We start from the raw sequence: 132,235 nt of genomic DNA, 5'->3' as shown, positions 1-132,235 counted from the left end.
TCTTGACCCAAAAAGTTAGGTGTCTATTTCTCTCCACAGACGCTGCCTGAAATGACCCGCTGAATTGCTCCAGCATCACATGTGTTGGCCCTCATTCCAGCGGAAGCAGTCTCGTGTCTCTACGATGACAAACTTGCTGGCAGCAGCATCACAAGCACATTGATTCAGACAACAACACGAAATAAAATTATACATAAATCATACAAGTGAAGAACGACTGTGTCACAATGTCAAGCAAAGAGCGAGCTCACAGAGAACTCAAATGCAGCACACTGGTACAAGACTGGAGTCAGGATGCTTTCTCAGAACCAAATGCAGGCAGCAACCAGAAGGAATCTTGCCTCAGGGCTCTGAGGTGGGGGTCCAACACAAAAACTGGATATCCTAAGAGGAACAGTGAAACCAGGACTGCTCTAGAGTTGACAACTCTAAGAAGCCAGGAGAAAAAGTATACCCAAAAGTTGACCAATACTCTGGCAACCAGTGCTAGTGAAACCAGGGTTCTTATGCTAGTCCCCTGATGGGGCTCAGGTGTGTGTTGTTATGCGATTAGTAGTGCATGGACTCCATGTACTGCACTACAAGGCACTATCAATGGAGTCGAATCGAGGGCCAGCACTTGGAACCATGACAGACTGTGCAAAACAAGACTTTGGTGCAAAAGAAAGCACAATCAGAGACAAGTCCATGATAGTGCAAGAGGTGGTCTGTAGTGTTCCTGGCACTTTTCTCACCAAAACAAGGTCATCGGACTCTAACTACCTCTGTAGTAGACTTCTATAGTAGTCTATAGTCTGATGAAATTAGGTCCCCTCCTCAGGGCTGCAGTGTGAAGAACATTACAAAGGTGAAGCTTGTTAACCTGAAGCTTAGAGTGACAGGTGCCGCCACACGGAGTCCAGCTCCAGCTCTTCTTGTCAAAGCTATGTTGAAGCAGCCTGTGGTGCTCGTTGTTCTGGCTCCCTGCCACTCATCATCTGTCTGGTGTACGTCCAGCTGGCTACAGACAATGTGCAGGCAGGTGTACGTACATTCCATAAATAACATTCCTTGTTCTTTGGTTATCTTGCCCTATAAAGAACACAAGAAACAAGGTCAATCAATAAGATCTTTTGGCTGATTCAATCTTGGCCTCAACAGCACATTCCTGCTCTCTCTGCATACTCCCTGAACTCATCAAAGTTCAAACGTATGTCACTATTCATCTCAAATATGTTCAATGACTCTGCCACCTCCACAACTCTCTGAAGTGGAGAATTCCAAAGAGTCAAAACCTCTGATAGAAGAAATTCTTTCTCAGACCTGTGTTTAAATGGACAACCCTTTATTCTGAAATTAGACCCCCCAGTTTGAGACAACCACACTTGGGGAAACATCCTTTCAGCATCCAGCCTGTCTACTCCCCTCAGACCCTTACATGTTTCAATAAGATTACCTCTCTTGTTCTTCTAAATTCCCAAGAGTTGAAGTCCAACCTGCTCAATCCCTTTCATACATCAGCTTCTTCATCCCAGGAATCTATCCAGTGAACATTGTCTGTATTACACATTCGTAAGTACATCTTCTTAAACATGGAAACCTAAACTGTAGTAGCACAATGATTTGCTTTTTCTCTCCTCATTTCAAGATGGATAACTCCACATTTCCCAAATTATACTCCACCTGCCAACTTCTTGTCCACTCAATTAACCTATCTATATCTCCTCACAACATACTATGCCCCCGAGAAGTAGATTTCAACATCTTCATCCTCCATCTTCAGACCTCTCCATTGACTTGCCCATCCTATCTGCAATCTTCTCAAGTTCAACATCCCTGAATGTATGCACCAATCTTCCCTTTCCCTACCTCCTCATCTACCCTCCATGAAAAATCCTTCAGTTACGAAACCTATGTATCTTGGGATTCTCCTCCCGGCTGCATTAGCTCAGTCCTCATTGTCAACCCATAATTCAACAACTTTTCTCGGTCAACATTCTTGGCTTCCTTCCTACTACCTGCCTGGTATTCAAAGTGTTTTAGGATTTTTTTTTAATGTGAAAGACCTAATCTAAGTGGAAGCTTTGTTTGTTTGCTTTGTTAATACTTCTATTATCATTTATAGCTTATTGAGGCAGAAGTATGAATCAGAATTTTAAAAAAATGAAATATTATGTTTTATGCATAATTAAATGTTACATTATAGCACAAGCCTTTGTTATACCATTCAAAAATGCCACGGTATGTTTTCCTTCTGTTCTGGCTGGGATATTTCTGACTTCCATTGAGTCTGGCTTGTCAATGTAGGGCACTCATTGAATAACTGAATCCCAATGCATTTTCCATTTTCAAGAACATGAAATGAGCACAACAAAGCTCCAACTTAAGATGAATATTAAGCCATCAATGATTTCCATTATAGCTACTTCTAATAGCCATTAACTCTCCAATGTGAAATGCTTTTAAGTTGTAACTCATAATGTAAAATTAAACCATCAGCACGTCTGCAATTTCAGACAAGATTTATAGCTCGTTCGGTTTACAAAACTTCCGAGGCACTTTACAGAGTGGTAAACGACTAAGAGAATGACTAATTTATGAAATGATAAGATTAAAAAACTGCACATGTTGGAAATCTGAAATAAAGCTGAAAATGCTGGAAATACTCAGCAGGTCAAGCAGCGCCTGTGGAAGAGAAAGAGTTAATGTTTTAAGTGGATAATCTGATGAAAGGTCATCATCCAAAAATGTTAACTCTTCCTCTCTCCACAGACGTTGCCTGACCTACTTTTTCTTTAAAACTAATCTATAAAGATGAATTCCTTGCAATAATTAGTTCACAGGATAGCCTGGCTGATTAAAAGTGATAAATATGTCACAAAAGGGAGATGCAGTTTCTTATAGGTCTTTTAAACATTCCTGTCTTCTTGCCAAACGTGTATTCTTTTTCTGTCTGAATGTTCATGTGTAGCATTGGATGCCCAAGTACTTTTAATGTTCATTTGAGATGTTTTCCCTGTTTTCCCCTGTCCTCCATTTGCTGCTCTTGGAAAGATTCAAAGTGTTCGGCATTCTAGGATGATTCTGAAGTAGGTATTAAGTTCCAAATCAGTATGAAGTTAGAGATTAGAAAAATCCCTGTTAAAGAGGATAATGTGGTCCTAAAATTTCTCAGGAACTGCTTCTTTGCCTTAATCCTAAATCAGACACTTTGCTCCAAATTCCATTTCCATGTCTGCAACAAATCCTCTGATCTGCTAGATGGCGGATCCCAAGACTGATGAAAAGGTACTGGTCTCCAACTCATGGGTATCCCTGGCCTGTGACCATACAAAATATAGAAGGAGCATCAATGCAGGGACTGACCACCTCATTTCACTCCAACAACAGCACACGGAGGCCAAGGGAAAACAGTGGAAGAAGTACACAACATCCAAAACAACCTTTTCACCCACCCTATCAAGTACCACCTGCCTCACTCGTGGCATGATCTGTGGATCCCGTACAAGCCATCCTTACACCAGGGGCTGTCTAAAAAGAGAAGATATTTGAAGGAAACCATGTAGTTTTTATTTAAAGAAGTATTTCATCTTACCTGAGATAGATTACCCGGTCAGCTTTAGCTCAATGTGGCACTTGCTGCTGAGTCAGAGGTTGGGAGGTCAAAGCCTGCTCCAGAGATCTTGACATTTAATCCAGACTCAAACTTCAGCAAAGTACTAAGGGAATGCTCTGTTGTTGGAGGGACTACCTTTTTGCCCTGAGGCAGTTGTAAATGATTCATGGCACTATTTGGAAAAATATTAGGAGACTTCTTCATGGTTTATAGGCAAACATTTATCTCTCAATCAACATCGTAAGAAAGCATAAACAAGAACAGAAAATAGTACCATTAAGTGGGTCAGGCGGCATGTACATAAGGTTACATTTATTCAGCTTAGAAACACGTTCATTGGCTCAACCTGTCCATGATTGACTTGAGCCACCTCTTCTCTTTCTTCAGCTAATTTATCAATTTAGTCATCTATTCCCTTCTCCCTCATTTACCTGATCTCCTGAGCACTAACGGTTGGGATGACCTTTCATCTGAACTCAGATTATTAAATTAGACATTGGAAGGCACTGTCTGGCTATTAGATCACTGCATCTGGGGAAAGCTGTAGTGCATTTGGCTGTCAAGCTCCTATGTTATGGCAGTGGCTGACTTCAGAAATATTTTATTGATTCTAAAGAACTTTGAGTGATCCTGAGGCTATAAATGGTGGTCTATAAATGCATTTCTTTCTTTCTTTTATTTTTCTCAGGTCTTTCTGGCTCATTGCCTGTGGCTTCAGTCACATTCAGGCTAGCTGGTGTGTGGTCTGTTGTTGTTAAGTGAAAGCACACACAGCAGACTTCAGAGGGAACCCTGGACACCTCTTTGGATTTCTAGCCTTCTGTTTTGATTCAAGAAAGATGCAGCCACAGTCCTATGTGGTGTCAAATGTGGGACATGAAACCCAATTGCTGAATGTGATTGAGTCCTTCTTATCTGGGTGGCATTGTCTGCAAAATTTATTCTGGATTCAACAAGTGCATGACACTCATTTGCACAGAGGTCACCAGATGTACAGTGGTGTTAAACGGCATGCAAAACATGCTTTGATATTTCTTGCACAAAATTAATTTCTGTATCTGAGGGAATGCAGGACACTTGTTCAGAAGCAGCTTTCTAGCAAGGGAGAAAAGGTCTGCTTCTCTGTTACTTTTTGGGGATCAATCTTACATGATCAATGGCCATTGAGACCAAAGTGAACTTCTTTTAGGTAAGAAGTTCTCTTATTGTTAACTCCCACTGCAACTCCAAACCCACTTGTTGCTAATGTTGATCAAATTGTAGCCAGATCACATGCAGGTATTGCAAATACACCCACCCTACCAGCGGACCACTGCCAGGTGTCTCTTGCAGCTGTCCAACCCCACCCATGACCCTGGTCCAATTGCTTTATGAGCCTACAATAGCCACCCAATCACACCTCTGACTCTGATGCCACAACTTTTGAAGTTCCCAGCCTTCAAATTCCTGACTTGATGTTTGAAGTTCTAATCAAAGAACTGATGACCTGACCTTCCCCCTTCCCACCCCCAACTCGAGGTACAATCTTCTCTTCAATCTATTCACTCGCTGGGGTTCTTTCAAAAGCACACTCCCACCAACTAAACTACCTGTTCGTCTCTATAGCTCCTTAAAACTAAAGCTGGTAGAAGAAAGGCCTTTGTGTATCTTTGTCTATGGAAGGGGCTCATTGGGCAATGGAGTATTTATCCTGGGAAGGCTGCACAAAACTGGTGCAGGTCCCACATGTGTTGTCAATTTCACATGCCCTTTGAAGTACTAAAGAATTTCTGGGCTATTAAGTCTAACACTAGACAACGGGAAGGTATTAGAAATTGAGCAAAGAATCCACTTGGTGTCCTGACTTGGAATGTGCAGCTAGTCCTCCAGCGAACATCATTGCTATAGGATGTACATTATTTATACTTTACCATCAATTGGGTCTTAACGCACATCTTAGTATTAAGAGAAACCATTTTATATGATCAGGTAAATGATATTAATCAAACTGGATGTTAGGTTGATTCATGGCCTATGAACCAAAGCCTTATCAAACAAAATCTACTAATCTCACTTTGAAAAGGTAATTTGACCCAGTATCAGCAGCCTTCTGTGGAAGAGTGTTCCAGAGTTCTTTTACCTTTCATATGTTGCCATAAGGATGCTAGCATTGATCAAAATAAGACAATATCTAACAATAGATACTTCAATTATGTTTCTGTATTTTGTTAAGCTATGTAATTACAATTGGATATGTATGAAAGTCTGGAGGAAGTAATACTACTTAAATTGGCAGGGAGGAGAGTAGTTCTTATTTAGAAGCATTTATGCACCCTGAGAGGTTTGACAGCTGATAAAGCTGTAGCTAGGATATTGCAGAAATTTTCAAAGATGAGGCTTCTCCATTCAAGGTTCTGCTGCCACTGAGAACCTCACTGCTGGATTCTGGGATGCCTTGAGTCAACAAAATAAGCTTACTGCATCCAGGTTAGGGAAATTCAGGCAATGAATAAATGCAGGCTTGCTTCCTTATTTATGTAGTAAGCAAAAGGATTTGGGGGATTTGCACAGGTGTTGAGGTGTGATAAATTACTAGCCCTAAAAAGACAAATGAAACAAGAGATCCGATTAAACAATGCCACAGAAATGTTTGTTCACAGTGGCCTCCATTCTCTCAAAGCCTAGTGTCAAAGTTTTTTTGTGACTGGAAGAGAAAACATTCTTTAATTAGAAGTATCTGTTGCAGAAGCATAACAGACAAACTGTAAAGTTACAATTTGTAATCTTACCCTGTTGTTGGTGAGAGTGGTAATCTGTAGCTTTAGAATTGTAGAATCTGCTGAAAACATAATTAACACTTTGGCTTGCTTTATGAAGTCAGCTTCTCATTGAAATGATTCTTGGAAAGACTAAGAGGTATTTTGGCATCTTAAATGGTATTTAGCTTGTGTCTGTACCAAAAAACTATATGTGTTGATATGTTTGATCCATGGAGATAATTTATTTCTCATACATCAGGGGATTGATGATAAAAGAATAAGAATTAGAAAAGTGAATAAACCACTTAGCTCCTTGTGATGCTCCACCATTCAATAAACGTTATGGCTGATCCTTTCTCTAAGCGTTACTTTCCTGTACTAACCACATCTACTCCAATTCTCTAAATACATAAAAATCTCTGTTTTGAATATACTCTGCAACTGAGCCTCTTTTGGATGGTGAATTCAAAGATTCCCCTCTCTGAATGACCAACACTGGTCATTCCTGAATATGAATTTGCATCTTTCCTGAATGACCAACACTGTATTTTGAGACTATGGCTCGTGTCTCAAGCTGCTCCAACCAGGGGAAACATTAACTCCTGTCACCTTATCAAACTGCATAATAGTTATGTATGTTTCAATGGAAGCACCTCTCATTAAATAGTCATAGATCTATACAGCATGGAAACAGACCCTTCAGCCCAACTCGTCTATGCCAACCAAGTTGTCTACTTCAGCTAGTTCCATTTCCCTGCATTTGGCCCCTATTCCTCTAAACCTGTCCTATCCATATACCTATCTAAATGTCTTTTAAATGTTATAATTTTACCCTGCTCTGCCATGAGAGTTTTATCCACTTTATCACTCTTCATGCAACCAAACCACCATTACTTCTGATAGTGCAATTCTTAACTTTAAGTAAAGTTTCTCAGTATAATAATACTTCCTTTAACTTACGTAAAATAAAGAGGGTTATGGAAGAATAAAGGGGGTTAATACCAGTTGTGGGTTTTGTGATCCAGGGCATAAACTAACGATCTGCAGGCACAAATTCAAATCTCACCCTGATAGCTCAAAAATGTAAATTTAATTAAATAAATCTGGAATAAAAAATAGTCCTGGATTGTTGTAAAACCCCATCTCATTCACTGCTATCCTTTAAAGAAGGGAATCAGTTATCTTTATCTGATCTGGTCCGATAGTGACTCCTAATGTAGTTGTTAAGGACAATAAATATCGGCAAGACCTAATTCTGTGAGTGAAGAGAAACATCCTGCCAAAATAACAGACAAATAAATGTTACTGACATTAGTGCAGGAAATGAAACTCCCTGATATTTTCTATTAAATAAACATGAGTGTTTAATGATACTAATAAATTGAATCATTGTTTACAGCTAAGAATGCACTACCAGACTGCAGAGGGGATTTTGACTGTAGTGGGTCAGAAATTGCTGGAAAATTTCCCTGATAGACTGATTTACTAATGTTGGACAGATTTTTAATTCCAGCAAATATAGTGCAATGGCAATATAAGCATTAAATCCAATTTACACCATTCATGATCAAGCCTGTGTCTGCAGAAATCTATGCCCCTAGAACTGGTTCTACGATTTGTCCAGTCATGTAAGGAGAAGATAAAAATAAAAAAGAAACAACAAATGCTGGAAGTCTGAAACAATTACAGAAAATGCTGTAACTGCTCAGTAGGTCAGGTCAGAATGAAGAGTCTTCATCTTGAAACATCCTCCTTATTGTGAAGAAGGTGTTCCTTTGGTTGAATTTATAGTGTGGCGTCATTACACGAGTTCTGCTCTCTTGTAGGACACAGGCTCACAATCTCTAGCACCGCATGTGAGAGGTGATGTCTTGAAAGGGTGGCATCCATCATCAGGGACCTCCACCATCCAGGCCATGCCTTCTTCTCAATGCTGCCCTCAGGCAGGAGGTACAGGAGCCTGAAGACCCACACCTTAAGGTTCAACGTCAGCTTCTTCCCCACTGCCATCAGGCTCTTGAACTGACCCAAAAAACCTTAACACTACCTCGGACGATATTTTTTCTCTCTCTCAATCTTGCACTAGTGTCGTTATGTTTATTTTGTTACTTATTTTGCACACGTGTAAGTTACATAAAATTTTTTAAAATTTAAGTTTATGTTCACTTATGTTTGTCCTCGTCTTGTAATTTCCACAGCATTTATACCCTGTGTACGACTATGACAACACTAAACTTGAACTTGAACTTGAACATAGTGTCAAAGCGAGTTTGAAGCATACTCATTTAATTTTAAAATAAAATTTTAAATACATAGATAATGTGACATTTCCTCATTTCCTTCCGGATTCTCACAGGGCTTAACGGTTGAACAGTTGGAAATGTACCTCTGTCTACTAACTGACATGGGACCAATTGCAGAGCAAGAAACAAATTGCTGGTGGAACTCAGCAGGTCAGGGAGATCTGTGGAGGCAGAGGGATGGTTGATGTTTTGGGTTGAGACCCTGCATCGGATCACCGGGACCAATGCTGTAAATACCAATCTGGATGCACCCTTTAAACCCTTTCTTGTATGCAGAAAGTCTTAACGGTATTATCCTCTTAAAAGAATTCCTTTCATGTGGAAAGATCAAAAGTAGATGGATTTTAATATGAAATTAATTTAAAAGTTGCTTTAGCACAGACTTAAGAGGTCTTCTGAAACATAGGTCTAACGCACCAAGCACCATCCTCAGAATAAACTTGCTGGATTCATTGTCTATCCATTGTGTTGAGTTGACCTGAAAACACATGCCAAGAACTGAGCTCCGATGGTCAATGTAGAAATGCTTCATTTGATAATCAGATTCTTTCCTTTGCATTTTAAATGTTACTAAAATGAAAGTATTACATTAATACAGTAAATGAAATTCTCTTACAATCTCTAGTGACAGGAATCTGTTTCCTGTTTCTACTCAAATTAACTTATTAAATGGGGTCTTCAACAATGTAAATGCTCCAGGAAAAGATACAATGGCAGCATTTATATTCTCTGGAACAGTATAGTGAGTTATGTAATTATGTTCCTACAAGTTATCCAGAGACAAATTGTGGTGTCCTTTTCAAAAAACTAATGAATCAAGTCTGAGATTAACTGCAGTTACAGGCAGGACAATTGTTAGCCAATTGTTGTTTTAGTGTAATGAGATGCTTCACCAAAGAGCAGTGAAATACAGGACATAAGACAAACTGATATGTTTGATACATATACGCAGGATTAGGATTTGTTTTTATCTCACATAATTAAAGCTTTCAATTACTCCTTACTTAGAAAAAGGATTAAACTCTATTCATTTCTAGTGTGTTTTATACCTGACTCTGGTTTAGCTGCTGGAACATGAATGCACAGATATGTGTCATTTGATTTTTTTCCCCATGGATTTACAGCTAGCGAGGTGGCTTTGAGAGAAAAAGAAGTAAAGAAATAGAACAATGGAAGAACAATGTTAAAACAGGATTGGCATCTGCCACTTTGAAGAAAGTACATGCTTTTCGAGAGTTTACTTGCAATAACTAAGTATCAATGGCAAATATAATGATACACAGAATTAATAATCACAAGCTTTTCTTAAAAAAAGTTGTAGAGGAATTCTACATGGTCACATATCTATCCAGGGAAAGACAACACAGTTGAACAATTTCTCTATAATGTCTTCTGATACTTAGAAATGGTAACATGGTGAAAAACATTTGTTAACATAACAGTGGGTTCCTGTCCAATTTTGTTTGGGTGTCCTATTTTCCTAAGGCATTATTGTCTGCCTGCACTGCACTTTTTCTGTAACTGTACCACTTCATTATGCATTCTGTTATTGTTTTCCCTTGTGCTACCTCAATGCACTGTTGTGATGAAATGATCTGTATGGATGGCGTGCAAAACAGTTTTTCACTGTACCTCAGTACATGTGACAATAGGAAACCAATTTACCAATTTACTTGCACAAAGGCAAAGCTGTCACGTATAGAACTTGAGTGACAAAAGTTATACAAAGGCCATTCCTCTGCCATTTCCTACCATTGTGGTTGTAGAAGTAGTCAACTGGGAATCATTTTGAGAGTGAGGGGAGAAAGTTGCTCAGGGAAACTGGAGGAAGTGAAGGGGAAGAATTGTGGAATGGCAAAGCCGGGGAGAGGATCCTGCTGTGGATAATATTGGGGAGGGATTTTGGAGAGAAGGTTTGGTTATGGAGATAGTCGGTGGGGAAAATGGCTGAGATGGTTGGAAAAACAATGGTAGATGGAGTGGTTGGGGAGATGATATAGAGAGGGGATAAGTCAGCAAAATAATTGAGCTAGTCTGGATTGGGAAAGAATTGCCTGAGCACATAGGTAGCAAGGGGGACAGGGTGGGTGGAAAAGAGCAGTAACAAGACAAACTTAAGTAGGGTACTTACCTCAGGCATTCCAGAAGCAGCTTAGGGAAGGTTAGGTCCTTTGAATAATGCCAATCAGGACTCACCCTCTAGTTAAAACTTGCTTCAGTGCATGGTACAATTTCACAGAAGTATTTGTTCAAGTGATGCATGACATTTGATGTTTCTGCACATGTCCAGTAGACTTGTGCATCAAACATTTTGAGTACCAGTTTCTAATTTCATAAAGTGTGCCACCGACATACAACACAATAACATTCCATTGTATCACAGACAAAAGTACTGTCTTGCACAATAGAATCTCTAGGCCAATGTGTGTACTTGGACTGTTGAAGCAAAACATTGTAAATCATTAATTAGCACCAAAATTTGAACTGGTTTACCAGATACATGAACAGATTGGCCTTTCTGGGAATGAGAGCATGGAGATGAATGTTTTCTATTAGAGATGAGGAGGAAAGTCAGAGGGAGGTTTCTAAAAGGGGGCTTCTTGGCTTCCTAACTCAATAAAGTTGAACAGAAACAGAATGTTCTAAACAGTCAAATGATGACTAACAGAAGAACTGACTGGTAAAATAAGACATAGAAATATGAATGAAAGTCTGAATGCTTCCTCTGTTCTCTTTAATTTTACGAGTAAACTGAATGTAGGCAATGAATGCAGTTCTTAATTTATTTGTGTACACAGGCCATTTTATATTAATTTGACATTAAACTGTAAATCTTGTTTGGAGAGGTTGTGAGAATGGCCGTTGTTGGGAAATAGTAGTACATATGGCAGCAGCTATAAGGGGGTTAGGGTTAAGGTTGGTGGTGTTGAGTAGCATACAAACCTGTGTTTCATCCGATGTGGAATGTTTAATATGGATATAAAAGGTGGAAGTGATCCATTTTAACAGTAATTAAGGCATTCTTCAAATCGGTAAGAAATTGAATGTTACAAATGTAAGATATTTTCAAAAATGTAAGTTAGGTTAGGTCATAGATACAATATTGCGACTCTGTTGGTGTAACTTTTTAATTTGGCCTTCTTACGTATATAACACAACTGATTATGAAAAGCGAAATGAATTTCTGTTCATGTACAAGTGTTCAATTCTAAATGTGCTGTCGACCCGCTGGAAGGCTCAGTTGACAGATTAGATAATGCAGAGAAAAAGATTAGAAGTGACAGAACTGCAGTATTAAAAAATCTTGTATACATTCTCTCTGGTCTCCGAGGAACTTCAATCTTCAAATCTGTTGCTTCCCAATTTTCATATAAATGTTCTTCTTAGTTTTGACTGAAAAAGAAAACATATTATTAAGGTGATAATAGGATCCTGTAAAATGCAAAGTTAATGAATGTTAATACATACGTCTGCAAGCCCTCTATCAACAAAAGTAGTTAATGTTACCAAATAGTATCAAAATACTTTATTATAAATATCACCAATTTTCCCCCAATACTTTAATTATACCTGCTGTAACTAGGTTGCCCTATTATTTCAGTGAGGAACAATGCAAACGGTTTTTGTACCAAATTACAAAAAGATGACGAGACTACTATTATAAAATGTTATTCGTATTGCTTTATTATTGTCACTTGTACTGAGGTACAGTGAAAAGCTTTTGGGTGAATTTTGCTGGGGAAAGGAATAGGTTTCTTTTTTTGCTCCTGTCTTAGTAGCAAAGGTCCAGAATTTCCCCAACCATCCTCTTGATTGGATTGAAGTAATCACTGTGTTATTGCGTGAAGTTTGTTCCAGTATTTAGACAAAGGCGTTAAGCTGTTTAAGAGTTGGTGGATTAACATTATTAAAATAAGAGAAATTTAAAATGATCACGTTAATGTATCTTGCATATACATTCATGTATATTTTGCATATACATCGTACAATAACATTTCAACTTAAATGTAGTTCAGCATATCCTACAGGGTGAATTTCCAGTTTTGCACACATCAACCTTTCTTGTGGATATTTTGTAGATGAATATGAATGCAATCAATTAATAGTTTAATTATGGACAATTTCATGCAATGTGGGCTATATATAAAATGAACTGAAGCTAGTTAAACTTATTAGAACTCTTCTAGCTAACAGTATGAGGAAAGGTTCATCCTATCAGTCAGTGCTAAATTTGAACTCAAAATCAAGTTGTGAAAGGGCAATGTGCTAATCTAACAAAAAAAATCACAAAGCACTTCAAAGAAGTTTTAAACAAAACTAATGTGTTATATGCTTCTTAAGGAGCATGTCAACAATTTGCACTTCTTTAATGCTTTTAACATGGTAAAATGTCACAAGCTGTGTTACAGGGGCCTTACCAGATAGAACTTCACGGTGAACCATCAAATGAATATAAAAGTTTTCGGCAGTTGACCAAAACCTTGCTCAAAAAGGTAGCTTTTATGCGGTGCTTTACAGTTTAATTCATTGCCACATTCAGTCTGACAAGGCCACTGTAAAATCTCTTGTGACATTCTACAACTTAGAGGCATTATTTATTTGCAAATTGTTGACAAGTTAGTTAAGAAGTGCAAAATGCGTTTTTGTTCAAACTTCTTCCAAGTGCATAATGAAGTGCTTTACAAGACAAAAGAGACGAAGGTTTAGCAAGGGACTTCCAAAAGTTATGGCTTTGGCAGCTGAAGGCACTCCTGCCTTTGGAGGCATGCAAGAGGCCAGAACTGGAGGAATGCAACTCTCTCTTGAATATCAAAAAAATCTGCAGATTCTAGAAATCTGAAATACAAACAGAAAATGCTGGAAACACTCAGCAGGTCAGAAATGTTACCTCCATTTTGCTTCTTTGCACTGATGCTGCCTGAATAGATATCTGAAAGGAAGGATGATAATTTTTAATCTGAGGTATTGCCAAATAAGAAGCCCCTGGGCATTAGTGGCCACCAGGGTGGTCATTGGTAAATGTTCGTAGATTGGGATTAGAGGTGGAAGATGGGCAAAGTGCTCAGAGTGATGGAAAGTTAACAAGACTCCCTAGTTATTCTTCCATAATAACACCTTACTGTATCTGCAACTCATTTTGTACAATATGATATCACATTTATATTTATGAAAGAACAAAGGTTCTGAGATAATATTTTTGAATTTGTCTTCCTTAAACTTCTGCATCAGATTGGGTGGAGATTTCAGCAATCAATGGGCTGAATCATTTTAATGAGAATGATAATTTCAAAGTAAGGATTAAGTAGCATTAAAAATTTTGCTTGTATTATATTCTTTCATTTCGATAGTTTTTGCCGCCTCTCCTTTTCATAAAAATCGACTCCTTGGGGATTGAGGATGACTTACTCCTCCTCCAGATTCTGAGGTGGTTAATGAGACCAATGCAGACTCTTTCCACAGATGGGTAGCTGTTGATGGTCTGCTCCTTCCACGGATACACAGGCCCGTGTATCCGTGCTTTGGTTGCATGGACTCAAGATTCTCAATATCATTGAATTCTCCTTCTCCAAGAGTCTTCACCTGATGTCCATGTTCATTTCCAGCAGGGGGCAGTGATTGGTAACACTAACCTCCATGCTGAGTTTCCTTCACAGTCACTCATTGCAATGAGTCATTTCAACGAGCAACAAAGGCAGACTTTGTTCAGAGTAAAACAGTACTTTTCATTATTTTGTTCCCGTCATATAACAACAAAATAAGTTGATCTTTCTTTGCAATCACGATTGGTGCACCACCATATCTGAATATACCTTGATACATTCACATCCAGTGGCACCACCTATTGTAATCAACCAGTATTACATTTGCACCACATCACTTAACAAAGACTTCACAATCTACCTTGTTATGACCTTGCACCTTATTGTCGACCTGCAATGCACTTCCCTGTAGCTGTGACACATTACTCTGTATTTTGTTATTGCTTTTACCCTGTACTACCTCAATGCATCATGTAATGAATTGATCTGTACGAACAGTATGCAGACAAGTTTTTCACTGTACCTCGGTACAAGTGACAATAATAAACCAATACCAATACTAATGGTGGCAAGCAGAAACTCGGCAGTAGTCCCTAGTGGAGGTGTTATAGTTGCACACTCTTCTGTTCTTGCTGGTAGTAATGCTGCTGTTCTAATATTTATAGCTAAAGTGGATAATATCAATAGTTCAGCTAAGCAACTTCATATTGGAAGACTTAATGAATACAAATATTATTTCAGTCCCATACATCGATGAGGTTGAATGTTGGCTGATTCCTTCACTTATTTTCACCAGCACTGTTTTAGGGCTACCGGGGATGGGTCATAAATGTTAGCCTTGTCAGTAACCCCTGCACCCGCCCCCACCCCCCCATCCCGAGAATGAATGAGAAGAAAACCAAATCACAAAGGTGAAGAAATTCACCAAGTTGTGTGCTTTTGATCTGCAGAGAGAAGAAAGGCCCCAGGTTTGACCCCTTGTCTGCGCTGAGTACTCCCTCACTGTTTGATTGTGAATAGGATGGGACAAGAGATAGAGTTGATTGGGTGAGAGACCAGAAGCAGATAGAGGTGCACCTTAGACAGGAGAAGGAAAATGGCTGGCTATTAACTTAGTGTTTCAGGCATTTCACAAGCTTGCACACTCCCTTTGAGTACCCACAATCCCTGCATTAAATGCATTGTATTTTTTTTTGCCCACTGCTATGTCTTTGGGCTGCTTGGAGATGGACGTGGAAGATCAACCCATCAATGAAGTGATTACTCTCTGCTCAACCATTAGAAATTGGAGAGGTAACAATTGCTTCTTGGGTGCAGAAGCCAAGAACAGCAAACATCCCATACATTCACTGGGAGAGTTTGTGGGCCTTTCCTGGGAAAAATCTAGCTCTCAGTCTTTTCAAAGAGGTACAGGATAGATACCCCACACACAACCACACCTCTACATAGACCTCTTGATGTGGAAGGATGGACAGAAATATTCCACATACTTCCCCCCAAATGAATCTTATGGACTGGAATCTTGGTCAAACTTGGCTTTGCTCGATTTCTCAATCCCCCATCAGGGATCCGGCCCACCTACTTGCACCTTAGGTCAAAATAGGATTTGATGGCCACTAATATTTCAGCATTGCTGAAAGAGTTTATAACATTTTCCAACAATAAACAGGGACTCAAAATGAACTCCATAATAATCCATTCATGGTAAATTTCTCCTCTTCTATCAGTAGGGGGCAGATAATGAAAGATCCCAAATTTTCTTGGAATTTAAAAGTTGTTCATCTGGAATCAACTAATATTCAAATGACGCAATTATTTAAAATTAAGCACCTCTAAGTAAACTTACATTTCAGAATTCAAACAATTGAATAATTACTCCTTGTGGCGCAGAATATGGTTTTGAACAATCAGGGTCAAACTGCATTGGAAACTGTTTTTTAATCATCAGGTAAAATATTAAATACAAATTGTATGTACAACAAAGTGACTAAAAACTCAGGTTCATCAGCACAAGGCCCGGGGATAGTACCTGACAACACTCATGTCCGTCAAGTATACAACAACATTTAATACCAAAGTGAGGTAGAGCAACCATGATTAAGTGAACATACCTCAAAAGCCAACATGATGAATATTTAGCAGTGGACAGCCTGATCCTATATGCCAAACATTAATCTCTTTGCTAAACCTGCCAATGCAGTGATGTGGTCTTTCTGTGTAACTTTATTTATCTATTAATTTCTATTGGACTGTTAAGACATAAATTGGTAAATTGGTTTATCATTGTCACATGTACCATGGTACAGTGAAAAACTTTGTGTTGTATGCCATCCATACAGATCCTTTCACTACAACAGTGCATTGAGGTAGGACAAGGGAAAGCAATCACAGAATGCAGAATAAAGTGTTACAGACTATAGAGAAAGTGCAGTGCAGGCAGACAATAAGGTGCAAGGCCATAACGAGGTAGATTGTAAAGTAAATAAATCCATTTTATTGTACCAGAGGACCATCCAATAATCATAACAGTGGGATAGAAGCTGTCCTTGAGCCTGGTGGTACCTGCTTTCAGGCTTTTGCATCTTCTGCCTGATGGGAGGGGGGAGAAGAGAGAATGTCTAGGGTGGGGTCTTTGATTATGTTGGCTGCTTTAATGAGGCAGCGAGAAGAGTAGACAGAGTCAATGGAGGGGAGGATGGTTTCCGTGATGTGCTGAGCTGTGTCCACAGCTCTCTGCAGTTTCTTGCGGTTTCGGGCAGAGAAACAAGTACATTTTTTTAGGCTGGGATTCTTCACTTTGGAATGGAGGACTGACCCTCTGAGGACACCCAGAACCTTACCCAGCTACACACCCATTGTATTGTCTGCTGTATAGAGAACCTACAGCAAGAAAGACACAGCTGAAAAAGATTAAAGGGGCAGGAGATGGGAATACCTTTCCCAATGGAGGCCTCAGGGTTGGGGTGCAAGTCAGGTGGCTAACTGAGTATATGACTATATATTGGTTGCATTGTATTGTCCAGTTTTCCTCTCTTTGCTATTCCCAAAACACACCAACACAACATTCAAGAATCTAGTTGAGTGCTGTATGAATTGTGCAGCAGGTAGGATAGCAGTTAGCATAACGCTATTACAGCACCAGTGATCGGGGTTCTATTCCCGCCGCTGTCTGTAAAGAGTTTGTCTGTTCTCCCTGTGACTGTGTGGGTTTTCTCCGGGTGCTCTGGTTTCCTCCCACATTCCAAAGATGTACGGGTTAGCAGGTTAACATGGGTGTAATTGGGCGGCGTGGGCTTGTTGGGTTGGAAGGGCCTGTTACTGTGCTGTATATGTAAAGTTTAAAGCTTAATTCATATTTTCAGATGGTGACAGGTATAGCACAGGTACAGACTGTGATAATGTACAAAAAAATTTAGAATAATTACCAATGAATCCTTACCCTTCTGAAATCAACTCTGAAAGGCTGGAAGCTTTGTTTTCTGGGATTTTTGGATTGGATTGTGAGGAATGTGTGTGCACTGCTTGAGTCAGTTTACATTTTCTAAGTCTTCTTCCTCTCTTGTACGCAGCTATAAATAAACAAATGATTACATGTGGACATTTAGGGTGTGCTTCCCAATGACTCAAATGTCAATGGTCAATTAAACAACAAACAAATAACAGGGAAGAAGACAATTAAAATGCACACATGGATTCTTCAACTCAGCTGCAAATATCAACTTAACCCATCAATTTTGGCCCGTTTTATCCCACCAGCTGTCATTTAATTGCTGTTTTTATTTTACTCACCTGTCTTTTTATGTAGTGGGAATGTCCGGGGATGGAAATCAAATTATGTTCTCAGATGGACTCACATCACACATTGCCCACCTGAACAGCATTATCAAGATTGAGATTTTTCTAATTGATACTGAAATCTCTTCAATTATCTAACGTGGAGATACCTTATATTCAAGCGTTTGAAGCAGCAATAAAAGTGAGTGATATAGATCACAAATTCAACAAAAACTATATGATGAACGAGGTAATGAAACTGCATGATTAATCCAGAAAAGGAACTGTATTATGCGGTGAGATTTCAGGGAGAAAAACATATCTAACTTTATATTTCATAAATATTGTATTTAGATATAATGTATTTAGGTCTAATGTCACTTAGGTGTAATGTTATAGGTTGTGGTATATCAATATACAACTTGATATAGCACGACATGATAGAGTTTATATTTTGATACATTTATTCTATTTTAATTCTCTTGTAACAGAGTTGAGATCACCTGGGCTGGCATAGACTATTTCAGTGGGTGACTGGATGAAGTGCACAAACTTTTCTCAGTACTTTCTTAATTACTCTTAGTTTCTTTTACTTTTGTGAGTGATGTCACAATAATTCTATTGATAACCAATCTAGTATCATTCACTAATGATGTAAGGCTGATAACTTCCAAGAAATGTAAGTGACAGTGGTTAATTCTAACATTGAATTTATGAATCACCCTTTTCCCAAGGTTTTAGCTGTGACTCAGCTGGTAGTCTCTTGCCACAGGGTTAGAAATTTCTGAGTTCCACTCCCACTCTGAAGATTTCAGTAGACAAATCTAAGTTGGGTGAAATACCTGATGTGTGGTCTGAATATGGCTCTGTAAATGTGAAGCGTTGTTCCCTTGTTGTGATTTATCAACTCCTTTCATTCCAATAGCCATTTGTGTATTGCATTGCTATTTATCCAGTTAGGTACCTATTACATAGGTGGAAATAACAAGATAATAAAAGGGCAATGGTGTGCTTGGTTCTTGAAGCCACCAGACCCCACAGCATCACATATGGAAGTAAGTATAGGGGATGGTGAGAGAGGGATTTAAGAGGTGTTTGGTCTTATTATAAAGAAACTGTGTATTTCTTATCTTTCAAAGTTAATAATTATCATCCTTTCGAGATACTGATGCAATATTCTGTTTACTCACACTCTCTCATGTCTGGTACAGCTTTGTCATTAGAAATGTATGGTATGCAAGGCAAATGCTGCTGCTTATCAAAGGTATTATGAATGGATAATCAAATTTCAAAGCTAGAATAGCAGGCAACCGTTAATTTTGACAACAGTTTGCTCCCCATCCTTGGCTGCCTATGAGAATTTGGTGTGCTGTCTTCCTGATTCACTGAGGTCCTGTCTTGAGTCTGGTAGCATAGTGATAATATTACTTGATTGATAATTCAGAGACTTGGATTTATGATCTAAATGAGAATTCAAATTCTACCAAGTATTTGTAAATTTGAATTCAGTTTAGAGAAAAAAGACAAAGTAATCTGGAGTAAAGAGCTGGTATCAGGAGAAGTAAAATAAAATAGCAGGAATAGGTGAGTTGGCCTCTTCTGCCATTCAATAAGACCTTTCAGCAACTCCACTTTATCTCTTGAATACTTGAGTATCCAATGGTCCACATAGATTCAGAAACACAGCAGAGCTTCATACTCTTCCCTCCCGGAAAACGGTCTCCTGATTCAAGCCACAAACACCACACCTTCAGTTAATGATGCAAAGTAATATTGCTTAGAGTGATGCTCCATTTACAGAAGTCTCATTTTGACTTCTTCTCCCAGTGACAAAGGGAATGGGTATCTGTCTCCCTGCCAGGAGCAGGGATAATCTAGGCCTTTGCTTCAACGCGGTACTGGTTGAGTGCTGCATTGTTAAAAGTGCTGTCAAACCAAAGCCACAGCTACAAATTGAGTAGACACAAACAATGTCATGGCAGGATTTGAGGAGCACCAGCTCTCTCCCAGTGCCTTACCCCACATTTATTCCTTAACCCACATTACCAAAGCACGAATTAAATGGCAATTGATAACATCAATGCTTCTGTGTGTATACGGACTGTCATTTTTCATCATATCACTGTGACTAGACTTGCAACGTAATTCATTAGCTGTAAAACATTTTAGGGACATTAAAAGTGCTAAAGTAATATTCTGTGATAGCTTAATCTTTGTTACGTGTTATGGCATTTATTTTAATTTCAATGAATGGAAGAACAAGCTTGAGAGGTTAATTGATCTATTCCCCTCCTCTCTTCCAATTTACTGCTAATATCTTTATTTGTGTAAATTACAGAAAAACCATTTTCACAAGTGTTGGGCTAGAGATTTGCGTTCAAGTGTTAATGCCCAGATATGAAGAGCACTGCACTATACTCCAAAACCTACAGAAGACAACTGAGGCCACTACCATATAATGCACAGTACTAATGACCAAAAACAAATTTCACCCCTTATGTTTAATTATTTTTAAAAGTTTTCTTCTCTTGCCCTGACTCTGAAAGGGTGGACTAAATTGGGACCTCCTAGATCAAAGCCAGATCTACATTGCAAACCCACTAAGATATTTCCTCTAGTTCAACAGCAAAGTAGAAAGTTTACTTGCCTCCATGGTGCCATTTTGCCATTGGAAATATTTTAATCAGAGTAGATCCAATATTAAATCTGACCAGGTGTAGCGACTCACCGTCCGAGCAAGCGAACCTGCTTGGCGGTCAGGTTGCGCGTCGTCGGAGTGGCGAGGCCCAAGATGGCACTGGGCCTTCGTCTTCCCCAAGCAATGGGGAGAACCCGCATGCGGGAAAGGTTTGATGACGTAGCGCATACGTCATTTCTGTTTTCAGTGGGCGGGAACCGTTCTTCTTAAAAGGCCCACGCAAGGTGGGAGAAAAAATCAGTTTTGTTCTGCAACTCATCGACTAGTGTCTTACTTTCGCATCGCGGTAGCAGCCGCTACATTGGTGACCCCGACGGTCCAAACGGATTTTGGGGCCACACAATGGACGACAACGCAGCAGCCAACACAGTGCCACTCAAGCTGCCCACCTTTTGGACGCTTCGGCCCCGTGTCTGGTTCGACTAGGCCGAAGCACAATTCCAACTTTGGCAGATCACCTCCGACTCCACACGGTACTACCACATGGTCAGCTCCCTGGACCAGGAAACAGCCGCCCAGGTCGGCGACTTCATCCAGTCTCCTCCGGAGGAAGGCAAGTACCTCCTTTCAAAGACCTTCCTATTCGGACCTTCGGCCTCTCCCGTCGCGAGTGCGCCGCCTGCCTGCTTCATCTTGACAGCCTGGGGGACAGATCCCCATCAGCCCTGATGAACGAGATGCTGGCCTTGGCTGAGGGACACAAGCCCTGCCTGACTTTCAAACAGGCCTTCCTCGAACAACTACCCGACAACATTCACCTGCTGTTGGACGACGCCGATCTCAGCAACCCACGTGAGGTAGCTGCCCGGGCAGATGTCCTGTGGAAGGCCAAACACGAGAGCGGGTCGTCCGTCGGCCAAATCGCCAGACCGTGGGCTCAATGCCTACCTAAACCAGTCCCAGCAACTGAGCGACCACACCCCAGAAACACAGATGATGACACTGGCGACCAGCTGTGTTTCTACCATCAGAGGGGGAGCGTGGAGGCCCGTCGATGCCGCTCACCCTGAAAGTTTGAGGGAAACGCAGGGCCAGCCGCCGCTGATGGCTACGGCAGCTGGCCACCAACACAGCCTCCTATTCGTTCAGGACAAGCAGTCCGGGCATCGTTTCCTCGTCGATACTGGAGCAGAGGTCAGTGTTTTGCCCATGACTGGCCGCGACACTCGTAGCAGGCGACAGGGTCCCGCACTCAAAAAGCCGCAAAAGGCACAACGATACGAACTTTCGGTACCCGTATAATTCAATTACAATTCGGCGACAGCCGTTTTACATGGAACTTTACCCTTGCCGCCGTCGCCCAGCCACTCCTGGGAGCCGATTTCCTTTGGGCCCACAGCCCGTTAGTCGACCTGCGAGGGAAGCGGCTAGTGCACTCCAGAACATTCCAAAACTACTCCCTGGGAGAAGCCAGCCTACCAGCCCCACGCCTGGACTCCGTTTCCCTGTCTGGCAACGAGTTCACCAAGCTCCTAGCCGAGTTCCCATCGGTTTCGGCACCTCAGTTTATAAATTCGATGACCAAACATGGGGTGCGGCATCACATCATTACCACAGGGCCACCCCTTCATGCCTGAGCACGACGACCACCTCCAGACAATCTCTGCCCGACAAAGGAAGAGTTCCGCCGCATGGAGGAGCTGGGGATCGTTTGCAGGTCAGACAGCCCTTGGGCCTCCCCCTGCACATGGTCCCCAAAGCCACCGGTGGGTGGAGGCCCTGCGGCGACTACCGCAGGCTGAATGACGCCGCCACCCCAGACCTCTACCCCGTCCCTCACATCCAGGACTTTGCGGCGAACCTACACGGGGCCCACATCTTCTCCAGGGTGGATCTTGTCCGGGGATACGACCGAATCCCGGTCCACCCTGACGACATCCCCAAAACTGTGCTCATCACTCCGTTTGGCCTCTTCGAGTTCCTTCAAATGCCGTTCGGCCTTAAGAACGCAGCGCAGACCTTCCAGCAGCTGATGGATGCGGTAGGCTGCGACCTGGACTTCGTGTTCATTTATTTAGATGACATATTAATCGCCAGCTGTGACCGCCAACCTTTCCCACCTCTGCCAACTGTACTCCCTGCTCCGTGATTTCGACCTCACTATCAACCCGACCAAGTGCCAATTCAGACTCGACTCTATTGAATCACCAGCGAAGGAGCAACACCCCTACCCGCCAAGGTAGACGCTATCCGCCATTTTGCCCATCCCAACACGGTCAAAGGCCTGCAAGAATTCCTGGGGATGGTCAACTTTTACCATTGGTTCATCCCTGCAGCAGCCCGTATCATATGCCCTTTGTTCTCACTGATGTCTGGCAAGGGCAAGGACATCGCCTGGAACGACGAGGCCGCGGCTGCCTTCATTAAGGCCAAGGATGCCCTGGCAGACACTGCGATGCTGGTACACCCTAGGACAGATGTCCCAACTGCCCTCATGGTGGACGCATCCAAAACCGTGGTTGGTGGGGTACTGGAACAGCTAATCGAAGGCCGTTGGCAACCCTTGGAATTTTTCAGCAGGCACCTTAGACCACCCGAACTGAAATACAGCGCTTTTGATGGGGAACTTCTAGCGCTGTACCTGGCGGTCTGGCATTTCCGGTACTTTTTCGAAGGCAGGCCTTTCACCGCTTTCACTGACCATAAGCCTTTGTCTTTCACCTCCTCCAAGGTCTCCGATCCCTGGTCAGCTCGTCAGCAGCGACATTTGTCCTACATTTCTGAATTCACAACGGATATCCAACATGTCTCTGGAAAGGACAATGTCATTGCTGACGCACTTTCCAGACCGACCATCCACAGCCTGTCCCTGGGTGTAGACTACGCGGCCCTGGCTGATGCACAGCAAGCCGACGACGAGCTGCCTAGCTACAGAACCGCAGTCTCGGGCCTGCAGCTCCAAGATTTCTTAGTCGGACCAGGTCAGCAGACCTTCCTTTGCGACATCGCAACAGGTCAGCCCCGCCCTATAGTTCCTGCAGCCTGGCGGAAACGCGTTTTTGACTCAGTACACGGGTTGGTGCACCCGACCATCAGATCAACTGTCTGACTGGTCGCCAGCAAGTTCGTCTGGCACGGCCTGCGCAAACAGGTCAGTGAGTGAGCCCGCACTGCCAGACATCAAAAGTCCAATGACACACCAAGGTCCCACCACAGCAGTTCGATCCTACCCGTAGAAGGTTCGACTACATCCACGTTGACCTCGTTGGTCCCCTGCCAGTTTCAACAGGAGCCCGGTACCTCCTTGCCATCGCGGACCAGTTCATTAGGGTTGCCTCTGGCCACCCTCTATCCGACATCACGACTGATTCCTGCGCCTGGGCGCTGCTCACAACTTGGATCTCGCATTTTGGTGTTCCGGCCCACATCACTTCAGACAGGGTCGCCCAGTTTACCTCCAGCCTATGGTCCGCATTAGCGAACATGCTAGGGACGCAGCTGCACACCACCACGGCCTACCACCCTCAATCAAACGGGTTGGTAGAACGTTTCCACCACCGTCTGAAATCAGCTCTGATGGCCCACTTGAAAGGTCCTAACTGGGTCAACGAACTGCCTTGGGTCCTGCTCGGCATACGCACTGCCCCCAAGGAAGATCTCCACGCTTCGTCAGCTGAACTTGTGTACAGTGTGCCCTTGGTCGTCCCAGGGGAGTTCATACCCGCCCTTCGGGGGCAAGAGGAACAACCCGCGGCAGTCCTGGAAAGACTGCGTGAGAGGCTCGGCAGCTTGGCACCGATTCCCACTTCGCGGCATGGTCAAGCCCCATCCTGTGAGCCCAAGGAACTATGAAACTGTAAGTTCGTTTTCGCTTGCAGGGGCACACCCCCGGCACCGTTGCAACGACCATACGAGGGGCCGTTCCGGGTCATCAGGAATAATGGGTCCACCTTTATTTTGGACACTGGGGGCAAGGAAGAAGTCTTCACGATGGACCGCCTCAAACCAGCCCATTTAGATCTACAACAACCGGTCGAGGTCCCAACACCACGATGCAGAGGCCGACCTCCTAAGCAATGGCTAGCACAGCCCGCAAACCTTGGGGACCGTATCGCCGGTTCTGGGGGGTGTTGTGTAGCAACTCACCATCCGAGCAAGCGAACCGGCTCAGTGGTCGGGCCGCGCGTCACTAGAGCGGCGAGGCCCAAGATGGCGCTGGGCCTTCGTCTTCCCCGAGCGACGGGGAGAACCCGTGCGTGGGAAAGGTTTGATGACGTAGCGCATACGTCATTTCCGTTTTCGGTGCGCAGGAACCATTCCTCTTAAAAGGCCCGCGCAAGGCGGGAGAAAAAATCAGTTTTGTTCTACAACTCATCGACTAGTGTCTTACTTTCGCATCGCGGTAGCAGCCGCTACACAGGCTTGTTTTTGATTTAATTCTACAGAACCATCCATGTTTGAATGAACTCATCAAAAATCAAAAGAATACTTTAAGCTCTTTGCAATGTCACTCAGTCTTTGAATGCAAAAAGAAATGTTCACTTTTCAGAAACAACAAGCCCATTGCCTCATTGCAATCTCTTATCTTCATTTTGCAACACGAGCTTCACCCTGAGAAACCTCATGCGATCCTAATTAAATGTTGAGTTACAAAATGGCATGTTGTTTTGAATTGAAGGTAAATAAAGGTCTTGTTTAACAAGTGCTTTTAAAGAATTCTGTGCTGATATCACTGTCTCCAGTGGCATAATCATTTTGTAATTAATTAACAGCGAATAAAAGGTATGCGTAAACTCCATAGTTTAACGTCTGCCTCACCCTTTCTACATATATTCATCATAAATAAATGTAGACTGAAGGTTATTTCAGGGAAATATGTTCCCAAGACCCAGATAACTGGGAACTAAACAATGTAGCTATAAATACTTGCAGGTAAGCAATCCATATATACCACAAGAAATGAGCACATTTGCCAGTCTGGGGATTTTATCTTCAGTGAAAAATTTCCTTCAACTTGGCAAATAGTTAATTGCACAAAAACTGAATTTTACAAAGATACCATACCATTTCCTGATATTACATAGAAGTGTGTTAAGAGTAGTACTAATGCCCTTTGGAATGCCATCTGCCTTGCATACACACATTTATGATGGCAGTTGTGGTCGCTGTCTTATTGGTGAGGGCAGGCAGATTCTGTGGCAGTTAGTGTGAAATGCTGATCTGGTATTAGCAGTGTCATTTTAGAACCAAGTATTCCAGCTAACATCTGCTTTTACCCTCACACGCATAATAAGTGTTCATCAGCAGGAAGGGATTATCAGATGATTACAGTTGCTGATGATCTTCCTGTGATTTCAAACGTTTGTTGGATCCTGCCAGGGACTATGTGGCAGGTTCTGAAGGGTTTCTTGCTTAATCCAAGGCAAGTCACAAATTGGTTGGTCCTCACCATGAATGCATTAGTTGGTATCCTTGGAACACAACATGACTGGAAGAATGCATAAAAAGGCAAACAGAGTAGGATGAACCTACAGTTGCAGGAGGTAGGGGAGTGGAAGAAGGGATCTCAACCTGGGGCCATTGCCATCCAGGTTTTGAGGGAGCAATTCCCCAATCTGTGTGAGATTCCTGTACTTCAGTAAAGACATCCTCACTTAAATCTGCCACCTGCCTCAGGAAGCTGTAACCTTCGAACAGGAGAAGGGTTACATTGTCAATGCTGTCAGTGTGACACTGGACATTAATGAACCTGGCTCCTTCCAGGCTAGAACTGGATAGTCTTGCAACAGCTTAGAGAATTCCATCCATGGTTGTGTAAGGGAGGTCACTGTGGCTCCTTATTCAAAGGGAGACAACTACATTTCATTACCTCTTGCCAGAGGCAGCACGCAGAGTGGGAATATGTCAGTTTCCCCTGCGCAGGGGGCTATCGGCAGCTTATATATCACATTGCAGGTGCTCGGCACCAAATCTGCTGACACAGCGGCTGAAAGCTATTTTACTCCTTCACTGTCTAGCCACTGACAGACAATCAGCAGCCAGTCCTGCAGGTTAATACCCAGTACATTGAGCATAATGCTTCATATCTTCACTCTTCCTCAGTCTATCTTGCCAGCCACATTGAAACACAATGACATATTCCTAAGTGATAAAGATGGTGTACTGTCAATGTGGCTGACGGCTCTGATTTACAGCTTGTACACTCAGCATGAATTCAGTGAAGGCAACACTACCAGGCAAGATCTGATGGAGCAGGCCATGGGTAGACTGGAACAGCTCTTCAGCTGCCTGGACCTCACTGTAGTCATTCTGTGGTAGGTAACCTTGGCACAGTGAATGTTACCTTTCTGAGTACTATGCTGCATGTTGCACAACCTTGCTGTTGTGAAGGGATGACCCTTGTCCCCAGATGAGGAACTGAGAAGCAGGAGGAAGTGGGAAGGAGAAAGGGGAAGGGAAGAGAAAGTACAGAAAGTACCTCTCCACCATGAAGAATAAATTCAACTATGATACCAATAAATGGAATACCAATCTCTTCATCAACTCATCAACCAATTCATTGTCTTTGGCTTTCCACTGCCACTGATCATCACAGTGTCCCAGTCACCAAGAAAAGTTAATATCCAACGCAAACTAAATATTTAAAACCAATTTATAGCTGAAAGAATCTTATATTGTACACAAAGGTCATCCAGTGCATTCCATTTGTATCTATGTCAATGAAGTTCCATGCAAATAGCTTCCCAGAGGTTGGTGAAAGGCTGTCGAATTGCAGGTAAGAAGGCTGCTTATGACTTCGGAGGGTGACCTTGAGCAGCTCTGGGTCTGGAAAGCCAAGTGACAAACTGCACCAACTCAGCAAAATGACAGAGATTCAACCTGTCTGTCTGTCTGACTGACAACAGCAAGGAAACTAGCAGAACAGAATGGGTAAGGGTAGGAGGGCTTGAATTCTCTTCAGCATATTAATCCAAAGTCCTATGGAAAGTAAAGGACATTACAAAACTAGGCATGGTGGTCAGATAGTTGACAATTAATGTAAAATGACAGGTCTCCCAGCGAAACAACTGTCAAAGACACAACCCTCCTGTAGAATCTTTGACTGAAAGACATTTCAGAAGCAAATCGTAATTAAGCAACTCAGCAGGAAATCCAGAACATCAAAGCCCCGGTACAGTAGCCTCAAATGTTCATTTTATTCTGTTCTAAGAGAGAGTGGCTTATAACCAATTTTACCCTTGAGAGCATTGTGACCAGCAAGAAAGGATGCATAATCACTTACAGTTTTGCATTTCCTGTTCTGATACCTGTTTAACCAAATCAAGTGGAGGATCTTTACCCCATGTTTTTGGGTTAGATTTTCTGCAAACTGCACAAAAGCATCCCTAGACAAAAGCTGGGAAGCATTTCCACTTCCTGTCCCATGTTTGCCTCGGCTGTCTTGGGCCCAAGGGGATTATGTTAATATGTAAGAAAGTGTAATTTGGCAACTGACTTTCATTAGCAGCCTGATTAAGATCTAGGTTCCATATGGAAATTTCATGTTTGATTTCAGTAACAGTTAAGTATGGATTAATGCAGACTGTTAATAACTGGGCACTGGGGACACTCAAGGCTGTGCTTCTAGAAGAGATTGTTGTATACCACCATGTTGAAATCAAGGCTTTATTACTTCAATGTCTTTGGCCCCTGTCTGGATTGTTGATCTATGGAAAGGTTTTTGTGCAATTCTCCTTTTGTCAGTTGTGCCTTGGTTAGTGGCACTCCTGCCTCTGAGTCAGTAGACTCAGGATTCGTGTTCCATATCAGAGACTCAAATGTAAAAATCTAGGCTGATATTACACTGCAGTAGTGAGATAGTGCTGCATTGTCAGAGGGCAGGCAGGGTATTGTAGCGTTAGCATAACGCTATTACAGCACCAGAGACCTGGGTTCAATTCCGGCTGCTGTCTCTAAGGAGTCTGGATGTTCTCCCAATGTCTGCGTGGGTTTCCACCGGGTACTCTGGTTTCCTTCCACATTCCAAAGACATATGAGTTAGGAAGTTGTGGGCATGCTAAGTTGGCACCGGAAGCGTGGTGACACTTGCGGGCTGCCTGCAGAACACTCTACGCAAAAGGTGCATTTTACTGTGTGTTTCGATGTACATGTGACTAATAAAGATCTTCTAAATCTTATGTTGTCTTTGGATGGAAAATTAAACTGGGGCCTTTTCAACACTCAGCAGTAACAAATCACAAAGCCCTACCTTGAAGTAGACCAGGGATATTATCCTGATTAAAAAAAAACTACAGATTCTGGAAATGCGAAATACAAAACAGAAGATGCTGGAAGTACTCAATGGGTCAGACAGCATCTGTGAGAAAGAAACAGATTTAATATTTCAGTCCAATGATCTTTGATGAATAGTTATTGGCTAATTCACAGCTGTCACCTGGGCATTTCTAGCATTTTCTGTTTTTATTTCAATTGTTCCTTGTGTCCTGGATAATATATATTCCTTACTCAAAATTGTTAAGAGAATGGGGAAGATCTTCCAACTAAGTGTTGGTACTTCTGGTACTCCTGTTCTCCTTGGAATCCTGTAGTACAGTGACACATGACAGTGACATCTTCTGCTGTACCACCCATGATGTTGGCTGCCCTTACACTGCACTGGTGGCCTCCCTGTGGATTCCAACAGGGTAGCGCAAACTTCCACAGCTTCCCAGCTCTGATGGTGGGAGACTTGTCCATTGCACTACACCAGATTAAACCCAGCACAAGTATTGCTTCATTGAAATGAATGTGGAAGTTTGCTGTTCGCAAACTGGTCACCACATTTTCTACACAACTAATCTTTAAAACTACTGCTATGGCTGCACAGTAGTTTGGGATGTCTTGAACAGTAAGAAACAAAGACAGCCTTTCATTTAAAATAAATACAAATCTATCAAAAACTGGTCCATTCTTACCGGATGTCCAATAGTCCTGGGGTTTCTTCTTTTTCTTTTTTTTTGGCTGGCCTGCGCTACGTTGAGATTGTTGCTTCTCATTTTCAGGTTTACTCCCCTGGATTTCGTGTGCTTCTTGGAATTTATCAGCCTAATATGGTGAAAAATGCAAATTCAAAATGGAAAACCACAAACCTTAGAGAGCTACAGTTCTCTTTTCCCACTGAACTTTATTTTTGGACACTTTAATGGCATCTAATAATCAGCAGATTTATTTGCTCCCTGCATCTAAAGCCAGTGATTGGATGCTATTGTTAATACTACTAAGTGAGGACTTGATCATTTTTAATTTTTAAGGGGCTTTTTAAACAGACTTCTCTAGACTGTTTTGCATTGAATGAATAGATTCTATTCATTGTCATGGCTGGGGATAAGTAGGGGCATCCATAACCTGCACCCCACCCCGCCAGCCTCCAATAATCAGCCAAAAAAATAAGCAAGCTCGAATATATGAAGGCATATACCCATTCACCCCATAACACTAAGGATAGACATACATACCTCTCCAAAAATCTGTGAAAGTCTATGAAGGCTTCCCTGCGCATCATTGATAATAATGATTTATAATGAAAATGGGAGAAGAGTTTTGCAGTAAAACAGGTTTGATTGTATCTTTGCATCCCAGCTATTCATTGTTCTAGGATATATTTTGGTAGCATACATCTAACTGTATAGTCTTGCATAATGTTTAGGATTAGACATAGGGGCAGATAGTGCTTTTGCCTCATAGCGCCAGCAGCCTCGGTATAGAATTTACATGTTCTCCCTGTGATTACATAGGTTTCTCCCACGTGCTCCAGCTTCTTCCCACATCCAAAAATGTGCTGACTGGTAGGTTGCCCACTGTACATTAATCCTTGTGCAGGTGGGCTGCAGGAGCATCAGAATGGAGTTAATTGGCATATGAGGGAGAATAGATTATATAGAGAATGGAATTGAAGGGGTTACTCTGAGAGCCAGCAAAGCCTTGTTGAGCCAATTGATCTCCTATGCAGTATTAAAGTTAACTATATTAATCAGTTATCCCTTTATATATATTATTGTGCTTATCACATATCTATCATACGTCATTTCCCAGAATTAACATCTCAAAAATATTCAAACAAGTAAGATATGCAATCAAACCATTTTGGTTTTGTTAACCTGGAAGTAGAAATTTAGAAACCTTGGCAAATTTACCAGCTTTCTTCAGCAACAGGGAAAAAAAAAATCACACACTACACAATATTAGCAACACATTACACAAAGAAGTTGAACCTAATTTTAACCGCCACACTATTTCACCCTAACCGAGAAATTCCCTTTGTTCTACCTATTACCCTCTGTTCCTTCTCTGCTGTCTAGACTAACTTGCTCCTATCTTTTTCAGTTCTGAGGATGGGTCCTGGACATAAAACTTCAACTGCTTTTCTTTCCACAGATGTTACCTGAACTGCTGAGTTATAGAGTCACAGAATCATAGAGTTAAAGAGTCATAGAGAGATGTAGCACAGAAACAGGCCCGTCAGCTCACTGAGTTTGCGCTGACCATCAAGCACCCAATTTTACACTTGTCCCATCCTAGACAATTTTATTCTCCCCACTTTACCATCAACTTCCCATTAAAAATGTTTTTCCAGCTTCTTCTGTTTTATTACTAATAGTTGCTAAATGACCTTGTTATTGACAGCAATTACTTATCTGATCCAGTACTCATTGTCAGAAGCTGAACAACTGTAGATCAATGTATGAATCAAGAAAAGGTTAGCAGGCAGGTCCAACAGATAGATAAGAAGGCAAGTGATGTTCTGGTCTATGCTGCGAAGGGTTTGGAGTTTAAGAATAGGGAAGTTTTGTTACAGTTGTACAGGGTGTTGGTGACGTCATAGGTCTACAATATTCTTTCCTAAAAAAGGTTATAGTAGAATTGGAGACAGTCCAAAGGAGATTCACCAGGCTAATTCCTGGGATGAAAATGTTGTGCTATCAAGAGAGACTATGCAGAACACAAGAACACAAGAAAATACGAGTAGGAGCAGGCCACTCCACCCCTCAAGCCTTCCCCGGCATTCAATATGATAATGAATTATCTTTGCTGGCCTCAAATCCTTTGCTCTGCCAGTTCCCCATATCACTCAGTTTGGGTCTATATTCCTTGGAGTTTAGAAGAATGATGGGTGAGCTTATCTAAGCACATAAGATTCTAAGGGGGCTTGACAGGGTAAATGTTGAGATGTTCTCACTAGTGGGAAAGTCAAAATAAGGAGACATAACTACAAAATAAGGGTCAGTCATGTAAAACTGAGGTATATGGAAATTTCTTCTCTCAGAGGGCAGTCAATTTCTGGAATTTTCTGTCCCCCAAAGATGGTGGAGGCCAGATCATCAGATATATTTCATGTAGAGATAGATAAATATTTGAAAGATCGAGATGTTGAGGATTATTGGGAACTGGCACAGGAGTTGAGGACAGGACAGATAGCCATGATCATATTGAATGGCAGGGCAGGTGTGAGGGTCCTGGTGACCTACTCCTGCTCCTGTTTTCTTGTGTTCTAGTCTAATAATCTTTAAGTATATGCTTTCTGTAATCTGATTGGTATAAGTTTCTATGATTAAATTGCCTAACTACAGGAAGTTACAAAATAATTTTAATTTAAGATCAAAATCAACATTCTTAACTCTAAGGTCACATTGTTATAACACTGACATAGTATAATGGTAAAAATGAAAAAAAAACTTTGGAAGCATTGGAAATTTGAAACAACAGAAAATACAAGAAATACATATCAGGGCAGTAAACATCAAAATGGAAATAGTGCTCCAATAATGTACCTTTATTCCAAAATGAATACTAAAGTAAAGAAACATTTCTTGTTCATGTTTGTTTTCAGTACTACTGAAACACTAACCTATATTTTCTCCACAGAGGTTGATAAACCCATTGAATATTTCTTGCATTTTCTAAAATTATTATAGAACCTATTTATTTTTATTTGTCATGTAATTTTTTTCCAATAGTGGGAATAGAAGTGTTCATCACTAGGTTCCTTCTCCATGTGGTAAAGATCTTTCTGTGCATTATTTCGAAAAATATGGCTTAAACAGAAAATATGTTGCTACACCCATTTTAATAAATGCCTTCATTAAAAGCAACTTTGTTTGGATTTCTAATAATATCATAGATTTGAGTTGCTGTGGAACATGACCTAAAACCATCACAACCACATTTATCATGTACTGTTAGCTGCAGGTGATGATCAGAGGAACGTTACATAAGTATTAATGAGAGAGTAATATTCCCATTGAGGGTATAATCAATTGGCTCCTTTTCTAAAGTGTAAACTTCATCAAACAGTGAGGCAAAGCTTCTTTTCACATTAGGACGCCAAATAATCACGGAATATAGATGCTTAGGTAGCAAGTGGGAAGAGGGAGACCTATGCTATGAATGAAAACCAGCTAATTTTCAATCTATTTCAATGAAAGAAAAAAATTAGACTCTGTTAAAAGCATGAAATTTGATTTTCCTCTACACAGACCTTCTAGATTAGTTAATACAAAGTCAGTAGGAGGAACATCTGCCCCTAGTTTACTCTTTCAAAACCATAATAATTTCTCTGGTGCTATAATAGCATTCTGGCCTCACTGTGTAACATTCAAAATAGCTTCTAAATGTGAACATATTATTCCCAATTTATACTGTTAAAATTCAACCAGTGACGTAACAGGAAACACCATGAAAGCACTTAACCACGAAGTACAATTCTTTACATTCCCAGTCACAGCAGAACTTATAAGCTCTGAAGGCTTCCTCATTTGTGGATCAGACTATCTCTGTGACATAGCTACTGTACTAACCTCACATTCAGAGGGATCATGTGAATCTGGCTGGGTGTTCAAAAACCGAAGATGCACTTCCACTGAGTGAAGAAAAAGAAATGAGTGAATTGCACTGGAATTTATATGTTAGTCTGGTTGAAAGCAAATTTGAATTTTTGTCTACTTGTAGTTTTTGCTTCCAATAAAACAAATGTATAAAACTAATAAAACCTATATTCTTGGAGAATTACAGTTGTAGTTTTTAAAAACTGCTATATTAAAACAACATTTGTGGTTTCAAAATCATGCAATTTTTCTAGCAATTTTTAATGTAACATTTTTAATTATATTCATAATGAAGTCCATTCACAGGCAACTCTAGGCAAGCAATTCTATTAACAGCAATAGAAAGGTGGATTCCTGATAAAAATAAAGATAGTTTGTTGATGTTAATTTTCTTTTGGGAAGGCCAAAGGTGAAACCTCCATCAAACGTTTGTGCATTGATGGGTGCCATCAGTAATCAACTGATTAGTTACCAAGAAGACAAAACACAGAGGGGTTGCCATTTGACCATTAGCATTTAAGGTTTACACGACTGAATGTAACAACCATGAATGGGAAGGGTTTGTTTTTGCACTGTTTCTTCCTTTGTATATATTTTTAAAATTATGAATAAAGTTTATTTTTGAAAATAAAAACAAAACTCTGGTATCTTTCCCACTTACAAATCATACATGAATAAACAAAGTTCTTTTTATTCTTTGGTCTAGATAATCCACAGCGGGGGAACATTTGGTGTGAGAATTGAGTACAGCAAAATCATAACAGGTGGTGGAAATTTTCACCCCTTTTGTAAATAGAATCTGAAATTGGAGATTACAAACTTAAAATTTCCATGAACTCTTGAAGATTAATATTCTTACCACTTGGATTTCCGCCATTCCTGGTCTTGGGTCTCTTTGTGCATAGTTTCATTTTAATTCTTGGATTGTTGTCTGTCTCTCTGGATTTAGAAGTGCTGTCATATTGTGCCTGTAAGCAGAGTATCTGATCCTCCATCTCAGCTCATAAGTATAATTCATGCAATATATCAATACTTATTCCACATACTTAGAAGAGTTATTATGAAGTTACACCAAATTTCAGGATATATTATGTGGTATAATTTGGTTTTGAGGGATAATAGCAGTCAAAAGATATGTGCTTATTTTAGCTGATGTTTCTTAATTTGAATTAGAGTCATTTCTGTTATATCACATGGCCTATAGATATCTCTCTGTTCCCAGCAAAGGAACTGGGAAAAATATACATAAGGTAAAATACACCAACTCGTGGTCAACTTTATAAGTAATAGACACTTTCCCTTGAGAACTTTACAAGGACGCATACGTGTATATAATTGTTTATGGTGACATTTGGAATTATTGCAATTATGTTTACAAACTTAATATTTTCCTAACCTGGATTAATTTAGTCTTATGTGACCTGCTCAAAGGGTTGTATTTCACAGTAAAATATTGAGCTGTTGCAAGTTTTCAGGTGGTTTTTCCTAAGACTCTATTTGGCTGTTCTATTTTAAAAATTCCCTATTCAATTCAAAGCTAACAAGTTGCAATATTAATCATAGAAATGGTATCTTTCAATTTTCACTAGTGACAAACAGTGCTTTATATTTTACAATTCGTATACTTCTGCTGAAAAAAACATTCATTTAGTTTCAGATAGAAAAGAATGAATCATAAATTAAAATAAATACCAAGAGCTACACAGCTTGAACCAACATCCTCTTACAGCTTCCTGGAAATGTTAACAAAGGGGTAAGAGGTAAGGGGTAAGAAGGGGTACATAATGTAAAAGCAAAATACTGAGGATGCTATAAATCTGAAATAAAAACAGAAAATGCTGGAAGTGCTCAGCAAATCATGGAGCATTATCGAAAACTATCCATTTATTTATTTCTCTTCATGGATGTTGCCTGATCTATTGGGTATTTCTAAGACTTCTATGTTTGTAAGGTAAAGAATATACCTGTTAACCCCTCTATTGTACTTAGTTCAATATTTATACTAAATGACGGACAGAGGAAAGCTAGAGAAAATGCAAATCCTGCTAGTAAATATTGGTAGCACAGTGGTGAACTACTCACATATACCCTGTTCAAATGTGGGCAGGTTTGGAAGTCAGTGCACACACATTAGCATACAAGAGTCCCAAACATATTAACATATTTGGAACATTGAACGTATCAGTTCACTCTGCCCTTGGATACCACCAGGACCAGTCCAGGACTGGAGATGAGGCTTGTTGAAATGCCCCAGCTGTTATCCTGGGAAGTTCCCTTGCACATCCTGTACCAGGTGAGATCTGAAGCATGATCCATGGCTGGACTAGTTCAATGGTAATTGTAGGGAATCGGGGAAGAAAGGAAAAATAAAGCATGTTTTTGTTTTTAATAATTTCTGTTAAAATATTTTGATTTGGTTTTTCATTTAACATTTTTTATGATTTAGTTTTTCTTTATCACATATGTTATTTCTATTGTTTCTAAATATTTCTCCAAATCAGAAATATTGAGAAACATGTTACCCTTGATAACCGGCAAAGCTTGACCACCAGGCTTTGTTGACTGAGAAAGGCGACCAGAGGAAAGGCTTATTCTGGTCTCTTTAAGAGACTTCATGACAGCATTCGAGATTGGTTCCCTCTCAGGGATTGGCAGTAGGAGTCTGGATTATCTGGCCAAGCAAGATCAATTTTCCAGATTCAGCTAAGGTAATTTTGGGGAACAGAGAGACAGGGAGATCAGTATCAGTGTTGAACTCAAGTCTGGGCCTTTGGTCTTTAGTGCTCATCTCATAACATTGCAAAGAATAAAATCTAAAGTCATGTAAAGAATGTACAAGAGGGAATAAGCATAAAAATTAGAGAAATAAGTTAAACATATCCGAGTCTTCTCTGTGGAATTTAATAGAATGTTTTCCTAAATCTAGATCCTTGCATTAATTCATTTTGTCATTTAATATATGGAGAAAATAGAAGTGATTGGTGTTTCTCTTTCAGTATTAGCATTATATTTTTCAGAACCATGAGGTATTTTAAGTAATCATTATCTCCCACTATTGCCTCTCCACATTGCTGATGTATGTTCCATTTTGATCAAAAATTGTTAAAAATGAAGATAACAGTAATTCCATATCACTGATACTTTATTAATTACAAAACACGATAACACACCTCAATGTTCAAATTCTTGAACACTTTGTCTTCATTGTCACTCATTTTTAATCCGTCTTTAGGGCTCAACACATCCTGTGTCTTATCCTTGTCCTTACTGGGTGGTTCAACACTCACCATTGTGGCGAATGTTTCATAAGAGTGCATATTGTCCTGGGAATTTTCTCTTGCTGAACTATCACGACAGCATTTCTTCTGAAGTGGTTCTTTGAACCTTGCCTTCTTCGACTCATATTGAATGGATGATTCATTTCTATATGTGGACCAAGGTGGCTCCTTATTTTTGCTGTAATCCGACAAATCCAGCGGTTTCTCCCCCGATCCATTGCCACTTCCCTCAGTATTTGTACAGAGGCCAGTTTGACCCTTTTCTTCTTCAGCTTGTTTTTCCATTATTGTGTTAGATTTCTCTCTACTGTGCTCATTTCTCCTGCAGTCTTTAAACCAGTTCTGTGACTCCCTATGATCAAGATGAGAAAGCAAATCACATTCACGTTTGACTGACTGTTTTCCTCATAATCCTATTTATTCATGACATTAAAGAAGGCCATTTGACCCATAAGTCCCATTCCCCCATTGATTTCTCTGTAACCTACTCTCCCTCACCCTGGATTCCTTGGACACCCACCTACATCTGGGGTAATCTACGGTTAACCCCTCAACTGGCATATTGTGCAGATATTGTGTAGGCAGAAGGAATTAATTTAGTTAGGTGTTTAATCACTAGTTTAATTAGTTCAGCACATCATGATGGGCCAAAGGGCCTGTTCCTGTGCTGTACATTTCCGCTATTACAGCACTAGTGACCTGGGTTCAATTCCGCCCACTCTCTGTAAGGAGTTTGTACGTTCTCCCTGTGACTGCGTGGGTTTCCTCCGGGTGCTCCGGTTTCCTCCCACGTTCCAAAGACGTACAGGTTAGGAAGTTGTGGGCATGCTAAGTTGGCGCCGGAAGCGTGGCAACACTTGCGGGCTGCCCCCAGAACATTCTACGCAAAAGATATATTTCACTGTGTGTTTCGATGTACATGTGACTAATAAAGATATATTATCTTACGTTTTGGGATGTGGGAGAAAACCATGGAAAATCCACACAATCGTCACCTGAGGTGAGGGTCAAACCGGGATTGGTGGAGCTGTGAGGCAGCAGTACTTCCTGCTCCGCCATTTTGCCACTGCAATTATTGAGATGACATGTCTAATTACATGTTGTTACTTGAAGTGCTGCTCTTCAAAACCTTTAACTTTGAATGCTGAGCATTGTACAGCAGTAGACATTACTTTGGTCTCGCAAGACAACACAAGTTCAAGAAGTACTGCGATTGTAGTTCTGAGCATCCCTTAGAGCAACTTATGTTTCTTTAAGGGCCTTGGACTTGTACCAAAAACTGGGAGAAGCCGTTTGTCAAATTGAAACTTGTTGGGTGAGTGAGATACTCCTGCACTGTAACCAGCTGGAACTTGTTAATAAGGAACTTATTCTGGCACATTTCCCAATATGCAGGTCTGATGATCAACTGGCTATCTGCCCAAGATAAAGTGTGTGTGGAGAGGCACTCTGTAAAAAGGCCCCAGACAAGAGGGGTGGGTAACTGTGGCAAATAGCAAGAATCCCTTGCTATTTGTCATCTATATCAATGGGCCCTGGGACAGACATCAATCGCTGCTGGAAGACCATCAGCTCTGTGACCGTCTCTGAGTCTGCTAGTCCTAATGGCCACTTCAGATGGGACTATCCATGAGTGAGTGCAAATGTCCCACTGCAAGGTCTGGATGTACATGTGAGATGTCCTCAGGTGAGGTGTAACTTAATTATATGGGAAATGCTGATGTGTAATGAGCTTTCTTGTCCATAGTGAATGAGGGGATAGAGCCTATGTGGTGGGTTAGAAAAAAACAAAGATAGAACACTGGATAATCAGGAATGTATCAGTAGCAAAAATGTTGCCTGACTTTCCTTGAAATGTGTATGTACATATTTTCTAACCAGTTTTCCATACAATGACTTGTTCATTTTTGTAATTAGTTTCTTATCAAGACATTCTACGTAACTTGTTCTCTGAAGTTACCCAGCAAGTTGTTCATATGTATCAGTATTTCGGTAGCTCTTCTACGCTTCCATGAAAAATACACATTGGGCTTCTTTCACCTGCTGCAAAAAGACATGTTTACTTACTCATAATGCCTCTGCTCTTGGAGTTTCACACCAAACTCCACTGAAGCAGCATCTTTCTCCGATGCACAGCAAGATGTAGAGCCAGTCTGCACCACTGCTATTGTTCCATGTAACTGGTTAGATATTCTTTGAGGGTGCTGGAATCAGGACAAATATTGTCAGGCATAACACCACATGAATTAGAATTGCAGTTAATGCTGTTGGAATGAAAATATTTTTATAAATCACCTCTATTTTAATAAAAACATGGCTGCAGTGTGTGTGCCATTGACAAAATGCACTGCATTTACTTGCATTGATAACTCCAACAGCATCTCCCACTCTCAAGAGCTCGACCACCAAAAGTACACTGGTGGCAGGGGCATGGGGAAAGCATTACTGGCAGATGCCCCTTCAACTCACAGACCATCCTGACTTGGAAAACTGATGGCAGTGTTGAAATCCTGAAAGAGTGATCCTATGTTCACCAGAATGACTACAGCCGTTCAAAAAGATGACCTTTTGGAAATTACATCTTCTCAAGGATAATTAGGGATGTGTAATAAATGCTGGCCTTGCTCGTGATGCTCACATACTAAAAAAAAATTTTTAAAAACCCAAGGCATATTATCAAACAAAAAAAACTGAATTTGAGACTGAGAAAAGGAAGTGAGATGAAGAAAGACATCTTAGTCAAAGAGTTAGATTTTAGGAAGCACTGTAAACAAGAAGAGCAAGAGATAGAGAGTTTAGGTAGGGAATTCCAGAGCAGAGGGCTAAGACAGCTATAAGCTCAGTGGGTGGGCGGGCGAGGGAGGTGAGGGATGATAAGTAGATGGCAATGGATGACAATTTGTTGTGAGGATGAGAAGAGCAGAACGGAGCTGTTTTCAGAGCTGGAGGCAGTGTCGGCTAACAAGTGGTCATGAGTCAATGTAGATTTAATTACAATTTAGGCAGCAGAATTTTAGATGAGGACGAGTGCATCTGGGAGCTGGTCCAGGGTCTATAGGGCAGTCATGTCAGGTGAAGGAATTGCATCTGTTGGACTGGGGTAGCGGTAGTGCCAGCAATGTTGAGAGATGGAAACAGGCAGTCTTACTGATGGAGCAGTTAGACAGGCAAAAACTCACTCTGCGACTCATGTACTGCTAAGGTTGTAATTAGTTCAGCTCAGCTCCAGGCAACTTTCTGCAATGGGAATGATGGAAGGCGGGTGAGATTGTGGTGACCAAAGATTGTGGTTTCAATTTCAGGTGACATAATTTCCACTCTGGCATAAAGTCTCTATTTATCCTATCTACGCCTCTCATAAGTCTATATACTTCTATTAGGTCAAATACTAGAGGGCATATATTTAAGGTGAAAGGGGAAGGTCTGAAGGAGATTTATGAGGCAAGTATTTTTACACAGAGAGTATTAGGTGCCTGGAATGCACTGCCGGGGAAGCAGATACCACAGCAATGTTTAAGCGACATTTAGACAGGCACATGAACAGGCAGGGAATAGAAGGATATTGACCATGTGCAGGTAGATAGGATGAGCTTGGATTGGCATCATGGTCGACACAGACATTGTGGGCAGAAGGGCCTGTTCCTGTACTGTACTGTTCTATGTTCTGTTTCCTCCATATTTACTTACAGTACATGTCTACTCATCTATTGGATGTCACATAAACTGTGTTTCCAGTCTGAAACAGAGGACTGATGGTGAGATAGAGCTGCATGGCGTCAGTGCCTTTGAATGATATTATCAGTGTTTAGGGTGTAGACGAATTGGGCAGACAAATCATTGCAGGGGATTCTGTAGCAGTTAACGTAACGCTATTACAGCGCCAGCAACCCAGGTTCAATTCCCACCGCTGTCTGTAAGGAGTTTGTACGTTCTCCCTGTGTCTGCATGGGTTTCCTCTGGGTGCTCTGGTTTCCTCCCACATTCCAAAGATGTACAGGTTAGGAAGTTTTGGGCATGCTGTTGGTGCCAGAAATGTGGCGACACCTGCGGGCTTCCCCCAGAGCACTCTATGCAAAAGATGCATTTCGCTGTGTGTTTCTATGTACATGTGACCAATAAAGATATCTTATCTTAAATAAGACTGGAACAAGGAAAGGGCAGCCACCCCGCTGGACAACGGAGATAGGTGCTGGAATGATCACTGCGTTGACGGCTGCAGATGGATGGAGATGATTGGGCAGGAATAATTTACCACAGCCAAAGCAACAAAGTATGTTGTTTGTACCTTTGACAAGAGCCGTCTCGCATCGCAATGGGTGGTGGAAACTGACGGAGGGATTCAGACACAGAATTGAGGAAAAGTGGGCTCTGAGTAGGGAAAAGACAAAATGTTCAAAGACTCTGGAAAGAAGAGCAGAGGGAGGGATGGTAATTTGCCAAGAATAGCAGGGTCAAGGGAGGTAGTTTGAGGAAAATGGTATCAAAGCTAGGAGTACAATACCAGAGGAGAGGGGACTGTTAACATTACCAGCTGAAACTGGGCCATGGAAGATGACCTGTGTGGTCAACCATTTTGTTGGAGCATGGTTAACATGGTTAAGTCAATAGAAAGTGAGGCAGTTTGGCTTGGAGAGAGCAAGGCAGAAAATAGGATAAATTTAGAAGAAGTCATCATTTCAGGAGTGGAGCGGTAGGGAAAATTTGGCACAATGTCCAAGGGGAAGGAGGGTCAAGGTTATCAAATAAAGTGCCTTGATCTTTCTGACAGAAGTTTCTCAGAGCAAGTTGCACCTGTTGTTGCAGGGAAGGATGGGGAGGCAAGGGATGGTACTTTTGTGTTTGTGTTGGAAGAGAGAAGTCAGGGGTTATCTTTTAATAATGGGTAGTTTTAGAAATGAAGAGCTAGACCTGATAGTGCCTCACATGATCCAATTAAATCTGCATGTGGATGGTGCGGCCAGTTTTCTGCCAAAGATACTCAAACCAATGGAGAACAAGTTTATGTGAATGGGTTTGAAGAGGCTGAGAGAGTGTAATGATTTTGAAGGGGCCAAGTGTATTTAGGTTTCGAGGAGAGGTGTGATTTAGCAAGACAGTGGCTTCAGGGCTCTTCCCACAATGTACATCTGCAGGGAAATGCAGAGAGCAGCAGTGATAGTCCTTACAGCCTTCACCTGGTGTGTGCTCATGAATTTATACCTGCTGTTTGTTGGAAGAGCACACACATGGGGGTGAATGTGTGCATGTGCCTCCATAACCTCATGGGGAAAGGCACGCCCACCCATCCATTCCTATATCAGAATTCAAAGTATCAGTTATCAAGAAAACTAATATGCAATTAAACAGTAGGACTGGGATATCATCTAAATCTGGAGCAAAGACTGTCAGTCTTATGTAAAGCACTATTGGTATTGGCATTGGTATTGGTTTATTCTTGTCACTTGTACCGAGGTACAGTGAAAAACTTGTCTTGCATACTGATCGTACAGGTCAATTCATTACACAGTGCGGTTACATTGAGTTAGTACAGAGTGCATTGATGTAGTACAGGTAAAAACAATAACTGTACAGAGTAAAGTGTCACAGCTACAGAGAAAGTGCAGTGCAATAAGGTGCAAGGTCACAACAAGGTAGATCGTGAGGTCAGAGTCCATCTCATTGTATAAGGGAACCGTTCAGTAGTCTTACCACAGTGGGGTAAAAGCTGACCTTAAGTCTGGTGGTACATGCCCTCAGGCTCCTGTATCTTCTACCCAATGTAAGGGGAGAGAAGAGAGAATGACCCGGGTGGGTGGGGTCTTTGATTATGCTGGCTGTAACACTATGTAACAGGTACAAGGCAAAGGTTTTATTCTGAAGTTTTAATCAATAAAAGTTCTGAAGATACAATATATCAGGGATTAAATTTCATATTCTTCCCTGGATGGGGAGGGTGTCTGTTTCTAGTACAGGGAGGAAGCAAGCCAACTTTGAGCTTGACTAATTACCACAACTGCAGTACAGATCCAGTCTAATTGCATTGTTAAAGTGAGTGCATGCCTCAGCAAGGGACCAATATAGACTGGCCACCCTCACTTAAAGCTAGCCTGTACCAGATAATTCTAGTACACACCTCTGAAAGGACAGTCTGTATTAGGTGATGGATTTCTATGAGGACATCTTACTGAAGTACAGACATCACACACAGATTCTTTCTCTGAAGAATTAATTTAAAGACTATCCCCCTGAAACTTCCGGGAGGTCATGAATTCCTGCTTAGTGCCCCACTGCTCCCTCCTCTGTATGCTTGTTGTCACCTGGGGGACCTCTGCTCATTCTCCAGAGATGTTGTATTACAAAGCATAACGCTTACCACCAATCTAGTGGTGTCTGTGAACAACTAACTGATTTTAACAGAAGCCTTGAAGTCAGGCCAAATTCCTTCACCAACTGCCACACCTTGCCTCACAGACCGTTTAGCAAATTAAAGATGTCTAGAAAGTGCCAAACACTTGTATAATCATATAATTAGATTGTAGAAATCTCAGGTAACCAGTCCCCCCCCCAACCCGTTTCTCTCTCCTCCCGATCTACCCAGTTCCTCCTAGGCCCATCCCATTCACCTCCCCCCCACAGCCCCCATCCCCTCCTCCACCCACTCCACCTTGCCCATCACCCACATACTCCTCCCACAGGGTCCCCTCCCCCACTGTTCCCATCTGCTCACCCCACCTCCCTTATTTGGTTCCATGCTCCACCTTCCTTCCCTGTCAGATTCCATCATCTGCAGCCCTTTTGCTGCCTCCACCTATCAACTCTCAGCCTCCCAGTCGCTACTTCCACTCTTCCCTCCTCTGTCTGCCTGTCACACCTCCTCACCTGGATCCACCTATCATTTGCCACCCCTTCCCTTCACCTCTTTATACTGGCTGTCTCCTCTCTATCTTTCAGTCCTGATGAAGGGTCTCATCCTGAAATGTCGACTGTCCATTTCCCTCCATGGACGCTGCCTGACCTGCTGAGCTCCTCCAGCAGTTTGTGTTTTGCAGTAGAAATCAATCACTAACAAACTTGAAAATATTCGATTACCTCTCTAAAAAGAGCTGGAGGTTTCTCTCCTACTGCTGTATCTATTTAACTGAGGGTGATTGCTGGAACAGTCAGACTAAAATGACAGCATTGTCAACAAATCAGTGTTGCATATTGACTGATGTCAGGAGCATCCTTCTCTCCATAACCCAAGCAGCTGTCAGGTGTACACAGACTGCTCTTGGCAGGATGCCATGTGGTGAGAACCTTGCGACTAATATGCCTGTAACAAGCAGATGCTGGTTTGGAACCAGGACACACCTAAGAAATGCTTGTCACAGATCTGAACTTCATGCCAAATCACACGGTGCTGAATTGCAATGAACAGAACTGCAATCAAAAATATTATACACTAACATTTAACGCACACTGTGCTTTGCATACTTTGCATGAGTTGGATTTCACTGATGAAATAATCTCATACTTACCCGATCAAAAAATGAAAGCTCAGGCAGATTATGACAGGGGGATCTTTTTGGGTTTGCGAAGCTTTCTAAAATTGAAAACAGAAATTGGAATTGGAAAACATTCATACCAAGGAGAGAATTTTTACCTCCTATATTTAAATAAAACTCAGTTTAAAAGATAACTGAAGATCCCATCTTCTGCAACTTCTGCACATGCGTGAAACACTGGAAATGGCTCATTGGCTGTATATTTGCCTCTGAATCAGAGATATGCTGGTTCAAGCCCTGCTCCAAAAACTTTGGTTCAAAATCTAAGCGAACACTCAAGATTGGGACAGACAGAGGTCAATACTGTCAGAGGTCCATCTTTTCAATGAAGTGCCAATGGAAGAAAGTTTGGGTCTGTATTCCCTGGAATTTAGAAGAATGAGGGGTGAACTTATTCGAACACACAAGATCCTAAGGGGGTTTGACAGGGTAGATGTTGGGATGTTCTTACCAGTGGACATGTACTGGTCTTACCAGTCTTAGACACGGGGACATAGCTACAAGGTAAGGGGGCGGTCATTTAAAACTGAGGTACGTAGAAATTTCTTCTCTCAGAGGGTGGTGAATCTCTGGCATTGTCTGCCCCAGCAGGTAGTGGAAGCTGGGTCATAAGAAGAATTTAAAGTAGAGGTGGATAAATGTTAGATAGATTAAGGAATAGAAGGGTATGGAGAAATAGCAGAGGAGTTGAGGCCAGCATAGATCAGCCATGATCGGGCTTGAATGGTCTGATAGCCTACTCCTGCTCCTATTTCCTTGTGGGTTCCTGTCTGCCTCTCGGATGGACATAAAAAGATCCAATGACACTTTTCAAGGAAAATCAAAAGAGTTTTCCACAAGTGTCTCTGTTAATATTTATCCATCAACCAATATCACTAAAGCGGGTTATCTGGCCAATGCAGTTAGTGGGATCTTGCAGTGTGAAAACTGGCTGCCACTTTAATACTGAAATATGGATAATCTTCAAAAGTGATTAATTGCAAACTCTTTGCAACAACCAAAGGTGTTTAGTGCAAGCAGACACACGAAATTCTGCAGATGCTGTTGCAGATGTGTTGTTAATGCAAGCATAATTGCAAACCTTTCTTTTTAACTAAAAACAGCAACCAATTATCAGATCAAAGTGCTGATTGGCTTCTGGATAAGAATGGAAATTGCAGAGAGGCAGAAAATGTGGAAAGGATATATATATTTGACCCATCAGAAGCTTTAATTATGTGAAACTCATGACAACTGAGAATTAGAGCAAATCTCTGCACATGAAGTAGCCAGAGCTGCAAATTGTGATTGTTATCTAGCAACAAAGCAAGAATGACCGAAAACAAGTTTAACATTCTGCAATAATGACTTTGAAACAAGTTACATGACGTTAGTCATTTTCCTCATGATCACTGCCTATGCATTTCTCATAGAAAAGTAGGGTCTCTTTTAGATTGTGAAAGGTTTAAATATGTTGGCATTTATGGGGACTTTGGGTGTTCTTGTACACACATCACCAAAAGTCAGTATGCAGGAGTAGCAAACAATTAGGAAAGGAAATGATATGCTGGCCTTTACTGCAATGGACTTGAGAACATCTTTATGCAACTATATAAAACCCTGTTGAGACTGCACTTGGAACATTGTGCACAGGTCTGGTCTCCCTCCCTAAGAAAGGATATACTTTTGATAGAGGGAGAGCAACAATGGTTCACACGTTGATTCCTGGGATGAAGGGGATGGGATTGACCCGTGAAGAAAGGATGATGTCTTTGCTGGCTGGAGTGTCTAGTGCCAATGATCACAAGGGGTTGGCCATTCAGGGTGGAAATGGAATTAATGAATCTTTGGATTTTACGAGGCTAGGGGGCTCCAGAGGCTCACTTACTGAGTATTTTCAAGACTAAGATCAGTAGGTTTTTGGATATTAAGCAAATGAAGGGATGTAGGCTTCGTACAGGAAAGTGGCACTGAAGGAAAAGATCAGTCTTGGTCTTAGTGAATGGAACAGCAGGCTGAGAGACCACCTCCTGTTTCTGTTTCTTATGTTCTTCTTTCCACTGGATCAATCCATCATTGATGATCACCCATGGAAGGAGACTCATTATAGGAAAGATGTGGAAGCTTTAGAGAGGGTGCAGAGGAGATTTACCAGGATGTTGCCTGGATTGGAGAGCATGTGTTATGAGGATAGGTTGAGTGAGCTAGGGCTTTTCTCTTTGGAGAGGAGGAGGGTGACAGGTGACTTAATAGAGGTCTACAAGATGATAAGAGGCATAGATCGAGTGGACAGTCAGAGACTTTTTCCCAGGGTGACAATGGCTAACACGAGGGGACATAATTTTAAGGTGATTGGAGGAAGGTATAAGGAGGATGTCAGGGGTAAGTTTTTTTTTACACAGAGAGTGGTGGGTGCATGGAACACACTGCCTGCAGAGGTTGTGGGGGCAGATACATTAGGGACATTTAAGAGACTCTTAGATAGACACATGAATGATAGAAAAATGGGGAGCTATGTGGGAGGGGAGGGGAGGGTTAGATAGATCTTAGAGCAGGATAAAATGTTGCCACAACATTGTGGGCTGAAGGGCCTGTACTGTGCTGTAGTGTTCTATGTTCTTGTTCATTTGCATTGAGCCTTTCAAGTCTAATCAGAATATCGTGAAGTACTTCTTTTGAAGAGTAGTCACTGTTATAATATAGGAACTGAGGCAGCCAATATGCACATGTGAAGCTCCCATGATAATGATGCAGTAATGACCAGATAATCTGTTTTTGGAAGTGTCAATTGAGGGATAGGTATTGGCCAGAACACTGGGGAGACCACTACTCCTCTCCAGAGTAATGCTATGGGATCTTTAGTGTCCTTGTACAAGAGCAGGCAGTGCTTCAATTTAACGTCTCATCCAAAAGGCAGCACTTTCTGCAGTGCCCCACTCTCCCAGCACTGCTCCGAACCATCAGCCGAGAATGTGCTCAACTCCCTGAAATAGAACTTGAATGGGGAATTCTTCTGACATAACTGATATTATGCATTCTGTGGGTCCACATAGAATTTCAATATTACTTTCAAAAATATTGGTCATTAAATATTTCATAATCTTTGGAATTAATGAATGATTCATCTATTGTGGTTTTTATGATGAAGTGCTGAAGCAATATTAACACTTAATTATATCTTACGGATTGCAATCTACTGAATTCTAGTTGAAGAATTGCCTGTCTTATATCATTGCTCTGTTGGAAACAGTTACAGCTGCTGGTGGAATGATTAGTTACTTTCTAACTCTTCTGAAGGTTGTCTAGACTTAGGGCTGAAAAATACCAGATTTATTTACTCTGTGACTGGAAGTGAAATTGTCCCACAGAGAATGGTTGCTCTTCCAGGTAGCGGTAAGCTCATTGTGCCATGGAAGATCCCTGAGTGCTGATAATCTTCTTGTGCTTCCTGCAGCTGCTCTATCGACATGAGGCTAGGCAATGTCTTGGCTCTGGGCAGATCATAGTAGAGCCTGATAATGCCTTCACTTAGTTGTTTTACAAATCCACATTCCAGCAGAATCACTGACTTGTAATTGAGAGCAGCAATAGTTCCTTTTTGGAGGAAGCTTTATGTGGCTCCTTACTATTGTGAGAGCCACCATATGAATTTTCAATGTTGGCCATGCATCAAACATTACTTTCCTACATCCCCACGTCTGCGTGGGTTTCCTCCGGGTGCTCCAGTTTCCTCCCACATTCCAAAGACGTACGGGTTAGGAAGTTGTGCGCATGCTATGTTGGCACCGGAAGCGTGGCGACACTTGCAGGCTGCCCCCAGAACACTCTACACAAAAGATACATTTCACTCTGTGTTTTGATGTACATGTGACTAATAAAGAACTCTTATAATGTAGTTGACCCATTGGAAAGACTCAATGCATTTATGAAGTTGAACTCAAGTTGAAATCACCCTCTTGACAAAACTTGGCTTATATTAGTAAGCTTCAGACATAACTTATTTTACTGTTGCTAATTTTTCTTAGATTGCGCTATGAGGAAAATTGGCAACCAAAATAAGAAAGTAAATGAAGTTAAACTATTTGGAAAAATGCTAGAAAATGGCAAGGGTAATGATTTTCTTGAACTCAGATATTAACATGAATAATCCACAGTAAAGAAACGGTTGGCAAATGTACTGCCTGTGATTACCTTGTGAAGGAATCCTGAAGTCGCGTTTATGTCTTTGTTGCTCTGACATTGGACTAAGAACAGCATCCAAACTTTGCTTCCTTTTGTTGTTCAAGGATGATTCGAAAGGTATGCTATTGTCCGACAAGGAACAGTTTCCTCTCGGAATACTTTGACTTTGCCTATTAAAAGCCATTCTTGTTATAGAACAAGTTAAAAATATACAGCGGAAGCATCAGGTTTTGACACTGCTAATTTATGCAATGTTATTTGTACTTTCAAATATGTCAGCTAGAACAAAAGGAACAACTTTTAACTAATCTGCTCAGGGTGACACCAACAAGAGTGGGTGAACTGCCTTGCTTTATTTCCAGAGAGTACAACTGTACAGGGTGTAAAGCTGCTGGCTTATATAGAATATAGAACAGTACAGCACAGGAACAGGCCCTTTGGCCCACAACGTTGTGCCGAATTAATTAAACTATTGACACCTAATCCCTTCTGCCTGCACAGGGTCCATATTCGTCCATTCTCTGCATATTCATATGCCTATCTAAGAGTCTCTTAAACATATCAACCTCCACCACTAGCCCTGGCAGCTCATTCCAGGCGCCCACCAACTCTCTGTGTAAAAACATACCTCACACATCTCCTTTGAATTTACCCCCCCTCACCTCAAGTGCATGCCCTCTAGTATTAGACATTTCGACCCTGGGGAAGATACTGGCTGTCTACTCTATCTATGCCTCTCATAGTTTCATAAACTTCTATCAGGTCTCCCCTCAGCCTCCACTGCTGCAGAGAAAACAAGTTTGTCCAAGCTCTCCTTACAGTACATGCCTTCTAATCCAGGCAGCATCCCAGTAACCCTCTGCTGCACCCTCTCCATAGCCTCCACATCCTATAATGGGGCGACCAGAATTGAATGCAATACTCCAGATGCAGCCTAACCAGAGTTTTATAAAGCTGCAATATAATTTCCTGTCTCTTGAACTCAGTGCCCTGACTCAAAGTATCATCTGGATAGTTTTATGATGAGTTGATTAGGCTCAAATGGGGTCAGATTGCACTGGACTAGGCTTTCGGCTTGTGGTCACACTTATGCAGACACACAGCTCCCAATGCCTTGCTGGTCCCACTGCTCCACGAGGGGACCAGGTGCAAGCATTAACCAGGCCATAGGTGGTGGAACCAAAGGCTCTACCCATGAACTGCTCTGATGGCCTTAATGCAGCTCTGAGGACCAGAAACATTTAGAAACAGTTGAAAAATATTCAAATAATCGAAAAAATGTTAAAAAAATAACAATACATTAAAAGTAAGTCTATTTAAAACTACATCCAACAAGTAAATTAAATAAAAATATTAACATTAATCAAAACAAAATGGGAAAATCACACTTGCTTTCACATACTTTTCAGTGAAGGTTGGTGACCTGTATACATAGCCTCATTAGGTTGTTATTGCCCTCACATAATTAAGTACCTACATAACTTCAATCATTTCATTATGAAGAAATCAATAGACTAACAATTGAATTGAATGGGACTGCAGTAGGTACAGCACCAAATGCTGGCATACAGTCGAGAGATCAGATACTAAGTGTAACTGGCCTCTTAGATCAGTGAGTTATTGTACAGAAGGTCACTGGACTCAGAGCTGAATTCAGGAGCACAGCGAGAGGTCAGATGAGCTGCCATGTACACCTCTCTACGGAGGTTTTTCAGGCATCAGTCTTATTGTATAGAAATGGACTATAATGTCTACTGGGGCTGTAGAGATGTCCCCTCCATTCCCTGAGAAACTTTGTCTGATCCTGCTGTTCTTCTTCTCATTTCCTTTTATGTTCCTTTATCGCCAAGTATGTAGATGTACAGCATTCATCTGACGTTATTAAATGCAAATAGACTGCCCTTCAGGAGAACCTTTAGGGCAGGAAGTTCCACATTCAAATGTCACTACTTACCCAGTTCACCTTTAACTCTTTTTTGATTATCTTAAGTTTCTACCCCCAGCTCCAATGGTGCTGACCAAAGGAATCAACACCTGTCACAGTACTAAAATGTCCTTCCACTACCATTCACTAGCTGTAGAAAATTGGTCGAACTCTATCACTGATCCAGAGTGGGCTTGTTTTGGGGAGGGCACAGGGCAGGGGGCAGTGGATGCTGATATACGAGTGCAATGGGTGTGACATTTAACATTTTCTGTGGAGCCTAAGGGGACATATTGGGTCCACTCGGCCTGATGGTTTTCTCCTTTAATATTTGTCCAAGAGCATTCGATTTATAGTCAGGCTTCTCAGCTCTTGGAAGACCAACCCTTCAGCTCTTGGAAGACCAGGGATCCCAAGTTCACCATTTTATTTGGAATTGTAATAAACTGGCTGTGCTTTGATGCCACCCAAGTTCATAAGAACCCAGTTAGTCTATGAAAGAACAAGTTTGGTCAGTATTCTTGTTAGGAACTGTTTAAATTGTGTCACTTTGCATGAATATCTATTCTCTTCTTTGTGAATGACATCCTCTGAATCAAGTATTGTTAACCATTGTTAATAAGAGTATTTTAATGCTGTTAATGTAATGGTAGCTCCACGTTTTACTCACTGCAAGAAGTATTTCAACTTTCGCAGCTCCTGATGAAGTAACTTGTTTTCTTCTTTCAATCCATTGATCTCATGAGCTGCAAAATTCCCAATCAGAAGCAAGTAAGATGGAGCAATGTATTTAACCATGCAGGCAATGGATTGACAAAAAAATGTTAAGGGTGCTTACTGAGAACAGAAATGTGCTGAAGGTTTTGGAATTGAGATGTTTCGAATTCCTGTTGTTTTTTCCTGGCCAACTCCTGCGTGACTGTACATCGATCACAAAGACCCGCTCGGAGCCTAACATAAACGGTTATTTGCAGATTAGATTTAGAGAATTGACAGTATAACGTAAGTACCATTATAATTGAGGACTTGAATTTATATCGCACCTACCTGGAGCAAAGAAATGATAAACACTTGTGAAGGCTAGTCATGATTGTACTTTGGTAATACAATAGAAAACAATACATTCCTGAAGCACCTTTTAGGACTCAAACTGCCCAGAAGTGCTCTATTTGAAGTCAGAGTTATACAGCACAGAAACAGGCCCTTCGGCCCAACTCATCCATGCCAAACGAGTTGTCTACTTGAGCCTGTCCGCATTTGGCCCATATCTCTCTGAACCTTTCCTATCCATGTACCTGTCTAAATGTCTTTTATTCATTGTAATTGTACCCATCTCTGCCACTTCCTCTGGCAGCTTGTTCTGCATACCCACCACCCTCTGTGTGAAAGTGTTGTCTGTGTTGTAACGTAAGATACAAATTTGTACACAGCAAGCTCCCACAACATCAATGTGGTAATGATACAATAATTGCTTTTAGGGTTGATGATTGAGTGGGAAACTATATTAAATGGCATGGCAGTAATCAAGGAATGGCGTTAAAGGATTAATACATAGTTTACAAGTCCATAAAGCAAATAAAGGCAACGGGAAAAGGGTCCATGCAGGGCCATCAAGAACAGTTAATGACAATGGAGGCGATGGATTTGTGGGATCTGTCAGGGATATGTTCAGGAGGGTGTTACTTAGCAGAGGGTCTTGGGATGTCCTGGATGGCAGCAGTGAGGTAGTCAAGATGGAGATGGGTATTGTTGGTGGAGGTGATCACAGAGGAACCTACGTAACTGCGGAGGGGAACACTTCAGATCTTCCAGCAGCAGCACAGGTATGTTGAGCCCCATACATAGCTCTCAAACAGTGATCAACCCTCCTATTAAAGCTGTTCAAGGGCTTTGTTTTGCACAAGTGACAATAAAGACTGGCTTTGAAAACTGTACATGCCTAACAGCTTCTGTGGGTATGATTTGCGGGCATGGAGGATCCACATCTAACTTACACAAGTGTGTTGTTATTGCTCTGAGCACCTGATCACCTTTATCTCCACTGCAATGCTTGTTAACATTTCTATGCAGTTCTGTTTCATTGAAGTTGAGTGAAGATTAAAAATTGGTGATAACATTTTTTAAAAATACATTTGCTTATATATTGTGGGTATCATTGCTAAGGCCAGCTAGCACTAACTGAGCACCTTCCTCAGAAGTTTGGACCCATATTACCTCAGACTGAATAAGGATAACAGGCTTTCTTTGCTGAAGGGAATTGGTGAACCAGGTGGGGTTTTATGCCAATCCTTTAGTTTCATGGCTACAACTAATGATAATAGATTTCCTTATTCAGGTCAAAAATTCAGGCCCCTGGTTACTCCCCAGCAAGTTAAAATCTCTGCTGCTGTATATTTGCAGACAGAGCTTTGGTTTAAATGTCTCATCTAAGGTAGGCAATTAGACCAATACCCTCAATACTATAATTGTTCACAGCTCCAGTTTCTGGAGTGAGACTTGAACCCACAACCTTCTGATTCAAAGGCAAAAGGGACAGTCACTGAGCAATAGCTGGCTGCAGTACTGGGTTGTTTCACCAGTCTATATATCCTTTACTTCAGGGATTAGATGATTACAGTTTATGCTGCATATTCTTGAATCATGTACAGATCTCTGAGCCTAATCCAAACAGTAATGGTTACTAAGAATCTACAACACTTGTAATAAATATAATTCTAGTCTCCATTGTTAGTTTTGAGGCTCAGGTTTTTCAAGAGGCAAGTTAAAACGTTTGCTTGCATTTAGTTTGGTACCTGGTACAAAATCTATCCTCAAATATTTTACAAAATGTTAAACAAAATGTTGCATGGTAACTTAGATTCCCTTTGTTTAAGTTGCCAATAATTCCTCTCCTCTTTGCACTGTTATCCTTGGGCACTGGTTAGGTTCCAGTTCCCCATGCAGTGCTGAAACCAGATATTATCAAGCCACAACTACATGAGGGATATATTTCAATGGAGCCTAATCCTACTTTCACCCAAGTCCACATGTTCAATTTCTAACCATGTTCTTATTCATAGGGTGTCGTTAAGCAACATTTTTGCCAGAACCCGACAAGGTTAGGTGACTTAAAAGCTTGGTTAAAACAAAGGCTTCTGCAAGAAGGGAGCAGTCAGGAGAAAGAGTTATTTTAAGGAGACGATTCCACATCTTAGGGCTGGACAGCTGAAGCCACAATTGCCAATAGTGGAGGATTTAAAATAGCAACCAGGGAGAAAGTGTGCCAGATCTTTTTCCCTCTGAGTACTGACACCAGCTGCAATACTATCAAACCATGGATTTTATTTTGGAAGGTGCCTGTTGTAAATGTTAGTAACATATTGGCCCAATGTATGGCCTTAATATTGAAAAAAAACAGAGAAACAGAGTTAACTTTTCAGGTCAGAATTAAAGAAAGGTCAATGGTCTGCTACGTGATCTATGACTTTCTCTCTCTGCAGATGCTGTCTGACCTGCAGAGTATTTCTAGCATTTTCTGGTTTTATTCATTAATATTCACATGGAAAAAGAACATTTTGGGAGAAATTTTAAAAGCTTCAAGAACTGTCTCAGTTGAGGAACATGAGAAAAAGAACCACCGTGAACTTGAAAAAAGGAGGGGCAAGTTTTCTTACCTATTTTCCAAAACCTTGACATTATCATTCATTATCTTGTGTTGTTCCCTCAGCTGATGGTTCTTGCTGAACAACTCGTCCAATCTCTGTGCATCACTGTGTAACATGATATTACAATTATACCAGATACAGAGGAAAGGTTTTATACATAGTGTGCTCTGTGTAATAAATTTTTATCTTCCATAATTGCAATTTCTTGCAACACTTGTTCTAAGTGCAGAGTGCACAATCCAATTAGGAATTCATCCCAACACTTAAAAGGATGAATTACTCACATTTATGTCTGGTACATTTATCTCTGCAGTTGAGTGCAATAATAACTCCTGTATATACATCAGCTATGATATACCTTCCTTTAGTTTTAATGTGTAGGGTTATATTTTTCAATGGCACTTGGGACATTGACACAGTTGGTAAAACTTATAGTAACAGAACAAATGTCCCTGTTCTATCAAACATGTTGGACTTAATTTCTGTAATTGAGTTAAGTGCTGGGCAGTACAAATAATAAGAACAAATGGCCCACTGGGACATTGTTTCCTTGTGGGAATGTTCATGGTAATTAGTGGCCATGGTCAGCATAAGAACATGTCAACAAGAGAAATACTTTAGGAAATATAGTCAATTAACCTGTTGGCTCTGAATGGACAGAAAATGGAATAGCTAGAGAATGTAAAAGAGGAAAAGGGACCAGGGCCTATTCTAAAATAATTAACCTCTACAGACATGGAGCTGGCTGAAATTTGAAATGTGCATCACTGAGTAGATTGTTCATGAGTAGCTGTTGCTTGATGGAACTATCACTAACTTCTATATACTACTGAGAGCTTGATAATTGTCCTGGGTTAGATCTATCCTTGTATTGTGGACACATAAAATCTTTCATATTATTGGATAAATGCCATTGGTAAGGTTGTACTGCAATAACTTGGCCGAGGGGAGTTCCTGACTGTTCTTTTGTAAATCCACACTGAGCATGACCAATCAGTATCTAGTCCTCAGTTATTCCAGTAGTTTATCTTCTTTATTGATTCAAAAGTTTTCTTCAGGCCTGATGTGAAACTAGCTACCTTGTGTCTCTTTTGCATTCACCCTAAGCCTTTTCCTATTAATACAGAAGACACTGTCCACCACCATCGTCCCAGGTTCACTTCCCTCCTCCTCCCATACACAAAGTGTCATGGGAGGAATTTGGCCCATCTTGCATTGGCTATTCTCCCTACTCCTCCAACAGTTCCTCTACTTTGAACATTTCTCTCCATTCTCTGTCATTTTCTCAAACATGGTTATATTTGTTGGAAGAGAATCATCCCAGCCCCAGGACATCACTACAGGAGTTCCTCAGGCCATTGACCCAGACCCAACCATATTAAACTACTTAATCAATAAGCTTCCTTCCATTATAAGGTTGGACACTTAATTCTATTTGTAACAGCTCAGTAACTGGAGCAGTCCTTGCCTGCTTGAAGCAAGGTCTGGGAAGCAAACAGGCTTGGACAGATAAGTGGCAGATAACACTTGTTGTACACAGTTGCCAGGAAGTGAACATCTCCAAGAAGGGTGAGTCCAACTATCTACCTTTGATATTTTTTTTAACCACTTTCAAGTTCTTCATCAGAAACATTCATGGGGTTGCATTGACCAGAAACTAAACTGAACCAGTCTCCTAAATACTGTGGCTACAAGAGCAGGTCAGAAGTTGGGTATCCTTGTGGTGAGTGACTCACATCCTAATACCCCAAAATCTGCCAATCAATTACAAGGCACAAGTCAGGAACATAACGGAATACTCTTGGCCTGCCTGTATGGGTTAAGCTCCAATATCTTTCAAGAAGCTCAACACCATCAAGGACAAAGCAGATTGCTCGATTGGTACCCCATCCACCTCAGTAAACCTTCACTGGCTCTCCCATTTCTGTCAGTAATTTTCCATTAGCCAACTCACCAACTAACCAGAAGCCATATCATCTTTGGGATGTGGAGGTTACCAGAGGAAGAAGCGCACACAATCACAGAGGGAATCTGCGAACTCCATCCAAGTTCAGGATTGAACTCCTGGATGCCTGGATCTGTAAAGCAGCAGCACTAACTGCCACTCCAATGGACCAAATGATACCCTCCCTTTGTAAGCTTTTAGTGCTCTATATAGTCCACAGCAGAAAATAACCTGCAGTGATACACTAAAGATAGAATAAGGACATCCATTTTAAGTGCCACAGAAGACCAAAGAGATGGTAGTGAGCCAAAATGCATGTCACTAAAGTGAAAGCAAACCAGAGGGAGAGAATGCAAATAAAGGGCACTATGTTAACTTATACTAAACCTTTATAGTACACATTTATGCCACATTTATAGTATTCTGTATTGTGTTGGGCAGCCAGTTGATGAGGCACAAAAATTAATGGGCAAAGACAATGAGAATGTTTAAGATTAGGAAGGGCAAATAGTAATTATTCTTTCTCTACTGGTCAATAAGTGGGTAACAAGAGAGAAACCCTTTAAGATTATCATGAAAAGCATTTTAAAATTTATAATATTGGATACTGAACTACGTCCTACTTGAAGAACAAAAATACCAATCAAAAGTATAACATGCTATACTCACAGACATCGCTCCATGTTTATTTCAGTTAACTTTGTGTACAGTCCTGAGCAGCAACAGTGGAAGGGAAACAGATGAGAGAAAAAAAACATTAGAAACAATGTAATCATTTTAATTATTCCTACACAGTTTTCCTGAGAGGATGTGACTGTTCATGCTGCAATAAATTTTGCAAATGGCCGTACTTGCCAAAATCTTTGAGCAAAGGTAAAAGATAACCATGCTATTACACTTTATATTTAACTGTGGTTGTTCAGAACAAAGACATTTACAATGTAAAGGAGTGTGCAGAACAACCAACATTTTTTTACCTCGGACTTCTTGTTCATGCAGATCTTTGAGCTTTGTCCAGACATCGATAAAGTTGTCTGTAGCCATTCCTCACTGAACTGAAGTGACTACAGAATCATGGAATCATGGAGTTAGGCCAAGCTTTTACAACAGATGTACAGGCATGCAAACATATTAGCATTAAATAAGGCGGAGATATTTTTATTGCACTTAGAAGTGTATGTTTATTGCCTTCAACACAGTAGAAACAACCCAGGATGCTTCACGGATGCATAATCAAACAAATATTTCATATTGCCTAAGGACCATTTGGTTCATCAAGTTCATGCCAGGTCTCAGAGCAAACTCACCAATCGCATTCCCTGCTTAATTTCCCTGTAACCTATTCTCTAACACATACTCACCACTGATCTTCCAATTACCCAACCAGCCCTCGTCTTTGGGATATAACAGGAAACCACATGGTGACTGGGAGAATGTGTAAATTCCATGGTAAAAACACTTGAGGTCAAGTAACTGGAGCCATGAGGTAGCAGCACCACCTGCTGCATCATCTTGCCCCATTCCACTGATACACAGGTAAAATATGTATCTTCAAGTAAATGAAAATCAAATAAACTGCAGATGTTGAAAATCTGAAATAAAAACAGAAAATGCTGGAAATACTCAGCCAGTCAGTCAGCATCCACAAAGAACAGTTCCGATGAAGGATCCTTGACCTGAAATTTTAATGCTGTATTCTTTCCACAAGTGCTGCCTGACTTGCTGAGTTTTTCCAGTAATTTTGTTTTATTTTAGGCAACCAAAAGTTTGGCCATGGAGGTAGGTTTTAAGAGGCACCTTAAATTAGGAGAAAGAAGTGGAGAAATAGAAAGTGTCATGGATTCAGGAGGGAACTATAGTGCTCAGGGGTCTTATGCTGAAAGTATGGTTACTGCTGGTAGAGAAAAGGAAGTGGGAGGGATGCAGGAGGCTACAGTTATGTGGACACACATATAGAATTTATCTACAGTTAAACACATTACCTGTTAATGACAGCTCATTGTACTCTGATTCCAAAAATCAGTTTCATTGAAATCAATTTTGGAGTACAATGCACTGCTGCTGCCAAATGGAGACTATGATTTGATGGCCAGTTAAGAAAACATTGGACACAAAGTTTTGCTCTCGGAAATCAATTGGCTGAAGCACATAAAATAGCTTTCTGTTTGCATTGGGGACTATCTACATAGTGTGCAGGAATGAAGATTATCTGGCTTGGGTCTTCAGATGACCCCCATTGACAAGAGAACTCCATATTCGGCAGAATTAGACCAATGTATCAGTGCTTCATCCAGGAGGTGTAGGATAAGAAAAAGGAGGAGGAAAGGGTTGAAGATCTGTAGGAAGATTTCCAAGGTAAGGCCTGTCAGGTGGGTGGGTAATGTGTGTAAACAACAAAGAAATTCCCCTTAAACTATTTCCACCACATGAGTGCATCTGCCAAAACCAAGGTCCATGATACAGGCTCATGTATTCATGCAGAGTCTGTGATACAGATAAGTGCTTGATGCCACTGTCATGATCTTTGGAAATTCTAACATGGTAGAGCTATATCTCCATCTTCCACAAGGTTGCATGGAGGAGATAAACCAAATGGGTGGAAAGTGTCATAGAACTCAAGGCTACATCTGTGGCTGAAGAATATTGAGATGAAGCCAACTGCTTTGCTTTCCTGTTGCTAATGCTTATTACCAGATATGTATAGTCTTTTCCCTTTCATATGCACTGGCAGACAAATTCTGCAAAGCTATTTAAACACACTTTAAAGACACATCATAAGTAGGATTGTGGCATATGCTGATAGGCATTTACTAATAACCTCAGGAATCAGACTTATCTGTCCCAAACAGCCTGTAAGCAAACATGCCATCGATAGCAAACATAAGCATAGGTACCTCCAGAATGATGACTTAATTAGCCCTTTTGAGGAAGGTGCACTTGGTAAATCACAGAGCATGAGGCAACAAATGAGTGCGTGTCGCTGCTTGATGAAGGACTAACAGCTGGGGTTTTGGAGCTCATAAGACCTTCAGTTTTAAATATGTTGTTTCAGCATCAACATTACCTACGATGATAGTGGAGGACATAAGAAATGCCCTGAAAGGTCTGGTTATTAAGGTATTGGACAGATGGTCACAGACAAAGGAGTTCTGTGTTATCAAGGGGAGAGAATAATTTGAGTGAAAGTACTTTCTGATAGTGAGGGAGAAAAATTGATGGGGGGGTCAAACTTCCTTGTGGCAGAGTGACACACTTAGTGATACATTGTGACTTGCAGTCCTGCTAATTCAGCTAGGCAATATACCAAAATGCAATGCATTCCATTGTTTAAAGAAGTAATATATACGTTAAGATCTCAAGTTTTCAGTAAATCAGCTCACTTCTGGCTAGGTTCTTCCATGAGACATCCATAGTAATCTGTACCTGGGTTTCAGAGTCTGGCAGAATTTTGCTCTAATTAACTAAGACGTAATGGAGGACAAGCATAAGCTATTGATTTTCAATAACCACTCGCAAAATACTCTCAATATAAATTGTCTACAGTCACTAAATTGTCTACAATGTCAGGGGATTTCACTATTATTATAGAATTGGTACCCACTAGCCAATTTATAAACTTTTTTTTGTCCTTCTCTTGTCAGTCTGTTGAATATTAAGGTAGGAATAATTCAGCTGTAGAACAGAAAACAGTAACAGCACAGTACAGGCCCTTTGGCCCACAATGTTGTGCCGACATTTTATCCTGTAGATCCTGTTAATCCCGATTTGTAGCTCCTTAGACAGGCAATATGTTGAAGTCTTACATAAAGGGAGCTCCAATCTTTCACACAGAAGAAATGTCCGAATTCTTCAGCGCCAATGCTCAAAAATACTAACTTTTGAATTTAAGATGCAATACACCAGATTCATTTAGAACTGTAGTTTAAATGGGAGCAAAGACCAAACTGATTTATGAAGACATCTGATATGAAGTGATAAGTTCTAGATTTGAAATGCCAATCCAGTTTCTCCATCTCATGGAAGCTGCTGGTCCTGTCAAGTATTTTCAGCATTCCCAGCATCCACCTTATCTTTCCTTTGTGTGATGTGAACTTGAAGGGTGAAGTGTCACTGGAAGAAAAGTAACCTCTGCAACTTCTAGAATAACCCCAGAAAAAAAGTTAAAATACACAGATGACCATCCAGCAGCAGAAGGAAAAGACAAGATCACATCTTGGCGAAAGAACTGTTATCAGAGTTGGTTCCGATGAAGGGTGTGCACCTGTAATACTAACCTATATTTCTGTTTTTGGATGTTAATAGACTGATATGTACATTGCACAAAATAGTTCTGTCCTCCCCCAACCCTTGGATGTTTCACTTCCCATGTCTTTGTGAATCAAAGAGGTTATTGGATCTTACAAAATATTCCATGAGCATGGGCTATTGAACTTTATGCTTTGGGCTACATTCTCAACACTTTCTGTGAGAATACATAATTACATTCATGAAAGGGAGTATTAAAATAAATGGGGATTTAAAAGGAATCAGCGAGCATAGAGCAGCTAAGATTATAAGTGCTATTAGAAGTAACATGATCAATTAATGGTAAACCTTTTACATCAGAGAGCAACAAATATCATTATCCACACCTTTTAGAAGTAGCTGAAGGCATCAACACTGTAGCTTCTTTTACACTTTCCCCAGGGAACATACTGTATGTACTTTACTCCTTAGCCATATGTGATTGGAGATAAAAACAATCCTGTTGATATTTAACCTTCGGCTCACTTAAGGATGCTTCTATTAGTCATTCATTCTGACTTTTACAAAAATGGATTCCTAATCTGCATTCTCTGGTGTAGGCAGAAACTCTGTCCACGTAAAACGAACACTTTCACAAAGGTGTGAAACACTATGAAGAGGAAATGCAATTGTGTAATCAGTGGACTTTGTCAATTCAAAATTATCGACCTTACAGAGTTCTGGGTGCAGTGATCTACCTGGATTCCTCACCTTTATGCAAATAGCTGAGCAGTAAAACTTTAAAGTGGTATTGTCACCAGAAATATATGGCCTAGGATCCAGGAACTTATTGCATAGGTGAGTTAAGAGAAGACATGTCACATTTACATTGGTTGTAATTCTAAGTTGACTTTGAACAGCTGAAAATCTCTGCACAAGGTCTCATGTGAAGACCAATCCAAAAATTAAAAGCTCACGGGGTTCAAAGGAAAGTGACAGTGCAGAAAGCAAATATTTGATGTGTGTTTATAATGGGGTTTTGTAGGGCTGGGCCCCTTGTTTCTCCTGATAGATGTTAATGCTCTGGACTTAAATACAGAAGTCATAATAATTTAATATATAAGTCATAATAATAAATATAGAAGTTTGCAAATAATCCCAAATGGACAATGTGACTGACAGGCAGGAGTATTGTCAGCCACATTGGGTGTATTTAAGACAGAGATTGATGGGTTCTTGATTGGTAAGGGGGTTATGGGGAGAAGGGGGGAGAATGGGGTTGAAAAAAAAATCACCCATGATTGAATGGCAGAGCAGACTCGATGGGCCAAATGGTCTAGTTCTGCTCCTATATCTTATGGTCTTATGAGTAAGCTTTAGGTTGCAAGGGGGATATCAGTGGCCTGATCAGGTGGGCAAGAAAGTGACAAATACATTTCAATATTGAGAAGAGTGAGATAATTCATCTGAGAAGGGCAAGCAAGGCAAGGAAATACACCATAAATGGAAGTATGGATTGAGGTGGGATCTTGAAGTGCATGTCCATAGGTTGCTGAAGGCTGCAGGTCTTACTGATAAGGTGAGCTAAGAAGACAAATGGGATTGTCTTAGTTGGGCAAGAGGTTAGAACACAGCGAAAGCAATCACAGGAGAGTAATGACATGACCAGACAGAATGCAAAAGAAATCTACAAAGATGTCACTGGGGCTAGAGAATTTCAGTTGAGAGGAACGACTGGTTAGAATGGATTTTTCTCTTTGGGTCACAGGAGACTGAATGGGGATCCAAACACTGCATTAACTTATAAGAGATCTCATGAGGGTTAAGAGGAAGGACTTATCTCCACTAATCCTTCTACCTGTTATCTTGAATCTATGTCCCCTTGTTATACTGAGGTCAATAACAAGGGGACATAGATTCAAGGTAACCGGTAGAAGGATTAGAAGAAAACATTTTCACCCTAAGAGTGTTGGAGGGCCTGGAATTCATTGCAAGAAATGAAGTTGGAGTCAGAAGTGCTCATTCTATTTAACAAACACCAAGACGAGCAGGTGAGGTGCTGTAACTTGAGGTGCTCCATGCTGACAGCTGCACAGTAGGATTAGTCCATGTAGCTCTTTCTATGTTGTAAGTTTTTATAACTCTATGGGTTGAGGGCTCTTTCTATGTTGTAAGTTTTTTTAACTCTATGACTTGTAGCCATAGGGTAGAAAATCCATTAAAGTTTCAAATTTGTTTAAACCACCATTCTTTGTGGTCACAGACAGTGACATTATTTTTTTATATTCCAGATTTATGTATTTATTCACTTGAATTTTCTAGCTGCTGAGGTGGGATTTGAATTCACATCTCCAGGTTATCAGGCCCCTGGATTACTAATCCAATAATGGAACTGCTATGCCATCATCTCTATATTAAAGAACATAATAAAATACACCAGGAGACACAAGAGACTGCAGATGCTGGAATGCGGAGCAATAAAAAATCTGCTGGAGGAACTCAGGAGATCAAGCAATCCAGGGTTTTGATTGGAAGTGATGACAATTCCCTTTCCCCACAGATGCTGCTCATCTGTTGAGTTCCTCCAGCAGATTGTTTATTGAATAAAATACACAATATTGTCTTGAGGTTAGCTGTGCCACATTTTCTTTAGGGCAGTCTCTCCTCTTATATAGAACAAGTTTAAGTTGCAGTTTAAGTTAGCATCTTGGCGGCACAGACATCGTTAATGTGATGGCCCATTTCTTTGCTGCACCATTCTATGTTCTAAGGTTTACCCTGGGCCAAAGTGTGCTCCCCTCTTAAGGGAGACCGACCTCAGTTTGACTCTCAATAAAACAACTAATTTCAAGCATGTGTCCCTTTGCTCTGCTTTTAGAATTCCAGGACTGGCTATTTGGCATTTGGACCCTCGCTCCTTTCCTATCTGGCAGCTAGTCAGTGGAGTTACAAGTTCAGCCTGTATTGCTTGCAGGATGGGAACCCTTGAGATGATCAGTAGCTGCTGTTTTCTGTCTGAATAATAGCATTATCTCACCACATGATTCACAGGGATGCCCTGATGATTTTCCCCTACTGTTTGAACATAAAACAGACAGTTCATCCAGATTGCACACTTCACTATCCAGCTAGAAGCTAAATTTGAAACCTAAATGTAACTCAGTCCTGATTAACACTGTAAGATCATAAAATTGCACGCTGAGGAAAAATCTGTGCTCTTCAGTGAAACACAGCAAATTTATTGCCCCCCTGGGTAATTATTTTAATTCCCTGGGCTTTCTAAACTGGAATGTGCATTTCTCCAGCAAAGTTGGCAATAAACCAATTCTTTCCAGGTATTTTTCCTCAAATGCACTTCAGATGGACCACATTCTACCATCACTTCTCACTTGACCATGAGGAATAAAGAGGCTTCCATCCAATTAAGGTGCATGTAGTCTGTGACTACGTGCACTAGATGTGCACTTGTATGTCTTCTACCCTACAACAGTCTTATAGTGAAACCATTTGAATGAGATAGAAAGTATGAAAAGATGGCTCCTCAATGTGCAAATATCTATCCTCAGTTCATAATTCCCCTGAGACAGTGACAATCAGAGGTGAAAGGCAAAATGACGTAACTTGTCCCTCTATTAAGGTCACATTGGGATCTCGTGTTGGGATATTGAAATGGATTAGGCTGATTGGATGGCTGGGGAGGCTTTTAAATCATCCATAGAGCACAGGAAAAGATAGCTGAGCAATAGGAATACTTTCTGACATTATCTCAAGTACTTGGACACAGATGATGAGTTGGCATTTTAATTTCACTGTATTTGTAGGATTTTATTTTGAGAGACTAGTCAAGGTGAATTGAGGTGTGGGTGGCAAACCCCTCTCTTTTCTTTTGCGCCTCGACTCTACCCCCTCTCACCTTCTCTCCCCATCACTTCAAATGCCTCACTCAAGTGTTCCCCATGCCCTCCCTCAGTTTCCAGCCCTGAGAAAAATCTCAGGGAAAGGTTTGCTGTCCACAGAGGATTGAAACTTTGAATATTTTCACTTGCCGGCCTGATGTGTCCTTTGTTGGCTGAGGGACTTCTCTCCCGGTCTCAGGCTATGCAGTCGGAGTCTACATTCTGGTAGGAATCACTCCTGGAACTTCTCAGAAACTCTGGTAGTTTGCAACCACCCACTTGGAGACTGCATACAACCAGTCTTCAGCTGGTTGTATGCAGTCTCCCAGTGTGCTGTGAGCAGTTTGTTGAGTCCCAGTTCATCCTATACCTGTCTGTGGGGATGGATTTGTTATCATGATGGGAGAATAATTCAGGCTTTCATGAAGCAGTGAAGCACTTACTGAGAGAATGGAATCATTTGCAATTTTAAAGAAATCCAGGCCTTCCTGCTTCTTGATTCTTTTCAAAATAAATAATATTGTTTGCCATCTGAGAAAAAACTTTCATCTCCCTAATATTCTGCCTTGATACTATTCCAAAGGTTAAAAATTATTTTTGGGAGCAGCACAGTGGTGCAGCTAGTAGAGACACTGCCTCACAGCCCCAGTGACTTGGGTTCAATCCTAATCCCTGATGCTGTCTGTGTGGAGTTTGCATGTTCTCCCTCTGACCACATGGGTTTCCTCCAGGTGCTCTGACTTCCATGTCCCAAAGATGTGTGGGCTGGGAGGTTAATTGGCCATTGCACATTGCCCTGAGTGTGTAGGTGAGTGATAGACTTGGGAGGAGCTGAGAGGGGGACTTGGGGAGAGTAAAATGGGATTAAGGTGGGATCAGTGTCAATGGGTCCACAGAATTCTTGAGTGGGAGGGAGAGCAGCCAGAAGTTGTGGTCCATATTGGCACCAATGACATAGGTAGGAAGGGGGATGAGGTCCTGAAGAGTGAGTTCAGGGAGCTAGGCAGAAAATTGAGGAACAGGACCTCAAGGGTAGCAATCTCGGGATTGCTGCCAGTGCCACGTGATAGTGAAGGTAGGAATAGGAGGAGGTGGCAGATAAATGCGTGGCTGAGAAGCTGGTGCAGGAGGGAGGGTTTTAGATTTCTGGATCATTGGGATCTCTTCTCGGGAAGGTGGGACCTGTACAGAGAGGACGGGTTACACCCGAACCAGAAGGGGGCCAATATCCTTGCAGCGAGATTTGCTAGGGTGGTTCAGGGGGGTTTAAACTAGTTTGTGAGGGGGAAGGGAACCGGAGGAGTAGGTCAGAGGAAGAAGGGAATGGGGAAAAGTTAGATCAAACAGGTAGAGAGGCTTTGGGGAAGGAGAAGCAGAATACAGGCTATAAAAGTAGTAAGGTAGATGGACTGAAGTGTGTTTACTTAAATGCAAGATGTGTCAGGAATAAGGGGGATGAACTGAGGGCTTGGATAAGTGTGGGGGACTATGATATCATGGCTATTACTGAGACGTGGCTGACGTCAGGAGAGGAGTGGATATTGAATATTCCTGGTTTTCGGTGTTTTAAGAGGGATGGGGAAGGGGGGAGAAGAGGAGGAGGGGTGGCGATACTGGTCAGGGACACTGTTACGGTTGTGGAAAAGATGGATGTTGTAGAAGGATCATCTCTAGAGTCCGTATGGGTGGAATTAAGGAACAAGAAAGGAGCAGTTACTCTACTAGGAGTATTCTATAGGCCCCCCGGTAGCAGTAGAGATATAGAGGAGCAGATTGGCGGGCAGTGTTTGGAGAGAAGCAGAAATAACAGGGTTGTTATAATGGGAGACTTCAACTTCCCAAATATAGACTGGAACCTGCTTAGTGCCAAAGGTTTAGATGGGACGGAATTTGTTAAGTGTGTCCAGGAGGGATTCCTGACGCAGTATGTTGACAGGCCGACCAGAGGTAATGCCATGTTAGATCTAGTTTTAGGAAATGAACCGGGACAGGTGAAGGATCTATTGGTGGGTGAGCATTTGGGGGACAGTGACCATTGCTCCATAACCTTTAAAATTGTCATGGACAGGGACAGGTGCAGAGAGGACAAGAGGTTTTTTAATTGGGGAAGGGCTAACTACGAGGCTATAAGGAGAGAACTTGGGAGTGTAAATTGGGATGTCCTTTTTGAAGGAAAATGTACCATGGAGATGTGGTCGATGTTCAGGGATCTTATGCAGGATGTTAGGGATAAATATGTCCCGGTGAGGCAGAGAAGGAATGGCAGGGTGAAGGAACGGCAGGGTGAAGGAACCGTGGGTGACGGGAGGGGTGGAACGACTTATTAGGGAGAAGAAGGTAGCATACGTGAGGTATAAGCAGCAAGGTTCAGACAGGGCCCGTGAGGAATATAGGGTAGCGAGGAAGGAAGTTAAGAAAGGGCTGAGGAGAGCTCGAAGGGGACATGAAAAGGCTTTGGCTAGTAGGGTTAAGGAAAATCCCAAGGCCTTTTTCAAGTATGTGAAGGGTAGGAGGATGGCTAGGGTGAAGGTAGGTCCGATTAAGGACAAAGGTGGGAGAATTTGCCTGGAGGCGGCGGAAGTGGGAGAAGTTCTGAATGAGTACTTCTCTTCGGTATTCACCAGGGAGAGGGGTCTTGATGATGTGGAAGGGAGTGCTGGTAGGGGTAATGTTCTCGAGGTTGTTGATATCAAGAGAGAGGATGTGTTGAAGTTGTTAAATAATATTAAGACAGATAAATCTCCGGGGCCTGAGGGGATTTTCCCCAGGCTGCTTCGAGAGGCTAGGGAGGAGATTGCTGAACCGCTGGTAAGGATCTTTGAGTCCTCGTTGTCTATGGGGGTGGTGCTGGAGGATTGGAGGGTTGCGAATGTTGTCCCCTTGTTCAAAAAAGGTAATAGGGATAGGCCAGGGAATTATAGACCGGTGAGTCTCACATCTGTGGTGGGTAAGCTGTTAGAAAGGATTCTAAGGGATAGGATTTATGAACACCTTGAGAATCATGGACTGATTAGGGACAGCCAGCATGGCTTTGTGAAGGGAAGGTCTTGCCTCACAAGCCTGATAGAATTCTTTGAGGAGGTGACCAGGAAGATTGATGAGGGCAGTGCGGTAGATGTGGTTTACATGGATTTTAGTAAGGCATTTGATAAGGTTCCTCATGGTAGGCTTCTTCAGAAGGTCAGAGGCCAAGGGATCCAAGGAAGCTTGGCTGTGTGGATTAGGAATTGGCTTGCATGTAGAAAGCAGAGGGTTGTGGTGGAAGGAGTGCCCTCGGATTGGAGGGCAGTGACTAGTGGTGTCCCGCAGGGATCGGTTCTGGAACCTCTACTTTTTGTGATATTTATAGATGACTTAGATGAGGGGGTGGAGGGCTGGGTTAGTAAGTTTGCAGACGACACTAAGATAGGCGGTGTTGTGGATAGTGTGGAGGGCTGTTGGAGCTTACAGAGGGATATTGATAGGATGCAGAGCTGGGCTGACAAGTGGCAGATGGAGTTCAATCCGGAGAAGTGTGAGGTGGTACACTTTGGAAGGACAAACTCCAGGGTAGAGTACTGGGTGAATGGCAAGGTACTTGGCAGTGTGGAGGAGCAGAGGGATCTGGGGGTTCATATTCACAGTTCATTGAAAGTTGCCTCACAGGTGGAAAGAGCAGTTAAGAAGGCCAATGGGATATTGGCTTTCATAAGTCGCGGGATTGAGTTTAAGAGCCACGAGGTGATGATGCAGTTTTACAAAACTCTAGTTAGGCCACACTTGGAGTACTGTGTTCAGTTCTGGTCGCCTCTTTATAGGAAGGATGTGGAGGCATTGGAGAGGGTGCAGAGGAGATTTACCAGGATGCTGCCTGGATTGGAGAGTATTGAATATGAGGAGAGGCTTAAGGTGCTAGGGCTTTATTCACTGGAAAGGAGGAGGATGAGAGGAGACATGATAGAGGTATATAAAATATTGAGAGGAATAGATAGAGTAGACAGTCAGCGCCTCCTTCGCAGGGCACCAATGCTCAAGACGAGAGGTCATGGCTTTAGGGTTATGGGTGGGAGGTTCAGGGGAGATGTCAGAGGGAGGTTTTTCACCCAAAGAGTGGTTGGTGCATGGAATGCACTGCCTGGGGTGGTGGTGGAGGCAGATACATTGAACAGGTTCAAGAGCTTGTTGGATAGGCATATGGAGGAATGTGAGATAGAGGGATATGTGGGAGGAAGGGGTTAGGTAGTGTGAGGGTGGTCTGATGGATGGCACAACATGGTGGGCCAAAGGGCCTGTTTTGTGCTGTATGATTCTATGGTTCTATGGTGCTTGATAATCAGCGTTAATTTAGAGAGCCAAAGGGCCTTCCATCTGGCGACATGATTCTATGGTTCTTCCCAAAGGCATGCAATAAAATCCTTCAAAGGAGACGGTTAGTTAATGTTGAAACTCATGTAATTGAAGGCACTTCATTGTGCTGAGCAGGAAAGTGGATGATTGACAGGAGACGGAAGGTAGATATAATGGACAAGTACTCAGATTGACAGGATTAGACTAGTGGAATTGGGCAAGGATCAGTATTGGGGCTGCGACAAGTCACTATTTGGAAATGGCTTGGATGATAGGAAGGAATCTAATACATTGTCAATGAGACAAAGGCAGGTGGCATTTTAAGCAATGTAGGTGGCAGTATTACATTATAAATGGACAGTAAAGGATGGAGACAATGGGTAAATGGATTTCAAGTTTTCAGAGAAGCCAGTGCTGGTTTATCCAATCTCTGCAGTTCAGGCAACATTTCCTCTGCTCCCTCTCTGGTACGATGCCATCATTTTCCAGGATCTGCTGCTTTTGAGTTGTCGCCACTTCTGATGGGAATCATGGGATGCTTGGAAGGTTGCCATTTCTGATTGCACCTTAGACTTCCCCTTGGGTCTACACTGCTTCTAAGACATAAGACATAGGACCAGTATTAGGCCATTCAGCCCATTGTCTGCTCCGCCCTTCAACCATGGCTGATTTTTTTCAAGACAATTCTCCTGCCTTCTCCCATGACCCTTAACCCCCTTACCAATCAAGTACCTATCAATTTCTGCCTTATATACACTCAATGACTTGGCCTCCACAGCCCTCTGTGGCAATGAATTCCACAGATTCACCACCCTCTGGCTGAAGAAATTCCTCCTCATCTCTGTGTTATTCTGAGATTGTGCTCTCAGATCCTAGGCTCTCCTACTTATGGAAACATTCTCTCCACGTCCAATCTATCCAGGCCTTTCAGTATTGGGTAGGTTTCAATGAGATCCTCCCTCATCCTTCTGAACTCCATCGAGTACAGACCCAGAGACATCAAACACTCCTCATACATTAAGCCTTTCATTCCTGGGATCATTCTTGTGAACCTCCTCTGGACCCTCTCTAGAGCCAACATATCCTTCTTTAGATACGGGACCCAAAATTGCTCACAATATTCCAAATTCTGTGGAGTAAAATAAATGATTCTATAGAAGTCAAGTTGCTTGGATGTAATTTCAACAGTGATCTGTGGAAAATAAAATTGTAGCATACAAGTTCTATGCTTTTTCTTGGTCTGCAAAAATCAATTTTTTACCTGCCTTTTGAACAATATTGGAACTGTATAACATGAAAGCTTTGTGAAAGTAAATAGTACCAAACTCTTATAAAACAAATATTAGTTGGAGGTGTGATCACAGCATTCAACACCCAAGGTACATTTCTGTCTTACAGCATCCTTCTTGACATTATTCATCATATGTACTCCACCTGTTTAATTTACAGTGGGTTGTCAGATGGTCAAATTCTTCTTTTCTGTGGCAAATGATGAAGAACTGATGAGTTGGCACCAATAGAGGATGACAACATTCTTGCATAAAATAGAATATGAATGCTCATGCATCTATTATTAGTATCATGGCCGACAATGCTACACTTGAAATTTGATTACTTTCTTTCAACGAGATGCATTCATGGAGAGTAGTCTCATTCCTCATCCAAACTCCACCCATACTCTGCTAATGTACAGGTTATACCAAAGCAGATAACCAACCAGGAGGTAAAGATGAATGTATCCATATTCCATGACATAGAAGGAGGCCATTTCAGCCTATTGAGTCTATGCCAGCTCAGAGAGCCATCCTACTCCCCACTAATTTTCCCTGTAACCTGCATTCCCATCAATTTACCCCCCGATAAATCTTGCTCTGTCTTAGTTCAGGTTCTGTTGAGAATACATCGTACAGAAAAGGAAAAGTATGGATGGAACATTACTACAGATGTGCTCAAGCAAGAATATTAGGGTAAATTTAATACCCAAAAGGGTACGCAGTAGTGTGGCTGAGCGGATCAGCTACCCGTTACAGGGCCTGGCCTGTTCTTGTTCTACCAAAATTAAAGGAATTGAAACTGGACTGAGTCTCCACTCTGTCACATTACAATCAGTGAGGAAGAAAATAGATCCTGATGAGTTTTAAAGATTAAAAGCTGAGTTTCAACTTTAAGGGAAAATTGAAGAATGTTCCAATTTTTAAAGTTTGATGGTACAAGCTGTGGCCATACAAACAGGGATAATTAAACAAAACTGTGACTCAGCGAGGTACAACCCATTTTTGATGAGTAAATTAAACTTACACCATTGCTAAATAATCAATGAATCAAACACAAATTTATCACCGTCCAATGTTGTTGTAAAGTCATAGGATCATAGAGAGGTACAGCATAGAAACAGGCCCTTTGGTCATACTGACCATCAAAGAGCACATTTCTACACTAATCCTACCCCAAGCCATCTGACAGATCATCTTGTAACATTAACTCTGAGCTTCTCTCTCCACACATACTGCCCGACTGGCTCAGTATTTCCAGCATTCTCTTTTCTTTCAACTTTCTAACAAAAGCTGGCTTCTGCATCTCACACTTTCAGCAAGTTATTTTATCATTTTCCTCTTTCTAACTGCTCCCATTCGTTTGCAAGTAGGTGGCTCGGAAAGTATGGTGTTACCTGGACAAACCTGGTCTCCACCTGATCACAGACATTCTCTCCTCCTGTCTGCATTTTAAAACATGCTTGTTTTCTCACTTCTTCAGTTCGTCTCTCTCCATAGCTGTTGCCAGGCCTGGTGAGGAGACCAGCACTTTTGTTTTTATTTCATAATTCCATCACAACATGATTCTAGTGATATTATGTTGTCAGGTTAAAGCAACGTATGTGTTTCCCTATTAGAGCACAATGTACTTCCTCCTTAATTCATTGGATATAGTCCAGAGTATGCTCCTGGGTATGTTGACTATCTCAGGTGTGGCTACAAAGAAAACAGCCATTGTAATGACTCTGTCTAGCTAATAACAAGTACACAATCAGAGTTTACGACAGCTTTAGCCTTGAAAGGTCGTGAATCCTATCCAGGTCTATAACCAGAATTCACTATTCAACACATCAGTTAGGATACAACGTTGAATCAGAGGAGTATTTATGAAGTTTTCCATTTTAGGAGGTGAGGATATGTGGATGAGGACATGGATCTGTGATTCCATCACTTTCTCACAGTGGAAAGGGACACCTCGTCTATCTGGTACACACGCGCAGCCCCAGAACATTAGGAAAGGTTGGCATGTGGGGTTTTCCTTGGATTTAGTCTGATATACTCCTGACAAAGCCAGCAGGGGCAGAGTTAAAAGTTGGTCCCTTTGTCTTCTAATTTGGGCCCAAAGGTAATTGATTGCAGAAGGATCAAGGTGCCTTCCTTTGAGAAGGTCCTTGCAGACATTTTTGCTTCATCTCTGGCCACAGGGTGAGGTTCCAGAGGACTGGAGAGTGGCTAATGTGGTACCATTGTGTAAAAAGGGTAGCAAAAACAAGCCAGGAAACAACAGACTGGTGAGTCTGACATCGATGGTGGGTAAATTGCTGGAGGGGATTCTGAGAGACAGGACCTACCAACATCCGGAGAGACAGGTTCTGATTTGGGACAGTCATCATGGCCTTGTGCATGGGAAGTTGTGTCTGATAAATCTCTTGAAATTCTTCGAGGAGGTAACCAAGAGGGTAGATGAGGGTACGGCAGTGGATGTTGTCTATATGGACTTTAGCAAGGCCTTGACAAGGTCCCCCATGGTAGGCTGGTCTGGAAGGTTAGATCACATGGGATCCAGGGGGAGGTAGCTGATTGGATTCATAATTGGCTCAGTGCTGGGAAGCAGAGGATGATGGTCAAGGGTTGTTTCTTAGACTGGAGGCAGGTCTCCAGTGGTGTGTACAGGGGTCGGTGCTGGGACCTTTGTTGTTTGTAACTTACATAAACGATTTGGATGTGAATATACAAGGCATGGTTAGTAAGTTTGCGGATGATACTGAAAGAGGTGATGTTGAAGACACTGTAGAAAGTTATGAACAAATACAGGGGGATCTTGATCAGCTAGGTATGTGGGCTAAGGATTGGCAAATGGCTTTCAATCCAGATAAATGTGAGTTTTTGCATTTTGGGAGATCAAACCAGGGTAGGACTTATACAGTGAATGGTAGGGCCCTGGGGAGTGTTATGGAACAGAGGGACCTAGGAGTGCAAGTGCATAGTTTGCTGAAAGTGGCGTCACAGGTAGATATGGTGGTGAAGAAGGCGTTTGGCATGCTGGCCTTCATCAGTCAGGGCATTGAGTATAGGAGTTGGGAAGTTATGTTGAAGTTCCATAAGATGTTGGTGAGGCCTCACTTGGAGTATTGTGTACAATTTTGGTCACCCTGTTATAGGAAAGATGTTATTAAACTAGAAAGAGTGCAGAAAAGATTTACCAGGATGTTGCCCAGACTTGGGGGCCTGAGTTACAAGGAGAAGTTGCATAGACAAGGACTTTATGCCCTGGAACGCAGGATGTTGAGGGGTGACCCTATAGAGGTATATAAGATCATGAGGGGCAGAGACAGGGTGAAAACACATAGTCTTTTTCCCAGAGAGGAGGTGCTAAAAACAAGAGGGCACAGGTTTAAGATCAGAGGTGAGAGATTTAAAAGGGACATCAGGGGCAGCTTCTTCATGCAAAGGATGGTGCGTATTTGGAATGAGCTGTCAGAAAAAGTGGTTGAGGTGGGCACATTAGCAACATTTAAAGGCCATCTAGATAAGTACATGGATAGGAGAGGTTTAAAGGGCTATGGGCTAAACACAGGCAAGTGGGACTAGCTCACTGGGCAACTCAGTCGGCATGGATGAGCTGGGCTGAAGGGCCTGTTTCCATGCTGTATGACTCTATAGTGAAAAACTGCTTTAGTAGGCACAATGTAGACCATACGTCGTCCTCCTCAGGGAGTCATGACCATCTGCTGCTTCTTTTTGATGGGCAGTTCTGTGCACTGTTATGGGCTGGTTCCGGGCCCAACTTCTATAAAATGAACCAGTCACTGTGATTTGAGGTGTAGTACTTGGTGGGCATAAGTGCCAAACACCTATTGCCTCATTCCTTCAATAAACAATTCCTCATTAGAGCTTTTAGAGTTGAAAGTGAAAAGTGTATGCTTGAGCATCAAAAGAAAGGATAGATTAAAGTAAGTTTGGAACTTGAGAATTTTATTTCCTTGATTTTGTATTATCAATTTAAATCAGGTAGCTCTGGAACAGTTTGCTGGAATTATTCCATCATAAAACATTTCATTGGAGTCTTCATGAAAAGATCTGCAAAGGATTTGAACTCTTTAACTGTTTTCGAACAGATCTGAGCCAGGCAATGCAGTGCTTATGTGGTTTATGTAAGTAAAGGTGACTATTTGTTTTAGCCTCATTATAATGTTTTGACAATGTATTCTTTACCAATCCACAGAGCAGAGGGAGTGCGACATGTGCATCTCATGTGATTCCTGGAATATAATACCGTGATAAAAGGTAATGATTACCAAGGTAGGACATTTCCTGACCTGACACAAATACAAATTCCCATTTGTACAAAATTGCCTTATTGATGATTTTAGAGGCACGTATACAGGCACATAAAGAGGCAGGGAATGGAGGAATATAAATCATATTCAGGCAGATGGGATTAATTTAAATTGGCATCATAATCAGCACAGACATTGTGATTGGAAAGGCCTGTTCCTGTGCTGTACTGTTCTATGTCTTATAAAGGCATGAATTCTAAGAATTGGAAGAAAATCTGAATTGCAACACTGTCACTAATAACAGATTCAGCAAAAGAAAAACATATTTACAGTATATGGCATCTTTAATGTCATGGTGCATCACAAGGGATTGATATCAGAACACGAAGACAGACTTGGCTAAATTAACTGAAGTGTTGCCATAAAAGCAAAATTCAATATTTTAAAATAGTCATTTGAAAATTTCTTTCCAAGCTTGGAAATTGTTGATTTAGCATTTTCTATAGTTTTGCTCAAATACGAATACAGTGCTTATATCTGAATCATCTTCAGATTCAGCCAGTAGTAAAGAACAGCAACAGCTCACATGACTACAAAATACTGTTTAAATTTAGGGACATGAGTAACTCGCATGAACTCTCAATGAGTTTTCTCAGCTGAAACCGCATGACATGTCCCTCCGAGCAAGGTCTAAAGATTGGCTGGAGCGCTGACCCAATGACTGAAATATGGTGATTTTGAAGGGTTTCTATTCAGCCTTTTGTTTGAATTCAGTCAAAAAGAATGTATCACTTCTGCCTACTGTCTTCATGGATATTTTTTCTTTCATTTACTCATATGTAAAAAATTACAATTTTAATTGATTTAAAAACTCAATATAATACACAAGGCTCCAGCTATCAACTGCAACTTAATTTTTAGCATTTTCTATAGTACACCTCTGATCTCCTTTGCTCTTCTAATGACAACTGGGACTTCAGCTGCCTGGGCCCTAAGTTGTGTAATTCCTTCCAAAATGTCTTGGCCTTTTTAGATCACAACTTAACCACTTAAACAAGCATTTGGTCTAATACATCCTTGTTTAGTTTGTTATGATCCTGTAAAGCTCTTTGAGACTACTTTTATATTAAAGGCACAATGTATAATTCTTCCCCCCTTAATTAAATTAATTTAGTTTGTATCAAAATGGCCTCAATCTGGAAATGATTGTGCACAGCAGACATTTTTTGATTGAATATCAATAAATGCTATCAAACTATTAACAGCGTGAAATTCTAAAAAAATTACCTTCACCAAGAATTCTCCTTAGCCTTTGCCCCAGGCAAGTCTGCTTGCTTAACAGAAAGTTTGCTTTTCTCAAACATTAATCAGAATAGTGAGGGCAAAGGGTCTGGATGATTATTACAGGTTTCTTGCGGAATACACAAATGTTTGAGTAATTATATATCTCAAGGTCAACAAGCAGAATTACAGAAAGTCCCCACCCACATTCATCAAAGACATCAGACAGGGAGTCAGTGAATAAGGAAGCAGTTTCAAGGAAAGATTGGGTAGAAGGGCGATAGAGGTGGCATGCAGGAGGGTGAAGGAAACATGTAAAAGCAGAACCACCTTTAACATTCCAGCTCATATTGGAACAATGAAAGAGTGCTGCTCCCCTGTGACTTGCATATTTTACCCCAATCTTATTGTTGTGCTCCAGTCTTTGTAGAATTCGGGAATGATCTTGTATGCAACACGAAAATTTAAGCTATAATGCATGATCATTGCCAATTTTGTTGACCTGACTGCAGATGAAATCCCCTGCAGTATGCAGGTTTCTGCAAAACTAACCCTTGTATGGAACAAGATTATTTTGTCTTGATTACATGACGAAACATGCCCACATTACCTTTGGTCTGCAACACCTATGAACTAATGATTTTTGTAGCATTGGAAAGTCCTTAGAAAAAGAATGAAGTCTCCTTTAAAAAAATACTTGATTTTGTCGAAATGCTGCAGGTTGTAATTTGGCTCCAGAAAGTTACTCCCATTGGTTGTTTCAGTAATCAGGCGTTTAAATTAATGCCCATATTGGATGGGTAAATAATCTTCCCGTAATCATGAGCACTTCACTTCAGTGCATTGTAGTATGGTTACAAGTAGAACATTAAACACTGATTGGAATCTCACAAGTTTTGCAAAGGTCAGGGAGACACCAGCAAAGCACCAGTACACAGATAATTCAAATGACTGAAATCAAAGCACTCTTCAAAGAAAACTAGAACAGGTAAGAGCTGTGGATAGTACAGAAAAGTCACATACCTACTCCAGGGCACTTGTTGAAAAAGGATTACATGTACTTTTGTTTAACTTGCACCCAAATCCGAGGTGAAGCCCGACTAGATGCATGAAGGCAACAGGATGGTACGAAACACTCTTAGCTCATACTTGCAAATCTAGTTTGTGTTTCTTTTCCAGTTCTAGCAGCTGCACTAAGAAAGAAAGGTTCAGTGAACCTGACAGACAGGTTTTGCTATAATTTTATAACAGGTAAAACTAGTCCCTTCGATATTATTTAACTTCTTAATAAATGTTTCCTTTGTAAGCTTGAAACTATTTTCTCCAAGACACTTCTTTGACTGAAAGCAGAAAGATCAATTTTTTTTGGTAAAAATGAAACTTTTTGCTCCTTTTTATTTATTTCTCCGAGCACCTTATTAATTCACCCCATTAAGTGGGTTGTTCCAAATGTCCAATTGGACTGAATCCACTCACTGTGTTCTTTAATCTTTTACAGGCGTTGATGTCACCTTCATTTAGTTTTTGCAGCTGCTGTTAAGACATTGCTCCTTACTACTCTGAAGATTATAAAAGGTTTATGCAAAATCTGGGACTAGTTTATCATTGCATTCTTTAAACTACTCAGCATTCAGCATGCTCGGGCACGATTGAAAATGGATCCAATAGGAGGGGAATTTGCAATGTGCATCAGAATCTAGAATGCTGCAAACTTCTCTGGAAACATTCACCACAGTCAACTGACATTTAACCTAATGTCACTGTTGGAAAGACATTGGAGTAGCTTTGCCTTAATCAATTGATAACAATATGAATGTGAACCTTGAACTGTATACATGCTAGCTGGCTAGAGAACAGAAATGACTGATTTATGGTTATCCTGAACTAATATGCTGCAGACAAATAGACAAGCAAGAAAGGTGATACAGGGAGACATAACCCCAATGAATGTGTGTCACATTTCTGCATGAAATTATAGCATTCAAATCAAAATAAATGAATAATAAAGTAATGCTTTGCTACAATCTAATTATGAAAGAAAAGAGACTCACATTGCAACATAAAATTAATAATAAAAATTAATTGAGCTGTGTGTACATCTAGCAGTAGAATACATTGCACTGACTGAGAAAATTTGGATTCTTCCTGTTACTTTGTCCTTTGTCAGCAATCTCACCTGAACAATGATAGTCGTGTACTCCAGGGCTTGAAGGATGGGCAAAGCATCCAGAGTTCTTGTTCATTATCTCAAGAAAAATGTGGGCTTCAAAAGAAATTGAACTGAGATTGAGCAATATTTCTTCTGGAAATTAACAGCTGTGTAAGATAGACATCCATTGATAGCAGGCTGTATTTAACCTCTTTCTGATGAAAAGTTGTGTGGACATCCATACCTTCCTGCCTTGTGGATGTTGGACGTGCTGATGATCCTGGCCTGACTTTAAACCTTCTCCTAGATTTACTTCTGGAATGAGAAAGGACTTATGAACAGAGATTAAGCAGGATGGATCAATGCTCTCTGGAATTTTGAAGAATGAGGGAGATGACTGAATTGGAATGTATAGTAGTGTTGGAGAAATAGGTAGGTGGCTGTTGAGAGGATTTCCCATGCCTGGCAAGTCCAGTGCCAGAGGCTGGTGGTGGATAGGGAGAGGGGATGGTGGTGATGGGGAAGAGAAAGTGGGGATTGGGCAGAGGGTAAGGGTGAGAGGGGAGAATTGCCCCAGTTTGGAGGGAGTCCATTTTGAACTAAGGAAACACTTCTTCACCCATAAGGTTGTGAATCTTTGGAGTTTTCTGCCTTAGAAGTCTGCAGATAGTCAATCATTACATTTATCTAAGATCGAGAAGGTTAGATTGTTGGGCTCTAAGGGAACCAGAGCAAAAAGTTAAAAAAAAGAGCAAAATACTGCAAAAAAAGTACATAAAATGTTTGAAATATTCAGCAGGACAGAGAGCATCCATGGAAAGAGGAATAGAATTAACATTTCAGGTCATTGACCTAAAACGTTAACTCTTGTTTCCCCCAACATCTGCTGCCTGACTTGCTGATTATGTCCAGTAGTCTTAGTATTTATTCAACTGATGTTAATTGAGTGAGAATGTAGGGTTGAAATCAAGGATCAGTCATGATCTTACTAAATGTCTTGAGCAGGAGAGAGGGGAAACATTAACCTTGAAATTTCCCTAAGGTTAAAACCTGAGTTTGACAAGTTAAAGGTGTTCATTTTTTCATTGAAGTCTTTGGCTGTGGGTCATGGGTCAAATCCTTGCCTCTAGCCCAGAAAGCTGTTGTTCCAAAGTCCATTTAAGAGCAGCACTGAAGGCGTGCCACACTATCAGAAGTGCTGTCTTTTAAACGAGAGGATAGCCTGGGGGTCTGCCTGTCCTCTCAGGTTGGCGTTATTTGAAGAATGGTACAGAAATCCCCCAGGAGTAAAAATAAATAGATAGATAGATAGTTAGATAGATAGATTTATCTATCTATCTATCTATCTATCTATCTATCTATCTATCTATCTATCTATCTATCTATCTATCTATCTATCTATCTATCTATCTATCTATCTATCTATCTATCTATCTATCTATCTATCTATCTATCTATCTATCTATCTATCTATCTATCTATCTATCTATCTATCTATCTATCTATCTATCTATCTATCTATCTATCTATCTATCTATCTATCTATTCCCTCCCTTCCCCCAATATCTTAGACCCATCCCCCAGTGGATCTGCTCTCCCCTCCTCCCCCGCACCTGCCTATCACTATCTCTTACCTGCATTTAACTATCACCACCTTGTGCCCACCCTGCCTCCCCTCTTTTGTCCACCTATCATTGCTCCGCTTTCCACCCCCCCCCCCTCCATTTATTGGGCTTCCCTTTTTCCTATCTTCAGTCCTGAAGAAGGGTCCTGACCCGAAACGTTGACCGCCTGCTTTTCTCCACAGATGCTGCCTGGCCTGCTGAGTTCCTCCAGCATCCTGTTGTTTCTTCATCTGGATTCCACATCTGCAGTCTTTTGTTTCTCTTAGATATTTATCTCTCAACCAACATCAGCAAAGACAGATTATCTGTTTATCCTAACTGCATGTGGGATATTGCTGAATGCAGATTGTCATTTTACAACATTTTAAATATACTGCAGAATGATAATTTGAAGACTGCAGATTGCAATACCAGCACCATTAGTGGGAAAAAGACACTGAGGAACCATGTCAGGGAATATTGGATTCAGAAACTGGGTAACAGAAAAGGAAAGAAAAGGGGGAAGTGTGAGTTTTGCTGAAGATTACTGTTGGAGCAGCTGATGCTCCAGTGTGGAGATCTCTGAGTTATAATGCATTTCTCCAAAGCCTGACAATGCAATGGCTTCCTGAAGTATGTGCATTTATTTTTAACGAGGAGGAAGATACAAAGACAGGTCTGAAGAGAGTTTCAGTGGGGAGGAATGAATGCTAAACATACTGGAGCCAATACTGTGAGGGAGATGAATACAACAAACCTCAACTGTATGGCTCAATTCCCAGATCTGCTGGTACAGATCTATCACAGATTTTAACGTCAGGGCCCTTGGAGTTTTTAAAAAAACTTTTCTGCAAAAAGTATCAAACACATTGCAGATATGCAGTGAATAGAATTTTACTGCAGTCGGGATATGACAACTACTGAGAGCTTGGCATGCTGTGAAAATGCCAAACCGAGCTTAAAATGCCCTGAATGTTATGCTGTTGGAATGATGTCAGACCTTTTTTATTTGCTTGGTAATGTATTTATTATTAATTTGTTTGTGCATTTATCAGGTGCTGAAGTACCGAGAGGCTCTGCGAAATACAAATCTTTCTTCTATAAAAGCTTTCAGCTATAAATCACAAGGGTAAATTGATTGAAATTTAGGCCATTTTAACTTGGAGATATGTAGTTGTTCCTTCATTGTCACTGGATCAAAATCTGAGAACTTACTGCTACCTTTCCACCCTAGCAGCATCGTAGGAGGACGTCAAGTACATAAACTGTAGGAGTTCAATGAGGTGCCTTGTATTGGAGCTTGGCTTTCCTGCCAGAGCTGAATAGCACTTGAATACATGGGTTGGGTATGGGTGGGTTGGATGTATAATATGAAAGAATGTTTGAGCTTGAGTTGGGTTTGGCTCAGTGCTTTATTCAGGTCAGCGTGCCTAGTATTACTAACCTGATCTGTTTCACAGCCACACTGTTTGTAACTCATTACACTTCTTTGTTTGTATTATCACCCTCTAACTGCCCCCATTAGTCCATTTGACCAGAGAACCACTACAATGTATTCCCATGACGACCTTGGCCTCACCCCATGACTAATATTATTTTTGTCCTATCCATCCTTCCCCTTCCCCTTCACTGCAACTTAAAACTAATTGCTTTTTCCTTTCTTTCCCAGTTCCGACAAGAGGTCTCTGAACTGAAATGTTAACTCTGTTTAACCTTCCACAGATACTGCCTCACCCGCTGAATATTTCCTGCATTTTCTGAATGCCTGAGGTTGTTGTATGTACGGCAATGGCCAGGTCAGGTGTGGAAGATACTCATACTTGGGTTGGGTTTAAATTGGCTGTGCTTGGGTTGGATTGGGCCATGTCTTAATTTTATATTCAAGTGACCTCTGTCTCACTTCACACTTTGTCAGTGACACCCGCATCCCAGAAATGATTAAAAAAAAATTGTGGCTCAGCATGTCTTCTTTCTAGTTGCTTTGTATTTTCATTTTAATATCTATAGGCCAGATTTTTAGAAAAGTGATAATATGTGTCTCCCATTTCTATCGTCAATGTAGTCTACTGTGTATTTTTTATTATTTGTACACAGTTCGTTCTCTGTTTGTTGTAACCTGCCCCATAGGGTTCCCAATCCCATGCTGTCCCTATGGGAGTGATCCCATAGACCCATCCTATACTCCCTCCCCTTCATTACCTACTTGCCTTTTCATACATAGACCCTGGGTCAAACTACATGACTGCTCCACCTCTCCGTCACTGCATTTGACCAATGCACATTCTCTGCACAACAAGCCATTTACTATTGGAAGAGGTGTAGTATCCTCCTGCTAAATATTAAGAAGACAGATGTCCCGGCTGAATAATGCCCTCATTTCCAGCCTCCTGCCCTGGCTATTGCTTCAGGCTGAATCAAACTGGTCACAGTCTTGGTTTCCTATTAACACTGAGTTGAGATTCATGTTGCAGCTTTGGTTAGGCCACATTTGGAATATTGTGTGCAGTTCTGGTCGCCTCATTACAGGAAGAATGTGGAAGCTTTGGAGATGGTGCAGAAGAAGTTCACCAGGATGTTGCCTGGACTAGAGTGTATTAGCTGTAAGGAAGAGGTTGGACAAACTTGGATTGTTTTTGCTGGAGTGTCGGAGGCTGAGGGGTGGACCCGATAGAAGTATATAAAATTATGAGAGGCATAAATAGGGTAGATAGTCAGTCTTTTCCAAGGGCGGAAATGTCAAATATTAGAGGGTATAACTTTAAGGTGAGAGAGGGATAGTTCAAAGGAGATTTACAAGGCAAGTTTTTTACACAGAGAGCAGTAGGAGCCTGAAACGTGCTTCAAGAGGAAGTGGTGGAAGCGGATACAATAGTAATGTTTATAAGGCTTTTGGCACACTGGCCTTCATCAGTCAGGGCATTGAGTATAGAAGCTGGGATGTAATGTTGCAGGTGCACAAGACATTGGTGAGGCCACATTTGGAACATTGTAACACACACAACACACACAAAATGCTGAAGGAACTCAGCAGGTCGGGCAGCATCTATGGGGGGAATATTGTGTTCGGTTTTGGTCATTAAGATGTTATTAAGCTGGAAATTAAGAAAGATGTCATTAAGAAAGATATCATTTGGTCACTAAGAAAAATGTCATTAAGAAAAATGTCATTAAGCTGGAAAGTGTGCAGAGAAGTGTTACCAGAGAAGAGTGACTGAATTATGGAGAGAGGTTGAGCAGGTTGGGACTGTTTTCATTGGAGTGTAGGAGAAAGAAGGGTGACCTTAGAGATGCATATAAAATCATGAGGGCAGAGAATGGGTCAATGCGCATAGTTCTTTTCCCAGAGTTGGGGAATCAAGAACTAGAGGGCATGGGTTTAAGGTGAGATTTAATAGGTACCTGAGGGGCAACTTTTTCACCCAGAAGGCGGTCAGTAGCTGTGGAAGGAATAAGGAATGAAGAAATGGTTGAGGCAGGTTCATTAACAACATTTAAAAGGTACTTGGACAGGTACATGGATAGGAAAGGTTTAGAGGGATATGGGCCAAATGCGGGCAAATGGGACTAGCTTGGATGGGAATCTTGGTTGGCATGGACCAGTTGGGCCAAAGGGCCTGTTTCCTGTAACAGGCATTTAGTCGGGCAGACAGAGGGGATTACATTGAGTGGCACCATGGTCGGCATAGACATTGTGGGGCAAGGGGCCTGTTCCTGTGCTGTACTGTTCTATGTTCAAACCAGTATCTACCCCATTACACAGGCAGAGCTTCTATAATGTGGTTCTCATCCCTTCAACTACCTCAGCTATACTGTGGTTCTCATCCCTTCAACTACCTCAGCTCAATCAATTACTGATAACCTAACCTTACCTTTGTCACCATGAGCCCATTACTATTCCATTGGTCTGTTGGGTGGCCTCTAAACTTCCACCCTCTGAGTCCACAGCTCATACAAAATCTCACTGTCATCCAATCATCAATCATCCTGTCTTAATCCCCAATATTGATCTCTTATTCCCCAATCCCCAAAGTTAAAATTCTCATCCATATTAAACCTCCCTTCAATCTTTGCTGCCTCCTCTCTTTGTAACCTCATCCAATGCCACAATCTCCTCCCCCCCCCCACCCCCTAAGAGCCTTGGGTCTTCTGTTTCTCCCATTTCCATCTCTTGTTCCTCCTCTCTTTCAAACCACTCAGCAAGGACTGTTAATAGAGGCTCAATTTATGCCACCACTGGGGCAGGTGTGCTTTTGTTTACCTGAACCATGTTCAAGGTAATGTCAACTGGAAGAGAGAGAGCAGATGGCTGCTGATGAGACCATTCACAATGTTATGCTGAGTTCTAATGACAGAATGCTCAGAAATCACAGAACAACACTAAGAACAAGCAGTTTCCAAATTAGTGGAAGATTTACCAGAAACTCTTTAAATTTCAAAGCATAAAACTTGCATCTTGCAAAAGATTGACATGGGATTTTTTTCACAATCCAGCAAATGAAGTCTATTTTACCTTCATTGCATGACATTCTCACTGGTTTAGGTGTGGCTATGCTTTTCACAAACATCCTTTGCATATGCTAAGGTTGTCAAAATTTAAGGCTTAAAGAAACAAGATGTCTTTTTGGTGAGGATTAAAATGATGAAATGTTGGACTTTCCAATATAGAACTTACACTTATCCAGCATATTTCACAATCTCAGGATGTCCACAGGCATTTTCACATCTGAGGAGTGAAAGATATTCAGAAAAGTGTCCTGGATCAGAAATGCTAACTGTTTCTTATGCTGCAGATGCTGTCTGACCTACTGTGTGCTTCCAGAATTTTCTGTTTTTATTTCACATCTGAGGAGATCTTTTTTAAGTGTCGTTATTGTTATAACGTGGAGAAAATTTTCAACTGAGAACGTGGTTTAATTTGAAACAGAAGTTCAATAAAATTGTGTTCATTGATTGTATAAGTTTTTGGAGAGGCTGCACTTGGAGTTCTGTGTACAGTTTTGGTCACCCTGTTATAGGAAAGACGTGGTTAAACTGGAAAGAGTGCAGAAAAGATTTACGAGGATGTTGCCAGGATCAGAGGGCCTGGGTTATAGGGAAAGGTTGGCCAGGCTAAGATTTATTCTTTCGAACCTAGGAGAAGGAGGGGTGACTTTATCGAAGTGCTTAAGATCATGAGAGGTCTAGATAAAGTGGATGGTAACATTCTTTTCCCCAGGGTAGGGGAGACCAAAACTAGGGCACATAGGTTTAGGGGAGAGGGGAGAGATTTAAAAGGGATCTGAGGGGCAACATTTTTCCTGCAGAGGGTGGTGAGTATATGGAATGAGCTGCCAGAGAAAGTGGTTGAGACAGGTACAATAGTATCATTTAAGAAGCATTAGGCGAGGTACATGGAGGAGTGGGGCTTAGAGGGATATGGGCCGAATGCAGGAAACTGGGACTAGATAGGTGGGCACCATGGTTGGCATGGACTGGTTGGTCCGAAGGGCCTGTACCCGTGCTGTATTGCTCTGTGACACTATGACTCTAACTGTTTTGGTACCGCACTTCGGAAGGAACACTCAGTCCCCAGTGGAGGGAAAGCAGGGCCCTGTTGTCAGGGTTGAACATTTGCTACCAATGCTCACTTCTACATGTTGGGTTGCATGAAAGTTAGTCAAACACACTGTGGTGAAGTGAATATAGTCAGACACTGAGCCACAGGCAGATTTAACAGGTGAACTTCTCTTTCTAAGTAATTGTAAAATTTGTGGATCAAATGACATTGTGAACAATTTCAGTCCTGAGTTTTTGTGTTTTTGGTTGCAAATAGAAGCAAAGCTGTCTCCAATTCTTCCTTTTTTTGGTTTAGCCTTAGCATCAAGTTATGGGTTTGATGCAACAGGGCTGTCCTAATTCTGTTGGAACCAATGTTTCTCATTCTCATGGAACATAAAACATAGAACATTACAGCACAGTACAGGCCCTTTGGTCCACGATGTTGTGCCGACATTTTATCCTGCTCTAAGATCTATCTAACCCTTCCCTCCCACATGGCCCTCCATTTCTCTATCATAAGGGTTGTCATCAGATTCCAGAAATGAGGTGAAGAAGAATTTTTAAAAGATGAAGAATAGAAATCTGTAAGTCCCAAAAGGCGATTACTGCCAGAATATTTGGAGCTTTTAAGATTGAGATGCATCGATTTCTTAGGGCAAAGGCATCAAGTAGAAGCAGCAAATGGGGTGCAGACCAGCTATCAATGAACTGAACATAAAGCAGGTACAAGAGGCTGGGTGGCCCATTCCAGTTCCAAAACTCAGTTTCTGTCTAGTAATATAGGTGCAATGAACAGTTTAGCATAGGTACCATAGGGAAAGGATACGGGTGTGATTATTTACAGTCCGTGGAAAGAATCCAATCAATGTAGACCTGTTATCAGCAAAATTAACCAAGTAAATGGATGCATCTCAAGGTCACTTGGTTAAATGAAATCCAGTTACTTTAACAGTATAGAACTTTTTGACACAAACCTGTTCCCAATATTCTCTGCACTCTATCCTCAAAGAGTGTTTGTGTTCTGGAGAGGGGAGCAAGAATGATTGTGAGTCCCAGGGCATGAGGCCAGTCTGGTCAAACTGCATACCGTTCTGCAACCACACCTGAGATTAGCTGATGAAAAGATGAACGTTTTTAAACTGAATGAAATGGGTAATGTAGAAGCTGATCACTTAGAGAATGAGCCAAGAACATTATTGCAAGCCTTAAAAAGGATCAAATCTACAAAATGGGAACAGAATAATATTAAATGCTATATAAGGATAAATCCAATTCATTACTTCACTACAAGAAACTTGGACCAGAGGAAATAAAGTCTAAAAAAGTAAATTTGTTGTAAATGGCAGAAAAATGTACTTGCTGCAAGAATTATAGAATACATTAAATAATTCAATCTGCTAGGATACTTTGGAGGGATTTAAAAATACATTTGGACTCAGTGATCTTATGTCACTTTTATTTCTTTTTCGCATGTTCTTGGGAAACTAAAAAACTTCCCCCCACCCACAGTATTGAGATTACATGGAACTGAGTTCAGATTGTGCAGGAGTTCCACTGAACTCGTTATGAAGCATAGTCTAAATACTTGGTGAAATGCCAGGGGAACAGTCGCTGATCAGTGAGGAATGAGAATTCCCAGAGTACACAATCTAACACTCATTGATTTCTGAATGAAGGTGAATGCTCACTGATATAGACCAGAAGGGAGTGAACAAGCCAGAGGAGTGGTAGTGAGCCAGCATTAGCAAACACCCATTGACCCTCAGGGACAATAAACTAATCAACAGGACCATCTGTTGATTTACAGAGCAACCTGGGTGAAGCCCACAAATCAAACAAATTTAATTCATTCCTGAAGCTCGCATTGTCCCTCATACAAACACAACCATTGCCACCAGGGTTAAACGTGTGAAAGTACTGTTTCCATAAACTAGAAAAAAATTTGTAAAATATTGACACATGAATGTAAGGTAAGAACACATTTCAGTAAATAATCAGAAAAATATCATTGTGTCTATACCCGTAAGGCTCTGAATGTGCTATCTGTGGAATGGAACAGATCATAATGGGCTCAAGCATGGACTGTGTACGATTGTGTGAAATATTGAGTGGTGGGTAGGCTTCACGTTTTAGATCCTGAACATCCCCCTCCACCGGCCAAACCCTTATTGACTTCAATGGAAATAAAAAGAAAGGAAAATATAACAAATTTCAGACCTGCTTTCAGCACCCTGTTTTACACTGTCACCCAGAGTCAGGAGCTATCCCGATGGGTTTTAGTGCTGGATTAAAATCCCAGAGTTTCATATGAAGGCTGTGATCGACTAACTTAATATTGAAATTTATGAGAGTGTAACAAGAAAAGTTGATAGGCGTAGTAACTTAATGCATTCGCTGTGGATTTCAGCTTGTCTTTTGCCCAACTCCCACATGATCAGAAAGGTAAAGGTGCATGGGATCCAAGAGAAAATATTGAGTTGGATCCAAGACTGGTCCAGTGGGAGACAAGGGTTCAGTGGCTGGAAGGCTGTGTGGGGTTGTAGTAATCGGCGTTGCAGTCTTTCTGCAAAGACTGCAGAATGGTTTGAAGGAGTTTAACAAAGATCAGTGCTAGTTCTCTTGCTTTTGAATGTACATGTCATAGCTTGAAGGAAAGAGCCGTAATTAAGAAATTTACAAACAATTGGAAGAGTGGTTGATAGAGAGGAAGGAAGTTATTGGGTGGAGGAAGATATTGGTAGATTGGTCTGGTGGTCAAAAAAGCGGCAAAGGGAACTTGATCTGTAGTAGTGTGAGGAGGCAAACAAAGCAACGCAACAGTAGGACACTGAGAAGTGCGGAGGAACAGAGGGATCTTGGTGTGCAGTTCCACAGATCCCTGAGGGTGTGTATGATACTTGCCTTTTTGTGATAATGCTGTATAAGACACTAGCTAGGCCACAGCTAGAGTACTGAGCATAGTCCTATAGGAAGGACAGAACAGCACTAGAAAGAATACTGAGGAAAGTTATGTGGATGTAGCCAGAACTGGAGAATTTTAGTATTGAGGAGAGCCTGGCTAGGCTGTGTTTCTTTCCCTTAGGGCAAAGGAGGCTGATATGAGACTTAACTAAGGTGAGCAAGCTGGGCATTTCTCAACACAGAGAGGTCAGTACCCAAGGGACATAGATTAAACGCAGTTTTTTGAAAGGTTAAAGGGACGATAATCATTCCCAGGCAAAGAGAGGTGTGGCTCTGGAATATTGCCTGAAGAACAGGTGGTGGAGGCAGGGAGCCTCAGCGTGATGAATAAGTATCTTGCAGTGTTGTAACTTGCAGAGCCAAGGCTGAGAGCTGGGAAGTAAGTGGAGCCAGAAGAGCTTGATTTTATCGGGGAAGAACACAAGGGGTAAAATGGCCTTCTCCTCCGCTGTAAATTTCTGAGATTCAATGAAGCTCTTCAAAGGTTAGAGTAAAAGTGCTCATGTGCTTAAAGAAAACCAAAAACTGCAAATGTTGGAAATCTAAAATAGAAAATGCTGATGACACTCAGCAGGTCAGGGAGCATCTGTGGACAGAGAAACAGAGTTAACGTTTCAGGTCGATGATCCTTTGCCAGAGCTGGGAAAGAAAGAAAAGTTAATTTTAAGTTGCAGAGAAGATTAGAGAAGGATGGATAGGACAAAGGGGATGTCTCGGATAGGCTGAGGCCAGGGTTGCAGTGGAGTTAAGCTGTAGAAGTCATTCGGTCTGTGGGTTAGTAGGAACAGTATTGGTACTGGTTTATTATTGTACTGAGGTACAGTGAAAAACTTGTCTTGCATACCATTCATACAGATCAATTTATTACACAGTGCATTGAGGTAGTACAGGGTAAAAACAATAACAGAATACAGAGTAAAGTCTCACAGCTACAGGGAAGTGCATTGCAGGTAGACAATAAGGTGCAAGGTCATAACAAGGTAGATTGTGAGGTCAAGAGTCCATCTCATCGTATAAGGGAACTGTTCAATAGACTTATCGCCGTGGAATATAAGCTGTCCTTGAGCCTGGCCCTCAGTCTCCTGTATCTTCTGCCTGGTGGGAGAGGAGAGAAGAGAGAATGATTCGGGTGGGTGGGGTCTTTGATTATGTTGGCTGCTTCACCAAGGCAGCGAGAGGTATAGACAGAGTCCATGGAGGGGAGGCTGGTTTCCGTGACATGCTGGGCTGTGACCACAACTCTCTGCAATTTCTTGCGGTCCTGGGCAGAGCAGTTGCCAGGCCAAGCCATGATGCATCCAGATAGGATGCTTTCTATGGTGCATCGATAAAAATTGGTGAGTGTCACAGGGGACATGCCAAATTTCTTTAGCCTCCTGAGGAAGTAGAGGTGCTGGTGAGCTTTCTTGGCCATGGCGTCTACGTGGTTGGACCAGGACAGGCTGTTGGTGATGTATTGGTGATGAACAGTTAGACAGAGAGGAAATGAACAAACACAGTGAAATGCGGGCAGTTGAAGAGTAAGGATGCAAACAAAACGTTGTAAAAATTGTATAATGTACAGTTGTAGACTGCTCAGCAATTCAGGCTGTGCTAACGTAGAACATAGAACAGTACAGCACAGTACGGGCCCTTCGCCCCACAATGTTGTGTTGACCTATATAAACACCTGCTCCTTGATCAATCTAACCCTTCCCTCCTATCAGCCCATAACCCTCCATTTTCCTTATATCCATGTGCCTATCTAAGAGTCATTTAAATGTCCCTATTGTATCAGCCTCTACCACCACCCCCGGCAGTGTGTTCCAGGCACCCACCACTCTGTGTATGAAAAACCTACCTCTGACATCTCCCCTGAACTTTCCTCCTCTGACCTTAAACTGATGTCCTCTGGTACTGGCCATTGCCACCCTGGGGAAAAGATGCTGGTTGTCCACTCTGTCTAATAGACAGAGAAAAACTGAGGCAACATCATGGATGAATGAGTTACAGCAGAAATGGCCAGTTCTGGTATAGATGGAGAAAGTAAATTACCTAAAGTTTAAGAATTTGATGCGGAGTCTGGAAAGTTGCAACATTAACTTCGTTTCTCTTTCCTCATATGTTGCCTGACCTGTTGAGTGGTTCCAGTGATCATAGTGCTGAAAGATTTCACTTGTGATCAGTTTCCTTGCTTCAGACGTTGGGGTGAAAGTGAACGATGCAAAATAGTCTATTTTCTTTCAAAACCAATGAAACTCCCTCCCTTTAGTACCACTTGTCTATCAACTGGAAGTTTGACTACTTTGCACTGAGTTTCTGAGGTTATAGGAGTAATAATGTGATTTACTTGCTAGGTAGTAATCCAGAGGTCTGGGGCTATAAATACTACCAGGGGAGTTGAGGATTTTAGAGTCCTGTTAAAGTGAAAAAAGTTCTGCAATTAAAGGACATGAAACCCCAAAGGGGTCTAGCAAAAGTTAGTAAATGGAACCTTGTAAATTAGAGGAAACCTGTAAACCTGCAGGTATAGTACAATGATGCTTCACCAGACAAGCATGTGTTTCGTAGGACAACAGCAGCCCACTAGCCTTAAGTTAGCAGTTTCCTCATCAGGCAGTAGGTAACCATTGTATCACTTCCTCTTTAAAAAGAAACACACAGATGAACATACTTACATGGACTATCTATATGTCATCTTCCAATCCCTGAACCGTTTCCCATGGTCTAGATTCTTCACAACATTGGGAAGCCTCGACCATCCATCTTCACTTCACCTGGAAGTTTATTGCTTTAACTAGTTGTCATGTATATGTGAATTAGTGTATCTTTCAGAACCGAATGTATTATACAGTATGATTTTTGATATATTATTATAATAGCCACTATTGTTCATTGGGATCTGGCTGCCTACAATAAAGGATGTCTTGTGGGTAGCTCTGGCCCTGTTATTTGTTATTTTGAGCAGCAATATTGAAGAGGTGACAAGCAGTGCTTTGGTGTCAAGAGTTGAATGTAGCTGCTTCAAGGAACAACAGGGCAATAATCAAGGATAAAGTTCTTTAGGTATAGCAATGATGGCAACAGGCAATGTGCTTGAGAAATACGAATGGATTCAGCCAGTTGTCCTGTGACAATGTCCCAGAGGTTGAGGAACATAACTGAACAATGTAGCCCTACATGAAGAGGAAGGTAATATTGTTGCTGGTGGTATGGCCACAGATGTACAAGATGTTGATGCATTTACTGATGCCAGAAATCATGGACAAAGTCTCTGATGGGGACATTGTATATTCCTTGACAGTGGACTGTAATCCAGTACCTTCAGAGTTACCTGGACCTGGAGTTACACCTGGAGTTACAAGTTTGGCATGCACAAGGAGGGATCAGAGGGAACAGTTGACAAACATATGGCAAAAAGATGCAAATTCCAGATCCATAGGATTTAACATGACAGGGACATGGAGATACAAGAGATTCTGCAGATGTTGGAATCTGGAGCAACACACACAAAATGCTGAAGGAACTCAGCAGGTCAGGCAGCATCTATGGAAGGAAATAAACAGTCGACATTTCAGGTCGAGACCCTTCATCAGGACTGGAAAGGAAGAGGACGGAAGGTGCCACTTAAAAGCGTGAAGCAGTTTCAGTCAGGATGCACTTCCAAAGCACAAGCAGGGAACAAGCCTAGCAAAATGGTAATGGTGATGTAGTCTTCATCTCCATGGCCAAATCACAGGAAAACAGAAGTGGGTTTGGTAGAAACTTGTAGTTCACTGAATCCAAAAGGCGGGAAGGTTGTGAATTAAATGGGAGCAAAAGGTGGGGAGCCTTGTTATGGATGTTATGGAGGATCCCTGGCCTCAGACTGTCCATTCAAGTTTGGCCAGTGTTTTGTCATAACAGAGGGGTGCAAATTCCTGAAGAAAGTAATTGTGAGAGGAGATAGTAGTCCCTGATTGTCTTGGGCTAAAAGGGGCAAAGGTGTGGAACAGTTTCATTGGGGTATCATGTATGCAGTAGGAGTGCGACATACCATCCATCTATTGTTCACCTGAGGAGGGTGATAGCGACAATACATTAAGGGTGATCTTATTGACTGAGAGAGCAGCAATAGGTATGCATGTTAATACTCTGGTTATTTGGTGAGTTGTAGGCCAGGAATGTTTTGATAATACTATCGTCCATTGAGGTAGAACAAAATGGCATTGGATACCAATGTAGGAGGAACTCTCTGAGTTATGGGAGGTAAACTTTGAAAACAACAATACTAAAGAGCTTATGAACACAACACTAATACACCACATTCAAGCTTTGTAGTCTGTGTAAGTGGCTATTCTGAATAACAGCTCTTTCTCTTGCAAGTTCTGCAATAGCTTGCCAATAATTTGCTCTGACTCTGTTTCCCTCTGTGGTGCAGTTCACTGCAACTGTGCTGCTGCACACCACCCCTGCAGCCACACCCTTTCCAGGTGCTCACTGGTGTGTCCACTTGTGTCACTGGTTGTTTGTCATCGAGTCATGCAGTTGTACATCATAGAAACAGGACCTTCAGCTCAAGGCGTCTCTGCTGACCATTGTGCCTCTCTATACTAATCCCACCATATCCACCTGTTCCATATCCCTCTGTGCCCTGCTTATTCAAGTACCTGTCCAGATGCCTTTTAAATGTTACTGTTCCTTGCTCCACCACCTCCTCTGGCAACTCATTCCAGAGATCAACTGCTCTTTGAGTGAAAAATTTACCCCTCAGCTCCCGTTTAAACCTCCTCCCTCTCACATTGAGTCTATTCCCGCTAGTGTTAAACACCCTTACCATGGTAAACAGACTCTGGCTATCTGCCCTATCTATGCCTCTCATAATTTTATATACCCCTATCATGCCAGATCTCAGCCTCTTTTGCTCCAGGGCAAACAGATCCAGCCTATCCAATCTTTCCTTACGTCTCTCATCAAGGTCTCAAGGTTCAAAGTTCTGAGACCTTGAGACCATCTCTCAAGGTCTCAGAATCAATCTGAGACCTTGATTCTCAGATCATCAAGGTCTGAGAATGCACCAGGTCAGGCCCTGGGGATTTATCCACCTTAATGCACCTTAAGGCCTCCAATACCTCCTCCCTGCTAATTCATATGTGGTCCAAGACAAGACCTCTCATTTCCCCCATTTTCTTAACTTCCATCATTTTCTCCACAACAAAAACTGAAGAGAAATATTCATTAAAAATGCCTCCCATTTCCTTTGGTTCCACACACAGATGTCCATGCTGATCTTTAAGGGGACATATTCTCTCCCTAGCTACCCTTTTACTCTTAATGTACCTATAGAATCTCTTGGGATTTTGCTTCACCTTGCCTGCTGGATCCTTCTCATATCCTCTTTTTGCCTTCTTAACTTCTCTCTTAAGTGCACTCCTACACTTTTGTAGTCATCAAGAGATTCACTAGTTCCCAATTGCTTATGCGCAGTGTACGTCTTCCTCTTTTTCTTAACCACAGCCTCGATATCTCTCGTCAACCAGGGTTCCCTAAACCTGCCAGCCTTGCCCTTCACCCTAACAGGAACATGCTGTCCATGAACTCTTGACATCACACTTCTAAAGGCCTCTCACTTGGCAGACGCTCCTTTCCCTGTAAACAATCTTGCCTAATAACCACTGCAAGATCCCACCAAATGGCTCCAAAATTTGCTCTGCCCCAGTTCAGGACCTTAACCTGTGAACCCGCTGTATCATTCTCCAGAACTATTTTAAAACTGATAGAATTATGGTCACTGGACCCAAAGTGCTCGCTGACAGATACTCCCGCCACTCGCCCTACATCATTCCCCAGGGGGAGGTCCAGTGTTTCACCCTCTCTGGTAGGTCCCTCTAATATATTGATCAAGGAAGCTTTCTTGGACACATTTCACAAATTCTACTCCATCTAAGACTTTTATACTATGGTTGACCCAGTCAATATTAGGGAAATTAAAATCTCCCACTAATACTACCCTATTATGTATTATGTTTACAATCAATCTCTCTCCATATCTGCTCCTCCAAATCCTGCTGACTATTGGGGGGGCCTATAATACAATCTCATCAGAGTGACCATCCCCTTTCTATTTCTAAGTTCTACCCATATGACCTCACTAGACAATCCCCCAAGAATATCCTCTCTAAGGACCATTGCTGGTATTGGTATTGGTTTATTATTGTCACTTGTACTGAGGTACAGTGAAAAACTTGTCTTGCATACCAATCGTACAGGTCAATTCATTACACAGTGCAGTTACATTGAGTTAGTACAGAATGCATTGAAGTAGTACAGGCAAAAACAATAACAGTACAGAGTAAAGTGTCACAGCTACAGAGAAAGTGCAGTGCAGGTGGACAATAAGGTGCAAGGTCACAAGGTAGATCATGATGTTAGAGTCCATCTCATTGTATAAGGGAACCGTTCAGTAGTCTTATCACAGTAGGATAGGAGCTGTCCTTAAGCCTGGTAGTATGTACCCTCAGGCTCCTGTATCTTCTGATGGAAGAGGAGAGAAGAGACAATGACCCGGGTGGGTGGGGTCTTTGATTATGCTGGCTGCTTCACCAAGGCAGCGAGAGGTAAAGACAGAGTCCAAGGAGGGGAGGCTGTATTTATGTGAGTTTGCATTAGAGTGAATGGCCATCAGTTTAGATAATAAATTGCTAGAGGAAGGCTCTGGATTTCCCACACTGGCCTCATTAATCACCTCAGATCTCTCAAAACTGGAATAGGCATCCTCAGTCCTGAGGGACTGCCAAAGAAGAAGACGTGTACCAAGGAGAAACAAATGCTGGCCTTGCCAGTAATGTCCACAACCTGTAAATAAATAAAAAGAAAATTACATGAAAGGGTAGAAATTGGTGTAATAACCTTCTCCAGTCGGCATTTATTGATTTTGATTCCACCACAGTGGGAAATGTACCAGGTGGAATTCAGAGCACAGAGAAGATATTGCTAATAATTGGCTGCACTGACAAATTCAGTGACTGTGCTGAAACATTTTCCTGCCCGGTTTTATTTAGCTGGGTGGCAGAAACAGAAATAAAAGTAATTTTAATATGTCCTGAAAAGACAATTTTCTGCCTGGTTCTGTCAAATGAAACACGGCCCCTTTGATACTGAGGACATATTTTCTGTTGGTGTCTATGAATATAGTTCTGCTGAAGATTATGGATTTCCAAATCATGTTGGTGCTTGTTGTTGAGCTGCTTTGAAGACCAGATGCCAAGAATGATGTGCGAATCTGCCAGCATGTTGCACATAAACTAAGTTTGGTTAAATACTAATCATGCTTTGGTTCTGCATTTCAGACATTTTGATAGTTCTTAAGAGACAACTTCATAGCAGAAGAGATAAATTTGCTTTGCTAATGAAGAAAAAAACAAAATCCTCTCAATTATTTTATACCAAAAGGAAATTTGTGTGAGTTTGTATTAGTGTGAATGGCCATTAGTTTAGATAATAAATTGCTGCAGGAATATTGCAATCGAGTATCCAATTAAACATTACAACTTATGTGCACTTGCTTGCAGTACATGCTTCAGAATTACTAGATTTCTGTACTAGAAAAAATAAATTTATGTTGTTTTGATGGCACTGTGTATATGATAGCATGGAACTGAGCCACACAGAGCTGGGACCTCTTGATTTAGTGCCCATGCTGTATTGAGATAGCATTGTGGTTGTTATTAGCCTAACAGCCAGAGTTGTGGGTTATTTATCCAGAAATACAAGTTCAACTTCCATCATTTCATGTAATTAAATAAATGTGGAATTTAAAAATGTTAATCTCAGTAACAGTGACCAGAAGATCACCAGATTGTTATACAAAACCTCCCTCCTTCCCTGCCACCTTTACCTGTTCTGGCCTATGTGTGACTCCAGACCCTTCAATGTGGTTGACTTGGTTGACCTCCTCCATTCAGGGGCAGTTAACGGTAGAACATCAATGCTGGCATTGGCAGTGATGTTTATATCCTATAAACAAATAAATAAAAATCAAATTGAAAAGCTGACAACCAAAGATAACATATAAAAGTAGGTCATTTGGCTCCTTGTGTCTGCTCCACCATTCAACAAGACCATGGTAGATCTTCAACTTCAACATATCTCTTGCCCTATCCCCATATCCCTTGATTCTTCTAATATCCAAAAACCTATGGATCTCAGTTTTGAATGAAATCAGTGACTCTGCCTCAACCGCACCTCGGGGCAGAGAATTCCCAAGATTCCTTGAAGTGCAGAATCTTCTCCTCATTTCACTCACACATGCCCTACTCTCTATTTTGAGGTTGTGAGCCCTTAGTGTTAGACTTCTTAGCCAGGGGAAACATTCTTCCCATAGATATGCTGTCATGCCCTGTGAGAGTTTTGTACAGGCCAGGCATGTAACTTCTGAGGAGAGGGAAGGGAAATCACTTGGTTTCTACTGCTATTTGCTCTCTGGTGACCCCTGGTGGAATGGCATGCATGTGGCAAAGGAACAGTGGAGCTTGACTGGGATACAGTTGTGGAGATTTATGGGGTTGAGGCTGATACTTTAGCAAGCCTCCAACACGTCAAGCAGTGCAGAACAAAAAACCTCTTTCAGGAGCAGAGACAAGGAATAATGTAAATGGTTTCAAAATGTTTTAATGTCTTTGGTAATAATAGATGAACTTGAACCACTTACATGCTGCCTGACCTGCTGAGTATTTCCAGCATTATCTATTTATACTTCATACTTCCAACATCTTCAGTTTTGCTTTATGTTTTTGGTACATGGGTGTGTGAAGAAAATAAAGCACATTTATACAAGGCATTTTTAGGCCATTCCAAAACACTCTACAGCTAATAAAGTGCATTGGAAGTGTAATCACTGTTGCAATGAATAGTTAGTCATGACTGAGGAAAGAGGAGTTTCCTCCAACAGTATACTTGCAAGATGGATAATGGTATATAGTCTGCAGAAATAAGAACCTTTATAGAACATTGCATTTATCACAATACTTTTCCAGAAGCAGATTTCCACAGAAACAATCAGTACAATTGTGACATTTAAAAACTATAAGTGAGGACCCAGCACAGCACCTCAGAATTTGTGAATGCATAATCTGAAGCTATATTCTGTGAAATTGAATTGGAGTTGCAACAAATCAACAAAAGAATAAATGAATTATTGTCACAGTTCAATATTCAACTTGGTTGCAATTAAATGCTATATGTCTCGGTACTAATTTCAGAATAAATTTGCAATGGCATTATTGCAAATGATTCCCTGATATCCTGAACATTTAAAAATAAGTGTGACACCAGGTGGAAACATACTAAAGTAAGAGGTTATATCAGAAGATGCACCAGTAATGTTCAACAGTAATTTTCTTGCAGCTACCATCAGGCAGGAGGTACAGAAGCCTGAAGTCCCACACTACCAGGTTGAAGAACAGCTACTTCCCTTCAACCATTCGGTTCTTGAACCAATCAGCAAAACCCTAGTCACTACAGATTGGGAACACTATGACCACTTTGATTATGCACTAAAATAGACTTTGTTTTTTTTGTACTAATTGTGTTCTTTCTTGTAAAAATTGTGTATAATTTATGTTTTTCTTGTGAATGCTGCTTATCTGATGCTATGCACCTGTGATGCTGCTGCAAGTAAGTTTTTCATTGCACCTGTGTATACATGTACTTGTGCATATGACAATAAACATGACTTTGATGTTTCAACTCTGACTTTGAAATATCACATTGTTTTTACACTTCTTTATGAAATGCAAAGGTATCTTTTTAAAGGATTGACTTTGTTTCATTTCACATTTTTAAATTGAGTGTGCCAAATTAAAAGCAAACGAGAGGCTTTTCTGACCAATCCACATAATTAGAATTGAGTTGTAGTGAAGAAATTCTGGGATTCACACACAAAATACTAAACATTGGTTTCTGAAAATTTGAATTTAAAACAGAAAATGCTCAAACTTTAACAGCACCTAGAGAGAAAAGAAAAAGGTTTAACATCACAGCTCTTGTGACACTTAGAAAGTACAAAGTATATGACAAAAGTTCACGAGAGTGGAAGTTCTTAACCTTAATAACATGAGTAAACCACAATTGATATTGGGTTGGTTGCTAATTTTATATCAGAGGGTTATTGAGTGCCACAGTTATTAAAGGTTAGTGGGCCAAAGTCAAGTAAATGAAGTTAGATCTCAGATTAGTCATGATTTCATCGACTGATGGGACAGGCTTGAGGGGCTAATGGCTTACTCCTGTTCCTAAGTTCATTTTGAAATGCTTCTCCGATTTTTTGTTCAAGGATCAGAATATATATATATATATATACAATCTCCTCCACTAGATGGGGTTACTTGCAAGCTTAAATGGAGAACTCTGTTAGATGTTATTGCAATTCAAATTAATTATCTTTGGAACTTGAGCAATAAAACTCAAAATCAACATGAAGTAGTCATTAAGTAATCGTAAATATTCTGGCACAAATAATTATCTGTTTAAAATAAAGCAAGTAATGTTCATATAAAATCCAAACATGTTTGTCTAATGGCACTTCCTCTCTCTGAAGGGGAGCACTTCTCCTTTGCCTGTTTTGATGAGTCAATGCCTTGGGGCCAAGGATGATTTTCTTTCACTCCAGTTCTACGGGCTCTGAGATGACTGCAGGCGATTTTGTGTGATTCATAGACTCTGATACAGGTGGGATAAGAGGTACATGGGAGGGGGGTTCTGAATGTTGTGTGTTCCTTCTGTTATTTGTAAATGGCTCCTGTGTACTCCCAATGTTATGATTCAGTGCTTTCACAGTTACTCCTTCCCTTTTCTGGGCAGTTACAGGCCTGAGATTGCAATGAGAGAGTGAGAATGATTCATTTTCTCAAGGGGACTTTTTAAGATCATCCTTTCTCCTGGAAAAGTCTTGTCACGATAGAACTTGGAGAAAAGGCTTGATTTAGGAGCCTGGTGTTGATCCTGTGGTCAGTATGACCCACCCACTGGTTGAATATGGTCAAAGCTATGATGCTTGGGAGGGAACACTGCCATTCATTTGCCTGTACCACCAGTGGTTCTGAAGGATTTTATGGAGTCAGCACTGCTGGTATTTCTCCAGTGCTTTGAAGTGTCTACTGTTGGTTGCCCATGACTTGAGAGCATACTGGAGGGCAGAGATCACTGCAACTCAGTAGACACCGAACATGGTGCTGGTGTTAAGGTCTTGTTTTTTCTCCCCATAGTGATTGAAAGTTGTGCTAGGATACTGGAAGTGGTGGTGAATCTTGTCCTCGATGTCTGCCTTCACTGACGGGTGATTCCTGAGAGATGGTAAGTGATTCATATTGGTAGAGGACCTTTGCTTTATGCATACATAGTATGAGACCTATCCTTTTGTACGTAAAGGAGTTAGTGACTTGAAATGACTCCGAGTTTCCACATATGCAAGCATTGTCTGTGTGAGGTAAGTTGGGGTGATCTTGTTTCTGGAGTGCAAATAATGCAGATTAAACTGTTTCCTGTTCATCCTATAGAGTGGCCTCATTCTGGCTTGGGGTTTGGGCCACGAATGCTCTTGATACACTGAAGAATCCACCCAAGTCATGGTTATCAGCTTGTTTCTGGAGCTCTTGCAATCTTTCCATTCACCATCTTTTCTTTAGGTCACGTTTCATTGGATCTCAGCCTGTAGAGCTGTATGTGGCTTTTCCCTTTGAAACACAATACTGTTTCCAATCCAAGAACAGTTTCCATATATAACTAATTGGATCCTGGATCTCCCAGACACTCTCATCAAATCAGTCAGTGTTTTCTGCTGCTAGTGACAGTGGACCTCAGGGTACACCCGGCACCGTGGTACACCACTCTGTGGCTCCTGTTGTTTGTCTATGAGTCCCTGACTAAGTACAGTAAAAGTCCGATAATCCGGCATCTGATTGTTTGGAAATCCTGATGGCTTGGCATCTGGCTCACTCAACAGTCTGGAATGTAAGTCGTGCATCGAGAGTGTAGTGGCCAGAACCAGGGGTCCAGAATGTGAATGGGGCTGGGATCTGGAACACCAAGAGTCAGGAACATAGAACATAGAACACTACAGCACAGTACAGGCCCTCTGGCCCACAATGTTGTGCCGACGTTGTATCCTGCTCCAAGATCTATTTAACCCTTCCCTCCCCCATAGCCCCCTATTTTTCTATCATTCATGTGGCTATCTAAGAGTCTCTTAAATGTCCCTAATGTATCTGCCCCCACAACCTCTGCAGGCAGTGTGTTGCACACACTCACCACTCTCTGTGTAAAAAAACTTACCCCTGACTTCCCCCTTATACCTTCCTCCAATCACCACATGTGTGGGTCTACAGCCAGAGCTGGGGTCAGGGATAGCTCTACATAACTCACACCCTTTAAACTCACCGAGTTCACTGGAAAATTTATTATACTGCTGTGGAACATGAAAAAAGTGAAATAAAAATGCATTTAGGTATTAATAGGAGTGACATCCAATAGTCCAGAAAATCTGCTAGTCTAACACCACCTCTAGGGTGCTAGATTATCAGAGTTTTACTGTGGATCTACCTTTGTGCGGTCTTTGAGACCTTTGACACTGATTTTTCAGCAGCAATGTTTCTGCTGACATCAGTGGTCAGATGATGGAGGCAGGATAGGTAGAGATCCATCCAGAAGTATCCATCACCTGTCATGGGGGCGAGTGATGCACACCTCCTCACCACTCAGCAGGTGGTGATATCAAGCAGGTAGCAGTGCTTGGATTGAGGGCGTTGCCATGAGGCCTTGTACTTGCCCGTCCAGTGTTGCCACTGCGCGCGGCTCGTGTGTGATGCTGCAATTTTGAGTTTTGCTTATTGCTGGGCTTTGTGTGCTTTTCAGGCTTCATAAACCTTAGCTCATTCCCTTCTTTTCTGCCCAACGTCAAGCCTTGTTTCCCTACCACCCCTGCTCTCAATCACCCATTGGCTTCTGAATAACCTCAAATTTAAAGTTCTAATCTGTTGGTTAAATCCCTCTAATGATTCTCCTACTTACAATCCCAATTCCTCCCCCCCAATCCCCTGCACCCACACACCCGTCCACCATTTTGGCCTCTCTACTACAACTGTCTCATTCACAGCCAATGCCACTTCTGACCACTCCTGTATCCCTCACCACTCGCGTTCTCCTCCCATGCCCACTTCTTTCTCCAATATAACATTAAAATATTGAGGATGCTGGAAATCTGAAATATGCTGGAAATACCCGGCAGGTCAGGCAGCATCTATGGAGAAAGAAACAGAGCAAATGTTTCGGTTCAATGACCTTTGATCAGAACTGGATAAAGTTCCTCGACCTGAAACCTCAACCTCTGTTTTTCCCTCACCAGATGCTACCTCTGATCTTCTGAGAATTTCCAGAATTTCATGTTTTTATTCCACTTCCTGTTCTGTTTATCTTTGGAAATGCAGCTCTCCCCCTTTCTGCCCTTGTCTACCCAGACCGCAACCATTCTTTTGCAGCTGCTGCAGTTACTCTTAGAAGTCATAGAGGTCATGGAGTCATACAGAATCGAAACAGGCCCTTTGGCCCACTGAGTCCATGCTGACTCCCTAACACCCATTTACACCTACAATATTTTCATTCTCTCCACATTTAACTCCCCATGAGATTCCACCACTCACCTACACACTAGGGTCAATTTGCAGTGGCCAATTATTCTGCCAATCCCTATGTGGAAGGAAATTGGAGCAGCGGGAGGAAACCTGCACAGGGAGAACGTAGAAACTCCACCCAGACAGTGGTGGAGGTCAGGATTGAACCTGGGTCATTTGAGTTGTGAGGCAGCAGCTCTACCATCTGTGCCACTGTGCCATGGAACTTGCCCTCAGGTCTATTGCTGACACAATTATCCTCAGTAAATCTTTGGCACCTTCTTCTGTTGGTGTTGTAAAATGAATAATGCCTGAACCACAAGAACAGGTGGAACTTTGAGTCATAGAGTTATAGTTACAGCAGGGAACAGGCCCTTTGATCCACTGAGTCTGCATCTACTGTCAAGCACTCAATAAGTACTCAAGCACTGCAATAATCGTACACTAAGCCCATTCTATTTTCCTTATATTCTCTTCAACTCCCTCCAAGAAACATCCAACCAGCACATCTTTGGGATGTGGGAGGAACCTCAGAGGAAACTCAGGTGGTCACAGGGAGAATGTGCAAACTTCACACAGACAGCATGATTACTATCTCTTACTTGTGGAGTATCATGGATGTTCTCAGAACCTTGAAAAACTGTAATATTCTCACTGACTTGTGGGAATTCATGACCTGTGCTCGATCAGAGTGGAAAAAGAATATCTAGGATGGCACTCAGAAGCCCGGCACTCTGAAGGAGCACACTAACTCCCAGACTTCCTTCACATTTGCCCCTTCAAGCATTTCACTCCACCTGGGACAGAGTCTATAGGTTCAATATAAGTTTCATCAGCCATCACAAGGCCCACAGAACCTGAACAGTAGCAAGTCATTCTAGGTGCCTCAGAAGAAGTGTTGCTCCAATTGTGCAGCATGCCTTGAATTGGGTACTGGTACATCAGTTGAGACTGTGAGTGCTAACTCTGGGATAGAGCTTCATCCAGCAGTTAGAGAGTGATACCAATTGAACACACCTACTGTAATGGCTGAGATTAATAATATAGGTGGCAGATAAGAAGTGGTTATCTTTGGAGATGAGGATGGCTTTTTTCAAAACTTTCCCACAGGAGATTAATGAATGGGATGGAGTTCATGATAGGGCACGTTGTGCATGGCTTATGAGAGGAGTGGGAGTGAAATGGAGAATGTTTTTTTTCTCGTTTCGTGTTTCTTCTGTTTAACTAGTTATTGACATAATGGTTGCCATAGGAAATGTTGATAACCAAGATACTTCTGGCGATAGAGACCTGGTGACATCCAAGCTGAAAGATTAACAGCTCAGGAATAATCACTATGTCTGACAAATGATAACCTAAAGTTAATTACAAGGAAATTGTACCGTCGAAGTATACTATAAAGTGATAATGAACAGGTTCTGGCTTCAATAGGGCAATATTAAGAGTTAATCACATTGAGAAGAATTGGGATTCAAAATGACTATCAGGTGGATGTGATAACATAGATGTGACTCAAATTCTGCTGTTGTACAGCAATCTTGATGTTGCTCCTGTTTTTTTTTGAGCACTATCATAATGTAACTAAGAGACCCTTGATGTCCGTGGCGCCATTGATACAGTAGAAACTTACACTATATATAGCAGCATTGCAGCTGATGTACTGTAGCACCGAGGGGTGAATTTCTATGAACTTTTGTCACATCTGTTCAGTGTAACTTTTGCAGAAACCCATTTCCCCAAAGTTTCTTTGATGTTTTCACCAGAGACTGAGAGGGATAAGCAGGAAACTCCACTGGAGATCAATATTTTACAGGTGCATGACCATTGAGTCCATATAAAATTCACTGGTTACAAGATACCCAGCAGGTTATCTGGCACGGTAGTGTAGTGGTTAGCATAGTTGGCGGATAACATTTGGAAGGATAGTTGGCGGATAACATTCGAAAGGATACTAAGAGATTTTTTAAATACATAAGGTGTAAAAGAGAGACATGGGTTGATATAGGACCAATTGATAACAGTGCAGGAGCTATTATAATGGACGATAGAGAGATGGCAGAGGAATTGAATGAATATTTTGCATCAGTCTTCACCGTGGAGGACATCAGCAATGTGCCGGTTAGTCAGGAGTCTCATGAAATGGAATTGAGTTCAGTTAAGATTACTAGGGAGAAGGTGCTAGGAAAACTAAATGGGCTAAAGACTGATAAGTCTCCCGGACCAGATGAGGTGCATCCCCGGGTTCTGAAGGAGGTGGCTTTAGAGATAGCGGAGGCATTGGTGATAATTTTCCAGAAATCGATAGATTACGGCGTGGTTCTGGAGGACTGGAGGGTCGCAAATGTAGTTCCGTTGTATAAGAAAGGTGGGAGGCAGCATAAAGGAAATTACAGACCTATTAGTCTGATGTCAGTGGTGGGAAAATTATTGGAATCTATCCTCAAAGATGGGGTTACGGAATACCTAGAGGCGCAAGGCAAGATAGGTCCTAGGCAACATGGTTTTGTGAAGGGAAGATCCTGCCTGACCAACCTATTGGAGTTTTTTGAAGAAATCACAGGTAAGGTGGATAAGGGAGAGGCGGTAGATGTTGTGTATTTAGACTTTCAAAAGGCCTTTGATAAGGTGCCTCACAAGAGACTGATTAATAAGATGAGAGGTCATGGAATTACGGGTAGGATAACAGAATGGGTGGAGCATTGGCTGGTTGACAGGAAGCAAAGAGTGGAAATAAAAGGATCTCGTTCTGGTTGGTTACCGGTTATTAGTGGTGTGCCGCAGGGGTCGGTGTTGGGACCGCTCCTTTTTACCTTGTACATTAACGATTTGGATGATGGAATAAATGGTTTCGTGGCTAAGTTTGCGGATGACACCAAGATAGGTGGAGGAGTAGGGAGTATTGAAGAGATAGGAAGGTTGCAGAGGGACCTAGACAGTTTAGGAGAATGGGCAAGGAAATGGCAGATGAGATTCAATGTAGAGAAATGTGCAGTTGTACACTTTGGAAGCAGAAATAAGCGGGCAGATTATTATCTAGGAGGAGAGAAAATCCAAAGCACGGAAGTACAAAGAGACTTGGGGGTACTCGTGCAGGATACCTTAAAGGTTAACCACCAGGTTGGATCGGTGGTAAAGAAAGCGAATGCTATGTTGGCATTCATTTCGAGAGGTATAATGTATAAAAGTAAGGAAGTGTTGATGAGGCTCAATGGGGCACTAGTGAGGCCTCATTTGGAATATTGTGCGCAGTTTTGGGCCCCACATCTTAGGAAGGATGTTTTGACGTTGGAGAGGGTTCAGAGGAGATTTACGAGGATGATTCCAGGAATGAAAGGGCTTACGTATGAGGAGCGTTTGTCAGCTCTTGGACTGTACTCACTGGAGTACAGAAGAATGAGAGGGGACCTCATAGCGACATTTAAAATATTGATAGGAAAGGACAGAGTAAATGTGGCTAGGCTGTTTCCCTTGGCGGGTGAGTCCAGGACCAGAGGGCACAATCTTAGAATTAGAGGGTACAGTTTCAAAACAGAGATGAGGAAAAATTTCTTTAGCCAGAGGGTGGTGAATTTGTGGAACTCCTTGCCACGTACAGCAGTGGAGGCCAGATCAGTGGGGGCGTTCAAGGAGGAGATAGATAGATATCTAAGTAGTCAGGATATCAAGGGATATGGGGATAAGGCCGGAAATTGGGATTAGAATAGTTTTTTTTTCTTCCCTCATTTCCCATTTCTCATTTCTATTTCCCCTTCCTTGGAGCAGACTCGATGGGCCGAATGGCCTGCTTCTGCTCCCTTGTGATCTTGTGATAACGCTTTACAACACCAGCGACCTGGGTTCAATTCTGCCCACTGTCTGTAGGGAGTTTGTATGTTCTCCTTGTGACTGCGTGGGTTTCCACCGGGTGCTCCGGTTTCCTCCCACATTCCAAAGATGTACGGGTTAGGAAGTTATGGGCATGCTATGTTGGTGCCAAAAGCATGGCGACACTTGCGGGCTGCCCCCAGAACATTCTACGTAAAGATGCATTTCACTGTGTGTTTCGATGTACACATGACTAATAAAGTAATCTTAAAAGGTTTTGGTTAGTGATCTGGAGATACGAGTTCGGAATCCCACCATGTCAGGCGGGGAACTTAACTTTGACAAATTCAGTAAATTAGGAATTTTAGAAAAACTTGCATCAACAATTGATAATGTGAAACATTTGGATAGTTGTTTTATAAAAAAATCTACTTTACTAATATTTTATATCGAAGGAAATTTTCCTCCCTTACCCAGTTAGGTTCCACACTATGAGCTTGGTCCTCAACTACCCTTTATGAAATCAGTTGACTCATAGATAGTGGATCAGTAACTGATTAAAATAACTGTTTTTCTGGAGTGAACCTATTTTCAGCTCTGTTATCAGACTTTATTTAGTTACCAGACTTAAATATAACGTAGATTTTTTAAAATGTTTTTGTAAGTTACACTCCAAAACAATGTGTTAATTGATAGTAAGGTTTGCATTCCATATTTTGCAAGGGGTTTTGAGCAGAAATTTCACAAGGAATTAGTGCTCCAAATGTGAGCAATGCTTGAGCCAACCAGAGTGGAGATGATTGAGTAAATCCTCTGTCAATCACTAATATTAATTTTATGGACATAATTTAGATATAACTATCCACTATTCACTGCAATTTTCAGGAGAAATTACCTTGTTTTCACTGGGACAAGTTGCTACAGTTTGATTCCCTTGTTTTTAAATAAGCTTTTACTGAGTAAGTTGGCCTTGCTTGCTGTACAGTAGACTGTTTTCCATCCTTCTTCTGAAGTAGTCTCTCAGGGTTGAAGGTGATCTGCCAATTCTGAGGACCGGAGCGGCCTGTTCATGAATCCTTTTAATGTGATATGGTTGCTGCGCACCAGCTACCACATGGACTTGACAGAGTGAGGTCTTTGTTCGAAGGCAAGGAGAGCAAGATAATTGGAGGCAAAGATCTACTGCACAGACTCAAAGCACACACAGACAAGGACATGCATACGCACCATTCAACTCAAAGTCAAAGTCAAAGTCGAATTTATTGTCATATGCACATGTACATGTATGCATGGGTAAAAGGAAAAACTTACTTGCAGCAGCATAATAGGCACATAGCATCAGATAAGCAGCAATCACATAAATTAAACATAAATTGTACATGACTTTTACAAGAAAGAACACAAATAGAACAATAAAGTCCATTGTAGTGCAAAGTAATCAAAGTGGTCAAGGTGTTTCTATACTGAGGTAGTGATTAGGGTTGTGCAGATTGGTTCAAGAACTGAAATTTTGAAGGGAAGTAGCTGTTCCTGAACCCGGTGGTGTGGGACTTCAGGCCTCTGTACCTCCTGCCCGATGGTAGCTTCAAGAAGATGGCATGGCCCGATGGTGGGGATCTCCTCCACCACACATGTATGTATGCACAGACACACACACACACACACACACACACACACACACACACATGCACGCACAGAGTCTTTCCCACACCACCATCCTCATCCCCTTCTCTCTCCTTCCCTTCCCTCTCATCCCCTTCCCTCTTTCAGTCCCCCCACCCCTCATTCTCCTTCCTTTCTCAGTCCCCTCACTCTCAGCTACCTTCTGATCACTCACACTATTCCTTTTAACCTTTCCCCTTTCCCTTCCCTCTGAATTCCCATGCTCTCGACTCCACTTCTTGGCCTCCCTCACTCTACAGCTGCTCACTCCCTCCTAGAGGGTCCACCACCTTTCCTGATCACTGATGCTCACCCTCTTCAGAGCTAAACCCGTCACCCAAACCCCAGTCCCAGGAGCTGTGCCTTGCTCAGGGTGCCCCAACATCTCCCAGAACATCTCAGGAGCACCATCAATTTCTTGCCTGGTGCTGCCTGGTGTTGGCAGATTGTGGTCTCCTAGTTCTCTGCAGGTGAGATGGTGGGTTCCAGCAATGAAGTCCTAACCAATGGAGACAGATTCATCCGGCAGGAACAGGACTATCCCACTCAGCAATCATCATCAGGCAGCACATACAATGACCATAAATCTATGGGGCTTCAATCTCTTGCAGTGTCCCTAGACTCACGTGTGCTCACAGGTAACATGGGAGACAATGTTTTAGGTTCCATTGGATTGTAAAATAGAAATAGCAACTCCTTTATTTAGAAAGGAAGGAAAATGGAAGGAAGGAGACTACAGGCTGGTTAGCTTAATATCTGTCACAGAAAATGTTAAACGCTTTTTATTAAAGATGGTACAGCAGGTCGCTTTGGAAAATTCAAAGCAATCAGGTAAAGTCAACATAGTTTTGTCAAAGGGAAATCACATTTAAGCCATTTATTGGAGTTCTTTGAACAGATGACATATGCTGTGGATAAAAGAGAACCAGTGGGTGTACTAAGATTCCCAGAAGGCATTTGATAAAGGTGCTACATCGAAGATTATTGAGGAAGATAAAATTTTATAATGCAGGAGGTAATATATTGGCAGGGATAGGAGACTGGCTGGCTAACACAAAATAGAGATTAGGCAAAAATAGCCCTTTTAATGATTGCCATATGTCAGGTATCCAAAGGGATTTTGGGGCCTTGGAGTTTTGAATGTATGTAGGCGATTGGGTATTGTTGCTAAGTTTGTTGATGACATAAAGTAAGAGGATATAAGGGGGCTACAATGAGAGATAAATAGTTTAAGTCAATGGGCAAAGATCTGGAAAATGGAGTATAATGTCAGGGACTGTGAAATAGTACAATTTGGCAGGAAAATAAAACAGAGAAGCATCTTATCCAAATGGTGAGATTGCAGAGCTCTGAGATACAGAGAGATCAGGGTATTCTAGTGCACCGTCTTCAAAAGACAAGCATACAAGTGATTAGGAAAGCTAACAGAATGGCATTGTTTATTGTGAGGGGAATGGAGTACAAAAGTAGGTAGGTGCCTCAATTATGTAGAGCATTGGTGAGATCACATTTGGAATACTGTCTACAGTATACTGTCTCCTTATTTAAGGATGATGGAAGTATATTGGAAGCAGTTAAGAAAAGGCTTACAAGATCAATACCTGGAACGGGCAGGTTGTCTGGTGAGGAAAGGTCAGAGAGGTTAGGCTTGTATCTGAAGGAAATTAGAAAACTGAGAGGAGATTTGATAGAACTCTACAAGAGTGTAAGGGGTCTAGATGGTGTGGAGGTGGAGAGAATGTTTCCTTTTATGGGAGAATCAGGATTGAACGGTCACTGTTAACAATAAAGGGTCACCCTTATAACCAGAAAGAATGTTCAAAACAAAAGGTACCAATAATAGATGTCATTGCTGTGTGATTAATGACCTATCATAGATGCTGATTGGGCCAGATTTGGTGCAATGAGAGGAGATGAGGTGAATCATTTTTCTCTCAGAGGGTTGTGAGTCATTGGACCTCTCTTCCTCAAAGAGAGGTAGAAGCAGAGTCTTGGAATAATTTCAAGGCAGAAGTAATTAGAAACTATGAGAAAGTGGTGAAAAGTTATTCCGGGTAGATGGGAATGTGGATTTAAGTTTACAATCAGATCAACTACCATGTTACTAAATGACAGGGCAGGTTACTCCTGCTTCTAATTCATCTGTCTTTATGTAGATCTGATATGTGCCTGATACAAGTTAAATTCTAATTTACTGGACATAGCCCTTGAGCTATCCATGACCCTTAACCCAACTATGTCCCTTGACCAAGCTGTACCCTTCCACCCAACCATGACCCCCCCCCCCCACCATTGCCACACACAGCCCGACTATAGTGCTTGACACAATTGTACTCCTCAATCTAAAAAGGGCCCCAACCCAACCATGGCCTTTCACTTAACCGTGACCTTCAACCTAGTTATATTCCTTGACACAATCATGACAACAGAATTGCAATCCTTGATCCATCTGTGACTTTTGATCCCCTACCCGTCTGTGACTGTTGATGAAACCATGACTCATGACCAAACATAGCCTTAACCCAAACCTGCTCTTGACAAAACTATGACCCTAGACCCCCCCTCATGACCTTGAACAAACCATGAGCCTAGACCCAACCATAAGCCGTGAAACTATGAGTTATTTTAACCCTAACCCCCAGAAATAGTTTTAGATTTTTGTATATCAAAAGAATAAAGGAATATGGGTTGGCACAGAAAAGTGGCATTGAAATAAAAGATTAGCCAGGATTTTATACATGTCAAGCAGGTGCAAGGGGCCAAAGAGCCTACCAGTTCTTATTTGGAAAGTTGACACGAGAATTACTCCATAATCATTTCCATATGTAAAGGACAAGAAAACAATGCATAGATGTCATGAAATGTATGCAACAAACAAGACTGACTGTACTGTAAGCTTTAAGTATTTTAAGATAGTTCACAAGTTTGTATTAGGCCTTGAGGTTTGAAGGATAATTTTATCTCTGAATTTATATTTTCACTTTGGAGAGAGGCCTCAACTCTGATGAGATTGGTAAAAGAATGTCTGACAGAAAGAGTGCAAAAACAATTTAATAACTAGCAAGCTAAAAGAGAAGACCAATACTTAAATTTCTCACAAGGGTTGCTGCAACTACAACAATGTTCACGGTAAGCAATACTATCGTGTAAAAATCTTGAATGCTAATATGCTCAGATTTTTAAATATCACATCCAACTATCATCCTTCTGTCAAGCACAAAAAGTAGTTGTCATTTGTTTCCCCTGTTTGTCCTGCAGTGAGAATTGGCAGCATTAATTCTGTCCCCTTAATGCATGTTTCATGTATTAATGTAATGTTTCATACACGCGACTTGAAACTTTCTTGTTACTTAGCTGAACCTATAGCTCCCACCTTAGCTTTTGTTCCACCTCTGACAAATCAATGCAATGTAGCAGCAATAGTTTGTCTCTGCGGCACCATCGGTCAGCACGTTCAGCTGTTAACCGAGAGGTTGGTGGTTCGAGTCCACCCAAGGACGCTGGCGATCTGGCAATGCTAAAGGTCGGCACGGTTGTGTAGAAGTTAGTGTAACGCTATTACAGCACCAGCGACCCGGGTTCAATTCCCGCCGCTGTCTGTAAGGATTCGGTGCGTTCTCACCGTGTCTGAGTGGGTTTTCTCCGGGTTCTCTGGTTTCCTCCCACATTCCAAAGACATACAGGTTAGGAGTTGTGGGCATGCTATGTTGGCGCCAGAAGTGTGGCAACACTTGCAGGCTGCCCCCAGAACATTCTCAGTATCGCAAAAAGATGCATTTTACTGTGTGTTTCGATGTACATGTGACTAATAAATAAATATATAAAATTTTCTCTGCAGCTGTTTTGATTGAGCCTCTCCTCCTTAATCTAATCTGACCCTTTAATTAATGGCCTGTATGATTTGAGCACATGAGTGCTCCCATTTGCTTTTATTTTGCACTTTAGGAATATTATGGAGGTTCTCTTGCTATAGACTGCAGAAATTGTCAGGCTGTGCACTGTTAGACCTCTGCACCTGGATCAGTCATGTCTTAGACTGTTGTGACGTACAGAAATTGGCTGTTTTAAGAAATGACCCCATCTTGGGAAAGTTTAAATAGGCAATAGATGATTGAGGGGAAGCTCTCAATCCTTTAAGATCTTCCTTCTTCTTGCACCTGTACATTTTTGGCAAAGGAACGGCATTGGTACAGGCAGCAGTTGTTTAACAGTCTTAGCTGCATGCCAGAAAGTTGTGCTGAAGCTTCTTCTTGAATGTCTGCAGTCTCTGTGGTGAAGCTGCTCCCATGGTATTGCTGAGATGGGAGTTCCACAATTTGAATAAATGTATGTCCAGGTTAGGATGTTTAGTTATTTGGAGATGCTGGGGTTCCTAGTCCATCTGCTTCCCTTTCCCTTCTCAGGTATGTGACTGTTGCCTCTAGTTGAGGGACTAGATGTTTAAGGTGGTAGGTAGGGTGGTGGTGAAGCAGATAACTGGATCATGCCAAGCTTCTGGAGGGTTGTGGCAGCTGTACCTGTTCAGCAATTGGATGTTATTCCATGATGCCCCTGGCTTCTGCTATGAGGTAGTGGAAGAGGTGACCTATTCACTGCATAATGTCCAGCGTCTGACCTGCTCTCTTATCCGTGACATTTGTTGACTGGTCCAGTTCAGTTCCAGTCAATGGCAAACCCTAGGATGTCAATGGTGGGGAATTTGGCAATGCTAATATCATTGAATGGTAATTGGCTGGTAGTTGTGTATCGCGAATGTTACTTGCCACTAATCACTCCCAAGCATAAATGTTGTTCATGTTTGATGCTGCTGGCTCACAGGACTTCATGACCACTTAAATTCTGAGCTCTTAATCTGTCAGTTAGTATGGTGGTAGTTCCAAACTCCTATTCTTGCTGTGAAGAGATGCTTCTGTTCACATGGACTGGTGAGGATGAGATTAAGTATTTTACTCCCTAGTGTGATTCTCTTCAATGTGTTGCAATCCCAGTCTGACATTCTAAGTCCTTGAGGACTCAATCAGTGTATGACGTCACTGAGGCAATCTTGGAAATGGATATTGTTTGCTAAACCAAGGTGCATTCTGTGTCCTTCCTCCAGTATGGGGAAGCAGTAAGGGAAAAGGGTCAGTAATAATTAGTAGTCGCTTTCCATGAATCCATGAGGTGTCATTGGGTCCAAAGTCAATGTTGAAGTTCCCTCCCCCTACTTCCCCAGTATCCCCCACCCCTTTCCCCACCTTCTCTCCCAGGGCCACATGCACATATTGATACATCACTCTGTGCTCACATGGTAACGGAGAAGTCTTGGAAATTAGCCGATTGGTAAAATTTTCTGAGAATGAAAATGTGAAGCCAAACCTACAGCAGTTTGGAAAGCTTTGTGTTTTTGGTGCTATTTCTAGTGATTAATTATCTTCACAGAATTTGAAGGTTATGCAGCTCATTTCCTGGCTCAGTATGCATAAGAAAAGGTCTATTAGTTTTGTCCAGACTCTGAGACCACAGATAAAATGAGCAGAAACTGACTTTCTCAGAAACGTTAAATGAGCCACAGTTTACCACTCACAAAAAGAATGTACCTTGTGTTTTATTTATAAAGTTGGAATGCAAAGGGTCTGCTTCAGGATGTGATTATGGCACCTGTGAGGGAATATAGCTGAATATTACTGTGTTGTTTGCTTCCTGCTCTGTAATAAAGGAGAGGCCATCCTGTGAATGCAGAGGATTCAGCCAAGCCAAACGAATAATGGAAGGGTCTTGTTTACCTTATCGTTTCATTGTAGGCTGCCCAGTCTAGCTGGCAGTGGTGCTTGCTCTGCAATGAACAGAAAGGCCAGAGCAGGCACCAGCATTTAGGGCAACAATGCACTGGGGCACCATGAAGTATTTCCCAGGTTTTATCACACTTGTGCATCAAGAGCAGCAATTAAAATAACTGTGGTACAAATTTCTCTCATGAAAGAGTTTGATTTCCTTTGTTTGTACAGGACTTCCTGGTAGTGTGCCTGGGCTGCACTTAACCCTTTGAGCACAGTCTGATCTTAGCAAGTCTCAGAATAACCACTTGTTTTTAAATCACAAACTGTCAGTAACAAAGCAAACAATGGACAAAGGATTTTCAGAGTTCAACTCTCCATCTCACACCAATTCCCTCAAACTGCGTGGGGGACTTTACCCAGTATGAATGAAGAGTCCAAGGAACCCCACAGGGCCTTGGACTTCATCTCCCTCTGCAAGAGGAAGCTGCTCAGGTAACTGATGTTAAGCCAACATTTAAGCCAAATTCAAGCCAACCCTAGTGCTGAGACGAATCATGTTGAAGTGACGGATGGCCGTTCACCTGGTGTTCGGGTAGGGGTACTGGCTGCTTGGAGGAAGATTGGTGTCCAGGAGTGGAAAGTCGGTTGGGAGTTCAGGAAGCTTGGAGATTGGGAAGGCTGGGCACTGATGGTGTTGCAGGGAAGGGCAACCAAGGTTGCTTGGAGTTTACGGATCAATTTGTAAGGAAATGGAGTGTGGGAGTCGGAGGGGTGGCGGGGGGGAGGGGATGTGGGGGAGGCCGAGAATAGTGAATGGAAAAGATTGTAGACTCTTGCTCAGGGTCTGGTTGGGGACGTGATGATCAGCAGGAGCAGAATGGTGGGCCTTTGTATTCCCTTAATGCAGCTTCAGACAGATCTGTCCACCTTGAAAGGCCTGGATAGTGTGGACATGGAGAGGATGTTTCCAGTAGTGGGAGAGTCTTGGACCAGCGGGCACAGGCTCAGAATAAAAGGACGTCCCTTTAGAACTGAGATGAGGAGGAATTTCTTTAGCCAGAGGGTGGTGAATCTGTGGAGGCCAAGTCATTGGGTATATTTAAAGCAGAGGTTGATAGATTCTTAATTAGTAAGGGTGTCAAAGGTTACAGGGAGAAGTTAGGAGAATGGAGTTGAAGGCAAAAATAGATCAGCCATGATCGAATGGCAGAGCAGACTTGATGGGTCGAATGGCCTAATTCTGCTCCTGTGTCTTATGGTTTTACAGTAACTCACTGTTACAGTGCAGACTTCAGGTAGCATTTGGGCCTTCATTTACAGATCCAAAATAACTAATGGCCCCTGTTTGTCCTTACCAAATAAAGTAAAGCTTAGCTATCGGCTTGAGAAGTATCATACAGATATACAGTACAGAGGGAGGTTGTTTGGCCCGTCATGTCCATGCTAGCAAAAGAACTATTGGGCCTAATTCTGACTTTCAGCCCTAAGTCCACCACCTTAAAGGTTATTGCTCACATTTTACAAGACAGCTACTTGTAAGGAATACTTTTATGTAATTTCTCCTTTCTTTAGCATTTGGAATGATCTGGCCCATTCATCTTTGGAGGCTTCTGATTACACAATGTGAGCAAGGTGGACTGATACATTTCTTCAAAAAAGAAACCTAGATTAGGTAGAATTAAAATAAAATGCTTGTTTCATTCAAACACTGCCACATGCTTAAACAAATCTAAGAGATATTTGCATTATTTTGGAGCTGAGCACCAACAAGTTGATTAAGATGTGTTAACATTTGAACTAAGTTATGCTGGGCTCTGATTTTGATCCATGGTGCTCTCCTTTGGATCCTTACATCTGATAACTGAAATAAATGCCATACCATGTAAATTCATAGTAAGTGCAATAGACAGCAATTATTAGATAAATTTGGTCTTTTTTAGTAGAAATTATTATGTTAAATGTAATTATGCATTTTTCCAACAGTCTTCCAAAGAACCCACAATATCCCACAATAGGTGCTTTTTTAGGACAAGGTGACCATCTCAGTTTATTTCCTTATATTCCTTCCTCACCAAGAGCTTTAAAAGATGGAAACATCTCATTCTGGAGAAGGTTGAAAGCAGTTCACCTAGAAAGGAAAGGATTACAACATCACTCTCTCCAGCATAAGCATTACTGTGGGTCAATGAAAAGCGTCTACACAGATGAAACAACGTACCCATAAATAGAACACTTAACCAAAAATAGGCATACAATTATGAGGAAACATGTTTGTTTAATTTGCTTTAAATTCTAGAATGAAGCACCAGTTGAATTCCAAGCTTCTCTTTTTGTACAGTCAAGTGAAGTGTTCGGGTATTCCTAAAACTAACAATATTTGAAAAGGAAAACATAATGTGCCTTGTGGTACCGAGCTGGTGAACCCAAAAACATGATTATTTAAATTCTCATCTTAGTCCAATAAATGGTATCATACTACTTTATTGTTCTTGACTATTGTAAGTTACTATTGATCATGACTGATGGTGTTTTTGGAAGGTGCCAATTTAGAATAAACTAGAAAACAGCAATATAAATCACTTGTTTAAAAAAGTTTCCATTAAATTCAAAAGAATAAAAGCAAAATGTTACTAGGAATTGAAACTGCATTGTTAACTTAACAGTTGGCAGAGTAAGCAGGCTCCAAAGTATAGATTAATTGAGGATTATGCCTGTCTCTTTAAGAAATATTCACAAAGTTATGCAAAGGTAAGACTTCAAAGTGTTTGCAGAACTTAATAGAACTAGAGCACACTTCATTCACTCTATTGAAAAGCATGCACTTTTATAAATGTTTGTGTTTAGTTATTGATTCATTTGGAGGAATTATGCAGTAGGTCAATAATGAAACGATTTTGCAACATAAGATTTTCTCTATCAGATTAATAGGTAACTGGACATGACGGACCAAACTGTTAGAGCTACAACAGTCAAAGTGTCAGGACTTCTGATCAAAGATTCATGTTGTATAATGTTGTGTGTTGTAAGATGTTATCCATGCCAGCAAAGTTCAACAATTGTTTTGTAATTACATCGAAATTGTTCCATACGTGGCAAATCCACCTAGGACTAAACTAGATTACACCTGAAAATGGATGTAGGAATCATGGTGTCTGATTAACCCATTCCTGTTGATAACAATACAGGCAGAAAGCCAATTTCACAGTGTCTGCTCAGTCCAATGAATTCACCAAAGAGCTGCACCAACAATAATACAGCTATCAATCATCAGGGGAACCCATATTATGAGTGACCAGATCCAGTCCAAAGTACACTCTCTTTAAGTTAGACAGAACCTTTTTTGAAGAAATTGTGCATGTGACTACAGCAAATGCTGGAAGGGAATCAGACATGGAAATGACTGAAGAAAGGTACAACATAGGAGAAAGTGGGATCCAAGGTTTTTGGCTAGGTACTGGAAGCCTCAGTGCAGAAAATGGAAAATAGATAAGGTAGCCAGAATCAACAATGGGGCAGAAGATCTTCCAAGCACAAGCTCAGTGTGGGATGTCACTTCCAGAAGTCCAACCCTGAAGAATTGGATTCAGGTTTGCAAGACATTCAATGCTTCCTATGCATGCAGTATTAGTGAATGCATCCTCAAATGCCATGCCATCATTTTCCTTTGCAGCCTCAGATGTGGCTCAATTCTTTAGCTCATCAATCACCTACTTTATTCTTTATCAATCAGGACTCATATCTAATACTCATATGTTCCACTACTCTCTTAAACACTTTGTCTTGCTACAAATCTCACTCATAGCCGAATCTCATGGCTTGCACACTGATAGCCCTTCACTCACAGGAGCTATTTTTCCAGTGAATTATGGTCGCAAAGGGGCTTTTCAGGATTTCACAACAGTTGAACGATTAGTTCTGCAACGGCTTGTTAAGATACCGCCACAGAGAGTGATGATACTTCCATGAATTACAAACTAATTGACTTCTCCTTGGAACACATCGTTCATACTCCTATCCTTATCAACCCATATCATCTCTCCAAATTGATGAGCAAACTCTCTGGCACTGTGGTTAGCAAACCAGGACAGAAAGGACTTTATTCACACAGTTCATGCCAAATCAACTACATGTGGCTCATGCTAGGAAGAACGCACTGACTATAGAATAAAACAAATGTTCAGAAATGTTTTTGAATCAGCTATTGGTAATTTACAGGTCTTGTAAAAGGCTATATCAAGACTAAATCAAGCAAATAATCTACTTAAAAATCAATGGGAAGAAAGCAAATGCACAAACATGCAACTAATGGCACCAGTGAATTGTGAAGTGCTAATGAAAGTAAAAGAAACTTATTGAAAACATGAGGAAAAAAATAATTTGATGCGGTGCTCATCTTTAGCACAATAAAACTAAGAAATGTTTGGCCAGCTTGTGAAAAATGGATTCATAGTATCATTGAGTGGTTATGTTACAGGAGAAAGCCATTTGGCCCCTCCTGTTGATGCATATTATGAGTGTCTAACAGATATATGAAAAAAGAAAATTCCTTTGCAAACCTGGGCAACCAAGGCACCCATCCGTTTGTGGAAATATTGACAGCCCTTTTCCGATTGTTTGGGGTGTTTCCTGGCATTGAAAGTCACAGTCTTATCATTGTCATTTGCCTCCCAGAATCCTACACCTTGTGCCTCAGTATGGAAGGAGGCTCGTGTGGAGCCTAATCACTGGCAGGGTACTGATGGGCCAAATGGCTGGTTTCCCAGCTTTAATGAATGGCTCTGTACAATGCACAGGAGTTCAAAGCACAAAAATGAGTTTACCACACTGTTCTCCCTGTGGATGCATATGTTTCCTCTGGATGCTCCGCTTTCCTGCCCAGTCCCAAAGACGTGTGGGCTGGTAGGTTAATTAGCCATGATGTTGGGAATGTGAGAGGAATAAAATGGGATGAGCGTTGGATGAGTGTAAATGGGTGCTTGATGGTCACATGGACTTGGCAAGCTGAAGGGCCAGTTTCTAGAGAAACTTCAGTGTCCTGAAGTAGGGTTCTGACCTGAAACGTTGACTGTCTGTTTATCTGCACGGATGCTGCCTGGCCTGCTGAATTCCTCCAGCATCTTGTTGTTTCTTCATCTAGGGCCAATTTCTGTGCTCTATGTGACCAGCATGGATCTGTTTCCTTGATTTAATGAGTACTAATCTCTGCATTTGTCCTGGTCCAACCACGTAGATACCATAGCCAAGGAAGCTCACCAGTGCCTTTACTTCCTCAGAAGGCTAAGGAAATTTGGAATGTCCACTTTGACCCTCACCAATTTTTATAGGTGCACCATAGAAAGCATCCTACCTGGATGCATCATAGCTTGGTATGGCAACTGTTCTGCCCAAGACAGCAAGATACTGCAGAGAGTTGTGGACACAGATCAACACATCATGAAAACCAGCCTCCCCTCCATTGACTCTGTCTACACTTCCTGCTGCCTCAGGAAAGCAGCCAACATCATCAAAGGCCCCTCCTGCCCTGGACATTCTCTTTTTCTTCCCCTTCTGATTGGGCAGTAGATACAAAAGCCTGAGGGCACGCACCACCAGGCTCAAGGACAGCTTCTATTCCACTGTTATAAGACGACTGAACATACCTCTTGTACGATAAGATGGACTCTTGACCTCACAATTTACCATGTCATGGCCTTGTATTTTATTGTCTATCTGCACTGCACTTTCTCTGTAACTATAACACTATATTCTGCATTCTGTTATTGCTGTTCCCTTGTACTAGCTCCTACAAATTTCTGTAGATGTATGGTGGAGAGCATCTTGACTGGCTGCATCACAGCCTGGTATGGAGGCTCCAATGCATGGGATCGCAAGAGGCTACAGAAGGATGTAGACTCAGCCAGCTATATTGCGGACACAACCCTCCCCACTATTGAGGACATCTTCAAGAGGCGGTGCCTCAAGAAGGCAGCATCTATCAGTTAAGGACCCTTACACTCCGGGACATGCCCTCTTCTCGTTACGACCATTGGGGAGGAGGTACAGGAGCTTGAAGACCCAAACTCAATGATTCAGGAACAGCTTCTTGCCCTCCGCCATTGGAGTTCTGAACGGTCCATGAACCCATAAACACTACCTCATTATTCCTTTTTGTTGCACTATTTATTTATTTTGTAATTTATAGATTTTTATGTCTTTGCACTGTACTGCTGCCACAAAAAACTAATTTCACATCATATGTCAGTGTTAATAAATCTGATCCTGTACTGATGTTATGAAATGATTTGTATGGATGGCATGCAAAACAAAGTTTTTCACTGTACCTCGGTACGTGTGATAATAATAAATCAATTACCCAACAACCATTCATTCAAGGGATGTGGACAACATTTATTATCCATCTTCACTGGCCCTTGGGAAGATGTATTGAATCACCAGAGGAACTGTGTGGCGTACTTGGCCATTTTTAAGAGCAAATCAACCACATTGGTGTGGGAATGGAGTCACATTGGCACAAAAGAGGGTAAGAGGGGCTGATTCCCTTCTCTATCATGGCATTAGGGGACTTGTTTGATATTTAACAACAATCTGCTGGTTTCATGGCCGGTGTTACAGACACATCCAAGTGTTTTTAATGAACTGGATTTAAACTACCACAGATCATGGTAACATTTGAATCTTTAGTTCAGCTTTGAGATCCAGTAATTTAAACACTTTGCAATCTTCTTTTGTTCTTTACTTGAGTGTAAGTAATCATCCAGGTGGAAAGCATGGGGTAAATCTCATAGATAGGATTGCAACTAATTTAATGACAAGAAAATGCAATAACTGATTGGTTTGTGTGGGAACAAATGTACATATTAAGTGCAGCAAGTGAATTAAATATTATTTGTTTACTTCCCAGGAACCAGTCCAAAGCTACTTATTCAAAGTGATATTTCAATAATATTGGAAAATTCTTTCAAATTCCCAATAGTTTATCTTTGAGCAGTGTCAGGGAAGATTAATGTATTCTTGAAGAAATGAATGGCTTGCATTTATATAGCGGTTTTTACCATCCACTTGGCACCATTATGACTTTGGGATATCCAATGCACCTCACAGTCACCAAAGTGCTTTTGAAGTGTAGTCACTGTTATAATGCAAGAAACAAGAAAGGCAACGTGCACAGCAAGCTCCCACAAACAGAATGTAGAAGTAAAATGTAATCTGTTAAGGTATGGGAGATCTTTTACAGCTCAGATGAGGGATCTGAAAGAGAACAGCTCTGACAGTGTAATTATCCTTCGGTACTGTGCTAAAATGGCAGCATGGATTCTCTGCTTCATTTTCTGGAGGGGTATTTAAAGCCTAGCCTTCTGACTCTGAGGCAAAAGTGTTAACCATTGAGTCACAGTTAACACCAACAATTGGTATGTGTTAAGAAATAATTGCGTCTCAGTTGATGCCATTCCCCATTTATCACTGACACATAACGCCGAAAGTCAGTCGAAGCAATACTGAGTTCCAGTTGTCTAAGGTTTCCAATGTTTGCACTACTGACATAAAATATAGTTTACACTTTCATCTTGCTGGTTTTTGTTACTTATCTTTTAAGGAATTAATCTGTTAGGCAATTCATTTGATACAATCCATCAGTCGCTTACTGTACTTTGTACTGCAAAAAAATGAGGCTCCAGTTTTGCAGCCGAACACAAGCATTTTGATTAATCATTCAAAATATAATAAGAAAAATATCCTCCATTGCCTGCCAGATTGATACCATGACTACTTCTGATGAAACAAAATTTCAGTGTGCAGTGTTGCCTTCAAAACTTTTTTGACAGAGAAGTCACTACTACCTTCCAAATGCAGGAGAGTGTGGTGATTATGCTCTGGTTTCTTCAAATGTTTGATATTTTGATGTTAAATTACCAAAAGGAAGAAGGACTTTCATTTACAAATGAGTAGATTGTGATTTTATTGCACCACTACATGCCCATTTCAAGTAGTCACAGGTTAATGTTCGCAGTTTACATGCAGTCAAACTTTGCATCTTGAGGCAGTCATTACCAAGTCTTGCTCTTATCTTTGGAGCAGCATTCTAATACAGAGTTCCCTTCTGCCTTTGATTAAACTGGAGCGACTGCGGTACAGTGAGTGTTGTTGGCAATGGGAGAGTTGATTGATCACCACTCAGAAGAAAGTTTAAAGCAACATGCAGTGAACTCTAATGGTTTCTTTTTGATATGCTATGAGAAACATTTTATCTGTGACAGAGTATTAATTACTACTGTTTCAACATTGCTTTGTGCCTTTAGTTTCTCAAGATCAATGTTAAATTAGCAGCTAATTTTATTTTGTAAAATATCAAGTCAAACGATTGCATGTCTGATTCAAATAACCTCAAACAGTTTTCAGTTTATTTACTTGAAGATCATCAAACATGTATACCACAAGCTTTGTAGTTTTGATACAGTTTAGTTAAAAAAGGTGGATTGATTCACAGTGAGATTGATATTTTCCTCTGGGAAAGTTACATTTATAATGTACCTTAAAAACACTAATTGTGTACCTTGGGTCAGAGCCTAGTACATCATTCAGAAACTTTATTTTGCCACAACAGACACAAATGAGCTGCCAAGGAAGTAGGTCCTGTACAGCCCACCCACAGGCCTAAGCCATCTTGTCAAACAGTGCCAAGTATGTGATTTATACAACTTGGACAGAAATTACACTCCATACTGTCAAAGAAAATGGCCTCTACTTGGTCATACGTTAGACAGAGGAACCTGGAAGCACATTGTCTGGAAGATTAAGTTATTTTATACATTTTAGGAATTTGGATACAATTAGTGGCAGCGTTTCTTCATCCTGGATATTGTCTCTTGCTGACTATATGTTTACGCCGGGGCAGAGTGCAACCTTTAAATATTCCGCTAAAATGCTGCTATTCATGTGTGTCTAATTGAAGGAAAGTTACATCTGAATTATTGTCCCCTCAGTCAATTAATGCAGCATCTTGTGAAAAATAGATAACTAATTTATGGAACAATTTATTTTTAAATCGTCTCAAGGTTACAGAGCTCTCACATCACTTATCTATAAATCAACTTTATTTTGTCTTGGATTTCATGACAAAGGTACTGGTGAGGAAGTTAGATAACAACCTTAGAGGACTGTACTGATGTGGTTAAACACAGAATTCCGCACTCTACATTGCCATGTTCCTTCAAAAGTTGAGTGATAATGGTATACCTTAAAGACATTCATGAGATGTTCAGAATGTTGAAGTTGCTGAATGTATATTGGTATGTCATCAGACTGTGTTAAGGCTTTCCCTGAGTCAAACAACCTCGCTAGCATTGAAAATGAACCTTTGCAAGTATGGGGGCTCTCAAGCCTTTAACATTTCAATGATTGCAGATTTATAAAATAAAAAGATGAAACTTATAGCACTTTCTTTCTGCTTCTTTCTCTTTATGCTGCCTTTCTTTCTCTTTCTTTATTTCACTTTCTGTATCTGATTTGACTTTGAATTCAATTTGGCAACACAGGCATCCTTAAAATTCTGTGATTCTAATTAATGGTTTTGTAATCTGATTGATCAAGGATATACAGAGTAGATTTCCCTGTTTAGGCTAGACTCAACACTTTGTACATGGTGGTACACTTTATGGATAATTGGTTGATGGGAAGTCCTCCTGCAAAAACCAATGCAAAATCTGTGGTCAAGTGCTGATCACCACAAAATCAAAATGTTCTTAAATGCTTTGCAGCCAATGGGCTAATTTTGAAATGCAGTCACTGATGCAAAACGGGAAACATGGGTAGCCAATTTTTTTGCACTGCAAGTTCCCAGAAGCAATGATAATGATCAAATAATCCATTTTTTAATGTAACATTAGTAGTTGGGGATAATAGTTGACGAGGAAATGTGGCAGGCTCTGTGTCATTCTTTGAAAAAGAGGCACAGGACTGTTATGTTCATTTAAGAGGCAAGATAGAACTTTAGTTTAAGGCTTTGTCTAAAAGATAAGATGCCCAACAGTACTGTACAATCTCCTTCCTACTTTGCCAAGTCAGCCAAGTTATGGCATCAAGTTTCTGGAGTCGGAGTGGTAGTGCTAAGTTTGCACTAATACCCCATAAATAAGATGGGCAAAATAGGATCGAGTAGACTTATTGTTAGCTGCACTGAACCACGAGTACCAATTTTGGCTCAAAATTACACAACTGTTATATCCATTCAAACTGAACCCAGTAAATAGAAATACAAAGACATTATTTGCCCTTTCAATGATAACTGGCCCACTTATACTTAGGTGCTGAGGTGACTACCCAGATGCAAAGCTTCTGTTAATCTGCCTCAAAAGAAGATAATACATCAGGAGCAGTATAGACATTAATTAGTAAAATGCCATTTTGTTTGGAATTATTCTAAAAAAATTGATACGTTGTTGCTCAATATCATTTCCACATTTTTCTTATTCAGTTATCCTGAGAATGAACTATAATGAAAATTGTTAGTTTAATGTGACATTGTTCCCAAACAAAATATGTTTGTCCTAAAGGGTGCTTAACATCAACTTTTAAACTGTGTGCACCATTGCCAAACCATTGTTTATTCCCAGTTCTTCTCAACTATTGGCCACTAGGAGGTGCACAAAGGCATCCCGGAGATACTTGCTTGCTGACTTTTTATTCTTTCTTCCTCAAACTGAATCCCAGCTGAGATCAAGGTTTAGTCCAGAGAACTGGAAAATCTGCCAGGTTCCTCCAAAGTCATTTTGCATGTCTTTTTCATCGAGAGCTCATGGTATCAGTTGAGGTTATTTGCACTAACTTGGAAATTGCTCTGCTCCATAATTTTAGTGAATTCGTTGTTATTTTACATTTTTGATAGTTTTATTCCCTCTAAAATTGAAAACATATGCTTTTGAATCCCCATAAGTTTGACTATGAAGAACTTCAAGACAACAGGGGCAATTTTTCCCACTGGCGTGTCCATATCAGTAGGTAGAGATGTGGTTATGCTACTGGTCTAATTGAGGATCCAGTTGCAGAGGGAGGTACAGAGGCCCAGATTTTGAAGCTTGATGATTAGTACTGGGGAGATGATGGTGTGGAACACCAAGCTGTAATCGATAAACAGCAGCCTGATGAATGTTTTGCGGTTGTCTAGGTGTTCCAAAGCAGAGTGGAGAGCCTGTGAGATTGCGTCACAAGCTGTTGTGGCGGTGAGTAGACTGCAGCGGGTCCAGGTTCTTGCTCAGATAGGAGTTAATTCCAGCCATAACCAAACTCTCGAATCACTTTATTATGATAGATGTGAGAACTACCGGGCAATAGTTGTTGAGGCAGCTCACCCTGTTCTTCTTGGGCACTGGTATGATTGCTGCCCTTTTGAAGCAGGTGGGAACCTCAATTGAACGATTTAGAAATAGCTTCTTCCCCTCAGATTTCTGAAAGGTCCATGAACCCATAAACACTACCTCCTTATTCCTTTTTAATTGCACTATTTATTTATTTTTGTAATTTATGGTAATTTTATGTCTCGCACTGTACTGCTTTGGCAAAACAACAGATTTCATGTCATATGTCAGTGATAATAATCCTGATTCTGATTCTGATCCAGAAGCCATACAAATGATCTTCAGACATGAATACAAACTTTGCCAGAGCAACTGGATGGCTCATGAGTGTCTTTCAGGAAAGGAAATATGTTATCCTTACTCAATCTGGCTTCCATGTGACTCCAGACCTTTGAATAGCTATTGACACTTCAACTGCCCTAGTCAAGGCCAACATCATCTGCATTAACCTGGAGAGTGCCATTTTGTTTAAAATCAGTTATTTTTTTAAAATCAGTGCCTTGTTGCTAAGCTGTGGAAATTTGTTCAATATAGTTACCATATTTTTTTCTTATTCATTTATTGTGAGAATGAATGATAACAAAAATTGTTAAGTTATTATGTCAAATAAAATATGTTTGTCCTAAATAGTGCTCAACATCAAATTGTGTACATCATTGCTAAAGATTTAATTCTACGTTTGCCAACTTATGTCAATATTTTTGTGAAAGAGTTGAACTGTGGCACAGCCTATTGGTTTAGGTGGATGCTAAACATCCTGCAGCACTGCCGAAAATTGAGGAACGAGCTTTTGGAACCCCAGCCAACATTCTTTAACCAAAAATACATCAACTGCTCTTTCAGTTCATTCATGTGAAAATGGCCATTGATTTGTCTGCTTGTCATTGATTTCCAAACAATTCTGAGCAATTCTGAGCATTTCTACGTATGTATTCATGTACTGTACAATACCAAATTTCTTTTATGGAATCAAGGAGTTATACAGAATAGAAACAGGCTCTTCAGCCCACTGCATCTATGCCGACCATCATGTCTAATCCCACTTGCCTGCATTAATTCTATATCCCTCCTAAACCCTGTCAAGATGCCTTTTAAATGTTGTTACTATTCCTGCCTCCACCAACTCCTCTGGTAACTCATTCCAGATACCAACTACTCTTTGTGTGAAAAAATTACCCCTCAGATCTCCTTTAAACCTCTTCCCTCTCACCTTAAACCTATGCCCTGTCGTTTTTGGGGAAAAAATTTTTAACTATCCACCCTATCTGTGCCTCTCGTAATCCTATATACTACCTTCATGTCATCCACCAGTCTTCTCCAATCCAGGGAAAACAGGCCCAGCCTCTCCAATCTCTCCGCATAAGTAAAGTCCTCCAATCCAGGCAAATCTCCTTTGCATTTTCATCCTGCATATAGTGTGACGACCAGAACTGCACATGAATACTCCAAGTGTGGCCAGACCAGCGTTTTGTAAAGTTACAACATAACATGCCAACTTTTGTATTCTATGGCCTGACCTATGAAGGCAAGCATGCCATATGTTTTCTTCACCATCCTATCCACCTGTGTCATCACATTCAGGAAATAATGGACTTGGACCCCTGAGTTTCTCTGTTCATCGACATTTCTTGGTGCCCTGCCATTTACTTATACGTTGTACCCCTAATTTGACTTCCCCGAATGCATCACCTTGTTAGGATTAAATTCCATCTGCCAATGCTTTGCCAACTTTCCGTGTAGCCTTAGACACAAGAGAGACTGCAGATGCTGGAAATCCTGAGCAACATACACATCAGGACTGATGAAGGGTCTTGGCCCGAAACATTGACTGTTCATTTCCCTCCATAGATGCTGCCTGACCTGCTGAGTTCCTCCAGCATTTTGTGTGTGTAGCCTTAGACAACCTTCCTTTCTATCCACAGCACCATCATTTGGTGTTGTGTCATCTGCAAACTAACTAATCATACCTCCTACGTTCACATCCAAATTGTTTATATATATCACAAACAGCAAGGGTCCCAGCGCCGATCTCTGTGGTACACCATTAATCACAGATTTCCAATCAGAAAAGCATCCCTCCACCACTCCTCTTTGCCCTCAATCACCAGTCAAATCTTGGATCCAATCAGTCTACTTGCCATGGATCTCATGTGCCTTCACCTCCTGGACCAATCTACTATGTGGGATCTTGTCGACTGCCTTATTAAAGTCCATATGGACAATATCTACCACCCTGCTTTCATCAGATCAGATGTACTTCTGATTACACTCTCTGTTCACCTGTTTTGATTTGAACTCTACATGTACTCCCATATTGTCAGGTTTTCTTAGATGTAGAAAGAGGCCATTCAGCCCAATCAGTCCATGTTAGCTCTCAGAGCAGTCCCATCAGTTCCTCTCAGAGCATTCCCATCAATTCCCCCACTTATTTTCCCTGAAACCTATTTTCTCTCACACATCCATCAGCTCCACCTCACCCACACCAGGGACAACTTACAGTAGTCAACTAACCTGCCATTCAAATACAGAACATTTAGTTTTATTCTTTTATTATTTTTGTAACCTCCAGCCATATCTATTGTTTTACTCTTGAAGTTGTACTTTCTATTGCTTCCTGTCACCATCTATTTATTTTCCGTGTCCATCATGAGTACCTGTTAGGAAATCCCAGTCAGGCTATTTTCTCTTGGTGCAGGATTCTTCATTGGGGAGGCTCTGTGATATAACAACACCTTTGGAAAGTTTAGCCTTAAAGTCTATTGACTTTGAAATGAACAGATAAATGACTGGAGAATTAACCCTGATGGTATTTTTGTTCCAGAATGTAAAGGTTTTATTTAATTTTCTTTTAATCCCTCTGAAGTGGGATTTGAATATAGTACCTTCTGATTCAGAGGGACAAGTGTCACCAACCGACACCGAAGTTCTGTTTTATGATGGAAGAGTCTAGGACCAGAGGGCACAGCCTCAAAGTAAAATACATTCCTTTAGAACAGAGATGAGGAGGAATTTCTTTAGCCAGAGGGTGGTGAATCTGTAGAATTCATTGCCGCAGACGGCTGTGGAGGCCAAGTCACTGGGTAAATTTAAAACGGATGTTAATAGGTTCTTGATTAGTAAAGGTGTCAAAGGTTATGGGGAGAAGGCAGGAGAATGGGGTTGAGAGGGAATAATAAATTAACCACGATCGAATGGCAGAGCAGACTTGATGGGCCGAATGGCCTAATTCTGCTCCTATGACTTATGGCCTTATGGTCTAAGATTGAAAGTGCTTTTGATTAAAATATTCTGATTGCCATTCTTTCCTCACTTTCGTAAAATTTTATCTATTCTTCTTGGGCAGATGAAGTTAATAGAGTGGGCAGTTAATTGGCTGATATTCTTGAGGACAAATGTAGAAAAGAATTATACTGCTTATTGGATCTTTGGAAATGCTTTAAAATATTAGCTACTTCTGCAGTCAATGTTATTTTGTGAACAATTATGGTAGTCAGATTTCAAATTGATTAAGATCAATAATCAATAAGTATTCATAATATGCCTCCAATGTAGTATGCAGAAAAATGGCCTAAGACATTTCACATGAACTTTATGAAACCAAATTTGTTGGTGACAGGAAGAAGAATTTAAGAAACCTCTTAAAAGTAGGGAGAGGTTTAAAGAGGCAGTGAGGGTTGGTTGTGGGTGTAATTCCATAGCTGAGAGACGTGGTGGTTGGAAGTAAGTCCATCAATAATGGAGCAATTCATTTCATAAAGCAACAAGAGCCAAGAGTTAGAGGAGCACAGATATCTTGGATTGATGAAATTATTGAAGGATTTGTAGTCTGTCACAGTTGGGAAGAGCAGCTGATTAGAATGGGATGCGTTCGTTCTACCATTTTTGCTGGATTTCTGTGTTCTATTGATGAAGAGACTCAATGTCCTCAAAGTTCTCTCTCCTTTTTGAGTGGTCATGGGCCAAGGATCTCTGGTAAGGAATTTAGTTTTTCAGGAGGCTTTTGAATGTCCTTGAATCAGTTCCTCTGTCCCCCTGCTAATCTTGTTCCCTGACGGAGCTCAGAATGGAGTTCCTGTTTTGGGAGTCTGATGTCGAGCATACAAAGTTTGTGGCCTGCCATTAATTGTGGTCCAAATGTAATTAGAGCTCAGATGTTGGGGATGTTCATCAGGGAGAGGACACTGATGTCGTCTCACTTATCCTGCCAGTGGATTTGGATAATTTTGCAGAGACACACTGGTAATACAATTGCCAACAATTGGTTGTCTGTGTCCCTGAGGTGTAACCGGAAGTTGGGAATCATTGCTGTCTGGAAAACTGAGCTTTTTGTTGGGTTTAAGGTCTGGATCTTCAGATGGTGAAAGACAGGGCTGGTGTAGTGGAGGTGGTGGTGAATTTCATCATCAGTAATTGCCTTGTTTTCTAAGCTCTTGTGAATGTCTTTTATTATCAAGTGGTGATGTGAACAGTAGGAGCAGGTTAGTATAGGACTTCTGTTGGTGGGTGTTTAATGTAAGATCTAGTCTCTCCTATGCTTCACTCCACGAATCAATAATGACTTGGAACTCATTCTCTGAACATATGGATAGACAAGCATCATATTCATACTGCGCTTTAATGACTGAGGTTGAAATGATCTTGGTTTTGGAGAGGAAGTGATGAATTTAAGATTGTCCTGCAAATTAGTTCCACTACACCCAGGATCCTGTGAAAAGTGAAGTGTAATATTGCAGCAGGGATGAATGTGAAAAGTATTGGAGCAATGATCCAGCCTTGTTGAATGTTCCTCATTATTCCTCTTTTGCACTATTTATTTACTTTTGTCACTGAAATTAATTTTTTATGTGTGGCACGGTGCTGCTGCCACAAAAACAACAAATTTCATGACATATGTCAGTGATAATAAACCTGATTCTGATTCTGGATGAGACTGGCTCCATTTTGGACCCAATGGAGAGAATCGTGGCGTCCATGCCATTGCGTAGTAGGGGTAGAATGGAGCTCAATTTCTGAAGGTGTCCACATTTGAGAAGGATTCTTCACAGCTGTGAATACAGACCCTCTGCAGCTATTGCAAACAGATTAGTCTCTTTTCTTGCAGATGGTCATGATTAAGGTCCCCATCATGTCTTCTCCTGTTCCCAGATGTGGGAGATGTGAATTTGTTTCTGATGTTTCTTTCTTCTAAGTTTTGGAACTTCAGCAGGGAACCATCCGCTCCTAGGGCCTTGTTTTTCAGTTGACTTCTTCAATTTTTGCCAATCTTGGGTGTTGGAGAAGCTGGACCAGAATATGTGCTGTGGGATGGAGTCAAGATTACTCATGTCAAGGAAAGACCATCAGCTGCATTCTTTGAAGTGCTCTTTTCAGTGGGCACTAACTGCTTCTCTCTACTTGGTAAATTCATCTCCACTCTCTGCATTCAATCTGGTTAACCCCTGGCTGTCGATGGTATTTACAATGATGAAGAATCCACACATCATGGTTAACTGTGAGATGCCAGGCCTCTTGACAGGAGACCACTATGCATTTTCGTACGTGGAACAAGGGACAAATTTCCACCCATTGTCCATGTGCTTGGCAGTGGGAGGGGGTGAGGAAAGTGATTGAACAATTGACAGAGTGACATTCTTATGACACCTTTGGTCACCTGTTGCCTTTTTTGTCAAAGAAACAAGAAGCTTGAAAACACATTCCAGGCCCTTTTAAAGATGTTTACTGTACAGAATAAGAATTAAAATTTAGTTTATTTTATTCTTTTTATGGAGAATCTTGAAATAGTCATAGAGAGGCAAGGGAGAGAACAGAACATAGCTTGGTGAGTCATTTATTGTGTGGAAATGACAAAGGGTGTTCACTGTAGTGACTCCCTCAGACTGAAGCCTTCAGCCTGATAAGTTGAGGTTCTAAGTTCATGTCACAGTAGGGGCTTGAATAGTCTGGTCCTACCGACACCACAAGGGTTACGTTAGCATTAACCATTAAAACATCCCGAAGATAAGGCTTCAAAGTCCATTCACACCTTTTATGGATGCTGACGGATTAAATACTTAATTATAACTGACTTGCTAAAAGGTTACAATATCTGCACTTTGCCCTGTTCAGGAAGGGGCATATGTGAGCTTGATTCAACTGGATGTAAATTTTAAGTGCAAAGTACAGACTGATCCACTCAACGTTGATTTAAACTAATTGATGTGAATTGACTTATGTCTGTAAGTGTTGGAGCTGGCTCTATGTTTATACCAACAGCTGCTGAGAGATCGTTTACTGCCAGGTTCAGAATTGTACGGCAGAGTTGAAACAAAGTCATACTAACTGGTCAAGTACAAAAGACATGGGAGGATTTCAGACAAAAAATTCCTGGGCCAGATCTGCAGGGTTGTTCAAGGTTATGTATCAGAAAACAGGTATCGAGCTGGTTTAAGCCCTTCCTGTGAATCCTCGCCACTGAGTACAATGGAAGTTAAGATACCAAAGTCTAGAAATTGGATCATGTGGTGGTGACATCTGTTAGTCTCGCGAGACCATGGATCTGCGCATGGAGAGTCTTGCTTCAGTCGGTAGTGGTAGAGCAGCGTCTGTTGTGACTGTAGAGGCCTACACGGGAGTGACAGTCTCGGCTGCAGCGACTGCACTTGAAGGCGCTGTCCTCCTGTGTTGCCTTGGTGCTGCTTTTCCGGCGAGTGTGTTTTTCTTCAGCAGCTAGCCTCAGCTTCTCCTCTCTTCGTTTCAGACCTCTGTGTAGTTCCAGCCTCCAGTGAGAGTGATCGCTTGCAATTTCTTCCCACCTCTTGACGTTCATGTTCAGTGACTTCATATCTCTCTTGCAGACATCTTTGAAGTGAAGAGTGTCCAGTTTTATAGGCACTAACTATGCAAACTTCAGTTTCATCCAGAGTAGATCAGATAATGATTACTTCTGATTGAAATTGTGAGAGTTGCAAAATTGGACCAGGCACTTCTGTGAACTATCCACGTGGACATGTCTGACGTTTCCGTGTCAGGCACATCTCTAATGATGCTACTGCTCAAACTACCTGCACTTCAGCCCGTACCAACATAAAATGGAGTTCAAAACTCCACACTATGAGCATCTTGAAGCAGTCTCAGTGGGGCTGGGAGCACAGTGCACTTAGTTATTTTGTTCCCTGTTATAAAAAGGGAAGACACTCTGAAGACATTGGGAGATCTGACTTGGTAGTTTCAGGACTGACTACAGACAGAGTATTCTTGAGAATTACCAGTGAGTGTGTTCTCCAGCATTCATCCATGGACATATTCATTCAATGGGTACCATAGAGGTGACACAACTGACAGCACATGCCCAAATTCCTCCATGGTTGCCAGGTTACTATCCTTTCCTTTCTCATATCATCAATGTAAAGACTGAGGCAGTTTGAAATAAAGCTATTCAACATATAAGTATTAACTGGGATAGACTTCCCAATTTATCAACCATATTGGAGAACAGAATTGGATAGAAGTACTTTCCTGGGATCATTGCACACATCCTAACCACATGCTTAAAACAAAATTCTGGAGCCCTGTCCAGGCTCCCTTCTCCTTGGACAAGCCAAATCATTCCTACCTCAAAATCACCTTCACTAGTGCACAGTTCAAGTATCTTGCTCTTGACAACTGTTTGTTCTGTTTCTAAACTTTGACTAAAATGACATTGCCTTTTCAGTTTAATTCCAATTGCATGCACCAAGGGTATAATTACAGAGTCATGCCATTGATTAAAAAGTTTACATAGCACATTACACCAGATAAGTCACACTATGTTATTTAATGAACACACACCTAAACATTACCATTAAGTGGATTGACTCGGCCTGTCTCATTTGATTGCATCTCGCTCCTGACAGGCTGATGGGCTAAGCCCAAAGACTTAATGATTAAGTTATGAAACTGAGGCAGGCCAAGGAGAAATGGACTGTTGTGTAGTGTCAATAGAAAACAGCAAGGTGGAGTTTCTGTGATATCTAATGTTATCAACGAACGCAAGGTCACGTGGTACATTTATTACCTGTGCATGGAAACGTGTTATTAAACAGTCAGCAAATGGAGGAAGTCGGGGCCAGGAAAATCGCTCTGTGCCTAAAAAGGTGCATTAAACACGTGAGGCAAGATGGGCAAAGCGTGGCTGTGTGTGGGTCCCCACTGTGATAGAATCGGCCTTGTCACTTTGTGCATACAAAAGGTTTCCTCCATCAGCTTTGCTTTTGCTAAAGCCTTAGAATACAGAAAGTGTGCCAGGCTGCGGGAGGGAGCTGGCAGGCTGCAATCAGGATGGGGCGGATCGAGAGTGGAACCTCAAATACCAGTCACTGGGATTGTTGATGCACAGGTCATGGGGATGTGTTGTGTGTGTGTGTGTGTGTGTGTGTGTGTGTGTGTGTGTGTGTGTGTGTGTGTGTGTGTGTGTGTGTGTGTGTGTGTGTGTGTGTATCTGTGAGGTCTGATGTGCATGTGTATGTGGCGAGTGTATATGTGTGTTTGATGTGATGTGTATGTGTGTATTTCATGTGATGTGTGTGTGTGTTTGATGTAATGTGTGTGATTGATGTGTATCATCCCCTATGCACACTGCACTCAG

General features: G+C 41.4%; 1 protein-coding gene across 2 annotated transcripts; it reads right to left on the bottom strand.

Moving 5' to 3' along the window:
• Positions 1-11,776: 11,776 nt before the first annotated feature.
• On the bottom strand, positions 11,777-76,379 carry rbbp8l (retinoblastoma binding protein 8-like). Of its 2 annotated transcripts, none has more exons than XM_052031446.1 (15): positions 76,207-76,379; positions 56,901-56,987; positions 56,593-56,635; positions 53,988-54,083; positions 51,173-51,285; positions 51,005-51,080; positions 48,420-48,580; positions 44,223-44,287; positions 38,794-38,930; positions 36,619-37,078; positions 34,308-34,416; positions 33,422-33,483; positions 29,543-29,672; positions 17,616-17,745; positions 11,777-12,029 (listed from the first exon to the last, which is right to left on the bottom strand). In XM_052031446.1, exons 2-15 carry the CDS (start codon positions 56,965-56,967, stop codon positions 12,020-12,022), a joined length of 1,659 nt encoding a protein of 552 aa, XP_051887406.1. In that variant the 5' UTR covers positions 56,968-56,987; positions 76,207-76,379; the 3' UTR covers positions 11,777-12,019. The 2 variants fall into 2 exon arrangements, with proteins under 2 accessions (XP_051887406.1, XP_051887407.1); XM_052031447.1 differs by having other exon boundaries at positions 76,211-76,379.
• Between the last annotated feature and the right edge of the window lie 55,856 nt (positions 76,380-132,235).

This window comes from Pristis pectinata, chromosome 16, assembly GCF_009764475.1.
Source record: "Pristis pectinata isolate sPriPec2 chromosome 16, sPriPec2.1.pri, whole genome shotgun sequence".
Lineage (NCBI taxonomy): Eukaryota > Metazoa > Chordata > Chondrichthyes > Rhinopristiformes > Pristidae > Pristis > Pristis pectinata.
The sequence above is the reverse complement of the archived record's forward strand: the minus strand, read 5'-3'. Positions and strand labels throughout refer to the sequence as shown.

Excerpts from the sequence above, each read along its gene's own strand:
- rbbp8l (XM_052031446.1), bottom strand. The coding sequence starts at position 56,967 with ATGGCTACAGACAACTTTATCGATGTCTGGACAAAGCTCAAAGATCTG. Across the intron at positions 54,084-56,592 it reads ATAAACATGGAGCGATGTCT|TGATGCACAGAGATTGGACG; the intron begins GTGAGTATAGCA and ends CATGTTACACAG. Across the intron at positions 51,081-51,172 it reads TCAGCACATTTCTGTTCTCA|CTCATGAGATCAATGGATTG; the intron begins GTAAGCACCCTT and ends GGAATTTTGCAG.